General features: G+C 36.2%; 1 protein-coding gene across 1 annotated transcript; it reads right to left on the bottom strand.

Moving 5' to 3' along the window:
* Nucleotides 1–27,460: 27,460 nt before the first annotated feature.
* Nucleotides 27,461–76,196, bottom strand: AHR (aryl hydrocarbon receptor). The gene is made up of 11 exons (XM_053609641.1): nucleotides 75,777–76,196; nucleotides 64,085–64,272; nucleotides 50,674–50,774; nucleotides 45,613–45,702; nucleotides 43,027–43,150; nucleotides 41,919–42,049; nucleotides 39,488–39,690; nucleotides 38,664–38,773; nucleotides 37,886–38,027; nucleotides 34,130–35,381; nucleotides 27,461–30,255 (listed from the first exon to the last, which is right to left on the bottom strand). Exons 1-11 carry the CDS (start codon nucleotides 75,839–75,841, stop codon nucleotides 30,109–30,111), a joined length of 2,553 nt encoding a protein of 850 aa, XP_053465616.1. The 5' UTR covers nucleotides 75,842–76,196; the 3' UTR covers nucleotides 27,461–30,108.
* Nucleotides 76,197–144,179: the final 67,983 nt, after the last annotated feature.

A 144,179-nucleotide genomic window follows, 5' to 3' on the forward strand; every position in this document is an offset into this window, starting at 1 on the left:
GTCTGACTTATGACTGCATATGGCGTGGCACTCTGTGAACACTGGTATTCTTACTGGACAAAGAGGTCCAGCTGTCTGTCCCTGTCAGCCAATATTCAGAGACATGCATACCCTGTTTCCCCGAAAATAAGACAGTGTCTTATATTAAGGTGTGCTCCCAAAGATGCGCTAGGTCTTATTTTCAGGGGACGTCTTATCTTTCCTGTAAGTAGGTCTTATTTTCGGAGGATGTCTTATTTTCGGGGAAACGGGGTGGGTACACCAAACTTTGTTAGAAGGCCAGGATTCTGGAGAACAGTGAGAGTAGCCTCTCCAAGACTGTTCTGTTCTTCCATTTGCAAAATTTCAGTTTTATATATGATGGTTCACAGTAACCCTTATTTTAAATAATAATCAGCACATTTCAGTGATAATTACAATATTTCCAATTCAAAACTTAATGTCCAAACTACTCAAGATGGGTATTTTTATGGTGGGAGTTAAATTTACAAAACAGTAAGAAGGAGACAGGAGGTGAAGGTCACTTAGGACCTAAAATTATCAGACCGGCTGTGTCATGTCTGCCCTCAGAGACTCATCCTATACTCACTACATGTGCTTTCAATGTTGAAGAGTGAATCAAGTATCACTAAAGTTTGCCTGTTTCCTTTTCATACACAATATACATTTAAATTTCTAAATTCTGATGTTAACTCCCCATACGCTGGTGGCAAGAACTACACTTTAAGGACTAATGCTTTTAGGGTTTTCATGCTACTCTTCATTTTCGTCCATGACTGATTTATTAGCCTTTGAGCCACATAATGTTAATTATTCATTTGGCTAGCATTTCTTCTGTGAATTATAATCGGCCTTGCCTTAATATAAATACTTAACACTTGCCATTTAGCATATTCATATTAATCCTTTGGGTTATGGGGAAGAAAAATAAAGATGCTTAACGGTTTGTATGTAATTTGCCTAAAGATTTCACATTTCTTCATATGTTTAATGTTACTGAAGTCGTATATTCTAACTTATTATAGACTTTATTAATGAAAGTATACCACACCTAGAATATTCACATACTGAAAGCTGCATTGGAAGAAAGTACTTTGGGATACATTTTAAGATTTGCCATAAAACCTCAAACATAAGATCTGTAGGATTAAAAATAAGAAGGCACAGTCAATTACACAAACTCACCAGGATTCCTCAGAAGCTTGCAGTTACCTATGATCACAAAGAGAGCTGAGAGATTGGCTCTTCTCCAGTTGAACTTTGTGATTGAACTTAATATGGTTGATTTCTACAAATTTCTTTTTCAGTTTGTCATGTGAATCATTAAGATAGGCAGAGGTGAATTTATAAAGGGATCTAGAGAGTAAATGTGCCGTAAAAGTTGGGAGAGAGAACGGAGAGCTCCAATAAGCTATCTCTGTGCTCCATTATTTGGTAATTTGGGGACAGTTACATTTTTTTACAATTGCTTTTTTTAAAGTGAACAATTCATACCCCCAGGTCCTGCAGGAGCTGATTCTTGATCCGTATTTAAAATATATCTAAATACATTTCTACAAATATCCCTGATTGATTTAATGGTCTTTAGATAAAAGCTTTTGTCTAAAATGCTTTTCATTGTGAGTGCACCTGAAAATAATTTCAGAAATAAATTTCCTTTTCTCTGAGAGTCCTAGAAAGGCTCAGATGACATCTTGCTACCTGTCACAGTTGGCTGAAGGGGTAGAACTTTAACTCTTCTCTTAATATTTAGTAGTTTTCATTGCTTAATGTTAAAATTACCTACCAGTTTAAAGGGATCTGTTATTTTAAGAGGTTAATTGTGCAAGTTCAGAATTATTAACTCTGTAAATTGAGGTACAATGATCAGGAAATTAGAAAGAGAGTCATGAGGGGAAGAATGTGATCTCCTATAATATTTCTTATTGAAATACTTTAAAATAGGAGGGGAGACAAGATGGCGGACTGAAGCCAGCTTTCAACAAAGGCTCCTGTCCAGAAGGAGAGTTAAGGGACAGGAATTTAGTAAGTATCCTGGTGGACTTGAGCCTCACCAAGAGAGAAGACTGAAGAACAACACCGCTGAGGCAAGTTGTGATCACAAGGATGCAAACAAAAGGTACAAAATCCACCACCAAGCGGACGGGAGTCCCCCTCCCCCAATGAGACCAGCTCAAGAGCCTCACAATTGAACAAGCGGGCAGAAATTAAAGGCCCTCCCACTACACTCCACGGGAGAGACCTTCTAAAAACTGGACCTACCTCCCCTACTGGGGTGCCGTGGTGTTCTCCTGCCAGACATAGGGCTGAATAAAACTTTGGGAATCCTTTGCCGGCAACCCTGAATCCCCGGCGCTCCCCTCCCGCCCACTGAGGTCTGGAGGCCTGTCCCCCAGGATTTCGGATCCTTGGGTGATTTCTCAAGGGGAGTGGACAGTCCCCGAGTTGCGACTGGTCAGCATTGACTCTGAGGCGCGCAAGTGAGGAGAGGGCACCGGGCTGAGGGGGAGTCACGCCTCGCGGCACTTCCCTGTGGTGCAGTGCAGCAACCCTCCCCGGGCATACGGGGCCCAAGACTGAATAAGACTCTGGCCTCCCCGCTGAGAGCTGAGAGCCCCTACTCTCACTCGGGGTCTGAGGGCCTATCCCCCAGGAGTTCGAATCCTTGGGTGATTTCTCAAGGGGAGTGGACAGTGCCTGAGCTGCGTCAGGTCAGCGCTGACTCTGGGACACGTGAGCGAGGAGAGGGCACTCTGCTGAGGGGAAATCAAGCCTTGGCGGCACTTCCCTGCGGTGCAGTGCAGGAGCCCTCCCCGGACCGTAGTATTGCATAAAACTGAAAGAAACTCTAGCTTCCCCCCCCCACTCCCAATCGGGGTCTGGGGGCCCATCCCCCAAGAGTTCTGATTCTTGGGGGATCTCTTAAGGGGTGTGGACCCAGCACAAACTGCGGCCACTCAGTGCTGACTCTGGGGCGCGGGACAGAGGAGAAAAGTGTCGCCAGAGTGCCCACACCAGAGCAGCAGTTCCCTGGAGGTAGATCAACAGCCGTTTTTTCTTTAACGGCAGAACGCTCACTTCTGGATATTCTGAGGCCACACCCCCTGTCTCCCTGGGCAACCAGAGGAGGCCACCGGCAACACGGCTCACAAACCCTGGAAGCTTCCAGGGCGGGGCCGACCCAGAGAGGTGTTCAGACGCAATTCTCCAACAGCAAAGACGTTTGAACTCAAAACAGCCTGTCTTCTGTAGGCGACGACAGGAACAGAGACAGAACCTCACAAAGTTGTCTGTTCTGTTCTGTTCTGCATCCATCAGGGACGGGGCTAAGCCTGAGTGAACACCTCCTTCCCATCACCTGCATCAAACACTCAAAGATGTCAGGCCCCATCTCCTCCTGCTAGATAGCGGCAGTCTGCGGGGGCCTGGCAGACTTCCTTGCGATTCAGGCAGGTGCAAACCCCTGGAGTGTCTGTTCACTGCAGGCAACTGGGTTAGCCATCTGCAGAGATACCAGTGACTGGGTCCGACGGAGGGGCAAAGTGGGGAAGGAGACGTCAACCTTCCCAGACTGCTCTGTTTGCTGGGTGGCTCCTCCTGACTCCATGCTGCACTGGGGTGAGCTGTGTCAGAGGAGTCACCAGGCCCCTGTGATCCAGTTCCCAGAGACCTCTTCAACCCTTCCACCTGAGACAAGTGCCGATTGAGACAGTTGATTCGGACCTTTTGAACTGGGCTAATAGACTGAGGACTTTTCAGGCGGTGCCCTGGGTGTGCGATTGTAGGAAGGTTTGATTCTCCTTTTCCAACTGGGGCCAGAGGTGGGCAGGCGGGGTGACTTAATTGCTGATTTTTCCACACAGCTGAGACTTCAAGCCAGAGTAGAAGTTGCAATAGGATCAAACAGAAACCAGCTGAAAACAAGACAGAACCACTTTGCTCCACCACACCAGACAGGGCCCCAGTTTCTCAGGCCACAACACTGTACGGGCCCTCGATAAAACCCCAGGGGAAAAACCAAAGGGAGTAAACCATGGGGCGGAATCAGCGGAAAAACTCTGGTAACATGAATAACCAGAATAGATCAACCCCCCCAAGAAAAGATACGGCAGATGTGATTGAAGATCCCATTCATAAACAACTGGCTGAGATGTCAGAAGTCGAATTCAGAATTTGGTTTGCAGACAAGATTAATAAAATGGAATTAGGAATTCGAGGAAAAATTCAAAAATTGTCTCAAGAATTTAACGAATTTAAAGACAAAACCACCAAAGACTTAGACACACTGAAACAAGAACTTACAGCCCTCAAAGATATGAAAAATACAGTAGAATCCCTCAGTAACAGAATGGAGCAAGCAGAAGAAAGGATTTCTGACATTGAAGATAAAGTCTTCGAACGCTCCCAATCTCTCAAAGAGGAAGAGAAATGGAGAGCAAAAACGGATCACTCACTCAGAGAACTCTCAGATAATTCGAAAAAAAACAACATAAGGGTTATAGGAATTTCGGAGAACGATGAAGTGGCTGCCAAGGGCACAGAGGCCCTTCTACATGAAATTATGAAAGAAAATTTTCCAGACATGCCTAGAGAATCTGAAATTCAGATAGCAGACAGCTTCAGAACCCCAGCACGATTCAACCCCAATAAGCCATCTCCCAGACATATCAAATTAGCTTCACTAAAGTTAACATGAAAGAGAAGATTCTCAAAGCAGCCCGGCGAAAGAAAACTATAACGTACAAAGGTAAGAATATTAGAATAACTGCAGATCTCTCTGCTGAAACTTTTCAAGCAAGAAGAGGCTGGTCATCAACTTTTAATCTCCTAAAGCAAAAAAACTTTCAACCCAGGATCTTGTATCCAGCTAAACTGAGTTTCATCTATGATGGAGAAATTAAATACTTCAATGACATTCATATGTTGAAAAAATTTGCCATAACCAAACCAGCTCTTCAGGATGTTCTCAGACCTATCCTCCACAATGACCAACCCAATCCTATACCACAAAAGTAAACTCACTCAGAAACTTCGGATCAAACTCCAACTTCCACACTGGTGAAAGGATTAAAAATGTCCACTGGACCTTTGAAAAACTCGATACCCAAAATTCCACCAGACTTATCAATACTCTCCATCAATGTGAATGGCTTAAACTGTCCTCTAAAGAGGCATAGGTTAGCTGACTGGATACAAAAACTCAAGCCAGATATTTGTTGCATACAAGAGTCACATCTCAACTTAAAAGACAAATACAGACTCAGGGTGAAAGGATGGTCATCCATATTTCAGGCAAATGGTAATCAGAAAAAAGCAGGTGTTGCAATTTTATTTGCAGATACAGTAGGCTTTAAACCATCAAAAGTAAGGAAGGACAAGAATGGTCACTTCATATTTGTTAAGGGTAATACTTAATATGACGAGATCTCAATTATTAATATCTATGCACCCAACCAGAATGCACCTCAATTTATAAGAGAAACTCTAACAGACATGAGTAACTTGATTTCCTCCAGCTCCATAATCGTTGGAGATTTCAACACTCCCTTGGCAGTGTTGGATCGATCCTCCAGAAAGAAGCTGAGCAAAGAAATCTTAGATTTAAACCTAACCATCCAATATTTAGATTTAGCAGACATCTACAGAACATTTCATCCCAACAAAACTGAATACACATACTTCTCATCAGCCCACGGAACTTACTCCAAAATTGATCACATTTTAGGTCACAAGTCTAACCTCAGTAAATTTAAAGGAATAGAAATTATTCCATGCATCTTCTCAGACCATCATGGAATAAAACTTGAATTGAGTAACAACAGGAATCTGCATACCCATACAAAAACATGGAAGTTAAATAACCTTATGCTGAATGATAGCTGGGTCAGAGATGAGATTAAGAAAGAAATCACCAATTTTTTGGAACAAAACGACAATGAAGACACAAACTATCAGAACCTCTGGGACACTGCAAAGGCAGTTCTAAGAGGGAAATTTATAGCACTGCAAGCCTTCCTCAAGAGAACGGAAAGAGAGGAAGTTAACAACTTAATGGGACATCTCACGCAACTGGAAAAGGAAGAACATTCCAACCCCAAACCCAGTAGAAGAAAAGAAATAACCAAAATTAGAGCAGAATTAAATGAAATTGAAAACAAAAGAATAATACAACAGATCAATAAATCAAAAAGCTGGTTTTTTGAAAAGGTCAATAAAATAGATAAACCTCTGGCCAACCTAATCAGGAAAAAAAGAGTAAAATCTCTAATATCATCAATCAGAATCAACAAAGACGAAATAACAACAGACTCATCAGAAATCCAAAAAGTCCTTAATGAATATTACAAGAAACTTTATTCTCAGAAATATGAAAATCTGAAGGAAATAGACCAATACTTGGAAGCACGCCACCTTCCAAGACTTAACCAGAATCAAGTGGAAATGTTGAACAGACCCATATCAAGTTCAGAAATAGCATCAACTATACAAAACCTCCCTAAAAAGAAAAGCCCGGGACCAGATGGTTTCACGTCAGAATTCTACCAAACCTTTAAAGAGGAATTAGTACCTATATTACTCAACCTGTTCCAAAATGTAGAAAAAGAAGGAAGACTACCCAACACATTCTATGAAGCAAACATCACCCTGATCCCCAAACCAGGAAAAGACCCAACAAGAAAAGAAAATTATAGACCAATATCACTAATGAATATAGATGCAAAAATATTCAACAAGAGCCTAACAAACAGAATCCAGCAACACATCAAACAAATTATACATCATGACCAAGTTGGTTTTATCCCAGGGTCTCAAGGCTGGTTCAATATACGTAAATCTATAAATGTAATTCAGCACATAAACAAATGAAAAAACAAAGACCATATGATTCTCTCAATTGATGCAGAAAAAGCTTTTGATAATATCCAGCATCGCTTCATGATCAGAACACTCAAGAAAATTGGTCTAGAAGGGACTTTTCTTAAACTGATAGAGGCTATCTACAGCAAACCCACAGCCAATATCATATTGAATGGAGTTAAATTGGAATCATTTCCACTCAGATCAGGAACCAGACAAGGCTGCCCATTGTCTCCATTGCTTTTCAACATTGTAATGGAAGTTTTAGCCACCGCAATTAGGGAAGAAAAGGCGATCAAGGGTATCCATATAGGGTCAGAAGAGATCAAACTCTCGCTCTTCGCAGATGATATGATTGTGTATCTGGAAAACACTAGGGACTCTACTACAAAACTCCTAGAAGTGATCAAGGAATACAGCAGCGTCTCAGGTTACAAAATCAACATTCATAAATCGGTAGCCTTTATATACACCAACAACAGTCAAATTGAAAAAGCAGTTAAGGACTCTATCACATTCACAATAGTGCCAAAGAAGATGAAATATTTGGGAATTTACCTAACAAAAGACGTGAAAGATCTCTATAAAGAGAACTATGAAACTCTAAGAAAAGAAATAGCTGCAAATGTTAACAAATGGAAAAACATACCATGCTCATGGCTAGGAAGAATCAACATTATCAAAATGTCCATACTACCCAAAGCAATATATAATTTCAACGCACTCCCTATTAAAGCTCCACTGTCATATTTTAAAGATCTTGAAAAAACATCACTTCGTTTTATATGGAATCAGAAAAAACCTCGAATAGCCAAGACATTACTCAGGAATAAAAACAAAACAGGAGGAATCACACTACCAGACATCAGACTTTACTACAAATCGATAGTGATCAAAACAGCATGGTATTGGCACAAAAACAGAGAAGTAGATATCTGGAACAGAATAGAGAACCAAGAGATGAATCCAGCTACTTACCGCTATTTGATTTTTGACAAGCCAATTAAAAACATTCAGTGGGGAAAAGATTCCCTATTTAACAAATGGTGCTGGGTGAACTGGCTGGCAACCTGCAGAAGACTGAAATTGGACCCACACCTTTCACCATTAAGTAAGATAGACTCTCATTGGATTAAAGATTTAAACTTAAGACATGAAACTATAAAAATACTAGAGGAGAATGCAGGGAAAACCCTTGAAGAAATTGGTCTGGGTGAGTATTTCATGAGGAGAACCCCCCGGGCAATTGAAGCAGCTTCAAAAATACACTACTGGGACTTGATCAAACTAAAAAGCTTCTGCACAGCTAAGAACACAGTAAGCAGAGCAAGCAGACAGCCCTCAGAATGGGAGAAGATATTTGCAGGGTATATCTCTGACAAAGGTTTAATAACCAGAATCCACAGAGAACTCAAACGCATCAGCAAGAAAAAAACAAGGGATCCCATCGCAGGCTGGGCAAGGGATTTGAAGAGAAACTTCTCTGAAGAAGACAGGCGCACGGCCTTCAGACATATGAAAAAATGCTCATCATCTTTAATCATCAGAGAAATGCAAATCAAAACTACTTTGAGATATCATCTAACTCCAATGAGACTAGCCTATATCACAAAATCTCAAGACCAGAGATGTTGGCGTGGATGCGGAGAAAAGGGAACACTTCTGCACTGCTGGTGGGAATGCAAATTAATACATTCCTTTTGGAAAGATATATGGAGAACACTCAGAGATCTAAAAATAGATCTGCCCTTCAATCCTGTAATTCCTCTACTAGGCATATACCCAGAAGACCAAAAATCACAACATAACAAAGATATTTGTACCAGAATGTTTATTGCAGCCCAATTCATAATAGCTAAATCATGGAAAAAGCCCAAGTGCCCATCGATCCACGAATGTATTAATAAATTGTGGTATATGTATACCATGGAATACTATGCAGCCTTAAAGAAAGATGGAGACTTTACCTCTTTCATGTTTACATGGATGGAGCTGGAACATATTCTTTTTAGTAAAGTATCCCAAGAATGGAAGAAAAAATACCCAATGTACACAGCCCTACTATGAAACTAATTTGGGACTCTCACATGAAAGCTATAACCCAGCTACAACTTAACAATAGGGGGAAGTGGGAAAGGGGGGGGTGGGTAGAGGGAGGGGAATCGGTGGGATCACACCTGTGGTGTGTATTACAGGGGTATTTGCGAAACTTGGTAAATGTAGAATGTAAATGTTTTGGCACAGTAACTGAGATAACGCCAGAAAGGCAATGTTAACCACTGTGATAAAAATGTGTCAAATGGTTTATGAAGTGAGTGTATGATGCCCCATAATCATATCATTGTATACAGTTATGATTTAATAAAAAAAATAAAAATAAAAAAAAAAGAAATACTTTAAAATATTCCCAGAAACATTAAAGAACAGTAGACATTCACTTAGGAAACTCTCTTTGAACTATATGGAACCAATATAAAACTAAAGTTGCATTAATTCTGGAAATGGCAACCAAATGAAAGGTGTTGCCAGGGCCTTGCAAGAGGAATACCAGGAGAGGAAGATGTAGGGATAATGGCAAAACTTGCCCTTTTCCACTGAAAGATCAACTCATAATTAAGGTAGATTAATAAGGAAAATGTTTATTTCCAAATTCCATTGGGGGGTGGGGGACCACAAGAGTGATTACCCAATGTCTCAGTGATGGTCAGATACCTTTATAGATGCCTTTTTAAAGGGAGGGGGGAGAATGTAGAGTATAGTTGCAGGAAGTGGTTGCTAGGGAGGATGAATAAATGGGGGTGGGAAACTTGTAAATTAACCTGAGAGACAGGAATCATGTTCTTTTTATTTTTATTTTTATTTTTTTTAATTTTTTTTTTTATTGTTGGGGATTCATTGAGGGTATAATAAGCCAGGTTACACTGATAGCAGTTGTTAGGTAAAGTCCCTCTTGCAATCATGTCTTGCTCCCATAAAGTGTGACGCACACCAAGGCCCCACCCCCCTCCCTCCGTCCCTCTTTCTCTTAATGATTCAGGCCAGGTCTTCTAGCATTCAGAGGAGAGGGGAGGAAGTCAGTTGCCTAATCAGGTCAGTCTGATTTTATGCAGATAGAGGGAAAGCCCTTTCCAATGTTTTCTGATTATGAATGGCCTTTAATTCAAAATATTCTATATGTTAAGTAGTCATATTTTGGGGTAAAACATTCTTAGCTCCTTCAAAGAGAATGAAAAGAAGTCCTCTATGGTGAAGCATGTGCATATCCACACCCAGAGCCACCTACTCACATTAACCACAATACTGACTCGTGCTCTTCCACTGATTTGTATAGTTGGATACCTCTGAATGTTCTTATTGCTATGTTTTGCCATATATTTTTCTATGAGCCTACTCATTTAGCTATTTTTCTATGTCAACCATTTTTGCAAAGCTCCTCACTTTGTCTAAAACATACAGACCAAGTCTGGAGAACACAGACCACTTACAACCAACAAGACACTGGACAGCAGCCTCAGACATGTTTGTTTCCACCCATTGAGTAGTGTCCTGACTGAGATTTACTTTATCCCAAATGCAAACCTGTAATTATAAACATTACAAATGAAAGAAGTGCAACAAGAAAAAACTTTACTATGCCTATAAAATATGGTTAAAAGTTTTAGAATATTTTGAGAAAAGGAGTCACTAAAAAATGCTTTTGTATTAGATGTGGGCAAAGGAACTCTTAAATATTAGAAAGGAAAATATTAACAGTCTAAAGAGATTACTCTTCTTCTAAAAAGTTCTCATTCTTTTTTTTTTTAATTCGGCATATTAGTTGATTAATTATAGTGGTGGGAGATACAGGATAGTGACAAGCTCTAGCAATAGATCCATTTCTGAAAACAAGGGCTTGGCACTGACACAGAGTTCCCCCATTCAGAGTTGGACAAAAGCCCCCCACCCCATTTTCTAGCCCTAAGCAAACAGACCTTTCCTCTTGAAATTTCACTCTCTGAATATAAGCAAGACAGGAAAAAACAGTATTTACAGTATTTCATGTAAGCTGGGCCTCTTCTAGAGTGGACTCCCTGCTACTTTTGCCCAGAAGTAGAGGGACTACATTCATTTGTTGATATACTCATTCATTCACTAATTAACATTGAAGTCTGCCAAGTCCTGGCCAAATATAATTCTCAAGACTTAAGTATTTACAAAACAGTATATAACGTCCTATGCAAAAGACCTGGGTGGGCCCTTCCCACTTGCCCTCCCACACCCTGCTCTCCCGCCAGAGGCCCTGGTGCCTTTTAGTTCTTCTATATTCCTTTCTATCTAATAAATCGTATCTTATCACTAATCTGTGTGGTCTATGGGCTTATTTTTCAAATCTCTAAGACCAAGGAACTACTGCTTAAAAAAAATTCCATCAACAGCACTACCTATATAATCAAAAGATTAATTTAAAATGCACACATGTTTTAGGTTAAAATAAATATATTAAAGTATGTTACATCAGTTTTCATGACTTTCTGCTTTAACTGAATTTTTTCATTAACTAATTACCTATTAGTCTAGATCTCAACATTTCTATTTTGTTGCTTTTCTAATATAAATAACTTATATTGGTCCTACTCTACAGAGTACTTGAGTCAGCATACAAAAACAAGTACCTGTTATGTAAAAGTATATGGGTCATTAGGAAAGTTTTGAGACACACTAAAATTAAGAAATATAAGATCTGTGTGGGGAGAAATAAATGAAGCCCTCCTGGCAACACTGATAAGCCAAACAAGCTGAAATATGCACAGGTGAATCAGATAGGTTGCCATCAACTGTTCCTTGGAAGTGAAATAATGGATCATAACACAATCTATCTCAAAACTTTCATAGTTACCCACATATCTACTCAAAGCTGAGGTTTTAAGCAAAAGAGGAATAAAGGGAGGGAGAATAACAAAGCCAGTGTCATTTAGTTCTGGATTTGGATCAGTTTAGTTTTCTGAACCTGAAGTAAAGATATAAATTGTAAGATTCATAGCATCCAAATTAAGAAGAAAGAAAACAAGAAAAGTAAAACCAAACTAATTGTTTAAGCAAAGCACCATTTTTTCTGGTACTGAGAAAAATTTGATGAAACATAGCTGAAATAAAATGCATTAATGAAGCGCTGGAGAAACTCAAAAGAACATTCTGACATGGCAGTATCTCACTGTGAAGTTCTAAGATAAACTTACACCATAGCACAGTAGTGGACTATGAGGTCTGAGAGTGAATGTTCCTTCTACTTAACATTCACAATCTTGCCAGCTTCCTGGTCTTTTCTGACCCTGCTTTGGCCAGTCATTTTGCATCACTTCCACTGAACTCTGTTGGTTAAGATGGTCATAAATCTGCTTAAAGGAGACAAACGACCACAAGTGCTTTTTAGACTTGAGAATAATATCCATCTTTATGTCTTCCTCAAGGAATATAATGCATATCTTAATAATAACCATTTAAATGCTCATTGAAGAATACACCAATGCATTTTATAGTTTATGATTTTTACATATATTGGAGGATAAATGGAACTGTATTGTTTTAAAGAAAGTGTGCTTGTGTTTGCTCTTTTATTTTTATTTATTAATATTTGTATAAAGGTATGGGGTAGAGTGTAATTGTGTTACATACATACATTGTGTAGTGGTGAAGTCAGGGCTTTTAGGGTATCCATAAAGTACTCTTTACTTAGCAATTAACATGTCTAAGTGAGTTCACACAGGGTAGCCAGGTCAGAGTGCTTATGGAGAATATCCACAGCATATTCTAATCCTAAATCAGCTTTTCATAAATACATAGAATTGCTTATAAATGTCTGGGTAAAAATAATGGTTCCAGTCAAGCTAGAGAATAAGTCAAAAGCCAATGTTCTACAATGTTACTTACTGATGTCTTTGATGAATAGTGCCAAGTTCAGAGTTTTCTGGGTAATTTTTTTGTTTTCCTTTCATTTCCAGGGATCAAATCACAGGGTATTTCCATTATCTTCTAAGAATTATTTTCAGTCTTGCTGCTGGGCTTAATGTTACAATGGAAAGTCCCAGATTTGCATTGGTACATTGGATTAAAATTCAGTACTTATTAATTTTTTCCAGATATCTTTATTTACTTAAACTGATTTAGGTAATTAGTTGGCTCTCTCTAGCAATTCTTTACTACGTTTAGTTTGAGGTTTGTTTCAGAACTGTGAGAGGATGAATAATGGCCCCTCAAATACATCCAACTCCTAATCTTCTGAATCTGTGACTGTGGTACCCTCCACTATGAAAGTGACTTTGCACATGTGATAAAGGATGGTGAGGTGGGGAGATTATCCTAGATTACTGGGGTGAGCTCAATGTAATCACAAGTGTTCTTATAAAAGGAGGCAGGAAATAGTAGATGGAAGCATGAGGTTGAAACAACATGAGGAAGAAGTCATAAACCATGAAATGCAGATAGCCTAGAAGCTGAGAAGAGCAAGGAAACAGATTTCTCCTCATTTCCCAGAAGGAACCAGCCCTGCCAATTCCTTGACTTAGACCCAGTGAGACTGGATTTGGTTCACTGACTTCCAGAAGTGTTTGAGAATAAATTTGTGTTGTTTTAGGCCACTAAGTTCATGACCATTTGTTATGGTAACAAGAGAAAACGAATACAAACACAGACATTATTCAAGACATACAGCTGTACATCCCATTTTATTGGTTTAGGCATTGGTGTTAATATTAATCCCTGCAGTAAATATCTAATTTTTCTACATTCCTGTCAAAATATGATTTGCTGTTGGCTTAGATTTCAATGGTGACTTGTGAATACATTTATGTCCATCTTTGAGAAAACTACTAAGTAAAAATTCAGAATTAAAAATCAGAGTGGGTAGACATTTTACTAAAGGACGTTTTGTTCATCAAAGACACATTTTGTGCATGAATCTTAAATACAGGGTGTCCATAAAGTTCATGTGTAATTTGAAATATTAGATTGTATTATGGAGCCATACAAAAACATTTCAACTTACAAAATTGAAACTTGCGTCCAAATTTTGTGAACGTCTGTTGCATAAAGAAGCCAAGCAAGCAAGAAAGTAATGAATATCTAGTTCTGAATACTTCAAATTCATTCAAATATTCATTTTTAATTTTTTTGAAGCACAAAGAACTCTAGGCTTGGCATTATTAGCCTAATTCTTTTACTCAAATTTCCCATTAGTGTTCAAATGTACTGAGTTGTAAAAATCAAATAGGATAAATTATGTGGAGGTACCCAGATTAATATCTGGCACATGGCGAGTGGACAAGAAATATTAGTTAAGTGTGAATGGAGGTGGCAGGGCCAGCTGCGAAGCAGAAGGCCATGCTAGTTGGCAGGCACAGGTCATCTCCAGCTGAGGACTGAGAGAAAATGGGGGCAAGACATGATTGCGAGAGGGACTTTACCTAACAATTGCAATCAGTATAACCTGGCTTATTGTACCCTCAATGAATCCCCAACAATAAAATAAATAAAAATAAAAAATTAAAAAAATTAAATTTAAAAATTTTTATCAAAAAAGAAAATAAAAAATAAAATGGAGGGGGGGAAAAAAAAGAAAGAAAATGGATTTCCCTCTCTTTCAGTAGAAGAGAAAAGAAAAAGTGTCCCTTTATCCATGTCTGGGTGAAGGCCTCAAGTTACTGATATTAGTACCATAGATAACTAGCATCTATATGACATGTTTTTAGGCTATTACATCTTAGCAATGTTAGAGAATCTATGAATAAGAAATGAGTTTTTAAGTACCTAAGATATGTGTTTTACTTCAGAGCTCTCTTAACAGTGAGATAACCAACAGAAGAACAAATGATTAGTAGATAACTTTGCTCAGCATTCAGGTGAAGGCAGGATTATTTGCTCTCCCTTTTTTCTTTTGTCAATCAAATATCATAAACATTTTCCATCAAAGTCATTTAGCTGGCTTACTGTCACTGAAAGTAAATATGAGATGCTCCAGAATTTAGCTAGCTAGCTAGAAAGCTGATGCCACCAGTAGGGTCACGGGAACTTACCTAAGTTGCATCTGTAGGTTTTCACTTCATCTAAGACTGAAGACATCTCACAAGGCAACTGGATGTTCTCTGATCTGGGGACCTGTTAGAGGCTGCATACAGCTCTGGTCTCGCCTTTTCTAAGATTGCACTGATGACAGTGGAGAAAGGTCTTGGTTCCTTCCCACTCTCCACCACATTAGGAAAGATTCAAACTAGACATGGAATCTGGGATTTTTCCTTAACTAAAGTGAGTGTCTTGAATTTGCCATTGAATAGAAAGAATTGTATCCAACAAGTCTTTCTAAATCAAATTCAGTGTGTCATCTAAAAATGCAGTAAAGCTCTCTTTCAGATCTAAAACTATATAATTCTATGTTTTAAGCTAGTTATCCTTTCCCAAATAGTGTAAATTAATTTTTAAAACAGTGATTCTCAGCTGGAGAAAGTTTTGTCTCCCAGGGGACATTTGGCAATGTCTGAACACATTTATAGTTTTCACAATGAGTGTGGTGCTGCTATATCTAGTGGGTAGAGCTCAGAGATGCTGCTAAACATCCTACTGTGCACGAGACGCCCCCCAACAAAGATGATTCATCTACAAGTGTTGATAGTGGTTGAGAAACCCATGAATGAGTGCACACAGGAGGGAATGATATGGGTTAGGAAAGGGAACTTGTGATGAGCAAATGCTCGTGGTTATATTCCATGGGAACATTTTGCTAGTTGCCTAATTGCAATTTTGCAATGTCGATTATTACTTAAGAGGAAGCATGCTCAGACTGAATGGGAGATGTAGATATGAGTTTTCTTAACTATGATAAGCTTCCTCTGCCAAGAATTTATGCATTTACAGAAACAGAAGAAATTTAAATGGCCCATCTTTTTAGTTTTGCTTTATATCTAAAGAAAGCATTCATAAGAAATTCTATTCATCTTAGGCATAGCAAAAGAATTCTCTGATGAGAACTCCTCACCATTCCAGGAAAGAATTTTCTCACCGTAGAAAGCCCTGTATCCTTTCTGCACACACCGGGCCACGGTGTTGCCCATTAACACTGAATACTCAAAAGCATAGGACAGCCATTGGGACACCACTGGAGACCTTGTCTGAATCAGAGTCTGCATTGTAACAAAAATCATACACATGTGAAAGATGAAGGAGCATTGCTGGGTGATCTTCATTCCTTGGTAATAAAGTCCTAATGTTGGACATTGTGAATAAAATGAAATTTATTCTTACATAAATATGTGGGCATCGGGGTGGTGCCTGTGGCTCAAAGGGGTAGGGCACCAGCCCCATATGTCAGAGGTGGCGGGTTCAAACCCAGCCCTGGCCAGAAACTGAAAAAAAAAAAATGTGGGCATCTATTTATGACTGGTGATGTCAAACCCAGCCCCGGCCAGAACCTTAAAAAAAAAAAAAAGTCGGCATCTATTTATGACTGGTGATGTTGCATTGGCAAAGTTGGTTTACCTCTTTGGGTTCTATATTTTCATTTTTAAAGAGGAAGTAGAGATCTCTACTTTTGTCACGACCCCAACGGCCCTGGTCTTGGTCGCGTATGAAGGAACCAGGCATGACAGGGATTAGAAGTACAAGCTTGCGGGAGGCAGGCTAACCTTAAGTGCAGGGTAGCCCAGAGCCCCCTCTGCAACAGCTATTGGTTATACACACCAGGTGTGGAGAGTTAAGGTAATTACATAGAAGGGCTGCATGCATAAGGATTGCCACGTGCTCTTTCCGCTCTTTCCTCACGTGTTCTTTCCCCACAAGCCCTAAAGCAGAAAGAAGTACCGAGCATCAATGTTTAACACATGCTTACTAACGAGTGACCGATCTTATCTCATTCTGGAACACTGCGTTACTTGGGGGATTGCCCCTAAGTCACACATCTCTAGGCTTGCCAGGAGACTGTCCTGTTCTCAGCGTTTCCTTTTAATGTGATAAGAATCAGTAACTGTCTTTGTAAGCATGGTGTCCATTCCTCTATATACATTCTTTTCTAACATTGTAGAAAACATAATGCTTCCATTCTGGTAACCCAATCCATAATGGTCTGGGCTGTCCTAGTGCGGGTAAATGTGAAAAACGGAGCATCTCTGGCCAAGAGTTTCCATAGACGCATAGAAGCATGGAGCTACGTTAATAATACGATTAACCTACATTAATCTCTGATTGCCTAGGCATTGCGCGTCAATTAACCCATCACACAGCATTCATCTGTAGAAGCAGGCTCTGCCAGGTGGGCTCCTGTGCCATGAAAGTTTGCTCCTGGTCATCCCACCTGAGTCCTGAAGCAGAGGTTGCCCAGCTGCCTTCTAGTCAATGCTGTCTGAAAACAGGCGATTTGTGAGGCTCTTACAGTCCAGCTCACAAAGATGAAAAGTGACCTACATTCCAGTTTTTTTCAAGAACTACTTCTGGAGAATGATTTGTGCAGATGCAAATCTCAAATTTCTTTTTTTTTTTTAAAGAGTTTTAGTTGCTATCATTTATTATTTTCTTTTCTTGTTATTATTATTATTATTTTATTTTTTTATTAAATCATAACTGTATACATTGATATGATCATGGGGCATCATACACTCGCTTCATAAACCATTTGACACATTTTTATCACAGTGGTTAACATAGCCTTTCCGGCGTTATCTCAGTTACTGTGCCAAAACATTTACATTCTACACTTACCAAGTTTCGCAAATACCCCTGTAATATGCACCACAGGTGTGATCCCACTGATCCCCCTCCCTCTACCCACCCACTCAAATTTCTTTTGTGCATTCAAGAAATTGCATTAGCTTGATTGTGGTACTTATTTCTCAATGAACATATATATTGAAACATCATATGGTACCCCTGAAATACAGGGTGGACATAAAGTTCGGGTGCAATTTAAAGTTACAACTATTTCAATTGTACATAAACTTTATATCCACCCTGTATACATAATTTTTATTTGTCAATTATACCTCACTAAGGATGGAAAAAAAATTTTATATAACCATTTTATAAAGATCCATATAGGAGATTAACCTGCATGTGAGGATACCAAAAATACTGCATTATATATAACATCTTAGATAAAATATTTGGTTGGCCAAAATTAATTTTAAAAAGAATATGCAAAATAGAAAGAGACAGAAAGATCATACCTGCAAGCCAAGTGACAGATACCACCACACCTCTGTTCCTATGAAGTACTAGGGGGAACCCCCAAAGTTACTGACCCTTTGAAAAAGATGGAATAAAGCAGAAAAATAAAAAATATTTTCACTACAAACCAGAGCATAGGAACAATGTTTATTATTTATAGGTAGCCAGTGTTAACTGTTCTATGATCTAGAACTGTGAGCAATGCCACGTTTCTTCATTTCCCAAATTGAATTAGAACTGGGTCTAGCAGCCAACTACCAGAGAGCAGAGTGTCTATTAGTCCTTCCTCCTGTCAGGTTTCAAGAACGCTGAGGGCTTGAGCTCTGTGTCTCTGGGAGGTGGTAAGGCTGGAGGCCTGGAAGCAGCGTCCAGACCAGTGGCTCCTGTGGCTGGCAGGCCCAGCCCCACGCACGGTTAGCTTCTGTCTGGCCAGTGCCACCCTTGCAGCTGGGTTCATTCCTGTTGTCCCATAGGAAGTGGTTCTTTGTTAGAAATACAAGAGATTAGCCTCTCTGTCCTCTCGAGGGAGAATGTTTTTATTCCTGGCTAAGGGGACACAGTGGTCACCTCCTCCACCTCCGTGAAAGGCACCCACAGAAGAGGTGCATGCAGGTTCAGTTCCCAGCAGGTCAGCCTGCTCCACTTAGTTTGTTACATCTATGACATTGTCCTGTATCTAATCAGATATAAAACTGATCACCTGACTCAACTGGGGAACTTGAACAACGCAGATGGATCTATGGTGCAGTTAAGGAAAACCAAGGATCAGCAGCCTTTGGCCTATATTGACACCATCATAAAATCAGAAAAAAAAAAATCAGCTACTTTTGTTGACATGCATTCCAAGTTGAACTACGGATGTTAAACTCTCTCCCAGCATCAGTTATATCAGTTATACCTGGTGCCTGCCACAGCACCTAGCCGTCAGGGCTGTGACCAGAATGGTTTTTCTTCTATTCTTCCATGTTCTCTGTTTTGTTCTTTTTGTCTGAGTCACTCCCCAAAAGTATTGGGGGTGGGCGGGAGAAGAACTTGAATTTCATTAGAACAAGAATGCATAAAACAAAATTGTATGTAGCATAGAAAGAAAATATGAATGCAAAATAACAGTAGAGAAAATAGTAGAGGGTTGCCACAGCTGGTGAAAGGTGAAGACACACACTATTAGACAGTAAGTGTTAGGGCACAAATCACAAGTTGTGCCCTGATTTGTTTTTAAGCTTCCTGGCGTTCAACATAAAAGGGAGTCACTTACAGTTTGTTAAGGAAAAAGCATGCTGTTTTTCTAGGTCTAACACAAAAAGGCAGGTGGCTCTTTTCTAAGGGCCTTACCTACGAGCCCTGCAGTAAATACTGTAATGTGTCACATAAGACTGCTTTTCCTAGTAACTCCCCCAGTGAAAACTATGATCAAAAACACCAAAACAAAATTCAGGGGAAACACTTTCACCCGCTAAAATAACAGGGCTGAATCACAAAGAGGTATCTCATAGTCAAATTTGATTAAAAGAAAATTTTAGAACATATTTGTAAGTGATCTGGAGAAGAAACCTTAACATTAAACTCTTCCACTCAGTGTAAAGCTGGATTGGGGAATTGGAGTAGAAAAATATATTTGTTTAGGTAGAGAAATGTCAAATCGTTTAATGTGGACAGATGCATCAAATGTATCTCAAGGAATATCTATAAAATAAGGACTCCATGCCACAGGGACCATCAAGAAAAAGCACCTGAGATCTTTTGCCATAGATCAGGTTTTCTCAAAGTATTTTCCTTGGAATGCTAGCACCATGGGATAAGCTCTGAAAATGGTTTTGGTGTCAAATAAGTTTGGAAAATATTGCACAACCAATTCCTTTTTTTTTTTTTTGAAAATTACAATGTATAATTACTACATTAGAGACCTTTGATAATGCGATCTAATTAACTTTTCTTTGTCTACTGTTTCCCAAACTTATTCTGTAAAACAGGACATATTGAAAACCATGGAGTAGATTGTTTCTGAAGACATTGATTGACTCAATGTGCTTTTGGGATTAAAATTACTAAGAAAATGTTACTGTGAAGAATACTATAGAAACAACACTGTAGACATTAATTCAAAGTTCTGGCACACCACACCTGGAATGGAATTCTGGTATGTCTACTTCCAACAAGTATAAAATGGAAATATAGCTTCTTTCAAACCCCAAGACTAGAGAAAATTTATCATGTATATATTGAATGTGTGGCATATGGAAGATGCAAGTGAAGTTCCTTTCTATGTTGTAAAATTTGTTTGGTATCTTATTTTCTGGAAGGAATTTTTTAATGGTGTAATTTCAAAATGGAAGGAAAATGTGGGAGTCTATTATCCAAGTGTTCTAATTCTTTTATTCTAAACTGAGATATTCTAGTAACTTTTTTAAAGTCCAACTTTCCATTATAGACTTTTCTTTGATACATATGAAGTAAGAATAAATTATGTAAATGGTCTTTTTGCAAAGAGGCACATGTTAATTTTCCATAAAAGATGGAATTCTGGAAAGAGCAGAGCCATTCTGAATATCCTAGATGGTACAAAACGTCCAGTGGGAAATATTTAGTTTCATATCTGGAATCAAGGAGATAAACCCTCTGCAACATTGTTCAGCCAAATGGCTGAATCATTCTTCAATCTGGTTATATTATTTTACTACATAAATGAGACATACTTTAGGTAGAAGAAGCATTAATTATCTCTCATTCTAGTCTCAGTTTCCTCAACTGTAGAAGTCATAGGAATTCTTCAGCGGATTCCACAATAGTCGTCCTGAGGTTGACCCATAGTTTAACATATGAATTTCAAGGTAAAGTATAAATGCCAGGTGAATGTAGTTAAACCAATGGTTCAGTTCTTATTGCATCATATCAAAGACCACACTTAATTATTAAATAAAAATGTTTGAATTTGGAAGTCAGATGACTTGAGTCCAGTCTTCGATGCCACTGTTACTAATTGTGCAGTGTTGGAAATCTCCTTGGATTCTTTCTTTTCTGTAAAAATTCAACTTATTCCGTAGAAGTCAGAATCAATTCTGATAATGGATGTAAAGTTGCAGAGCAAATAAAGCAACAAACAAATAGACGCTGCACTGTGTTCAGAAAGAAAGCTTTTCTGACAGTTTTGGGTCACTTTTTACTTTTAATAGTCTTTTCTTAGACCCCACTTGGTAATAATGCCATGATATAGTTAAAAACTTATTTTTTTCATATGAAAATGCCTTAGATACATAGCTGTAAAAAGTATTCCCAAAATAGCTTTGTTAATTTTAAACACAGAACAAACACTTAAAAGATGTGTAACTGACACTGTTTGTGTAATGTCTAACCCGCTGTAGTAAAGCCATTTTTCTACTAGGAATCAGGCCAATTTGTAGGATTATTTGCAAAGACCAGACACATTTATCAGGACCCATTTTCAGAAACACATGCAGGGCTGTAAGCAGTGTATTTCCTGGCTTGTGACATGAGCTAAACATCTGGTCAAGGCAAAGCTGTAATGAAACTATGAATTGGCTATGTCCTTTCATTTTTCTCTGCCATGCCAAGGCGGGGCTGGAGCCCATTAGCCCCCGCTGTCAGCCTCATAAAGTGGAGGTTCTTATGCAGGTCCGAGACCTCTGAAAGTGGAGACAATGGGTAAGTTCTGCCAGAACTTTCTGGTTCCTCCCCTGCAAAATGGCACAATTGTCTTAAGGAGAGGTACTCTGAACAGAACAGCCTTTTAAATTTTTCTTTGGAAACGATATCATGGAGGAGTAAATACTTTCTTCTCAAACGCATCTCTGGCTTTCTTAAAATCTATAACCAGTGGGTTGTTAATTTCTTATTGCTGCTGCAACAAATTACCTTACCACAAACTTAGCGGCTTGAAAAAACACAAATGTATTGTCTTAACAGTATTGGAAGTGAGAAATGGTGAAATCAAGGTGTCAATAGAGCTGTGTTCCTTCGGAGGCACTAGAGGGGAATTTCTTGGCCTTTTCTGGCTTCTAGGGGCTGTCTGCGTTCTTTGGCTTGTGGCCCTTCTTTGTCAAGGCCAGCAGCGAAGTATTTTCAAATGCTCCCCACCCCTGCTTCTGTCATCACATCCTTTCCTCTGACACTGACCCTTCCTCTTACAGACTCTTGTGATTACACTGGGTTCCCAGATTATCCAGCATACTCTCTGCATCTCAAGTCCTTAACTTAATCATATCTGTCAAGGCCGTCTTGCCATCTAAATTATCATAGTCATAATTCTGGGTACTGGAATATGAACGTCTTTGGGAGGGGCCATTATTTTGTCTACCAAAGCTAAATATTTTAACTGCATTTTAAGCAGTTTACACACACACACACACACACAGAGATAGTTCTATAGCTCACCCATGTGTAGAACTGGAATATTTTGTTTATTGGGATACTCATAGGGTTGTGGTGAGTAAATGAGATAACCGGAATTAAGCGCTGGCAGAATGCCAACCAGGGCAAAGCACTCACTCCATGGCTATTAGACGATCTATTCCCTGAAAGAACTCTTAAAGCCTAGGTCTGTCTCCTGTGTGACCTGAACAGGCTATTTTTCCCCTTTGGTCCCAGTTTCTTCATTGTAAGTGTGTAACTTGAATTTTCTCATCAACTTGTGGAGAATTGGTGGTAATGATTCAAGTTTCAATATGAGCTCACCTATAAAAGAAAGGGTTTACAACTTCCCCACAGTCCTCCTACATACTTTTTGGAGTATTAAGGGCGTGTGTCACAAGTATTCACACAGTCAACTCTCTCAAGTCTTTCTATGCTGTACCCATTTGGTTTACTCTGGCCAGACCAAAAACAACAATGACAACACCAAACAAAAACACAAACAACATCTATAACAACAATAGTAGCAACAATAATAATAACAGGGACAATAGGAAATAATAGGTGATTTAAGACAACTGTGATTTGGACCATGAAAGAGGCCAAAAGGCAAAGAATTTCACAGACATTATAAAAAATCTTAAATGAGTAGTGTCAAAGAGAACGTGCATGGAGAAAATATCATGGCCTCTGGAAAGACAAGATTGAAACCATTATTCACGGTCATCATCCCTTTACTAAGGCACTAGATCTATACTGAGCTGATCTATATTCTATGGACACAGCAAAGTTTTATTGGCCAACATTTTATCTAAAGTCACTCACGGATAGCATATTTCTCTTCTAATATTTTCTCTACATCATTGCGTTTACTGTCTGTATCTTTATATGGATAATTTATATCCTACCATTAAAGAATTTGTGGCAGCTTACATTAAAAATTAAAGAAAGCGGGTGACCTCAAGAGGGAAGTAACAAAGTAGGGATGGAGGACGGCAGAAGCATGGATACCCTTCTGGCTTGAAATAAAGGTAGAGGGAAGCTGTTGCATCTGAGCATAAAACTGATGCATCTGAGCATAAAACTGAATTCTGTGCTTTCTGGGAGTGTAAACAAAGTAATGAAGGGAATCATGCAATGCCAGAAGAGATGATTATTTCTTAAGTCTGAACCTCAACTTACTTCTACATCTCGTAGATGCTACATAGAAACCATTGAAGAAAGCAATGGACAGTAGAAATGGCCCTTAACAAAGGATTGTTTTTTTAAATAAAATTCGCAGAATTTTATGAATTTTCTTCTAATAACAATAACCATGATGACGTAGTTACTGATGGGGTTTGGATAGAAAAATCTTTTTTCTGTTTCTCAGGTTTCCACGAAGAAGGATGAATGCTCCTTGCCTCTTGCCTAATCACTTAATTCTCCCCTGGTGGAGGGGCAAAGAGAGTGGCAGCCCCTGTCCACAGTCCTCACATATGTAAGGGACATCTATCAGTGGTCATGGACATGAGGACTTTGATCTCCTTCTCCCTTTGTGTCTATCTGGAATTGTAAGAGGCTATGACGTGGAGAAGTGGGTTGGTCCCACCGCGGGTTTCCCAGAACAGTCTAAACTCAAGACTGGAGACTGAAGAAGGGGGGTGGGTAGTCTTCCTTTGGCTGTCATGTTTAGCTTTCTAATCATGAGGACATAGTTTTCCCTTCTCTATCTGCTTAGACTTTTGTCTGATTTCTTAATAGCTTCAAAATTCAAATGAAGGGGGGGTGCTACTTATTTTTTATGGGGCCCTGTTGTTCACCAAATTATTTTTCTTTTCCTTAGTATGGCAGTTAGGCACATGGTTACAAAACTTCACTTGTGTTAGCTGTTTACCTATCCACAGAGGAAGTTGGAAAGTGTAGTCTTGTTTTCCTCAGTGTAATTAGTAAAAAGTCTGGGTTCTCATACTAAGGAAGATACCATAAGGTCATTGTAGGTACTTGTCAGCGTCTGCCATGGCTGTGGGTACGTCTGTGGTGAGGTTAATTATTTCAGTTTTGTGACTCTCTAGTAAGAATGTTTATCAGGAAAATAAGGTGTTTGGGCCAGGATATAGACTGGAAAGGTGGTTACCCATAGGGAAGTGAGCAAAGCCAGGGAAATCAGTGAAAATACTGCTGATACACTGATACTGAGGTCCAGGTGGACAGACTGAAAAAGAACAATGCACACTCAATGGTCTGGAGTCCACAAGATGGGTGAAGAGGTAGTTGAGGAAGAAAGGATGAGACAAGGAAGTACCCAGTTGACAGAGGTAAGGCTGCTACAAATGCTCAGTCTGAAACGTGTCTATACTTAGCTGAAATAGGAAAATAGGTTTACTTAGCTGAAATAGGAAAATAGGTTTATTGTAGCGGCTGTGGAGGAGCCATGAGAATAAGGCTAGAAGCGCCACTGATAAGGATGATGTCAAGAGATCGAAGGGAAAGAAACATTTTAGGAGATAAACAACTCAGATATTCACCTAATCAGCAGTCAGCAGAATGAGGATTTGTGTCAATGTATAGCTTTCATCTTCAACTGAGAAGAGGTTGGTCAGATAGCATAGGAAAATAGTAATGACGATATTTATTGATGCAATAAATTTTTTTGTATATAAAAATCGTTTTTAAACTATTTAGATCTATAGAAAAGTTGAAAGAATATAAAGTGGGTTCCTTTATCCCCTTTGTCAAGATTCTGCTAATGTTTTACACAACCGTGGTATAATACATTAGTCAAAACTAGAAAATTAACAGTAATGCCATGATACTATTAACTAGACTTCGATCTCAGCAGTTTTCCACTTGCAGACTTTTTCTATTGCAGGGTGCCATCCCGGATATGTCACGTTCAGTCTTCTCGCTTTAGTCTCTTCTGCTCTGTGACAAGTTCTCAGTCTCTAATTCTTTGTCATGATTGTGACACTTCATACTCACGGGAGTTTTAGGGAATGTCTCTGAATTTAGATTTGTCTGATGTTTTCATGATTAGACTGGGGTTATGTACTTTTTAGTAATATCAGAGAGCTGAAGAACTCTTCTCAAAGTATCTTATCTGGGAATATATGGTATCAACATGACATCATTGGTGATGTTAACCTCAATGACTTGGTTAGTGTCTGCCAGATCTCAACATTGTAAAGGTATTATTTTTTACCTTTCTGGACTATTCTTACTCCATGAAGTAAATCATGGAATCTAGCTCACACTTCCAGGGACGCTCCATGTATTGGAGGGCATAGTAACTTCCTATTTTATTTAGGATTCTTCTATAACAAAGATTTGCCCCTTCCCCCTAATTCATTTATTCATCCATTTATTTATATCAGAATGAATTCATGGATATGTATTCTTTGGGTTGTAATCACTAATGTAATTATTTTTGTTGCTTGAATTACTTGTTTTGGCCATCAGGAGCTAAGTGGTTACACATAAACTTATGAAATGCTCCAGTAAGTCAGTATGGCAGGGATTAATTATTATCCTTATTTTGGAGAAAAGGAAATTCAAGCTAAGAGAGTGTAAGGAGCCTCCCCAATAGCATCTGTCTTATTTGTGGTGACCCCAGAATTTATACTCCAGAGTCTACATGCTTAGCTTTGCTATGCTGCTCTCCAAGGGAAAGAATGTTTCACGAAGTCATTCAGTGTTCAGGCATCAAATCACCTGTTCTCACACAGTATGAAGAGAAGGCCACAAAAGGTTGGAACTAAGCTTGTTGACAGGTGGGAGGAGGGAAGAGTGGGTAACAAAAGGGAGGAAATGATAGGCAGTGGTAGGAAAACTCATGTCATGGAAGGCAGGAGTGGAGAAAAGTTAACTGAAGGTATAATCAATATGGTTGGAAGGCCCCAGAAAGTCAGCCTATGGTAAAAGGGCGCTAAGTGAACTACAACAACATAGTGTAATAGAAGGGTGAAAAACAAAACCAGATTTCAGATAAAACGTGTTTCAGAGGAAGGAGATAAAAAAGTAACTTAATAAAGAAAAGAGATACAAGGTTAATTTTTTCTTTCTTTTTTTTGGGGGGGGGATGAAGAAAGTCTTGTATACATGGAAGCCTAGAGAGGACATCCTCTGGGAAGGGAAGTGTAGAAAAACATGCACGAGGGTGAGAAAGGAAGGGTGTTAACCTTGCCCTTCAGGAACTTCTGCTCCTCATACACTGGAGGTAAGTTTAAGAGACCAAGGATAGTGGTATCACTCAGGTGAAGATATAAACTTGGATAATACTCTTAATTTTATTAGTACAACTGGAAGCAAGGTAACCTGTAGACAGTAAGAGGAACAGAAAGGTATCTCCCAGTCCTGTGAGTGGCCAATGTCCCTGGGTCAGTGTGGTGGGGGCAAGCTGACGTCATTCATGGTGACAAAGGCCACATGAGTGCAAGCAGGGATCAGAAGTAGATTATCTAGACTTTTACTTGTTTCAGATCAAAACTTAATATTATGTAATTCTCAGACAAAAGACTCAGTCATTCTAAAATGTTCAGAATTATGATGGTAACATGATTTGATAAAAAAAAAACTACCAACTGTTAAAGGACAAACATAAAACTAATGTAAAAATAAGTGTTGAGAATGAAAACATTCAGAAACTTTATCAATTAAAATTGTTGCAGATGTTTTCGAATGTTCATCAGTTACAAATTTAAGGTGAAAGCTTTCTGTATCATTTACACTCATTAAAGAGATAAATTAGGACAATAATTTTTCTAATATAAGCACAAAATACAGCTAATAGGGTTATTTCAAATTTCTTCAGAAATCCAATAGAATTTCTGTAAGTTAACCACCCCAGGAACTGTAAGAAACTGGTTAACGTGAGAGGAGGTCAACGTAAGGAACTAGGCCTACTGTTCTGATAATGTACATATGGTGCGTGTCCGATCCATGAAAATTAGGTCAACTTAAGGAGGTGGTCAACTATGGAGTTTCTACTGTATTCTTTAAATATCAAAACAGGGTTTTAAATTTTAATGTGACGAACTAACAATACCCTATTTGGAACACTAGTAACACAGGACTTCAAGAGACTTAAACAGTTCATTTCAGAAGCATTTTAATTTATGAAGTTACTGAACATGTTTTTTATAGTCAAATAAAGGCCAAAACATTGAGGGGCACAATTTTGCAAGTTTATGAATTACTGACTTAACACATCCTTAACTACGGTAGATTCCCCTCATCTAACATAGCTATAATACTATACTAAAAGTGTCATTTCCCTTACATGGAACAGAAAGAATTAACATTAAAACATATTATTTCATACGTGATTATTACCATGGATATTATGTACAGTTTTGTTTGGTAATAAGGATATTATAAATCATATTTTAAATAAGAATTTATGCATGGCATATGTAAGCAGTAACATTTTGAAGGAAAGAGAAGAACCATGAGAAGATTTACCTAAAATTTAGTAATACTGAAAAACACTAGTGTGTGCATAGGAATGATCGAAAGTTTCATAGTATGTTGGAACATTGGTAAATCTTAGATACTTTAAAAACCTGATGTAGGAAAAGACTGTATTAGATGCATTCACATCCTTAGATGTGCGAATCATCTAAAACGAATCCCTCAGCACACTACTACACTAAGCATTATCTGTTTGGCACTTCCCAGTACAGACAAAGGAGTATTGGATTAATGGGATTTTATTATTCTTGGATATATTTTAGTTATTTTATACAGATAAAAATATACAATATGGTTTAAAAACTTAATTTTATAGTTGATCGTCATTATATTCACAATTTAAAAAGCCTATTTTTTCCCACTAAGCAATTCATCCAGTAACATGTGGAAGAGACTAACAAAAATGGTTTATATGAAGACTTTTAATGAAAATTTAAATGTAAAAAATAGACCATTAATCTAGATTACTGGTCTAAATCCTTAGTGATATCTCATGCTAGAATGAAATTATGAAATGCTTTAGACAAATTTTTTTCAATTCTTGAATTCAGTCTACTCAAAATTCTGACTGAACACACATAGAACTGAGAGAGATTTTGGTTTATATACATTAATTTACTAAAAAAGAAATAAAAGAAACAAAAATGTATTTTAATACTATATCTCAGTTTGGGATTCCATCAGGTTTTTAAAAATCATATATGCAAAATGTGTCTACGCTCTTCAGGTATCATACTTAGAAAGAAAATAATGGATGGTGGCATTTTTACTTTTAAATAATTTCAGGATAGTGAAGTTAGTAGAGTGATTAATTTGCCTTATTGGTAATAAAGGTCATTATATCATAAAAACCACTTAATATTTGAAGGTAAATGAACTGAGTGGTTGTCTTTTTTTCTTAATTCCAACTTCAAGGCAGTTTGATTCATTATTTCATTCTTAGAAAGACACACTGATAAAATACCTAAAACCCAAACAGATGTAACACATATAAGTGCACATATAACAAATGGACTATTTTCAAATGAAAAATGGAAAATATTTTACAAATAATTTTGTTCTTTATATCTGTAAAACGCACCATTTCACTCATTACAATACTTTGCACCAAACATTGTTATCTTCAATCTTAACACTCCTCAAATATGAGAAAAACAAAGTTTCCACTGTTCTAAGAAGTGAAATTTATAAAGTCAACATAAAAGATTATAGATCTAAAACACTTTTTAAAGACAATTTATATACATTGAAATGGGTGCTTTAATTTAATCAAAAAGCTAGAAATAAAGCTGCTTCTCTTCGTTGCAATTTAATAAACACAGTTGCATTCAACAACAGATTTTTTCACATTGCAACATGCAGATAACACCAGAGATTTCAATAAACAGTGGTATATCTCTTCTAAAAACACTGCTGACATTTAAGTGCTACTGTCTTAATATTTTTATACTTAAGAATTTGGAAAGAAATTTTATTTTCAACCTGATCAACATAAGGCACATAGCAACACTGAAAGTCTAGAAGCAATTAGATTATGTAATAAATAGTTATCTTTTCTCATTATTTGCCCTTTACCCAAAGAAAGTGGGTAAGTGTTAAAACATGCCTGAATTAACAAAAATGACTGAATTTAGAAAATACGAATGATATTTGTGCACACAAAAGTTATTAATTTAAAAGAAAAATATTTTATATAAAATGTACATCCTACAGTGTTATAGGTAGAAAAAAATGTGAGGCACTTAGATTAATAGTGAAGGAGAAAAGCACTGAGACTATCTTCTTATAAAAAAGCACCAAACCATATAACATCTGAGATAAAAGCAGAGGCTAAAATGATAGGAAAATAGTTTAGTTTTGTAACTTTGTATTTGGTGAGCTATCAAGAGTCCAGAAGGTCAAAACTCAAGTTTTCTTTTTATTCTGATAGAAATAATGCAAATAGAGAAAGTTTTCTTTTAAGTCTTAAAGTTCCTCTGAATGAGTTTTGCCCATTTTGTGGTGTTCAGAATAATGTGAAATGTAGATGGTATCTCACTACTCTGTGGCAGCACACTTTCTATTTTAGTGACTATAGTGTATATAATTTAATATTAAATTCCTTTTCTACAAACTAAAATTTGGTTTGGAGTAAGTAACATGCATCAACGCCTCCATGTGAGCGTGCTGACATCCAAAACCCACAGTTTCATTACTCCATAATCCGTCACAAACTAATTTAATCCAAAAACCAAGGTCAAATTGGGCTTGGAATTACAGGAATCCACTGGACGTCAAATCAGGGAAAGGTCTGGCTTCTGGTGAATGATGAAGTGACTGAAGATGGGGGGTAGTCTGACTGTTATTTATGTGATTTAATTCAGGTGGATATGTTTCACTTAAAACTCTTCCATTCTGAAACTGAAAACAAAAATTGCAATAAAATTTATTAGAATAAATCTTTCAAATATTGTAAGCCATTAAATAACAGGTTAATATGTTATTTTTTTAAAAAATCTTAGTCTTACATGTTGTTAAACTTCAAGTTCCTTTACTGCTGCTAAATTTTAAATAAATCTTCCATTCATTCAGTGAAGACATGCTGAGTATGTATTATGTATTAGTTGCTTTTATAACTGTTCGGTTTTTCCATTAATTTGACAAGAAAGTTTGAAGAAGGTATAAATAAGTAACACAATTGTCTCACTTCAGATTACCTTCAGGTCAGAAATTGATTGATCAAAAAGTACCAGTCATGAACTACAGTTAAATACTCTTTGTCACAAGGAGGTTTGCTTTGACCAGACTTCATTTCAGTCAAGTTCTAGGTACCAAGGAATTTATTATATTCAAGAATACTATACTGGACTGTAAAAGACCTGGGACTTTTCCAGAAAAGGTCAATTCTGAATTTTCTAAAGGTCTGTCTTCCTAAAATATCAAATTATCCTAAACATTTCTAAAATACCAAATATAATGGCATGATTTCCTTAACCAATATATATATATATTTTCTTTTTTAGACAGTCTCACTTTGTCACCCTCAGTTGAGTGCTGTGGCGTCACAGCTCACAGCAACCTCAAATACTCGGGCTTGAGCAATTCTCTTGTCTTCAGCCTCCCAAGTAGCTGGGACTACAGCTGCCTGCCACAATGCCTGGATATTTTTTGGTTGTAGTTGTCATTGTTGTTTGGCGGGCCTGGGCTGGATTTGAACCTGCAAGCTCTGGTGTATATAGCTGGCACCCTAGCCACTAAGCTACAGGCAACAAGCCCAATTTCTTAATTGTAATATAATTTACTGAATATGACCAAAAGCAGGATTCTAATTACAGAATAAAGTTACCAAAAGAAAGTGCTCTCTTGCCTTCTTTCTTACACTGAAATTAGTCTAGTTTCTACAACTGCTACTAGAAATGAAATCACGGAAAGACATGAAGATACATAGTTCTCAAGAATTTTATAGTCTGTTTAATTTTATAATTTAGTTAGTAGAAGCTGCAGAAACTTTCAAACAGATTAAAATCATACCCTTACTTGATTCAGATAAAATCTACTTTTCAAAGCCCATGTAATATTAGGCTTTAGTAATCGAAATGTTGGTGACTTTGAAGAGTCTCTAAAAAAATATAAGAATGGAGAAGCATGAATCCTATGTACTCAATTTTGATATGGGGACAATTAATGACAATTAAGGTTATGGGGGGGAAGCAGAAAGAGGGACAGAGGGAGGGGGGTGGGGCCTTGGTGTGTGTCACACTTTATGGGGGCAAGACATGATTGCAAGAGGGACTTTACCTAACAATTGCAATCAGTGTAACCTGGCTTACTGTACCCTCAATGAATCCCCAACAATAAAAAAAAATATGGTAGATACATAGTACAAATTATATAATCTGTATCTTCAGTGAATGGCAACTCTGTCAAGTCTTCAAATGGAAGGTAATATTTGCCCAGATAATGGGGGGTTAAGTTAATTTTTCTCATCACTCAGAACACAATGCCGGCTAGCCATTCTTTTTGATAAGATCATACAGAGTGGTATCATCCAATAGCAATATAATGTGAGTCACATACAGAACTTTAATTTTTCCAGTAGCCACAGTAAAAAAGGTAAAAACAGGTAAAATTAATTTTAGCAATATATTTTATTTAAGCTATATAACCAAAAATTTATCATTTCAACATAAAATCTATTTAACAAGTTGAGATATTTTACATTCTTTCATTTTTCAAGCCAAGTATTCAAAATATGGTGTGTATTTCACATTTACAGCACATTTTTATTCAGACTTGCTACATTTCAAGTGCTCAATGGCCACATGTAACATGGGGCTACCCAAGGGAAATACATAGGTCCCCAGAATTATTATCATTTTCACAAAAAAGCAATAATACAAAGCAGTGGGGGGAAAAACAGTTAAAGAACTCATGGTAAGGATGCAACTCCCTATTCAAAATGTAATCTTACATTATTAACTTCTGTACAATTTGCTTTACTCAAGAGTAAAATAGGCTTATGTCTCAGTGATATTGTGAGATAGACTATAATTAAATAATATTAAACATTTAATATAATCAAAGGATGTAAGAAATGAGAGTAAGAAAAATCTTCCTTGTCATTTTCTATTCAAAAGCTCATACACAATTAAACAAATGTATGAAAAAAGCCAAAATAAACCTATTAACATAAAGATTGAAGTCATATTTTTAAATTATTATACTTTACATAGTGAACAAGGAACTTACTTAGTTTTAGACAAGATATTCTTTAAAACTAAATATAAATATGTTTTATATTAAATATACTTTAAAATGAACTAAATATTTTCCAGTGGAAAAGCATGAATGCAACATGATATATTCCTAGGTAGCCAGAGAAAAAAGCTCTCTGGACACTTAGAAATACATCATTTTTATATTAATTTTTTTTAAAAAGTGATCATTTTTAGATTTAGTGAAAGATGCTTGGTGGATACACGGGTTCTGATGACACATTTAAATAAGAAAAATACAATACCAAACTTGTATCCCATGACAGAAAGCCAGCTGAATTATCCTTTTTTAAGAATACCAAGGGGGAAAAAGCCATTCCACCTAAAAGGATAACTTGGGGATGGGGTAAATAGCAGGGAGGAACAGCCAGAGAACAAAGAGGAGCCTAGCACTGAACTCCAGGGATAATCCAGGACAAGCCACGCTTAGTCTTGATTTCAAGAATATATAAAAAAAATATGTATACGTTCTTAATATATATATAATATATAAAAAACTGAGCTTTGAGGAAATTATACTTAAAATTCAAATATACATATTTTTAAAGTTTGAATTTTTAAAAAGTCATATAATTTCTAAAGAATGAAAAAGGTTAGGTTCATATCTGTAATCTTAGCATTCTGTGAGGCCGAAGTGAGTGGACTGCTTGAGGTCAGGAGTTTGAGAACAGCCTGAGCAAAAATGGGACTCAGTCTTTAAAAAAATTTAACTAGGCGTTGTGGTGGGTGCCTATAATCCCAGGTACTTTGGAAGCTAAGGCAAGAAGATCATTTGAGCCCAAGAGTCTGAGGTTACTGTGAGCACTGATGCCACAGCATTCTACCAAGGTGACAAAATGAGACTCTGTCTCAAAAAAAAAAAAAAAAGAAAGAAAGAAAGAAAAGAAACAGAAAAATCAAAGTTCTATTTCTTTCTTTCTTTTTTTTTGAGACACAGTCTTACTCTGTGGCCTGGGATAGAGGGCCATGGTGTCATGGTAGCTCACAGTAACCTCAAACTCTTGGGCTTGAGCAATCCTCTTGCCTCAACCTCCTGAGTAGCTGGGACCACAGGTGCCTGCCACAATGCCCAGCTAGCTTTTTTCTATTTTTTAGTAGAGACAGGGTCTCACTCTTGCCTAGGCTGGTCTCAAACCCTTGAGCTCAAGCGATCCACCCACCTCAGCCTCCATGAGTGCTAGGATTACAGGCATGCAAGAACTCGTGAGGCCCAAAGTTGCTATTTTAAATAGAATACCTTAACTAATTTTACCCAGTAATTTAGGTTGTATTACATCAAGGGCATATTCATGTTGCTTTAGCCCTTGATTACTTTTTCCTTCATTATTCAGGTAAATGATACACTTACATTAATAATGAAAAAAGCACAGGCTCATTAAAAGTAACCACAGATTTAATTAAAAATGCTATCTCCATTAACCCTACAGATAATTAGAATCAATGATAAAAAGTTTATAACTCATGTCTGTTTCTTTATAAGAAGAATCATTGAAAGGGTATCAGTTTGATAAAGCCCTTACCTTGTTTAAAAATGCCTGTTGGCCTGGAATTCCTGGATTGTACTGTATCTGCTCCACCTGGGTGTGCTGAGATTCCAGCTGGCACTGGTACATTGACATGGCCCCAGCATAACATGTCTGAGGAGTTACGATGGCTGACTGTGGATTTATTCCATGCCTTTGGTTTTCAGGAACTTGTAAGCAAGTGACAAAATCTTCTAAACCAGAAGAAGTGGGGTACGGGGATGGTTCAAAACTCCCCATAGGAAAGTCTAACTGTGTACATTTGGAATGTTGTGGTAACACAGACTGATTACAGGAAATGAAGTTCTGTGTATAAGGCATAGTATCAACCTCAGATTTGTAGGGAAACTCTTGATTGGTCCCATGTAAGTCTGAAAGGGCATTATACTGTTGTAGGCCTTGCTCAGGACAACTGAAAGGCACAGACTGGTTAGAGTTCCAATTGGCAAACATGCCACTAACTTGCATATGCTTCATTTTCTGACACAGCTGCTGCTGTGGCTCCACTACCAATTGCTTTGGGTGATGCTGTAGCTGCTGCTGCTGCTGCTCTAACTGCAGGTGTTCCTGTACCATACAGCTTGAGTTTAGAGCCATGGACTGTTGCTCCTGGTAACCTGAACACATGAAAGCAGACTTATTTAAAGAGTCTTGGATATATGTTAAGATTTCGTCTGTTAAGTCAATGTCTCTGAAGTCAACCTCCCCTGGAAAGTCATTTCTGAAAAATTTGTCATCCTGCATGTGTTTGATATCTTCAAAATCGACGTCTAGGTTTTTCATAATGGTGTACAAGTCATTACTTTTATCTTGAAAGAGCCCCATGTGACCTCCAGAGAATGCTGGATTCATTTCCTGAGACTGATCAATTTGCTCATGTTTCAGGACATTATTATTTCCCACTGGGGTGACACTGTTTTGCCAATTACTGCATTCACTCATAGGTTCATTACAAAAATTTCTTTCAAAAGGTGCAGAACTTGAAGCACCTGAAGCAGGATAGAGATAAATAGACTCATCTTGTTGCATCACAGCAGCCAGGAGGGAACTAGGATGGAGAGAGTCCTTGTTCGGAGTTGACTTGGTAGCAAAGTCTTTTCCGTTAGTGCCGTTTTTATTTCTTATTGGTAAGGGATCCATTATGGCAGGAAAGGGGTTTGTTACCTCATACAACACTGCTTCTCCAGTGGTGAACATAAAAGGCAACTTGGTACTTCGTTTTTGCAAATGTTCTGCTCCTTCTTCTTCTCTAAAATTTGTACAAGAAAGTCAACATATGTCAGGGAAATTTCTATTGCATAATCATGTTAAAATAAAATAATATTTAAAAAAACATCAAGCAAAATACACCGTAATTGGGTTTGATACTGAGGAATATACAATTTATTTTATAATTTTGACCTAAATTATTCTCATGACTGGTATCACAGAATTGTTTCTTAGACAAACATTACATGATATAGAATTTTTTTCTAAAACTTAGTAATTAATTCCATGGTTAGGTTATATCCTTAAGCTGACATCCTGTAAAAAAAAAAAAAAAATGTGTGTGGAATAAAGGTACAAATATAAAAAAAGAACGGTTAGAATTTAGGAATTAGAGGTATATTTAAATAAAACATAAAACCCAGAAGGTATCAAGGAAAATACTGGCATAATTAGCAACACCAAAATGAAAACTCTCTGTACTTTTGAAAAAGAATTCATAAATTAAGGCATGGAGAAAATATTTGTGGCAGACATAATATATTTATAATTTAGTATATATATATAAGATCATATCCAGAATATTATGTAGTGAAAGAGCTCTCATCAGTCTAAAAGAGGAAACTATTCAAAAGACAAATGGGTAAGTGATATGAACTGACAATTCATAAAAGAAAAATGTCCTAAAAGATACAGAGATGCCCTGCTTCATTTGTAATAAGAAAAAGCAAATAACTAATCCCTTTGTTACTAATAGAATAAGCACACAAGGATCACAGATGTTTAGAAATATGAACAACATAATTAACAAACTAGACCACTGATTACATAAAGAATATACAAAAGAACATGCATTCTTTAGAAGAGCACATGGAATATTTTACCAACACTGACTATACATTAGATCATAAAATAAGGCACTCCAATTTCAAAGGACTGAAATCCTTTCAAAGGACTGAAGCCCATTCAGAAAATGTTTCTGATTACAATGGAATTAAGCTGAAAGTCAATTTGTAAAATGACAACTAGAGAAATCCCCAACATTAAAAAGTATAGTAACACTATGTTCCTAAATAATTTATGAAATAAAAATGAAAATTAGCAAACATTTTCAAGTGAAAGATAAAAATAAAAGACATATCAAAGATATACATATACTTAACGAGAAACTGATAGGAATTTAAGTATCTATCTAAAGAGGAAAAGTTGGAAACAAGACATTATGCCCAAATAAAGTAGAAGGAAGAAAATAATAATTAACAGACATAAATAAAAAGGAAAAACAAAAATATAATAGAAAAAAATCAGTAAACTGAAAGTTGGATCGCAGGAGAAACTAATAAAATTGATGGTCTTCTAGCAACAGTCATCAAGGCAAAGGCATAAATTTGTAGGGGTACATACATATCCATGTTTTGGTACATACAGGTATATATTATATGTTGTCATGTATTTATAGGAATACATACATACATTCACCACGTTCATGGACTGCAAGACTCAGTATTATAAAAATGTTAATTCTGCCCAAATGATCTATAGTTTTAATGTAATTCCATTCAAAATCTCCATATATTTCCCAGTGGAAACTGACAATTGATTTCTAAAATGTATGTGGAAGTATAAAGGTAAAGAAGAGCCATGACAATCTTGAAGAACAACAAAAAGAGCTAAACAAACAAAATAAGGACATCCACTTTGATATAAAAACTTATCACAAAGATAGGGTAACTAAGACAATGTGATGTTGGGGTAAAATAGACAACTAGACCAATGGAGCTAGTACAAAGAGTCCAGACATAGACTCACAGATAAATCCCCTGATCAAAATCAGTGCCGTGGGGAAAAGAGGACCTTTTCAATAAATCATCTTTTCAATAAATGCTACTGGTCTACTGGATATATGTGTAAGGGGGAAAAAAATCAATCTTGACCCTGAACTCAAGCCACATATAAAAACCAGTTCTTCAAAGTGGGAGAAAACTTTTGCAATACAAATATTTGACAAAGGACTTGTTTTCAAAATATATTAAGAAACTCTTACAAATTACTGCTGTGTTTGGAGAATGTATTCCGAACAAGGCATTGTTATATTTTTCTTTTATTTTCATGTCCTTCATATGCCCAGGATAAAACCCTGCAGTTTTGATTATTCTCTTTCTGTATCTCCACATACTTAGTTGCTCGATAAGGTTTGTTAAATCAAGTTATTCTCAGCATCTCTTCCCTATGCTCTCTTCTTTCTAGACATATTATCTTCAATTTTCAATTTTTATTTCCACATTCAATTCTCTTAGAATTATTTTTTCATGTAAGACAGAGGTGTCCAACCTATAGCCCGCAGGCCACACGCTGAGTTTTGAGGACCTTTTTTTGCTTATCTGTGGTCAATCAGCTTTCCTTAGTGTTTGTGTATTTAATGTATGACCCAAGACAACTCTTTTTCCAATGTTCAGCAGAGAAAAAAAAAAAAGATTGGGTACTCCGAGTAAGAGGAGTTATAAATGAAACTGTTGGTAAAAAACAAAAACGAAGTCTCGTTCTTACGTTAGAGGTCTCTGAGTTGCAATGATATAATCTGGTCTTCCATTTTTATAAACTAAACGCGCGTTAGACTGGAGCCACATCCATCGATTGCTTTTTGCCAGAAGTCTGAAAACTATCATGCCACTTTCTCCAGTCTTAATCACTGAAACAAAATAAGAAAATTATCAACTCCCAAAACAATATATTAAAGAAAATCCCTGAAACAAAGCCCTTCTGAAATGTTTCTGGATGCATTTCATTTATCACCAAAGATGATGAGGCATGAAAATAGTTCTTCAGAGTTGTTTTTCCTATTTCAGACTAAATGTATTATTTAAAATGTTAAAGGGAAGATAATGAACCATTGAGATGATTCTAGTAAAACAAGAAAGTTAAGGGTATAAACTGGGATAAAAAAGAAAAAAAAAAAACTGTTGTGTTTTAAATAGAAAGAGTTTCCCAATAGCCTATTACTTTACTATTTTAAAGTTTAAATCAAACACAGATTTATGAATTTAAAATGATGCCACTGAAAAATTCTTGAGCAAAACTTTATGGGCCAAAATACTCATTTTTGTAGTAAACTGCTATATTCCTGACATTAACTGCAGCTATAAGGCAGTTAATGAATAAAGAATATAACTCTGGTTATACATACATAAAAATAATGCTATAACACAAAAAGTAGACATTTATCCAAATAGCTCACTTAAATGCATTATATTATGTAATAATTTGAAACGTATTAAAGCACACACACGCTGCTTTTCCTGATATGTTCCTAAGAACTACGACTTACTCCGGATATGGGACTCGGCGCAATAAAGCATATCAGCAGCATGAATAAACTGATAGCCCGATCCTCTTGTGCACAGTTCTTCTTCAGTATAGCCCAAAACAATTTTCCCTCTTTTAAAAAAAAGTAAAATAAGGATAAATTAAGATTTAAAATAAATGAAGTAACTGAGATCAATTCATTGGCTATATGTTATTTTCTGTAATATATTTTCAACTTGAAATTCAGAATTTTACATCATTAGGCAGAAAAAATTAAACCCATCTATGTAAATTGCTCTTTTGCTTATGGTTTCAAATTTCAGTTTTAGCCTATTTTCTTCCTAAAGAAAACCATGACAGAATGGCTAAAAATAAATCTAACAGAGGAAATTACAAGTAAAACAAAATGTTTGATAAAAATTGAGAATGCTTACATTACATTTTTGGGGAATAAGATTTTTCAAATTAGCTCTCTTCATTCCCCCATTAGAAAGGAGAAAAAACATCGATATGTTTTGATGAGATAAAATGCTTAATATCATATTCCACCTCATAATTTTCTGAAGGTTACTAAACTCCTAGGGTTAGAAATCAAATTGCATTTGCATGATTTAAAAATGTAAAACAAACTAATTACAAATCATTATTTTCTGGCAAGTATTATAAAAAATTATAACATAATAAGATGATTTTTGAGCCTGATAAAATTATTCTACTTTAGAAAGCTATACTGAAAGCATATGAAATAATAATAGCTAATAATAAACAATTATTACAATCTACACAATATTTTACATCCCGAGAGACTGTGAAGTGAAGAAATAAAAGTGAAGAAGTCTCACTCACTTAGCATCACAACCAGTAGGTGTAAAGTCCAGTTTGTGTTTGGTTCTAAAGATGAAATTTTTGGTTCGTATTTCAAGTATGGATGGTGGTTGAAGTGGAGTAGCTATTGCAAACAAAGCCAACTGAGGTGGAAGTATTGATCCATCCTTCCCTTTCTTTCTCTGTCCATGAAGATACTTTAACCTCCCTTGGAAATTCATTGCCTTAAAAAACCAAAAAAAAGTTCATTAAAATTAACAGTATAAAATAGTTGCTTTTAAGAAGATTTCATAATGGTTATTTCCAGGGTTCTTGATAATTCCATAAAAGTACCTGAGGCTAAGAAACACTAGTTCTTTTCACTCATCTCTTCACAGGGGGTCCACTAAAACTATCCCGAAAGGTAGTCTGAAGAATATTCAAGGCATTGATAAGAGAACCACTGCTTGCTTCTAATGGTCATAACAGAAATATCTCTATCATTTTCTGAGGCTGCAATTACCCCATCACTTTTACCTCACACAGCTCCTTGCACACCAGGACTCAATATAGATAGAGTGATGAAGAATGATGAAGTCCTAAAGTAAATACTAATTTTCAAACATACTACATAGCTACAGCACATGGTAGTAGTCTTTCCTATAGGGACAAAATATAATTTTATTAAAATACTAAAATGAAACACTACGAAATCATATAAAGAATGCAGATCTCCATTCAAGCAAAGACACAGGAGATTTTTAGAAGTTAGAAGAAACAAAGACAATTTAAACATGAACACAATCAATTTAGGTGGTTAAAACAATTATCATCTAGAGCAAGTAACAATTCTGACATCAATCTGACAGTCCAACAAGGAAGAAACACCCTATTGTATACAGATAGTCCACCTCAGAAATAAAATCACATGTCACTAAACCAAGGGGATATGTTTGGAGAAATGTGCTGTTAGGCGATAATGTCATTTTGGGAACGTCATAGACTGTACTTACACCAACCAAGGAGGTCTAGCCTACACTACACCTAAGCTATATGGGACAGCCTATTGCTCCTAGGCCACAATCCTATGTAGAATGTTATTGTAGTTATTGCTGCAATTGTAATACAATGGTTAAGTATTTCTGTATCTGAACATAGAAAAAGTATAGTAAAAATGCAGCATGAAAGATTAAAAAAAGGGTATACTTGTTATAAGCCGCTTATTACTAATGAAGTCTGTAGGACTGGAAGTTGCTCTGGGTGACTCAGTGAGTAAGTGGTGAGTAAATCTGAAGGCCTAGGACATCGCTGGATGCTACTATAGACTTTAAAAACACTGTACACTTAGGCTACACGGAATTTACAGAAGTAGTTCTTTCTTCAATAATAAAGTTTGGCTTGTTCTAACTTTTTTACCATATAAACTTTTACTTTTTTAAACTGAAACTTTTTTAAAACTCTTGTAAGTAACACTTGGTTTAAAAGATCTTGTATGAGCTGTACAAAAATATTTTTCTTTAAATCTTTATTCTACAAGCTTTAAAATTTTTTCCTTTTATACTTTTTAATTAAAAACTAAGACACAAATACACACATCAGCCTAGCCCTGGACAGATCAGGATCATTAATAATACTGTCTTCTCTCTCTACATCCTGTCTCCCTAGAAGTTGGTCTTCAGGAAGTAACAGGTACAGAGTTGTCATCTATGATAACAATGCCTTCTTTTGGAGTACCTTCTAAAGAACTGTCTGAGGAGGTTTTATAGTTAACCTTTCTTTTTTTTAATGAGTAGAAGGAGTACACACTAAAATAACAAAATTATCCCATAACTCAAAAGTCCTAAAAAAAAAAGTAATCAAAACGTAAGGTTTCATGTTATTTCACTGGATATTTGCTATTATATCCTAAATCTCAAAGTTTTCTGAGTTATAAAAGATGTTCAAAATATGAATGATTTTAAAAAGTGACTTTGCCTGTACCAAATTATTTGGTAGTAGATTTAAAAAATCAAGTTTAAATATAACCAAAGAAAATTGGCTTCATTTAACTTTTCCTTTTTTCCTATAACATAGTAGTGTTAAACTAAACTAAATTTGGCTGAAGATGCCTCTGAACTTTGGATCTTAGCAAGGAACTGAAATTTAACTTAGTGTGTAAACTAACTTGAAAGCCTAACTTAACAGTGTAAACAGGCTAGTTTCCACCCAATCACAGGGGGCCACCTGATCAGGCCACGTTCAAATAAGGCAAAAGCCACGCTATAATCAATCAAGCTATTTCTGCACCTCACTTCTATTTTCTGTCCATAAATACTGCCAGCCCGTATTGAAGCGAGTTCTCTGAACCTCTTCTGGTTCTGAAGGCTACCTGACTTGGGAATCATTTTTCGCACAATTAAGTTCTGCTAACTTAAATTTGCCTCAAGTTTTTAACAATGGTAAAAGTCAACGTCATAAGATAATTGCACCTTACCAGAAAACCAGATGAATTGTCTAGCAGACATCTTAGTCGGCATATGAAGCACCTCTCCATGGAAGAAGAGTTTTCTGGAGGAAGAAGGTCTGCGTTGTAACAGATTTCTGGCTGTGGGAGACCATGAGCTTCTGTAGAAATAGAAACAACATACATTTTACTTTTTATTTTGCTATAAAATGGTATATATGAATAGGTAAAATTTGTGTCAATTTATAAACTGGAGTCTGTATTCTGAATACAAAAGAAATCATTTTCAAAAGAAGAGCTAATGGGGCGGCGCCTGTGGCTCAGCGGGTAGGGCGCCGGCCCCACATGCCGAGGGTGGTGGGTTCAAACCCAGCCCCGGCCAAACTGCAACAAAAAAAAAAAAAAAAAAAAAAAAAAAAAATAGCCGGGTGTTGTGGTGGGCACCTATAATCCCAGCTACTTGGGAGGCTGAGGCAAGAGAATCGTCTAAGCCTAGGAGTTGGAGGTTGCTGTGAGCTGTGTGATGCCACGGCACTCTACCAAGGGCGATAAAGTGAGACTCTGTCTCTACAAAAAAAAAAAAAAAAAAAGAAGAGCTAATGGATAGAAAGTAAAAACTTACTACCAAATATCACTTTTATCACATAGAACTTTAGTTTTTGTTTATATTTTTATTGAGCCATAATTATCAACCATTTCTATACTTTCCAATGCACTTTTCTTTTCTTAACACTTCTACTGAAAACAATTTTTGCATTTGAGAAAAGCTTTTTTTAAAACCTGAGTATGCTAGTGTCCTTTCTTTAGCACATTTTAAACAAATATACATGCACTCTAGTACCAAATGTGTACATTCTTTCCATCTTTCATAATGGTATTAGAGTTTTTATAAAATAAAATACTAAATATGGCAATATTCTGTTGCTTGAAACTCAGTGCTCACATCTGCCAAAATATTCCTTAGCATAAAAGGCCCTTTGTGGGGGCCCTTAGCATAAAATAGGATCTTATAGCTCATATCTTTCCACTTCTTTCCTACCTTCACTGTGAAGTTCTATGCCCCTACAGGTTCCTAGCCTCTTTCCACAGAACTGTACCCCAAACCACCAACAATATCTTTTGTACCATCAATTCTTACCATCAATTCTTTGTCCAGAGTCTGCAGACTGGGAAGGGTTTAAAGCCCAGTGGAGCTGACGCTGAAATTCAGCTCGGTCTTCGGTATGAATAAGTTCATACATGCTCTGATGTATGACATCAGACTAAAGAAAAACATACAAGGAAATAAAACAAAAACACTGATAAAAAAGAACATAGCTTACTAAAGTAACTTAAAAACCTATCTAGATTAGTGGGTGCTTGTTAGTGGTAATGAATATAAATTGAATGACTGCCAAAGCTTCCCAGACATCCAAGACAGAAAAAGCTAGAAAGAGAGATTAGCACCATAACTGATAAGCCATAAATTAGTCATCATTTCCCAACATGCATACTCTATATAAAGTATAGGGTCACTATAAAAAGTCACCTCCCCATTCCTTAAATGCAACATATTAAGATCTCCTTATGTTCCTTATTCTTTTATCTTTTAAATCCCACTTCTTCCATGAATACTTCCCAAAACAAATCAAGCTTCTTTGACTTGTCTAAGCTGACTAGTATTCACTATATATTTTCTTCACTATCTAAAAGTTTTCTTTGAATTAAATTTTCACTCTATGTGGACTCCATAAGTGTAAGGGACTAATGTCTTTACCATGTCAGAATTCTTAAATTGTTTCTTGCTTTGTAGTATTACTATAGTGCTGAGCCCTTAGTGTTTAAACCAGAGTTTTTCTAACTTTTTTTTACTACACTTCACGGTAAAAAAAATATTTTCCAATCATCACATGCATGTGCATAGACACATAACACAGAAAAAAACTTTCACAAAACACTTAATGTATGGTGACACTGTGTATTCTATGTTCTTGTTTTATTCCATCCTAAGTAACTAAGAAAGAGTTTGGTGGTGATCTGTAGTATCAACTGCATGCCCATTAGGTCACAACTTGCAGTTTTTCAAAATGATACCTTGATCCACCACTCATGTCGGATATGGATATTTTCTTAAAGAATATTGATGTGTACATATGAGAAAAAAGTAGACTGGAAAATGGCTAATTTCTTTAATTTTCTTAACTGATGTAAATCATAATATCAAATCATGATTAAGATGGTTAAACAAATTTTCTTTAAAATACAGGAAAGCTTTAATTTAGGCTTCATGGCAGTAACCAGATTCCATTACTTTAGTCATCTACGTTTAAATCTCCCTAGGAACTTAAATTTCCTAGGACTAAATCATCTCTATGCTACCCCATTACACAATAGCCAGAATTCTCATGTGAAACACAAGCTGAAGCATACACATTTCCTTTGAACAAAAACTTTTAGTGGTTTCCATTGGGCATATAATATAGTTGAAACCAGCACAAGTAACAGTGTTATAGAGACAGTATTATTCAGCCCAGCAGTCTTGTGAACATGTTAGAAATGCAAATCCATGGGCCTACTGATTCAAAATACCTGGGAATAGGGCCCAGAGGTTTTACTAAGTTTGATCAAGTCCTTCAGGTGATTCTTATGCATTCTTACATTTTGATTCTTATTCTTACAATTTGAGAACCAGACATATAAGATACAGTCAGCATTCAAGTGTACTTACAATCTGTTTTCAAATCTTATCAGATGTTTTTGTCCCTTGACTCTGCCAAATACTTTGTAATTCATTTATTCATCATTTCAATAACATTGAACCAGTCAGACACACTTCCTTCCTATACCTCCTGGTCTACTGCTGGCAGTACTTCTTTGTTCCCTTGTTCATCCATCTGAATCCTACACATTCTTAGGTCAGCTTAAATATCACTTTTTTCATAGCATCTCATTGATTTCATAGCTGTCATATGACCTCTGCTATCTGCTATGACCTCTGTATGTTATGTGATGGCAAATATTTTCTCTTATATTTCACTTTTTTTTTTCTTTTTTTTACTCTGTCGCCTTGGCAAGAGTGCAGTGGAATCATCACAGCTTACTGCAACCTCAAACTCCTGGGCTCAAGCGATCCTCTCAACTCAGCCTCCTCAGCAGATGGGGACTGTAGGCCCATGCCATCATGCCCAGCTACTTTTGTCTATTTTTAGCAAAGACAATCTCGCTCTTACCCAGGCTGGTCTCAAACTACTGGGAGCAACATATCCTCCTTCCTGGGCCTCTCAGAGTGCTGGGATGATAGATGTGAGCCATGCGCATATTTTTTTGTCTTTTCCCCTAAAGCCTTTTGCCTGAAACTTTCTTTCATATGAAATTGTTGATAAGTGAAAACAAGAAACACAATAGCCATGAATCACATAAACATTTAAGGAAATTATAGTGTAGTAAATTATTAAAATCAGAAAAATATATTGGATGCAAATATATAATTTTTTATTTTATAGTACATATATTTTAATTAATACTTTATACATACAAATGGTCTACTTGATGTCCCTAACATTTAAAACATAAAAACAGTAGAAAGCCCACTTTCTAAAAACAATTATTTTAGGCGGCGCCTGTGGCTCAAAGGAGTAGGGTGCCAGCCCCATATGCCAGAGGTGGCGGGTTCAAACCCAGCCCTGGCCAAGAACTGCAAAAAAAAAAAAAATTATTTTCAATGATTTAAAAGCAATCCACTTACCTGCTGAAATCCTAGGTAATCTTGTATGGTAGAAGAAGCATAAAAGACCAAACCATCTGTAGTGACAACCAATACAAAGCCATTCAGAGCCTACAGGGAAAAGGAGTTATAATATTAGTAATGTGACTGAATATTGTTCCTCACAAAAACTGACTGTCAGATAAAGGCTATTACTTTTATCTCTGAAATGCCTTCTATTCAATAATTGAAATTACTATGCTTCACAAACACAAAGGTACAACACACCCCTGAAGAAGAACCTATTCACATTTTTTCATTTGTCTAAGAAAAAACTTAGTTAAGTTTAATGCTCAATCACAATAACCAATAGAATATTAATTTCCTCTTCTTTAAACTTAAAATTTTGTTTTAAATATATTGTACCTTTTTTAAACATACACTATATGAGTATCATTCACTATCATCTAAATAGGAGAAAATTTTCTGTGCAAAGACATTTTATGCACTAATGTAGTTTGAGATTTGGATTCTTTCAAAGTATTATAAAACAGTTTAAGACTTTTATAGTATTATACGATATGTAATTAAAAAATATAATACAAATGTAAAACAAATTTAATCCATAAAAATTTAATGTTATTACTAATACATTTAAGTTCAAATCTATCATTTTATATATGTTATTTCTATCTTCACAGCACATCTGTACTGTGAACTTTTTCCCTCCCTCTTGCTTGCTTTTGGCCTGTTATTTTTTTATTATCCCATAATCTTTCCTTTACTTAGTTTGAAAGTTATATGCTCTTTGTCTATTCTTTTAGTGGTTAGTCAAGTCCAATTTTAGTATCTTTCTTTTCCTCTTAGATAACACAGGTATCTTAGATCACTTTAAGTTTACTGTTATCATGTATTTTAATTCTATAAGCCCTCACTATTTTCCACTTGTGTATAATCTGGTACTTGATCTACTCTTAGCAATATGATCATGGCCAACCTCTTCTGACAATCTTCTTTTTCATATAAAGGAAGACACAGTATTGCGCAGTGTAAGAGCCACACAGTGTGGGGTCACACAGATTTGGACTAGACTCCGATCTCTGTCTCTTACTAGGCTTTAAGTTTTTTACCCTTCATGCTTCAGTGCTATCATTTCGAAAACTGACATTTTATTGGGTGAATATGATGACTAGATCTTATCTGACTCAGCACCTGTAACAGAACTGGCACTCAATTTAAGGTGCTACAATACTCTATAGCAAACACTACATACTATGAAGTTATAGAAATGAAAAAATATTTACCTGATAATGTTGGAGAACTATAAAAAGCTACACAAATAACAGGAATTACTTTTTTCAACAATGAACAATGAACAATGTACCAAAGAGGGCACATGCTAAGTATGGGGGTTCAGCCTGCTCCTGCTGTTCGCTTTGCCCACAGCCCAGGGGATGCTCATTATCAGATGAGGAAAATGGAACACAGTGACTGTCTCTCTTCTCTTAACTTTCACCCTTAAGACTCCTAATCCATATTATACTTCTGAGAACTTAATTGTAATGATAATCAGATTTTTTAGCAGTCTGTTTGCTGAATGATTTTATATATCCACATGGTTTAATTCTTCCAACAACTCAGTAAGGAAAGTGTTATTTCTTCTTTCTAATTGAAGACACTGAGGTGAAGAAAGGACTGTATCTTTTTTTTGTGTGTGTGGGTTTTTTTTTTTGGCTGGGGCTGGGTTTGAACCCACCACCTCCGGCATATGGGACTGGCGCCTTACTCCTTGAGCCACAGGCGCCACCCGAAAGGACTGTACCTTTAGAAGTAACTTGCTCAAAGTCACACAGCCAGAGAAAATTAAGCCAGGAGGTAAACTCAGTCTGGCTTCAAAGCCTACTCACTTAAATACCATGGTATGTCACCCCTATGTGTTACTCGTCACAAACTGGTACATGGGTCTAACTCTTCCACCGCAACTGAGCTCTCAGGTCCTTGATTACAGAGATTATATATTACTACTTGGCAATTTTCTCAAGATGAAGAATGGTGATTCTACCCACTGGAACTTGAATATTTAATATTAACTATTCAAAACTAAATATTATTAAATTCTGTTGGCAGTTAACAACATCCATCCATTGCTATATTGTTTCATCTTGAAAATATGTTCTTTCTGGAGAAAGACATAATAATAATATGGGCATATTATTTTGTAGAGCATCGTACCTTTTCAAAGAGTGAAATGAATTCAGTACATTCCAATAAACTCATTGGTGCACCACTAGAGACAGAAGGATGATTTAAGGTAGAATACTGAATCCCTTGTGTTAACTTTCAGAAATAAAATTAAAATCTAAAAAGAATAAATACATAGCAATTTTTCATATATCTCAAGTGATCATAAATACCAGAGAGAATACGATTACTCATATTAGTAAATGAAGAGAGGAAATCAATATGCTAATAACATATTAATAAAAGATTACCTTTATTTTAGTCTTGAGTAGTTTCATACAAATGGGGATAGTCAGGAACATGCGAAAACAAATGGTCTCTGACCTCCTCATTGGTATGTGACTGAAAAGACACACCCCAAACCTATCTGAAAATCATGCTGAAGCTGGAAGACTACCATAGGCAAAGTATTACATACCACCGGATAGAATTTGTTTTAAATGTATGAAATAAACATGTTAAGTAAACAACGGATAATGAAAAGACAAAAAATACTTGTATATTCCTTATTAAATGATAAATTTAAGCTAACCTAGAAAGTACAATATTTCAAATTTTTGTTAATAAAATGCCTTGTAGCATTTTCCTTACATGCCTTTATTAAACCAAGGAAAGGTTTCTCCTCAAAAGTTTCAGCCCAGATAGTATACAGCTATAGTCTCCAACCTCTGGCCTGTGAAGTGGGTAAGGAAATCTTTATCCCTGCAGCCTGAGCGCCTGAGCTCTGCTCCCATCCACCCACCCCTGACCCTGGTTTATGGACCAAAATTGTTTTTCATGAAACTTTTAAACCTTTGGTAACATCCAGGACTCTGGATGATAATTGCAGGTTGAAAAGCCATTGTGACAATTGCATGTATCAAAATGTGCCATTTTCATATCTATGTTTTCATTTTCTTCATAAAGAGATAATGCATAGCATAATCCTAAGAAAATCATACAGTATGTGATGCTTCCTATTGAATATGAGTGTACAAATATTATCCCATATAATTACAATAGGTGAATTTATTTTAATTACCTAAAAGATTCCAGTTTCCAGGTAATTTATATATAACACACACACTATACCTTTGTATTAGTATTATTCTTTGTTCTTGACATAGGATATGTACACAGTTTGTCTAAATATTTTAAGAAAAAAATATAAATTACTTGTCCATAATTTAAACCAATTTGCCAAGCATTATGTCAAGCAGGGCATATTTATCTATTTTTACTTGAAATACAGGATTTCCTTATTATCTTAACACATAACCCAAGAGAAGTGTTTGGTCACTTTATACAGCAATTATCAGAATGTTTTTCTGTGACCTGAATAAGGAATCTTTATGATTTTGGCTAATACATACATAAGGATCCCCAGGGAGGGGAGTGGACTCATGCTTGAACATATACAATTTGTTTCACATAATGGAGGCACAGTTAAATTTTGCTGTTAGGAATTTGAACATAATTATAGAATTATAATAAAAATATTATAAATTATTAGGCTATACTCCAGCATTTGCTGAATGAATTATGAAGCTTTCAAAGTTTATGGCTACTTTTTGTCACACTGAGAAACCATGACCCACACTATACTCTTCCAGTCAGTTCCGTGGATGGAACTGAATGTGATCACCTAATAACGACAAAATACAATGCAACATGCATCTTCATTCTCTTTTTTTTTTTTTTACTGAAATAAATATCTAAGAATTTTAAGTGAGAACCAAGCATAGCATCAATTCTTAAAAAACAAACAAACCTGGAAATAGTAAAAACTAAACATTTAAAATGCTTTCACAGACAAAACTTTAGAAACTCTGTAAGTTCTAAAGCATAAAACTAAGGATTACAATTGTTGAGAAAATCTATAGCACGTTTAATAAGTCACAGACAGCTGTGAAAAATATGTAAGTTATAACATTAAAAAAAGTAATAAAATTTAGATTATGAACAATTTTGAACTATTCAGTAAATGCAATTAACAATTTTAATAGAGATACATTTGTTTTCTTTTTTTTTTTTTGAGACAGAGTCTATGTTGCCCTTGGAAGAGTGTCATGGTGTCACAGCTCGCAGCAACCTCAAACTCTTGGATAGGCACCTACCACAAAGCCTGGCTTTTGTTGTTGCTGTTGTAGTTGCCATTATCGTTTGACAGGCCTAGGCCAGGTTCAAACCCGCCAGCCCCAGTGTATGTGGCCAGTGCCTCAGCTGCTGAGCTACAGGCACTGAGCCTAGAAATACATTTCTGAAAAAAGGATATATAAATCCAATATTTTAAATGGGAACTTGTAACATAATCTAGGAGTTCTTGCTATTTAAAAAAATACAAAAGGAAGGGAGGTAATGACTAGACCTCTAATTAACCTACTTCATATATAGTCATGCACTATTTAATGACAGGAATACATTCTGAGAAATGGATCGTTAGTGATTTCATTGTGCAAACATCACAGAATGTGCCTTCACAAACAAACCCAAATAATACAGCCTACCATACAGCTGGCTATGTTATATAGTACAACACAGCATACTGCCTTAACGTTATGAACCTATACAGCAAGTTAATGTACCAAATATTATAGGCAGTTTTAACATATGACAAGTATTTGTGTATATAAGCATATCTGAACATAGAAAGGGTACAATAAAAATATGGTATTACAAACTTATGGAACTGTTGACTGAAAGGTCATTGCAGTAATATAATTCCATTTTTTCACATTAGGCATTATTCCACTACTGCAGTTCAGGTGAAAGTGGCATGAAACACTCAATGAATCATAAGTAAACTAGAAATAATTAAAAGACTAATTCATTTTCCATTTACAATTGTCCTTATCATAATGACCTACATTTACTAAAATTTACCTGTAATAACAACTCTCCTTCTTGCAAATTCAGGTCTTCTCTGAAATTTGCTCTGTTATCCTGGCCTCCGTTTCTGTCAGCAGGGGAGGATTTTAATGCAACTATGCAAAAAAGAAAAAACACAATGATGTAGGTAGATTTTAAAATAAGCAATATTAAATGACTATTGCAGAAAATTTCTAAACACTAAACAAAGAGACAATGTGACATATGGGCATCCACTGTTTATAATTGCTAGGTAAATAAGCCTTTCACCAATAGGTAGTTTCTTATTATGTCCCAATAATTACACCATAAGCTGATGATTTGTTAAAAATAATTTTTGATGAGTTCATTATATGATTTTTGTCACATAACTTAGAAGTTTTGAAGACTTGCATGATATTGTCATAAACACTACCCCCACTCCTATCTGTTGACTTATGAGACTAAGGTTCCTTATAATGTAACTTACAGAAATGACTTTAACATCTATATTTATTTATCTAAATACCAGGGAACTAGTAGTTGTGAGAAAAAAGAATCAACTATCCATCTTATTGAGAGATGTACTTGTTTCCAACAAGTTCAGAATCTTATCTAACTTTGGGGTAAAAACTATTAATAGTGTTATTAGGTTCATATTAAATTTATAACTCAACTTATGGAGAATTAACATTTTTATGATGTTAACTCAGTCTATCCAAGAACATAAATGTTTTTCTATTTGCTCAAGTCTATTTTGTTTTTGTCCTAAGTCCTCAAAAACAGTGTGCACAGTTATTTTTCCATTTATTCTTGGGGATTATCATCTTGTTAAGTGGCTTCTCCACTGCAGCTTCCAACTGCTTGTAGACTGAGACGTCTGATGGCATGGCAGGATGCTTACTATTAGAGACAGCAACTTGTAATGCTGCTTCTTCTCTGTTTTTTTCTTGATCTGTGCGTGTGTGAGTGTGCTTATAGTGTAGAAGGTAGCACACCTGAAGAGATATAATAATAGCTACCATTGAGTTGTTTAAGCATTTTGCCAAGCACTTTCAAATATTATCCCAATTAAAAATAATACTGTGGATACTCCTATCTGACAGGACGGGGTTCAAACTGCCATTTTAGCTCTGCCATTTGAAGTGTGAACTCTCTGAGCCTGTCTCCTAACATGTCGGGTGGTAATTTACAACAATAAAAAAGTAAAATAAAGCCCATCCTACAGGGTTGTTGCGAAGAGTAATAAGAACACATGTAAAGTTCCTGAAGCACCGTAGCTCAATAGCAACTTAATAAATGGCAGCTTTAATTATTAGAGATATTTCCCAGGGCTTATGCATAGCCTTGTTATAAAGTATTTCTTTTAAATACTTTCCATTTTTTTAAATTTCTTCTTAACCTATTTAAGTAAGAGAAACTATTAAATATAATAGGCAGTCCTTTTAATTCTTATTTCACTATATTTTTCTATGTCAAAATAATCTAGCTAAGTGAAAAAAACAAGAGATTTGCTAATAACCAGACTTTTGGTTTGAGCAAACCATCACACATAAAACATGTCTACAGTGTTTCATGGTAGCAGGGTATTTTCTGGCAAATCATTAATCCATGTGTCACACCAGAATCTTACCCAAGTTCTTGCCTTTGCAGAAGTTGAAACATCTCTCTTTGAAAGAGGCCAACAGCACGGCCTCTGAATACAATAATTTCAAAAGGCCAGAGAACAGATTTCTTTAGGCCAAAAAATAGTTTGAGGGAAACTGATTTACCAGTTAATCAAGACCAAAGGAAATGCCTCCTTTGTAGAGAAAGAACTGTAACAGACAGAATGGCTTTTCTCCCTTTCTTCTGGAGGTTACATTGTTGTTGATGGCTTTCTAATAGCTAAGTTTTCTTGAATGCACTAAACCTACACAATGTCAGACTTAATTATCTTGTTACTTTTTCAAAAACTCCAGTATAAAGCACAATTTAAGAGCTCTACCAAGTATCAGTAAGATCTGCTTTTAAAAAGAAAACAACCAAACTAACCAAAATTAGGGAACAACCAAAATAAGCCTAAAGGTAGATAATAACAGTGTCAAATTTAAAATGTCTACATCATTAGGCATCTCTCAAAATTAACATTTGATTAATGGAGTTGATATTAGTTCCAACTAAAGGCACTGGCAGGTGAAAAACATAGATAAACATTAAGAGATGACTAGCTGACCACTGAGAAGTTAATTAAGAAATAAAAGAAACCATCTTAGGGTGATTTATGATTTGTTCTTGGGCTTACGCTTGGGGGGATGGGTGTCAGAAAATGTAATTAGATATTAGACAGACCTTGCTTTTAAGCAGGGCATTAAGCTATGAAAACAAAGAACTAGAAAAAGAATGTGACACTATAAGTACTAGAACAGGACACAAAGTAGTATAAGAAATTCAAGGAAAGAAAAAATTTAAAAGAACAAATTCTAAATGATGATTATAACTCTAAATGTTGGAAGCACAATATTTACTATGTGTAACTACTGCATAAGTAGGAAAAATGACAAATGCATTTTGAGGAATAATCACTGGTGGGTTCTACCAAAAAACAGTTCAATCTCAAGGACCCTGGGAAAGTTTCTTAACCTCCCTAAGTACCAGTTTCCTAATATAGTGTAAGAACAACAATGCTAGTCTCAGAACTATTATGAAGATTAAATAATATATAATACATGGAAAGCAATGGGTATACAGTGTGAGCAACGATATTCCTGTTGCTCTCATGCAAAGTTAATCATCAATAAAGAATTTAAGTAAATATTGTGCAAAGATGACTCTAGGAAGAGTGGGGTATTTTACCAGTGTCATCTAAAAAAACATGACTGTACCTTTTTTTAATTTCGGATTTAAGGTACAATTCAGATGAGGGTACAGTTGGGTTACACTGTTTGCGTCTATTAGGTGAAGTCCCAGTTGTGGTTATGCCCCTCCCCCAGGAGGTGTGTCACATTGTACCTGTTAGGTGAGAGCACATCAATTCCCCTCTCTCCTCCCCTCTCCCCGCTCCCTACTGTACCTTTAAAGAAAACTCATTTTATGTCACGGCTTCTTGATCCAGACTATGTTACCCTGTTTCCCCAAAAATAAGACATCCTCCGAAAATAAGACCCACTTATAGGAAAGATAAGACATCCCCTGAAAATAAGACCTAGAGCATCTTTGGGAGCACACCTTAAAATAAGACACTGTCTTATTTTCGGGGAAACAGGGTAGTTTTTACCCTTCCATGAAGTTTCTCATCTTTTTCTGGATCTCATGCCTACTAACTCTCCCTTGAAATTACTAGAAGCTTTATCAATTAATACTACTCATGTTCCTATGTACACTGCTTGCTTTGATTAGAAAGAAAGCAATGCAAGAGTAAAAGTGACATGGGATACTGTCACAAGTTGCTTCTACCATCTGAGTGACATTACATAAATTACTCAGTAATACGTGATACTGAGCACACACTGTATACCCAGTGCTTTCCATGTATTATATATATATTAATTAAGTAATATATAATTAATATATATATTATATTAATTAATATATAATTAATATATATATTAATATATTATATATATTAATTAAGTAATATATAATACATGGAAAGCACTGGATATACAGTGTGAGCAACGATATTCCTGTTGCTCTCATGCAAAGTTAATCATCAATAAAGAATACCTTATTTAATCTCCATAATAGTTCTGAGCCTAGCATTGTTGTTCTTTCAATATATTAGGAAACTGAGACTTAGGGAGGTTAAGAAACTTTCCCAGGGTCATAGAGTTAAGTGTTAGAGCCTAGATAAAAAGCCAGGTGGCGTGACCCAGTGTGTGAGCTTTTATTAACCACTTCTAGTTTGACCTTTAGTTTCCTCGTCTTTAAATGAGGACCATGATACTGCCTGAGACAAATTACAAACAGAGTATCTGGGTAATGCCTGGAATCAATCACTGACAGTTCAGGACAGAGACAATGAATATTATGCTGAATTTAGACACTCTCAAACCATTTTGGAAAGCTTACCATGCAACGTACGGGCTCAACTACAACTTGGACTTTGACAAATGTGAACAAAGTAACCAAAGCATTTGTACCCTTATATTAATCTGAATTTTTAAAAAATTTTTCTTTTCTTAGGTTACTTTATTATAAGAGTAGAGAATGTAATAATACAACAAAATATGTGTTGAGCAACTTCCTGTTAATAGTAAGGCTTCTTGGTCCACAGTGGGCTATTAGTAGTAAAGTTTTCAGGCAGTCAAAAGTTGAGTCTTCAATGCGTAGGAGTCACACCCCTCACCCTTATGCCATTCGTGGGTCAACTATACTTCAAAACTGTAAAATGTTATACAATGCATAATAAGATGCATAGGACACCTTAAGCATTATACTACTGGAATTAAATATACAACAGTTCATAGAAACCAAATGTATTATCTGAAAATAAGTCCCAGTTGACTCTGCTACTTGCGAAGGGTCTGCTATACTGTAATGGACCTTTTTCAAAATCCTCCCCAGCAGCGAGATACCATCTTTCAAAGGGTGAGGATCTGACTGTGGAATATTAGCATAGTAAACTGCTGAAATATTTCAACGATTTCCTCGAAGCAATGAAGCAATCATCTAACACAAATAAGAAGTGAATATAACCAATGATGGAATTTAGAGTGCAAAGACATCACAGCATTACCAAATAGTTATATTTCAGATGATTATTCCCACATCCATTTAACTATATCTATGTTTCCTAATATGGTACTTTTCTTCCTCATCCATCTAAGCTCAGATTCCTACTTCCCCCTACAAGCCAAGTATTTCTTCTTTAACTAACATGTTTTAAATTGATCGAGAGAGAAAATTCATGAAGAAGAATTATTGGATTGTGATAAACTCTATTTTGTATTTTGTTAGAATAATTTGCCTTTGAATAGAAAGATGGCATGATAAAGTCTTGCCAGGGAAAAGCATATGCCCTTTTAATCCCTGATTGTTGCTGTAAATTTAATTTATTTGATAATATTTATCATTCCTTTTATTACTTTGGCAGGGACAATTAAATCCATTCCTACATTAACATAAGCATAAGAGAACAAAGCGATGACTTATAAAGTTCAAGCAAATATACATAATCTTTTATAAACCAGAAAGAGTTAAATAGTGTAGTATTTCTTAAACTTAAGAAAAACTTTTCTAGTTTGGTTTAGTCTGGCATAAGTATTTATAAATAATTTCTAAATAATATATTAAGTGTACCTAAAGGGACTTTTTCCTACATATTTTGGCATAAAAGATACATGTTTCCCTCGAAGACAATGTTTTTCTTTTGTAAATGAATCATTCTCCTTTTGAGAGAATAAAGGGAGAAACTGAAATTAAAGAAAAAACTATGTTATATTTTAAATTCCTAAGAAACAAAGATTAGGCCTACATAGTTTGGTACATTCCAAATTACTATATTCCAGCTCACAAAATAATATTTTATTTTAGAATATTCAGTCCTTTAAAAATATAAATGTTAATTTATGTGTTTATGACTACAGGTTGAAAAAACCTGATGGATATTGTCTTTTCAGGAAATCTAAGAAACATCACTTTCAGTTGAAAAAGGCTTTAATAGGTCCATTCCAACTCTTAAGTAGAAACTTTCACTTGTGTTACTTATCATTCTTCCTGCTGAACATAGGTATCCAATTATGTGCAATTCCTCTACAACTTTACATTAAAGCTCTGCATTAATGGAACCAACAAGAGCAGTTAATTTACCTTTTCAGTGAGGAAAGAGTTGCATTTAGATTTTTCACATATACAAGAGTAGAATTCAATTTGTATTTTGAATGGCAGAATAGAATTAACCAATTAGAGCAGTGATTCTTACAATTTTACAGACTTCAGAATCACCTGGAAGGCTTATTAAAACACCATGCTGGGCCCCACCCTTTAGAATTCCTGATTCAGTATGTGTAGGATGGGGCCCCAAGATTTACTAACAAGTTCCTAGGTGATACTGACAACCAGGTGCCCAATGACTTTGAACAGTCAGATTTAGGCACTAACTTAACAAATGTTCTGGATTTAACTCCCTTATATTTCCTATAATTATTTCCTTGCTTAAAGAGCATACTTACTAATAAATATGAATATTTTCAGGAAAAATAACTCTAATAGAGATTTTGCAAATATAAAAACTAAAGCATATATTTAAAACTAAGACAGGGCAACAACACAGAATTCTATATGTATCCAAATATAGCAAGGAGCACCCTGTGTCTATAGTTTATATCCTCACCAAAACAAGCTGCCATTTTCCTTGAACAAAGTTTCTAGTTTTGAGTATGTGTCACTTTTGATTAAAGAACATGTGGAAGAAAATTATTACATATTATGCCAAAAGGCTGAAAAAGAGTTTATTAGCAAATTTCCATTTCTAAATCAAAATGCAAAATTAATTCAACAAAGGAATATCATTACCAGGTAATATTAAATCCCTAAAGTCCCCTGCGCATATTCAACAAAAACAACAAAAAAGTCTCCATTAAAACAACTAACATAACAATAATCTGTAAGAAATAATTTATATAACAATAACAATTTTAATTATAAAATTTACTTCACAGATCTCTTATTTTCAAGATTAATCTACTACAAACCCAACTTATCTAGGGAGTCAAGCATTATTATCATCTGTGGAGCGGTAAGGTTAAAGGTCTTATTAAAAGCCACAAGGTTAGTTAACTAAACTAATCCATATCTCCTGCCTTCCACCGCTTTCATCACAAGACCCAACCCCCCTCACCATGTTCAGATAAGAGACGGAATGTTGTCTCCATAATACAGAAACTAAACATGATCAAAAATAGTCGACAACAGAATATTCTGTAAAACTAACAATAAAAGGTCTCCCCACATAATATGGGAAAATTTCAGGCTAGAACATACCAGAAGAATTGAATATGGGTAATTTATTAAGGGTCATTAAGTCAACCGATCCAATCTGACTGCCTGTCTCCCTTCTAACCTTCCACTGCTAACAAAAGAATGGCTTTATACCTTCTATAGACCATCAAGGATCAGAAATTATCTTCCCATATAAACTTCAATTTCATTTCAGTTTACATGTACAATTTTCTCCTTGATGCTCTTAATCTAAGAATTTAACCACCAAATGAGACATCTTAAATGAACACATTATCACCGTAGCATAGTTTCACATTGCACAGATTTGTTTTCCTGCATCTCTGCCTATCCTTAAAACATCTTACTTTAGTATTTTCCCTCTTATTCTACTTGCTCTCTCTCCAGATATTTATTCACTTTCATGGCTTAAAAAATTATTATGCCAAGATGGTTGCCTGATATAATAGCATCAAAATTTTAAAAAATTAGAAATCTCCAGCTACAAACAAATGAATGAGGTTGAACTTTTGATTAAAATTCATTGATCAAAAAAGTCGAAACTCTGTACAAGCAGGATTTAAAAATAAAAATTATTACTAAATAAAAATGAAAAACTAACTAATGGTAATATATTTTTTTACAGACTCTAATTATTTAATATCATATGTGACTATATTCTCCAAAATATTATTACATGAAAGTGCACATTTCCATCAACCAGCTCACAAATCTTCACAAAATATTTACAGATATTTCAACATCTGTGTTTGAAAGTTTTAAAAAAAGTTGCTGACAGTGGCTGGCTTTAATATTACCACAATGGTAGTCTTCTTGAGAAGAAAATAATCCTAAAGGCATAAATTTATAACTAATTAGACCTGGTCAAATAATCAAGGATTCTAGAGACATACAACAAGACACATCCATTTAATCAGTAAACTTAAAAGAGAAAGGAAAGAAAATACAGAATAAATGCTACAATAAATTTAGGCTTAGCTTGCATCTTATATAGATTTTTGTCACTTCATTTTAAAAAATATTTGTCAAGGCAAACAAAAACACTCAGAGGTGAAAGTGTGCCATACAAAATTGTATCATAAAACAAAATTATATCATAAAACATTACATTTACTCATATAATCTAATGAATCTCTTTTTGCGGTGGTAGGAGAGATGGAGCTGGAGTGCAGTGGTCCAATAACAGCTCACACTGCAGCCTCGGACTCCTGGTCTGAAGCAATCCTCCTGTCTTGGCCCCCCACAGCACTGGGATTGCAGGAGTGTGTTGCCATCACACCCAGCTGCTATGATCTATTGAATCTTACACTGCAAACTGGGTATTCTGCAGAAAAGAGTGTTCCTGATCCAAAGAGGTTATACCCTGTTTCCCCGAAAATAAGACATCCTCTGAAAATAAGACCTACTTACAGGAAAGATAAGATGTCCCCTGAAAATAAGACCTAGTGCATCTTTGGGAGCACACCTTAAAATAAGACACTGTCTTATTTTCGGGAAAACGGGGTATTATTAAATGTGAGAGCCAGGACTTGAATACTCAGTAAGAATGTTCTACTATTCATTTTATTCATTCAAGCTTAAATCTGTAAGGATTTTATTACATGAAGTCCATAAATTAAAAATTTAAAAACCACTATATCTATGTAGTTTGAGCTATGAAAATTATCATGAATGTTTAATAGAGTTTCATGTTTCAGAATGTGAATCTGGAGAAAAAATATGCACAATTAATCACATTCTAAGATAGATAATACCATGGCTAAATGAAACCCAATGAGTACTAAATTCAAATGTGCTAAACTGGTAGGCAAACAAACTGACTTTGGACATTCCTAGAATTAAGAATTCATTCACATTTTCTGTGGAACTATAATTTATGTCAGTTAGTTGACATACAGTAATTTAGAAATTATAGCAAAGCAGATAAAATTATAGAATTCTCATGCATGAAAAGTTATGCAAATCCATTAGACTTTATAAAATATCAACCCTGTGAGGTGCATTATTACTTAATTCATTTTTGCTGCTGCTTCAAGTTTATTCTTAGTGTATATACATGTAAACTCATGCACATTTGTTTTTGAAGATTGATGTTCTAAAGAGTCAAAAACAGGACTGAAATTCAGAAAAATGCACAAACTAAAGATGAATACAATAGTTCTCTTTTGAAAGCCTAATGAACTGGGAATGAACTGTTAAAAGCATCTGCAAAAGGAAGACCAAGAAAAGAGCACTTATGATATTTAACTCAAGAGTAAGTCAATAAAGACCCAGGATAAATAAGGACACCAAATAAATGTCAGATGATAATGTAAATTAAACTGTCATCCTCTCTTCCCACAGCATTTGTAGATTTAGAAAATTAAAAATGTTCTAATATTTAAATACTCTGCCTTGTGTAAAATGGTAATCATTTTAAGCATGTATAATGATTCAACATACAGATTTTCCCCCTACTTTTTTGGCTTTTAAAATAACCAGAAAACTATTCCCTACAATAGCTTCAAATGCAGGACTTTGAAATGAGAAATTCAGATCTCCAAACCAATTTGTCTGGCTTAATGGCTACCTAAGCAAAATCATCTTTTTCTTATTTCTCATTCTTCTTTCCCACAAATTAAATTTATACATCTCAATTATACAGATAGCATAAGGAATTGCCAATGACTCAGATATAACTGAGAATGTAAAAGATTTCACAGATATTTTAAACGGTGCATATTTAACATGAACAATTTACTGCATTAACAAATACCACATGACATATGACCTCTATGATTGTCTCACAGAAAGAAAACATTTTTCTGCCTTTTTCACCCCATCAAACATTTGGGTCTAAACTTAAAACAGAGTCATTCATAAATTTATAATTTGGGGGGTTACTGCCAAAAAAGTGGAGTAACTTGAACACAACATTTACATGATAATAAACACATCAAATGGTAATAAGGAAATCCAACTCAAAAACTGTTTAATATATGTGCTGAAATTACTCTAAGAATAAAACATTTCCACAACTGATTAGGTTGGTCCAGTGGTTCCCTGTTTAACAACTTAAAAAAGACACAATAGAAGAAAAGAATCCTTTGCTTTAATATCAACCAGTCTCAAAGGTTAGGTGGTAACCACCCAAATCCTATTAATAAACTACTCTATTAATAAACTACTATTGATCAGAGTTATTAAGTTATTCAATATTATTTAAACATATTTCATTTCAAAGATAATGTGATATCTGAGTTTAATACTCTAATAGTGTCAAAGAACTTGCTTCAAACTTTACCATAACTGAAAAAAGACTAAGGTCTATTCAAGTACTTTAAAAGTATATTTTATAATGTTTTTACTAATTAGAAATGGATAAATATCAATGTTGCACTTGATAACATTGTGGCTTTTCAGGCAGTAATAGCAGTCTAGTCATGGTTCCAAAGTTTAAGAAGATCCATCCAAGTTGGATTATTTAAACCTGCAATAAATAGATGTATTTTCTTGGAAAAATATCTATTGTTACAGTAAAACTTGAGTTTCCTTTCTAACAAGATTGTATGATTACTCGTTTATATTGTTCTTTCCGCAGGAATTTACACACCCCCTGTTTGCATCCTGTTATTCACTTTGAGCTTCCCTTCGCCTTGCTATACTGTTTCCCTCGTAGTGGGAGAGAGGTTCTAACTGCACACTAAAATCCTAATCACTGTCAGCATGCTTCAAAAATCTCTTCATTTATTTTTAGCATTTGTTCAATTCATAAGAGTTACCCTTAAAATTTTGTTCTCTGTGTGCTATGAAAAGTTGAATTGCCTTCCCAGACCACTGGTGATCTGGAGAAGATTTGGGATTTTTTAATGAATTATTTCCACTTTCCACCTACCTCTGTGTTCCTATACTGAACAACCTAAGAAATTGATTAAGCTGTATGCACACCACTAAAACCAAGCAGACACATTTGATGTCTTCTTAAAACTCTGTATGTTTGGATTTATCTTTCTGATGGCAAAGAAAATAACTTTTTAAAATTAGTCTGGGGCATAATCAAAGCCAGACTAGTCATTACATCCAACTCTGTAACGTGCTTCTTAAAACACTGATTCCTAGCTTTTACACAGAACCTACAGAATCAGCAGATCGTAGAATGTGCGCTTTAAGGCCCAGATAATTCTTTTGCATACATACTGAAATCTGAAAACCAGTAAAGGATCTAAAATTAAATGTAATTGATGAAGTTAATAATACATATAGGAAATAAGATTCCACTGTCAAATACACTGAACCAGGATAAAAAATAGAGAAAGTCATTAATAAAGAGCTATACTTTTTAACAAGAACTCCATTATGAGCCCTGTTAAAACTGTAATGTTCTTTATAATGTAGACTTTGGACTCTCCTCACGGCATTGAATGACAGAACACTTTTTTTTATCACATACACATATCTGTGTGTCACACACACAATGAATATATAAACACATATGTATATGTGTGCATGTGCACTGCCTAGAGGGTAGTAATTATGTCTGTACTTAAAGGGCACACTGGCTACAGTCTGCAGCTTCAGCTCTGCTCCACTGCTTCTAACCCAGGACAACCTGTACATTTTTTTTCTTTTTTTAACATATTTAACTTGATTTGCCATTACAAAGGAGCAGCAACTGCAAAGGTAAAGTGACACAGTCAGTAAGTCTTTACCAGAGTCAAGGGAAAATGCCTCCTTGGCTTCTACACTATAAACTCTCTAAGGGTGGAGACCACATCTGGTATGTCACAGTATTGGCCACCACATGGTCAGCATGGTATGGGAATAAATGCTAAGCATCAGGACAGCACCTCATGCATCTGGGAGTGGGCCCAAGGTTACAAGGTATAGCAGCAGCCCCAAACTTCAACATGCATCTAGCCCGACCACCAGATGCCTCATCACCCTAAATTGTAGGTGGAGCTCAAGAATTAGCATTTCTAACAAGTTCCCAAGTGATGCTAATGCTCCTTGTCTGGAAGGCTATACTTTTAAGAGCCACTCATCTAGGAAAAAGTTCTCATTGCTTTGCTATATGACATTTCCCAGTAAAGAAATAGTTGAGACATGGTCAGGAAAAACAATATAAGGAATCTGGACGCCTCAGTTCAAGTTTCCACTGTATCACAGAAGGACGATATAGTTGATGAACACACACTCATGGACCCACCACTGAATACTACATAACTCATCTCCAAGGTGAAGGGTTTGGAATAAATAAAACCAAAAATTCTAAGTCTTTTTATGAAGATCATGGACAATTTAAGTGTCTAATGTGAAACTTTTAAATATATAATCTTTCTTGAAATCACTATCCTCAGATCAGTGTGTATTGCCCAGGTCACACTTGTCAAACCAGATAGCTTTTGTCCAAAAGAAAGAACATAAAGGCAAGCAAAGAGGCAAACTAATGAAAAGATGCCAAACTAAATACATGAAACACATAAGCACAGACCTAAAGGGAAAGGAACTGTTTTGCAAGATTCTAAACAGAAATTACACATTAAAGTATCTGTAAATGCGCTGCCTAGGTACTTGCAGAAGCAGCAGCATCTGCAAGCTTGTTAGAAACGCAAAATCTCTGGCTACATTTAAAGCTACTGAGTAACACTCTGTATCTTAACAAGATCCCTATGTAATTTGTAAGCAAATTAAAGTCTAAGAAGCACAGAAATTTTATCATTTATTTCTTTACAATAGGTTGTAAAATATAATCTTAAAAAGATCATTTCCTTGAACAATCTATTATCTATACAGAGATGAAAGAGAAATCAAAAAATGACTTTACATGAGAAAACACTCTTTTCAAACAAAAATTTTTATTTAAAATAATTATTATGATAAACTACTATATGATTAAAAGTAAACAAATATCATCTAGCCACATAGCTCAAAACCCCAGCCTTTACAGCTGAGAAAACTGAGGTACAAAGATGCTATCTGGTTCAGTTAAAGTCAATTTGTCAGTGGCACAATGGAGAACAAAATCCAATTCTATTGACTCCTATAATGAAGTGCTCTTTCCAGTGAAAAAAATTTTAATTATGTTTTCCTGCAGTAAACATACAATTAACATAAAGAATTAGAAGTATACATAATTTTGAAAGGAAAAATAAAAACAGAAAATCCATCAATAACACATCACAGTGTTAATAACGTGTTTTCTTCTTTCCTTTTTTTTTTTAAAAAGAAACTTTAAAAAACTGAATTGCAAGGAGAAGGAGAACTGGAATTGGACAAACTTGATTTGAGTATAACTTCTAAACATATGATTTTCATAGAATGATAATCATATATCACTTAAGTGGCTGCATCTGTCTGGCAAATGGATTTTAGGATTTATAAATTTGGCTCTGCCACTTAAGTTTTACTGTACACCAATTTAGAATACCCTGCTTTTCACATATAGCTGATTTTTATAGATATTAACACAGAAACAAACAATTAAGTATTTTGGAGGTTATTGTAGAAAAATTATACTTTTACGTCTTACCATCAAAGAAGCTCTTGGCTCTCAGGTAACTGACACTGAGTCTAAGAACGGAAAGTTTGTCCAGCTTATTAATAATATCTTGCGGGAAAGGCAGCAGGCTAGCCAAACGGTCCAACTCTGTATTAAGGCGGTCTCTATGTCGCTTGGAAGGATTTGACTTGACTCCTTCAGCAGGGATTGGCTTTACTCTAAAAACAAACAAAATACCATAAAAATCCTTTAAAATATATAAAGCAAAAATGTCTATTGCATTATAACATCTTCTCAAATATTTCTAATATAACAAACTTTTAAGATCTACTTCAAGTTTACATAAATCTTTCCAAAATCTATCATATTTTAATTAAGAAAAATAAGGGGTAAAATTCTTTCCGATGTTTTACTAACAAGCTTATGAACTCATTGTGGGAAAATACTAAATACATCTTATGAAAATGACTACTTATATTTCATTCACTTATAGTACAGTGATTCCCAACGAACCTATCTAGGATTCCTCCATCTCTCCCAGTTAGCCATTCTTAGGGTAAAAAAAATTAAGAAATATCTGCAATAAATTCTGTGAAAACATGCTTCCTTTGCTGTCTTCTACAAGAAGCATCTAAGCATCACTCATACTGTGGATAAATCAGAACCCTAAATGAAAAGTTTATCTTCATCATCTCCAGCTTTCCGTATTTATGTACTTTCCTTTCATTTGTGAAGACTTCTCCAAACCCTTCTGGCACCTGCAAATCCAGTGTGGTCCTCACATATTAAAAAAGGAATAAATTTAACTTTCATTATTTATTTTGTTGTTGATTATTATTAAAGGCTATGATTAATTGCAGCTTTTGCTTTCATGACTAGGTAGTAATTTTATTTATTAAATTTCATAGTTTTGTCTCAATTGGGAAGTTCAAGTAAACTCCAACAATGTAGCATAATTTTTATCTGAGAGAAAAGATATTTATGAGTTCACACCAAGTCCTCAGCCAGGATTTTACAGAAGAAATTAACCACTTAAAAGTGAATTCAATGATCCTCAAACACGATACTGAATTGTATGTAAAATAAAACAAGCATCGCGGTAGGCGGGCTGCATATGATTATGTGAGGCCTGTTTTGCTTATCTGTAATGGTAGATATCACGAAAATTATGCAGCTTTTTTTTTTTTTTTTTTGCTCATCAGCTTTCATTAGTGTTTGTCTACTTAATGTGTGGCCCAAGACAAGTCTCCTTTCAATGTGTTCAATGTGGCAGAGAGAAGCCAAAAGGTTGGACCCCTCAGATGGAACATGCCTCTATACTTTTCCATCAGCCAAAAAAATAACCCTCCAGAGTTTTCTAACAACAAAGACATTTTTGACAATCCAACTGGCCTGGGTATAGTGCTATTAATTCCATTCAATAAAAACTTTTCTGGAAAGTGTATTTTTCAGTGGTAAATGTGGTGATGTAATTACGCAGAAAAGTATGCAGAAAAATGATGAAAGTAAATATGAAATGTTAACATGCTATTTAAACTGTTTCTAGTAAGTAATTTCTTCAGCATTTACTTCTATTTTTCTCTATCATAGTTCATGTTATTTCTGCAAAAAAGGGTGATAAATTGGTTAAATGGTGTGTGTGTGTGTCTGTATGAAGTCAATAGATACTTTTGCAGATGGTTTGTATAGTTGCATATATAACAGAAATTGGTGACTATTTCACTAGCTATTCTCCTCCAATCACACTACACTTGTAACCAAATTCAAGACCCATCTAACTACTATATTTCTCCAATTAGCCAAGTGAATTTCAAGTTTTACCTAGAATGCTTCTCTACACTTCATTATAGAAATCTATATTGGTCAATTAATAACTTGTTATCAAATATTTGTTTGTACCTATCATGCCCTGGACAGCCCAGGGAAACACTCTTCCACTGAATATTCAAAAAAGCATTATAGGAGTAAGTATAATAGGAGGAACAACTGCTTGGAGAAAGATTTTATAGGAACGATGGTATCTAAGATGGATCCTGACAGATGAACAGGATTTCATAAGGAGGCAGAACTGGGGAATGGTAAACTATGAGAAGAACCCTGTCTGAGGAGCAAAGTGCAGGGCAAGAGAGAGAGGAGAAAAGGAAAGAAAGTCAGGGCCACACTACTTTGTAAAACTACTGAAAAGGCTCAGCACTCATAGCACAGTCGTTATGGTGCCAGCCACATACACTGAGGGTGGAGGGTTCGAACCCGGCCCGGGCCAACTAAACAACTGCAACAACAAAGAAAATAGTTGGGTGTTGTGGTGGGCACCTGTAGTCCCAGCTACTTGGGAGGCTAAGCCAAGAGAACAGCTTAAGCCCAAGAGTTTGAGGTTGCTGTGAGCTGTGACACCACGGCACTCTACCCAGGGCAACATAAAGAGACTCTATCTCTAAATAAATAAATAAATAGATAAAACTATGGAACATCTATCATGTGCCAAGTGCACAGCACTGAGAGGTTAACAAAATATATGAAAACTCCTTTCTCAGACAGTTTATATTTCAGCTAGAGGATACAGAAATAAATGAATAAACATATAACTTTTGAGGCTGGTAAGTAATAAGAAGAAAAATAAAGTCAGGTAAGAAACTAAGGAGAGAAGTAAACACTAGCTTTGATAGGCAGGGAAGGTCTCTGATGTGACGTTTCAGCACAGACACGGATAGAACTAAAGGAGCGAGCCATGTGGGTGTCAAGACAAAGGAAATAGCATGTTTCTTCAAAGTAATGGCAGAAAATTGAACTTTGGTATCTGGGAGTCATGTTAAGCCGTGAGCTGGAATTTAAAGATCAGCCTGTGTTTTGCCTGACTTTGGGGACAGAGAATTACAGAAAGCACAACAGGGCACGCTAAAGTTGAAATGTCTGCCACTTAGGAACTTCTTTCTAAAATATAAGTTTGACCACGTCACTAATCTGATTAACATCCTTGAGTAGCAGCACACATGATCTTTCCAGCCTCTATGTACCCGCCCCCCGCCGTCTTCCTTTCCTCTAGCCAGTCTCCCTTGTCTAGTATACTTCAGAGCGAAGAATAAGAACGTAACAGCTTCTGACACGTACTCTGGTGCTTTCATATGACCTCCTTCTTCTGCTCCACCCACTCCAGGTCCCTGCTCAAGTAGGTCACTTTTAACCTCTTCTCTGACCTACCTCACAAAGGATTAGCTACTCTGCCCCTCACAACTTCTGTATTTTATATGTCTTACACAACCATTCCACTAAGAAATATGCTGTACAAATAACTTCACATAACTAAAAATGTGTAGACAATCCAGTCCTGCACTCTTGATGGCTTTCCAGTAATGATTATGAAATACTGGAGAGAAGAGAGAAACACAAACATTGAAGACAGACAAGCTAACATGGCAGGAAGAACAGTACGGTAAAGGTGTCTCTCCACGCAGTATTGAGCTTACGTCATGCTGGCTCTCTGTAGCATAGAACTGTGCACTAGATTGTGAGTTTGCAGAACTGTCCACATGCTCATGTATTACTATGTATCTTATGACATATTCAGCAGGAGATCAAATTTCTGTAAGACAAGTGTTAAGTAACCTAATTGCATAAACGTATTTGTTTACGGCTCTTATTACTATGCAACCTAAATCAGTTTTCTACCTTTGGTGCCCAGCATAATACTTAACTTGGAATTTATGTTTGCTGACTAAAAGTATTCGGAGGGTGGTGCCTGGGCTCAAAGGAGTAGGGCACTGGCCCCATATGCTGGAGGTGGCAAGTTCAAACCAAGCCCTGGCCAAAAATAAATAAATAAATAAATAAATAAATAAATAAAAAATAAAAATGTTCAGAAAGGGAATGATTGAATCTGACCAAAGACATTACTAGTGAAGATGGTAAGGACTGACCTGAAGAGATATTTAAGCCAGACTCAAATGTTAGCTGAACTACAATAAAATGACTTGGTATAAAGGAAGTAAGGGAGAAGACAACAGTTAGTGAGGAAGGGTTGCAAATGACTCTGTGATCTGTAGCTTAGAAAAACAACTATATTTCCTTAAGAGAAGTGTACTGAACAAGGAGAAAAATGGCTTCAACAGACTTCAGTGATACCAATATTTAGGCACACAGTTGGGGAAGAGGCATGGGTGAAGACAGCAGAGGAGAAATGATAAGACACACAAGAAAGAACCAGGGTGAAACATTTTAGAGGTCACAGAAGGCAAAAGTACACAAGAACTAAGTACGGTCAGGGCTGAGAAGTACCCACTATACTCAGCAATTCAAAGTGCGCTAGATTTGAAGCTTTTAAAGTGTCAGATTGTTAAAGCTAAAGAAATACATTTGACCCACTTTTTCACTGATTTCATAAGAAATATTCAAAACTACTCTGTGAATACATATATGATACCTATTGAAGATATACAGAATAATTAAAAATAAAGAGTAATCCTATATTAATTATACTTGACTTAGGTTATGCTAGTGCTTTTACTTTTGTATCATCTTTAAATCTATATAAAAGTACACCTCCAACCATTATTTAAATAAAAGGCTATGCCTGAAATACAAATAAACGTCCCTGTAAGAGTGAATTTGGGAGCTCTGGATATCCTGAATTAAGACCATAAGATGCTGGCCAACCCAAGGAATGACTTATTTTTTTAAACCTTAACCTCAAAAATTCTGTCCTAACCTGTAAATCCAAATGGTTGTGTCATCAAGGCTCTGGCAGCTGCATGACATTCTTCTGCTCTAGAAATCCTGCATGCTGTAACTACCGGTGGAGTGTCCAATATCTTTAAAGCTTTTTTAACATTCACATCTAAAAATGGCTGTTAGGCATCCAGTGTTTAAAGCACAGTTGAAAAAATTAACCTAGTTTAATCATAAATTAATGCAACTATGTTTTATATAATATTCATCATAAAACCTCAAATGACATGGACAATACAGTTTCAGAAATCCCACAGATTAAAGTGACATTTTCATACAAGAGATTACCTCCCACAGTATGAGTTTGGTCTACTGGCTCTGTTCTTGGGGTGATTTAATCAACCACCACCACTTCAGTCAATTTACCAATTTCTAGTCCCTGCCCCTGAATGTCCACTTGCTCATTCATATTTCCCAGAACTTGAACACCCCATTCTTGGTATCTATTATATTGCTAGTCTCCACACAACAGCTAAGAAATTTAATGTACTCCTCAATAAAATCCCCCTACCATTCTAACTGCACCCCATAAAGCCCAACTCTTAACCTCATTTCTTTTTTCTTCATTTCCTCCCCCCAGCTTCTCTCTGAAGATGAATTTCAAATGTTTACAATCATAAGCTATGTGCTTTATAGACTACTACAGGCATGATATATAAGTAGAGTCAAACTTCATTGTTAAGCTATACACAGGTGGATATTTTACTTCCCCATGTGAGGCAAAAACCATCTATAAAAACTTCTGAGAATTCTATCTACAGCCACTTTTAGTGAGTCAGAATGTTTTTGCCACATTATAGCAATGATACGTTCTTCTCCTACCCTCTGTCCACTATGCATAAGAACAGATGATGAGGTATAAATAACATAATTTCAAGGACAAGACATTAGCAGTTAAAACCAAGAAAATGAAATATGCCCTAGAAATCACTATTTTTTCCATTGGCCTGAATCATTAAGAATGTTCCCCTTTTTCTTTCTTCTATGTAAATACACTTTAAAAAAAATATTTCCCCTTGAACCCATGTTAAACATATTTGCTATACCTGAATCACTAAAACACTATCAGAAAAATTTCAAATTGTGTTCAACTGCTAAATTAGTAAATCTCAAGTATGTACTGTATGCATGGCATTAGGAAGTTCTGGTACCTTTAAAAACAAAAAAAGATAGTCCTATCTTTAAAGGCCTCATTTTTCCTACTAGGAAAAAATACATCCTATAACATGACAAAGTCAAGCATAATGCATTGCTCAATACAGATGCTATTAAAAAAAAAAATTCCCAAGAGTTCATGGAGATGTGCTATCCTTACCTCGGTCTTAAATATAAGCAAAACACTTCTGGTTTTGTAATGGTAGCACATTAAGCTTTCTACAAGTTACTCTCTATTCTAGTAAATCACACCAAAACAAGAGAAAGAGACAAAAACACAAACTCTGTCTCCAATAAATCTACAAAAGAGGTAAACCCAAATGCAAATAAATACAAAAACAAAAACAGATAGAAAAATCAATAATAGCATAGAACAGAAAAGAAAATGTAATCAGTGTATTTAGATCAGCAAACAATAAGTACATAGTCAAAAATAAGAAATCATCTAAAGTGGATTTAATCCAAAATTGAGATAAAATTATATTGGAAGGCTGGAGAAGGATGAAAAAGGTTAAGCAAAGCTCAGAGTATGAACATTCTTATCTGCCATAGTAAAACCCCACAGATAATGCTTTACCCGCCATATTTAAGATGCACCATATTTATAATTATAAATATGCATTTATATTTAATTAATTATATATGATTTATAATTATAAATATGTATGTATTTTTTAAATGTGCATGTATTATTTAATAGGAATATATTCTTAAACAATGTTTTAATCAAAATCAAAAAGAACTAGTGATAAACTGAAAACTACAAGACAAAACAAATGAATATGTAAAAGACACCTCAAGTAGAAAATATGCAAATGCACATCCTTCTAATACTACACAGAACCATAATCCCAACATATAAATTCAACTACCTATCTCATCTTTTTGCCTATGAAACTGAAAATAATGTTTTTAAGCAAAGAATGCAAGGATACAGATACAGTCCAAAGAATTATGATGAAAATGTAATTAGGAATTTTTTTATAGAGTAATTTGACACATCTTCCAGAGTGTAATATCTGGCTCAACCTTTAAACATATACATATTTTTCTACCCCCAAAATCCACCTATAGGAATTTTTCCTAAGAAAATAAATAATATGCATAAAAATTACATGTCTCAAGGGTGTTCTCTGAAATACTAGTTAAAATATTCGATGATTGGAAATAACAAAACTTCCCCCCAAAGGAAATGGTAAAATAAACTGTAGAATATTAATACAATAAAGTGTTATGCAGCCATTAAAAACAATGTTTTCAAAGTGGTGGTGGGAGGCAGGTAGCAAATCAGCAAGATAGGAGAAAAGGCTAAGAGGAAAGGACATGAATACAAGTATGAAGATGAGCAAGGACAAATCGTGTATGGGAAATGGCAGATAATTCATTTCAATCACAAGGCTATTTGAAAAGAAATAGTGGATAACAGGAAATCCCCATGATCTGGCACTACCATAAATATCACTTGATTTGTTCACCTGCGCAGAATTATGAAGTCAGTAACTGGAAGATAAGATTTGGAGTCAAACTCTGCTTTTTTATTTATTCCCTGACTGACGTGAGTCTGAATCTCAGTTCCTTATCTACTGTAAAACTTACACAATATTACCTTTCCTCAGTACTACTGTAAAAATGAAGTACAATTATGTACATAAGGAACTGTGCACAACGTTTGTATCAGAATAAGTACTAATCAACAGTTGTTATATTAAACCACTATGCAAAAAGTCAAGTTTTAAACAAGTGTCAAAGTAAAGAAGTTCTCTCGTTAAAAACTTGCATGGTACTTATTTTTAAGTAACTGTCTCAAATACATGAATAAGCATGTACTATGCAAGTTTATTCACCAGTGAAGCAGCACAGTTCAGCATATCTGTAAAGAAGATAATCATATACTGCCTCTTTCTGTTTCATAAGAGAATTGTCCTGTGATAATGTAAGCTAAAATTCTTTATTTTTTATTTTTACTTCAGGTTAATGTGAGGGTACAAACTAGGTTACAATATTTGCATTTGTTAGGTAGAACCCTCTTGTAGTTGTGTCCCACACCCAAAAGGTGTGCCCTCTACCCTTACCCAGTGCCCGTTAAGTAGAGCACACCAATCCCCTCTCCTCTTCTTCCGTCTCCCTTGAGCTAAAATTGTTTGAAAAGTAGAATTCATTTGGTTTAATTATACTTTAGCAGTCTTCACAATTATAAAATGCTTTGGTTCTGCTAGTTTTAGTTGTGAAAATAGTAGTGCACAGATTTTCCTGTTTTACTGATCAAAAACTTGCTCAAATCCATAACGGTGTAGAAACTAGACCTCATTTTTAAATTTAGATCTAGTGTTCTCCCCTTATACCTTACTATTTACTTTTTTTGCCATTTAATGTTACTATAACTAAATAACTTACTTCATTTGTTCCAATGTGCAAGATATACACAGCCACTATGTATAAGCTATCTAAGTAAAGCTACTGGAGAGAAAAATGATGGAGAAATAATTGTTAAATGAAAAGACCTATTCTTTTAATTTAGATGCTATTTAGAAAATGGTATCATACTTTTATATATGAAATATTTAGTAAGTCCTATATAACATAAGCAATAAAATTCAGTTAAGTGCATATTCTAAAAGCAAAGTCCATGACATTTAATTAGAATGAACATCAATTTAACAAGAAAAGCAAGAAAGATAATGTTTTTCTATTAGTATGATTACTATGTTAATAAAGTAAAAGCTTGCATCGGCATGCATTTACTAAAGCATCAGTTTAGGCTCTGAAGTTATGTTGAGTTCTGACACTTCATGATGTCTGGCTTTTGATCACCACTACTGCTGCTATCATTTTTTTTTCTTTTTTTTTTGCAGTTTTTGGCCAGGGCTGGGGTTGAACCCACCACCTCTGGTATATGGGCCCAGTACCCTACTCCTTTGAGCCATAGGCGCCGCCCGCTGCTATCATTTTTTTAGCGTAGATGTCGTTTACTCAACACCTATTATTTGCCAGCACTCAGTACTAACTTTCTATAAATACAGTAAGATGAAATACAAAAATTTTTTCTGTATTAATAAAACTCTGAAAACACACAAATATACTCTAAGTATCACCACAGAAAAAGATTCTATTTAATTTTTATAGTGGGCTTTTCAACTATCTTCATGAGATAAAATAACAAACAGAATAAAATAAAAAGAACAAGATTTAAATAGAAAATATTTGTTCTTTTTTTGAGCAGGGTTATTAACTATGGAGCAACATTCCAAGGAAAGTTATAATAAATTTTACTCCAAAGGTTATCTTTAAAATTTTCTTGAAGACTGGAAGATGGATTAGACACCAGGTTGCTTCAGATCCTTTAAATTTCCTCACTTTCATTACTCCAAAGAGAGGAAACATTTATTGAGGGTAAACTATGTACAAAATAACTTTAGTTGGGTTAAATTTAATACATTTAAAATGTATTTTCTATTAATAAAGATAATTATCGATGTGAGACCTGCCAGCAGGGGGAGTTTATTTTTCTTAATGAATTGAAGATTGAGAGGTTCAGGTTACATTTATCTCACCTATTTTATTCCAAAATTTTATGAAATTGTATATTTAAATGGCCATATTTTTAAAGAATCCTATAATAATGCTACAGCATATTTTCTCTGTAAGTAAAATAAAATGGGTGTCATTTAAGGAGTCACATTTTAGTGCATCTGAGTAACATTTACAGGTCAAAACAAGAAGTATTTTTCCTAATGTTGGCATATTTTAGGTCTCAGTTACAAACTAGAGGTTCAATCTAAAAACTCACAATAAACTTAATATTACATTTCATGGCCTCATTCCTAAAATAAACTTTGATTTAGCTGCATTACAAAGTTAACCATTTTTCATTCAGGTAAAATTAATTTATGTAAACACTTTCACTTGGACAACATAAATGCCAGCACTAGGCTTTATGAACAAGCTGGTGACATTTAAGGCAACTGTATGCTTAGTAGCAATGCATGGTGCTCAGCAAAGATCTGATAAACATATACATTAACTAAATAAAATGTGGTTGAATAAGGAAAATGCTCGTTATATTAAAGAAATTATTAAATATAAATATATTACAGTCTAAGTATATTAAAATATGAAGATAATATAATAAAAGGTACATCTTATACAAATAAAAGAAAAATGTGATATGTTAAAAAAGGAAGAGCTTTCTTTCTCAACATACTAACTAGAAATCAAAAATGTTAAAACTTTACAATGAATGTAAACTTATGGCAGTTATTTTTATTTACAAATCTAGCTAGGTACATCTGTAACACCAAACTTAAATCCAATAAAAAATCACATTAGAGAAAGATTCAAGTTTTCTGTCATAAACACCTCTAATTATGTAATACCTCTAAGTATATTACTGTATTCATAAACACATATAACAGATATTGGGATGCCTCCCAATTTTAACCATCAAGGACAAAATCAAATTATACAAACATTCTTTAATATAAGAAACTATTCTATAAAACTAAAAGTATTGTAAAACAATGTCTCAAACTGCCAAGACAGAAAATTGCTGACTTGACTATATTCTTGTAGGATACACTGTACCATAAAACTTCCAAATGTTGGTGACCATCTTGGTATAGATAAATATCATCTGTTATGCTAATTCATAAGTCTAGAGCTGAACACCTATAACTAAAATTCTTAAATGAAAACTCCAGAATGAAAGTTTTAAATCAATAATTGGTTTTAAATATGTCTTCAGCTGTTGTTTTTTTGGTTTGCATTAGTGATGGTTAAGTAGTTTTAAGCAAAATTTATATACTTCTGATTTGCTCTGAGCAGACGTTTAATAAAGCATTTGTGAAACAGTTCATGAAAATGGTTAAGCACGTAGGTGAAGTCAAGTTAACTCAGATGAAAATTAGGAACAGACACATGAACACAGCCAACTCACAAAAAGAAATTTGTCTCAAGCATGTATTTTTTTTTTACTTAAAAAAATATTTGCCATATCACATAAATATCTAACCAAAATAAACAAAAAATACAAGTTTGTATTCAATCTATTAAAACTGACAAAACTTTCAAAGGAGAAAGAATGAGAGGTAGATACTAAGAATGAAAATCTCCCTCAAATGCAGTTCTAAATCTTTTACTTTACAGACCCTAAAGCCCTCCCCCGCCAAAAAAAAAAAAAATAAGAAAGCTTCCCAAAAAGGTGTCTAAGAAAACCCTTCACCTTGTCCTGACCACTGCACCCACTCCTACCTGCTACCATCTCTATCTACTTTACCGATATGGTCACGAAGAGCGCTACAAAATTATTGCCAAATAAGTAATTAAGATAACGCAACAGAAAGCCAGTTGTTACGGATCAAAAAAATACCTTTAGAGGCACTCAGGTCCCTTCCTTCAAGATGGCATGTGTTTAGCTCTTTAAAACATCTCGCTCTACCAAACTCTATACCCAAACGAGAATTAAGCCTGTTCTCTAACCTAACTCACAAAAATAATAGAAGTGGAAAGGGATTTCAAAGCAGGTTTACGCTAACTAATCCAAGAGGACCACAAGGCAGTCAGAGCTGTCAACAAATTAGGACCAAAGAGAAAAAAAAGAAGTTGCAAATGTGAGAGGGTGCGGGTGCGCTGGTGACTGAGGGAACAATTTTTAAAATGCAATTGAAAACGGGAAAATACAAGTCCTCACTCTCTCGACCAGCCTCCAAATCTCGACACCACGGGCTGTGTCGGGAATGAACCTAATCCCGGCGGATCGCGGGGATTTAGGGGCGGGGTGGAGCAGCCTTCCGCACCCACTCGCCTGAGCGCCCACCCTCCGCGCTGAGGACACGCTCCGGACACTCACGTTTTCTGCACCGGCTTCCGCCGCTTGCGACTGGCGTAGGTGATGTTGGCGCTGCTACTGTTCATGGTGCCCAGACGCCCGCGGCAGCGGCTACTCCCTGGGTGCGGGCAGCGAGGTCCCCAGGACTGGGTGGCGACTGGGACAACGACTGCGGCCAGCGCCGGGGTCACCGAAGCTGCGCCCGCTTCACCTGCCTCCTCTTCGGGTGGCGGCCAAGGCGCGGCACACCCCGCGCCTGGGCTCCCGAAGCCCGCGCCCGTCCAGGTGAGCCGCCCGGGCCTGGCGCCGTGAGGCGGGGACGAGGGGCGGAGACCCGCGGGCTTGGCAGCGCAGGTGCCGTCTACACCGGCGGAGGCGGTGCGCCAATGCCCGCAGGTGAGGCTGCGCGAGCGGAGGAGGAGCCCGCGCCGTCTGTTTAGAACCCTGGCCTGGGTCGCACACGCTGGCTCCGCGCCCCGTGACCGTCGCCGCGGCCCCTTGGGTGACTGAGGCGCTGCTGTGCTGCTCCTGGGGCTTCCCCAATCCTGGGTGCTTCCCGCCCGCGCTGATCGGGCGCCAGCCACCAGTCCCGGCTACTCCCAGCTTCCGTGTGGCTACACGGCTATCCCTGGTCTAAGCCGGCGATCCTGTACTCGCGCGCAGGACCGAGCGTCGAGAAGAAATCCTCGGACGCTGTCTCCCGCCGCCGCGCGCACCGGCTGACTAGCAGAAGCGCCCCCTACCCTTCACGGGCCCCGCCCCGCCCAGATCCCGTGTAGCCCCGCCCCGTTCTGATTACCCCCGCCCACGTGGAGTCCAAGCCATCTTCCTTGAGGCCCCACCCTCACCCCACGCATGATGACGTAAGACGTAACGACGCCCTCCGGTAGCCATCTTCGTGAGGTCTAGGGTGTGGGGGTGGTGTTCTGTGGGCTTGTTTCCAGCCTGGAAAGTGGTGTGACAACAAATTACTCATAGGCAAACTGGTAGCGAGACTGTGTCAGGTGTATCTAAGATATGTCAAATAGTGAGCTTAACTTCACCTACTTGAGAGACAGTGGCTGAGCAAACTTTTGGCTAAAAATTACAGTGAGCTGTCACTTAACCAATGGAATTGTACATTTTCCTAGGTGGGAAAGCTAGGAACACCAAATTTGAGTTTTGAAGGCTAGCAATTTCCTTGGCCTTTCTTTTTTCTTTTGGTTTCTACACTAGACAAGAAACTAAGAGGAGGACTATTGTGTCCTGGAAGACAATGTACAGAAACGTGGGAATAGTTCATTGTTGAATGCTGTTGAGAGGTTCAGATTAGATGAAAACTGAAAATGTCATTTTTGTCTTCTCAACATGAGTCATAGATGATTTTAATGAATGCTATGTTGGTGGGGTAATGGGCCTGCAAGTCACAATGAAGTGGGTATGGTTTTGAGTTGGAGATGAAATAGCCTCTGCAAGGGGACAATTCCTTTTTTTTTTTTTTTTTTGAGACAGAGTCTTGCTTTGTCACCCTCAGTGGAGTGCTGTGGCATCATACAGCTCACAGCAACCTCCAGCTCTTAGGCTTAGGCGATTTTCTTGCCTCAGCCTCCCGTGTAGCTGGGACCAACGTGCCTGCCACAACGCCGGGCTATTTTTTATTGTAATTTGGCCGGGGTGGGTTTGAACCCGCCACCCTTGGTATATGGAGCCGGTGCCCTACTCACTGAGCCACAGGCGCCGCCCAGGACAATTCTTTTTAAAAGTTTGTGAATGGGGGCGGTGCCTGTGGCTCAGTCGGTAAAGCGCTGGCCCCATATGCCAAGGGTGGTGGGTTCAAGCCGGGCCCCGGCCAAATTGCAACCAAAAAATAGCCGGGCGTTGTGGCGGGTGCCTGCAGTCCCAGCTACTTGGGAGGCTGAGGCAAGAGAATCCTTAAGCCCAGGAGTTGGAGGTTGCTGTGAGCTGTGTGAGGCCACGGCACTCTACCGAGGGCCTTAAAGTGAGACTCGGTCTCTACAAAAAAAAAAAAAAGTTTGTGAATGGGAGAGACATCAGGTGGTAGGGTTTAAGAGTTAAGTGAAGGTTTTAAAAGTTTGGTTTGGGTTTAGTTTTTTATCGGGTGATACTTCAACAGTTGGTTGGATGAGGGGGAGAGAAAGAGACTGTAAAAATAGGCAAAGAGCATGAAAGGAACGTTAGATACTAAAGATAGTAAAAGCAGGAGGTAAGGAGTGGCAAATCACCTAATGAGAGGTTAGGACTACAGTAGAGTAAATAATAGATACAGTTCTTCTAATGCTTCTCTATTCAAAGTGGTCCACAACTTCTTATGGGAGTTATAAGAAATGCAGATTCTTTGGGTGTCCCTTATTAAGAAGGAATCTGAATTTAGCAAAATATCCCAGGTGATTCAAATATGCATTGAGCAGCTGGTCTCTATGGTAGCTGAAGGAAAGAAAGACTGGGGGCTTTTCTGAATTAGAAATTCCAGGGGCACAGTCAACCATGTCTATTTGACTTTATCTTTTATTTATTGTCTCCACAAGAATACTCATAGCCGTCCTATCTAAAATGTATAAATGTTGAGCGGTTCCTGTGGCTCAAGGAGTAGGGGTGCCGACCCCATATACCAGAGATGGTGGGTTCGAACCTGACCCTGGCCAAAAACTGCAACCAATAAAAAAAAAAATGTGTAAGTGTAAAAGAATAATTTCCTTCTGGCATAAAATATCTAAGGGGTGAAAAATTCATTATCAAACATATTCTAATTTGTTCATTCTGTAGCTTAAAGTTCCTTTTCAGAAAATGAATGTACAAAATGTACTAATGAGCCAGTCTTAATTTAGTGATGTTTAAGAATGTCTACCCTTTTAAGTTTGTTAGCTATTTGGTACAATCCTTGTTTAACTTATTTTGTCCTACTTTCCTACCCTAATTTTCTAAGTTTGACTTTAGGATTATTTTCATTATCCAGAAATTATATTATCCTGTTTTGTGATACATGGTCTTAGTAATGGATCTTTGTACAGCCAAGATTAAAATAGAATACCAATAAAATTTCCACAATTCATTTTAACAATGGCAATATGAACTTTCTTTAATATTTTTGCTTAGTATGACAATAAAAGCAGACGATGTAGTACAATGCTATTTGCCAAAAAAAGAAAAAAACATGAAGAAAACAACTTGCCACTATCTAGAAACCATTGCCTTCTACTTGTATCATCATTATAGAACATGGTTTTCAAACTGTGGTCTGTGGCCATTTGCTAAAATTTTTAAAATTTCTATGAGTAGCTATGTGTAATAACATGATTTTTTCTTAATTAATTTGGCTATAAATCTTCACGAACATTTGGCTACTTTATCCAAAGAACGCTATCCTTTTCATTAATTGAGGTGAGCTTACTTTTGAGATTTCAGATGCAGCTGGATGCCTCTGGGTTCCTTTTTCCTGCTAAATAGTATAAGAGAAAGAAGAGAGTTTTAGGAATGCTACTGTAAATAGTTATCCTAGAATAAAGGCAAATAATCTAAATTAATGCTAAACTTAATCTGTCACAGTATGGGCAGTCATTCATCTCACTGAGCAAAGTGTTTTAAGCTCCTATAATACACTGGACACTTTGGGTTATGGATATGTTCCTAAGCTCTTACAGTTTATATTCTACTGAGAGAGACAATAATTATTCCAATAGTTACACAAATGAAATATGATTGTAATTAGTGCTGTGAAATCAGTACTCTGAGAATGTTCAATAGGTAGATTTGACTTGGTAAGGGGAGGTCACCCTGAAGAAGCTTAAGCTGAGTTCTCATGCACAGGTAGGCATTTTATAGGTGACCTGGGAGGGAAGGACAGATTAAACATTTGTCACAGTTTTTATCTCCTGTTCAGTTCTGCAGCTCCTTAATCCAGGCCCTCAGAATTACCCATTTCATTTATACTCTGCTTTTACATCTTAGATCACACTTTATAGATATTTCAAATACTTAGGTACCTTAGTCCATGTTTCCCAAACTGTTACTGAAGCACCCTAGTAAAACCTAGTAACACCACTACTCAGAGGCACCATCATGGAAAAATTTAAAATTCCAAGGCCAACGCAGTGACATCAATTGGATGACATGTAAAGTTCAGAACTTCAATATTACATTGTACTCCCTTCCTTTTGATGATATCATATCTTTGTAAGGGTAAGTTTTTGTTAGCTGCTGTAGTAAAACATAGACTGGGAAAATTACTGTAGAACAGGTAGCAGTTTCAAATACGATTATGCAAGGTTTGAGAAGTTGTAAAGTGCCGAACATATGTGCACATCCCATTAAGAATGAAATAAAAAAATTAAACGTATGTGCGTTATCAGACATATGTAATAAGTTTGTACCTATTTAATAAATGGAACAGTTAGGTATTTTTGTTAGCCTGCAGTGCCATAAAAAAATTACTGAATCACCAGGAATGCTACGAACTAAGAAAGTTTGGGAACTTTTGACACAATTAAAACCTTTATGAGATATATTCAGCCCAAAGAGATCAGCATAGCCTAAATCTGGATCTTGTGACTTCTACTCCAGTCTAAAATGTATAATTTACCTCACTTTGAATTGTTTTAATTCATTTGTTAAAAATAACATTTATACATTGTTTGCTTTGATAATTAACACTGAAGAACAGACAAATATCTGAGGGTTATTTCTAAATGTTTAATTCATGTTTACTTTCTTGGGCACAACAATGTCATAGTTAGAAGCCATAAACAAGTAATTAACAGATATTTAGGAATTTTGGAAATATACTTTAGGCTGATGCTAATCTTAACCTTACAAGGAAAACTACAATACAATATAGGAATATTTTATTGTTAGCCAAAATTATTTTTATTCACTATGGATAATGCTTTTTGTAAGAATTAAAGATTTTTAATATGTAAAAGATGTCATATTAAAATGTTAACATGTGTTAAGTTTAGATTTTGATTTTTGCTTTCTGAGTCCTTTATTATCATAAATGTGAAATTTGATTATGGGGAAGGTTATGAAAAAGCTTTAAGTTTCACATGTTAGGATTCATATTTGATATGTATTTTATTAAAATACATATGTGTAAATATAATTTTATTTAAATCCATTTAGCTTTGGTGATATATATTATATATGTATTATATTTGGGATCTACATAATAATATTTTCTGCATTTTAAATCATGATAATAGGGGGAACTGAAATGAGGATCAAATATATTTATTAAAAAAGAAAATTTTATTAACTTGATAAGAAAAACTCAAAGAAATGTAAATCATTATAAAACTCTGACTAAAATATATAATTTAGATTTGCAAATCTTTAAAAGATTAACAAATTCTTATTAATATTAAAAAATGTGTTCTTTTTTTTAATGTATTCTTTCTTGAAAATGTTGAACTTGAATTTTATCCATCTTTAGACAGTGGTTCTTGACCTTTGCTGCATATCGTAATTACTAGGGAGCTTTATGAAATACTGATGTCTAGGCTCCCTTTGGGAATTGGGAATGGAATTTTTAGAGGTGCTAGTGGTTTTGTGATTCTGTAGAAGATTCGTACTTTCAGGAATGCATGCTGCAATATTTAGGTTGCTACATACATATATGCATGTATATATGAGTATATTCACACACATAATTATGATGGGTGTATAGATATTTGTTGTATTCGTTCATCTTTGCCATATGTTGAAAAAATAATAAAAAGCTATTAACTTTCAAGTTTAACAATTTAGAGACAAAATAATTGTCTCTAATTTGAAGTTTGGTAATTGTTTAACAGGGAGGTTAGGACTGATAGATTAGGCACCCAGCTTTCACATATGATAAACCTTTAGAACTTGCTCTAACTCTTGGTATTACAGGAAACGGATGGAAGATAAATTAAAGGTGACTCAAACGAAATTTCTGTACTTCTCCAATTTGAGAACAAAGTTAGAATCCCAAATCATTATTTTGGCAGCATCTGTGGGCTAAAGAACATGTGTAGTTAGTTGTGCATGTAAAAAGTGAGTTGGTTAAGGCTAACCTAAAATTAATTATTTTGCTGTATTCAACATCTATACTGCTAAAATGCTAATAGTTTGTAATCTTACGAATGCTTTTTTACTTGCTTTTACACAATTGAGATTTCTTCTTTATCCACTTTCTTGTTTAAAATCACTGACTTTTCTGAAGAATTTTTATTTATAGGCTTACGTGCTAAACTAATAGTTTTTAAAAATCTTTTGTAAAAAATACTAACTTATACTGCAAGGTCAATCTTTTCACATTAACGCTAGGCAAAATAGGTGCTGTGAACATAATATTCTTAGGACCCTACTCATTCAAATCCTGTATTAACTGTCAGTAAAATCTGCCATTACCTGATTGGTAAGTTGATAATGATAAAAAGAGATCTGGTTACATAATTAAGCAAGGGGATGTAGCTGAGGGTGGAGTGTCCTGTAAAAAGCATGTTCTCCACCCTTCCCTCCAAAAGCAGGTTGTAAGAATTTCCCTTGTAAAACGTTAACCTTACTGAAGTTTAAATAGTGGCTTTCCTGCCTAAACCTAGATGGAGTTCCCATCTGCCAGAGGTAAAGGGTCCTGATGGAAAAGAATTAGAAGGATTCAATTTACTCCCAATTCTTAGACAAATCTCTTACATTCCTTTATTCCCCGCTTAAGGTTGAATCCATTCTGGTTATTTGAGTCTATATGTAAAGAATCACAGAAAGCATATTTCAGAAATTAAGTAAATAAAGTAATTATTCTGGAATACATTGATATTTAAAGAAATACCAAGTAAATTATTTTACAGTACAAACAATCCCTATCTAAACTTTTCAGAAGCCAAGGTTTCATATATTCAATTTATTACATAATTGTATTTTTCTAGATTTTTTACTTATTTAAAATTTTTTTGTGAGTGGTCATAGTTATGCCAGGCTTTTATATGATTATTTGAAGCAAATTACTTGTATATAAAAAAAAAAAACCCTCATCTGAGCCCTACTAGAATGATTTGATTATATATGGAAAGTATATGAAAGATATAAAATGCAAACTTTGATTTTGTTTTAATCATAGTCCAGTATTTGTCTATTTTAGCTTATTAAAAAGATTGACATTCTGTAGAATTTTCTAAAGTATCTATACACATGCATTGCATGAAATATTAATGAAGGAAATAGTCCCACAGAAGATTATACATAAAAGGTAAGTTTGTTCATACTGAAGGTATTAGCCAGTTACAAAGTAGATTGTGGTTTTTAGGCACACAAACTCTCAGTCCTTGTAAAAGAAATGTCATTTTTTATCAGTCAATCTAAACGTGGCAATTTTTTCAATAAGAACAAGACAAGACTAATAGCCCTTTTTCATCTTTTAACATCTTCTCAAAGAGATGAGGAAAAAACATCACTAACCAAAGTGAAATACACTTTTTTAAACAGAGCATTCTTTTTCATTACATCTTAAGGAGAAAGTCTTTCAAGAACGACTTGTTTAAATTTTATTGGGAAAAGATACAGCTTAGTAAATTACTAGAATAATAATGGTTAACTTGGTCATAAACAATAACATTGACTTCTTAAAGCTAGTAATTTCTGAGTTCTATCTCACTCATTTCCATGTTCTCATGCTCAGAAAAAAAATAGGTTGTAAATATGTATCACCACATAATTAATACCTGATTTTCCATATTTTTACACATCCTTTTAATATATAGGCAAAAAAAATAAGAACAAAAATACAGAAGTAAATGAATGTCAAATGTTTAATTTTCCAATCCGCTCTTACTAGAACCATCTCATCTCATTATTTACCTAAAGGATAATTAAACATATTTGTGTTCTGGGTGGCGCCTGTGGCTCAAGGAGTAGGGCGCCGGTCCCATATGCCAGAGGTGGGGGGTTCAAACCCAGCCCTGGCCAAAAACCAAAAAAAAAAAAAAAAAAAATTTGTGTTCTGCCATTTAATTGTAACAGAGGTACTCAATGCAAGCTTTTAAAAAAGAATGTACACACAAGTATGTATAGCATATATACATGTATTAATTATCATTGTAAAATGTCCTTCAACTCCCATGGGTTTAGCTTATGATCTTTGAGCATTTCTTTTTTTTTTTTTTTTTTTTTTTTATTGTTGGGGATTCATTGAGGGTACAATAAGCCAGTTACACTGATTGCAATTGTTAGGTAAAGTCCCTCTTGCAATCATGTCTTGCCCCCATAAAATGTGACACACACTAAGGCCCCACCCTCCTCCCTCCATCCCTCTTTCTGCTTCCCCCCCCATAACCTTAATTGTCATTAATTGTCCTCATATCAAGATTGAGTACATAGGATTCATGCTTCTCCATTTTTGTGATGCTTTACTAAGAATAATGTCTTCCACTTCCATCCAGGTTAATACGAAGGATGTAAAGTCTCCATTTTTTTTAATGGCTGAATAGTATTCCATGGTATACATATACCACAGCTTGTTAATCCATTCCTGGGTTGGTGGGCATTTAGGCTGTTTCCACATTTTGGCAATGGTAAATTGAGCTGCCATAAACAGTCTAGTACAAGTGTCTTTATGATAAAAGGATTTTTTTCCTTCTGGGTAGATGCCCAGTAATGGGATTGCAGGATCGAATGGGAGGTCTAGGTTGAGTGCTTTGAGGTTTCTCCATACTTCCTTCCAGAAAGGTTGTACTAGTTTGCAGTCCCACCAGCAGTGTAAAAGTGTTCCCTTCTCTCCACATCCACGCCAGCATCTGCAGTTTTGAGATTTTGTGATGTGGGCCATTCTCACTGGGGTTAGATGATATCTCAGGGTTGTTTTGATTTGCATTTCTCTCATATATAGAGATGATGAACATTTTTTCATGTGTTTGTTAGCCATTCGTCTGTCGTCTTTAGAGAAAGTTCTATTCATGTCTCTTGCCCATTGATATAAGGGATTGTTGGCTTTTTTCATGTGGATTAATTTGAGTTCTCTATAGATCCTGGTTATCAAGCTTTTGTCTGATTGAAAATATGCAAATATACTTTCCCATTGTGTAGGTTGTCTCTTTGCTTTGGTTATTGTCTCCTTAGCTGTACAGAAGCTTTTCAGTTTAATGAAGTCCCATTTGTTTATTTTTGTTGTTGTTGCCATTGCCATGGCAGTCTTCTTCATGAAGTCTTCCCCCAGGCCAATATCTTCCAGTGTTTTTCCTATGCTTTCTTTGAGGATTTTTATTGTTTCATGCCTTAAATTTAAGTCCTTTATCCATCTTGAATCAATTTTTGTGAGTGGGGAAAGGTGTGGGTCCAGTTTCAGTCTTTTACATGTAGACATCCAGTTCTCCCAACACCATTTATTGAATAGGGAGTCTTTCCCCCAAGGTAAGTTCTTGTTTGGTTTATCAAAGATTAGGTGGTTGTAAGATGTTAGTTTCATTTCTTGGTGTTCAATTCGATTCCAAGTGTCTATGTCTCTGTTTTTGTGCCAGTACCATGCTGTCTTGAGCACTATGGCTTTGTAGTACAGACTAAAATCTGGTATGCTGATGCCCCCAGCTTTATTTTTGTTACTAAGAACTGCCTTAGCTATACGGGGTTTTTTCCGGTTCCATACAAAACGCAGAATCATTTTTTCCAAATCTTGAAAGTACGATGTAGGTACTTTGATAGGAATGGCATTGAATAGGTAGATTGCTTTGGGAAGTATAGACATTTTAACAATGTTGATTCTTCCCATCCATGAGCATGGTATGTTTTTCCATTTGTTAATATCCTCTGCTATTTCCTTTCTGAGGATTTCACAGTTTTCTTTATAGAGGTCCTTCACCTCCTTCGTTAGGTATATTCCTAGGTATTTCATTTTCTTTGAAACTATGGTGAAGGGAGTTGTGTCCTTAATTAGCTTCTCATCTTGACTGTTATTGGTGTATACAAAGGCTACTGACTTGTGGACATTGATTTTATATCCTGAAACATTACTGTATTTTCTGATGACTTCTAGGAGTCTTGTGGTTGACTCTTTGGGGTTCTCTAAGTATAAGATCATGTCGTCAGCAAAGAGGGAGAGTTTGACCTCCTCTGCTCCCATTTGGATTCCCTTTATTTCCTTGTCTTGCCTAATTGTATTGGCTAGAACTTCCAGCACTGTGTTGAATAGTAAAGGTGACAGAGGACAACCTTGTCTGGTTCCAGTTCTAAGAGGAAAAGCTTTCAGTTTTACTCCATTCAGTAAAATATTGGCTGTGGGTTTGTCATAGATAGCTTCAATCAGTTTTAGAAATGTGCCACCTATGCCTATACTCTTCAGTGTTCTAATTAGAAAAGGATGCTGGATTTTATCAAATGCTTTTTCTGCATCTATTGAGAGGATCATGTGATCTTTATTTTTGCCTCTCTTAATATGGTGGATAACGTTTATGGACTTGCGTATGTTAAACCAGCCTTGCATCCCTGGGATGAAGCCTACTTGATCATGATGAATGACTTTTTTGATGATAAGCTGTAATCTATTGGCTAGGATTTTGTTGAGAATTTTTCCATCTATATTCATGAGTGAGATTGGTCTGAAATTCTCCTTTTTGCTTGGGTCTTTTCCTGGTTTTGGTATCAGGGTGATGTTTGCTTCATAGAATGTGTTGGGGAAGATTCCTTCTTCCTCAATTTTTTGGAATAATTTCTGCAGTACAGGAATAAGCTCTTCCTTGAAGGTTTGATAGAATTCTGGAGTGAAGCCATCTGGACCAGGGCATTTTTTAGTTGGAAGCTTTTTTATTGTTTCTTTGATCTCAGTGCTTGAAATTGGTCTGTTCAGGAGGTCTATTTCTTCCTGGCTAAGTCTAGGTAGAGGGTGTGATTCCAAATATTGATCCATTTCCTTCACATTGTCAAATTTCTGGGCATAGAGTTTCTGGTAGTATTCAGAGATGATCTCTTGTATCTCTGTGGGATCAGTTGTTATTTCCCCTTTATCGTTTCTGATTGAGGTTATTAAAGATTTTACTTTTCTATTTCTAGTTAGTCTGGCCAATGGTTTATCTATTTTATTTATTTTTTCAAAAAACCAACTCCTTGTTTCATTAATTTTCTGAATGATCCTTTTGTTTTCAATTTCATTGATCTCTGATTTGATTTTGGATATTTCTTTTCTTCTACTGGGTTTAGGCTTAGATTGTTCTTCTTTTTCCAATTCCATAAGATCTCTTGTGAGATTGTTGATGTGCTCTCTTTCTGTTTTTTGAATGTAGGCATCTAAAGCGATGAATTTTCCTCTCAAAACTGCTTTTGCAGTATCCCACAGGTTTTGGTAGCTTGTGTCTTCATTGTTGTTATGCTCAAGGAAGTTAATGATTTCCTGTTTTATTTCTTCCTTCACCCATCTGTTATTCAACAGAAGATTGTTTAATTTCCATGCCTTTGGGTGGGGTTGAGCATTTTTGTTAGAGTTGAGTTCCATCTTTAGTGCCTTATGGTCTGAAAAGATACAAGGTAAAATGTCAATTGTTTTGATTCTGTTGATATTTGTTTTGTGTCCCAGGATATGATCAATTTTGGAGAATGTTCCATGGGGTGATGAGAAGAATGTATATTCTTTATCTTTGGGGTGGAGTGTTCTATATACGTCTATCAAGCATAGTTGGTCTAGGGTCTCATTTAAATCTCTTACATCTTTGTTTAATTTCTGTTTAGAGGATCTGTCCAGCTCTGTAAGAGGTGTGTTAAAGTCCCCTGTTATGATGGTATTATCAGATATCATATTGCTCAGACTGAGTAAGGTCTGCTTCAAGAATCTGGGAGCATTTAAATTGGGTGCATAAATACTTAGAATGGAAATGTCTTCTTGTTGTAGTTTTCCCTTGACCAATATAAAGTGACCATCTTTGTCTTTTTTGACTTTAGTTGCTTTAAATCCACATGTATCTGAAAATAAGATTGCAACTCCTCTTTTCTTCTGAATTCCATTTGCCTGAAAAATTGTCTTCCAACCCTTGACTCGGAGCTTTAATTTGTCTTTTGAAGCCAGGTGTGTTTCTTGCAGACAGCAAATGGATGGCTTGTGTTTTTTAATCCAGTCAGCCAATCTATGTCTCTTCAGTGGGGAATTCAAGCCATTAACATTTATTGAGATAATGGATAAGTGTGGTAGTATTCTATTCGTCTTATTTGGTGAGAGTCCATTGCTTAGTTTTATCTTTTGCATCAGTGTAGAGGTTAGGTTCTGTCCTTTGATTTCTGAGTTCTTACTTTGCTGCTGATCCATTGTGGTGGTCAGTGTGCAGAACAGGTTGAAGTATTTCCTGTAGAGCTGGTCTTGTTGTGGCGAATTTCCTCAATGTTTGTATATCCGTAAATGATTTGATTTCTCCGTCAATTTTGAAGCTTAGCTTAGCAGGGTACAGAATTCTGGGCTGAAAATTGTTCTGTTTAAGTAGATTAAAGGTAGATGACCATTGTCTTCTTGCTTGGAAAGTTTCATTAGAGAAGTCTGTGGTAACTCTGATGGATTTGCCCCTGTAGGTCAACTGGCGCTTACTCCTGGCAGCTTGCAGAATCTTTTCTTTTGTCTTGACTTTGGACAGGTTCATCACAATGTGTCTTGGAGAAGCTCGGTTAGAGTTGAGGCGACCCGGGGTCCGATATCCCTCTGAAAGCAGTGTGTCAGAATCTTTGGTGATGTTTGGGAAATTTTCTTTTATAATATTCTCTAGTATGGCTTCCATTCCTCTGGGGCATTCTTCTTCCCCTTCTGGAATTCCTATAACTCGAATGTTGGAACGCTTCATAAAGTCCCATAATTCTGACAGTGAACGTTCTGCTTTCTCTCTCTTCTTTTCTGCCTCTTTTACTGTCTGAGTTATCTCAAGAACTTTGTCTTCTACCTCTGAAATTCTTTCTTCTGCATGGTCTAACCTGTTGCTGATACTTTCCATTGCATCTTTAAGTTCCCTAATTGACTGTTTCAGTTCCTTCAGGTCTGCTATATCCTTTTTATATTCTTCATATCGTTCATCTCTTATTTGATTCTGTTTTTGGATTTCCTTTTGGTTATTTTCCACTTTATTAGCAATTTCCTTCATTGTTTCCATCATTTCTTTCATTGTTTTCAACATGTGTATTCTAAATTCCCTTTCTGTCATTCCTAACATTTCTATACTGGTGGAATCATCTGCAGTAGCTACCTCATGGTCCCTTGGTGGGGTTGTTCTAGACTGGTTCTTCATGTTGCCTGGAGTTTTCTGCTGATTCTTCCTCATGAGTGATTTCTTTTATCTGTTTGCTTGCCCTAATTTTCCTTTCACTTCCTCTTGCTCTTTAAGTTCTTGTGCCTGTGGACTAAATGTTACAGGACCAGAAGAGTGAGAAGGTTGAAGAGCAAAAAAAAAGGGGATGAAAGAAAGGAGGACCGAGTGATAAGAAAAAAAGAAAGATAGAGAAAGGAGAGGGGGTGGGTATAAGGAATATTGACAAAAAGAAGAGAGGCCCAGAAAGAGGGAGACAGGGCAATATAGGTGTACAGTAGGGTACTTTGACACAACCTTAAAAAACCCCACCTTCTGGGGGTGCCCAGTTGCGTGGTTCCCTTGAGGTCAGCAGCTCTTTGCTAACCTGATCAGACACAGTACCCCACCTCCACCAAGTAGAGAGGAAAGACAAAAATGCTATAAATCAAACCAAAAGAAGCAAACAGAAAACTTTACAGGGATAAAATTGGGTGAAAAACCAAATTATATCGGTAGAAACACTAGCAAAAATGAAGTTGAAGTTATTAAAAAAAAGCAGCAATGGGAAATTATAATTAAACTAGGAAAATTGAGAAAGAAAAAGGGATCTGTGTGGAAAAGATTGAAATTAAAAAAACAAAAGAATATCAGCAACGTCAAAATAAACAAACAAAAAAAACAACCAAGCAAAAAAAGAAAGAAAAAAATACACAACCAAAAACAAAGCAGTTTGTATATGTTATTGAATATTGTCTGGGCAACACGTGGTCTTCTGGGGTATGAGATGTTAGTCACAGTTCAGATACGACTGGAGGCTGCTGATTACTCAAACCCCAGCAGGTAGACACCCTGAATCTCTCTTCAGCCTACTTAAAAGGCACTTCGAACTTGTAAACTTGTTGAGCAGAAGCTTTCCCAGCTTTCTTGCTGGAATTGCTGCTGAAGTGGCTATCCACTTACTCAGTGTGCCAAAACCGGTCTCACTCTGCCCCTGAGGGTTAGGGCTGCAAGGCGTCTCAGACCCCACCCTTAGGCTACTTGGTTGCTGGGTTACCAGCTCCCACCCGTTTCTAGCTCTGCGACCCTGAGGGCGGAGCTTGCCAGGGCAGATCGCTGGCAATGGATCCGTGTGACCCACCGCCAAACACCATTATCTCCGTCTGGCTCAGCGGCTCAGACTGGGGCCCTAGACAACGGCCAAAGTTCTCGCACTCCCGCTCAGGCCTTCCCCAAGGCAGTTCAACTCAGTGCCAAGTCCAAGGACATCAAAACAGTTCACAGGTAAGGCCTTTCTGGTTTGCAGTCTCGCTGCTACTGAACTTACAGTTGTGGGCGGGTTTAGACGGATTGAACACACGCGACCACTTGCCGGTTTTCCACGGATTTAGTCCTCCTCTTGGGGTCCAGAAGTCTCTCGCTGACTCCCTGTATCCTCATAGGAGTGATGATAGGCAGTTCTCACCAGCCAGAGACGCCTGGAGTCCTATCTCCCCAGACTCACGGTGCCCAGATGCAAGGAAGCTGTTACTCGGCTGCCATCTTGCTCCGCCTCTCCTTGGCTGATCTTGCTTCTACATCTGTGTTGCCTGAAGGCTGACTCATCTGGGCTGGGATGACTCCTTTGAGCATTTCTTACAGGATACTACAGAATACTACATATTTGGGAAAACTAAGATAGTGACCTAATTTAAAAGTATGCTATCTGTACTACTTACCAAATAATATAATAGACTTTACTATGGAAGATACTTCAGAGAAAAAAAAGATTAACAATGTGCTATTATAATCTTCCTACCTCCCTTTCTCTCTCTCTCCTTCCTTTCCCTCCTTTCTTCCTTCCTTCGTTATTTCCTTCTTTCTTTTTGCTTTTTAGACAAGAGTCTCCCTCTGTCACTCAAGGTAGAGTGCTGTGGCATTGTCATAGCTCACAGCAACCTCAAACTCTTGGGCTTAAGCACCTCCTGCCTCAGTCTCCCAAGAAACTGGGACTTCATCCCCTGACCATGTCACCCAGCTAATTTTTTCTATTTTTAGTAGATACAGGGTCTCTCTCTTGCTCAGGCTGGTCTTGAACTCCTGAGCTCAGGGGATCCACCAGCCTCGGCCTCCAAGACTGCTAGAATTACAGGTGTGAGCCACCGTGCCTGGCCTTTTTTCCCCCCTAATCTTAATTTGAAAGTTAAATTGAACTTATTATTTTAGCAACCTATGTGAAAAGCAAAAGGAAAACCCTCTCATGTGATCCCTCTCTCATATACCCGCACATTTATATGTGTGTATATTACACATAAGGATGTGAACATATAGTATATAATGGCTTTCAGGAGTAAAAACATTAGTCCTCTCTAAAGGTTCACTTCCAGTAATAAATAGGAATATTTAGATTTTTCGCAGGATCAATTATTTTCTTTAGTAAGTCCACCAAAGTTCTTTGTAGGTTAATCACAGCCTTCACTATTTGGAAGGTTGAATATAAGAACAAATTTTGACTCAAAAATGTATTCAACTATAATAACTTTAACATTCTGTATCTCTAATTGATATGTTGAGTGAAATAAATAATCTGTGATATTGATGTAATCAAACCTACTCAAGACTCAGGTAATTTCAAACTCCTTTATTTGATCCTTAACAACAACACATTTTTTTCTATACTATATTCTTTTTTTTTTTTTACATATACATGTGTTTATTAGGTTTCCATTTTTTTGCCTTCACAAAATTAAAAAGGCTTAAAATTTAATAACAATAACAATGTTTAAGATAAGGACTAGAAACAAAAACCTAGGAAAGAATGAATGAACATAAATACATTCAGAAAAGGAATCAGACAATTGCTACATCAGAATATTAACCAATAATAATAATAATGCAAAGAAAGTAACATTCACATTGTCAAATAAGAGTATATCTATTATAGAATGCTTTGACTATGAGATTCAGTATGAAGTCATCAGTTAACTTCTTCTTATTTTTTAAGTCTCAAAAAATAGACAAGTAATATTTATAAATAAAAGTAAAATATAATTTCAAAAAATAGATCATGCCAAGTCTTATAGACAATAGAAAAAGAAGAACTACTTCAAAATCATACTACTTGATCTGGGTACACCTGATATTAAAATTGGAGAAAATATATTGTTATAAAGGGGAAATTACAAACATATGTCACTTATAAATGAGGATGCAATATCCTAAACAACATATTAACAAGTTGAATTAAAAATTAATTTTTAAGTAATATACTTTGGTCAAAATTAAATCCAATTTATGTGAGAATTAGTCACTATTTTCTTTTCTTTTCTTGTTTTTTTTTCTTTTCCTTTCCCTCATCCCTTCCCTCCTTCTCTGTCTGCTCTCCCCCCTTCCCCATGCCCCTACCAATACACACTGTATTCTTTTCTATGTGTTCTTAATACAAAACTACTAGATACATTTCCTCTAACCCATTTTGTCCCACAATTTTTTACCTGTTTAAAGAGGTAAAAAAGAGAACAAACGTGTTATAACTGTAATGATAATGTATGCCTCTCTTGTATTCATTTCTATGAATTTATCCCCTCTTTAATTTTAACATGGTTGCATAAGTCTAAACAAACGTGTGTAGTAATTTATAATTACTTTCAAGTAATTAGTAATTTATAATTTCTTTCAAGGTACAGATTAGGGATTTTTGTACTTAGACTATTGAATGTACATACAAAAATACATTCCCAAGCTTACTTTGAAATGCATTTGAAATGAAAGTCATGATTTAATTCAATACAAATGAGATATTAATGTTGCATTTTTTTCATTTTATACAAATATTTTATTTGCATAGTTTATATTTTTAATTTTAATAGTGAAGTACAAATCAGGAAGATTTGCTTCAGGGAGCTTTTATTATACTTTTCTGTGTGATTAAGATTCAAGGGGGCTTGACATTCCAAATCTTCCCCTTTTTAGTGTTTTGTTTTTTTTTTTCATATGGTCAGCAGAAAGCACACATTAAAATAAAGGTAAGGTCCAAATATTGCCATATTGGTAGATTTTACACAGCAGAAAGAAAGCCACTAGTGTAGTGTCTAATAATGTCCTTTCCTCCATTTTAATAAGAAGGTTTGTGTTGTTCTGACATTAAATGGATTAAGCAGCAAGCCTGCTGAGAAAAATACTCAAAGGTATTAAACCCTAGCAGTGTTGGTTTAACTGTAATTACTGTAAAATAAGATTAAGTCTAAGTTTGGAAGAACAACTAGGTTTGACATAAGACTAAAAGGTAACAATGTTCACAGATGCCTGAATTAATGCTTCAGTGAAAAATATAATTAGCACAAGATTTGAAAATATGTCTCCTTTGGCAAATGTCTTCAGAGAGTAATCAGTGCAGTAGACTGATGTAGTGGAAAGAGCACTGGGCAAGTGGCCAAAATCTTTGAATTCAAGTTTGCTGCTCTTGCACTTGTAAGTTCTCTGACCTTGGATAAGAGATTTGTGAAATCTTTGACTCTTGGTATGGTGCCTATGGCCAATTTGCAACCATTCTCACTTTTTAATAGTGTGCATTCATATACTGCAGAGGCTGGATGGCTAAAAACTGCATTTCCCAGATTCCCATGCTGTTAAAAGTTCCATATGCAAATTTGGTTCAGCCAATTAGATGCACTTGCTGAGAGATTTGGAGGCAAAAGTCAAGTGGAGGTCATCTTCCTGCTGTTCATTGTTCTCTGCTAATGCATAAGATTGTGTGTAGGAATAGAAAATTGCCCTCTCTTTTTAAAATTAGCTTCTTTTTAGAAACATTTTCTGAGGCATCTATGAAGCCCAGGAGACTTACCATCTTTAAACCAGCCCACCTGTCCAGCCTCCGTAAAGGCAGCCATACTCGCCAAGTCAGTTATTTCCTGACTTGCTTTACGGCTGTCCCATTTCAGCTTGACTCCTGACTCTAGGCTTCCCTTCTGTCTGTGGCTTTTTCTATGCCCTTTAGACTGGTAAATTCTTTTATTCTGCCTCTCTTAAGAGGGCTCATGTCATTGATTTCTTTTCCTTGACACTTTCTTGGGTAATATATACTGTGTGTGTGTGCACGTGCATGCAAGTATATATGTTTTTCTAGTTTTGGTCTCTCAAGATTTAAGTTCACTTGAATCTGAACTATGAAAATACCCTCCAGTTCCCCTCAATAGGTGAATTCATAATACAAGAGGATTATACTGAGTCCTTATGTTGGACAGAATTAGGCAGATAAGCAATATTGAATTTTCTAGTATTGTATGCATGACAGCTTATTCATTATCCTGTACATGGTAAAATTCAATCTCATAACTCTATTTTCATGCTTTCATTTACCATTTCTTTATTGATCAGTTTTTTAAATTAAATCATAGCTGTGTACATTAATGCAATCATGGGTACAATGTGCTGTTTTTATATACAATTTGAAATATTTTCGTCACACTGGTTAACATAGCCTTCACGGCATTTTCTTAGTTATTGTGTTAAGACATTTATATTCTACATTTAATAAATTTCACATGTACCCTTGTAAGATGCACTGTAGGTGTGGTCCCACCAATAACCCTCCCTCCACCCATTCTCCCCCTCCCCTCCCCTCCTTCTCCCCTTTCCCCATATTCTTGGGCTATAATTGGATTATAGCTTTCATATGAAAGCTATAACTTGGTTTCATGGTAGGGCTGAGTATATTGGATACTTTTTCTTCCATTCCTGAGATACTTTGCTAAAAAGAATATGTTCCAGCTCCATCCATGTAAACATGAAAGAGGTAAAGGCTTCATCTTTCTTTAAGGCTGCATAATCTTCCATGGTATACATTAACTTTAATGAAAAGCTTATAATTTTCAGATTTACCTTCAATTTTCCTATCCCTTCTTAAATACTATCACAGACTTTATTCTGAAAATGCTTTGTTTTACATACATATGCCACTTTGATTCTTTACAGCCTGCAACTTTTCCTTTTTTTTCAAATAAGTTTTAAATATCCATCCTAAGATACCCATCAACTAATCTAACTTTACTTTCTTATCTACCCATATCTTCCCCATTCCCTAACACAAGTCCTCTACTTCAATGAGACCAATTTTCTTATGATTTCTTCAAAATGTCAAATTCATTCTTCTCTCTTCATCATGTTTTGTTAAAAACCTACTCTCTAATTGCAGCCATTTTACAAATTCCATCTCATAAAATACTTGCTTGTGCCAGAAGCTCTTCCCATTAACTTATATTTTATCTTGCACTATTTATGATTTATTAATGAATAAGCCCTGTTTCTCATGTAATTGAAGAACATGCTAGTGAAATATTAAGTGCTTACTATGTGTTGAGCTGAATGTATATATTTAACCTAGCCTGAACATTTTATTGTTCAAGTTAAATATCTTAAAAATTATATTCATATTATTGGAATTCTTTTTATATTATTGGTTTGGTCACTTTTAAGTTTTCTCAGCTACAATGTCTCTTTTTCAGTTGCCAATAACAATTCTGGTATAATTTGAAATGGGAAAACATTTCCTTTCTTTGATCTGTGTAATTTAGTTTATATACTGAAGCAGGAACATTTCATCAACTGCACAGTATAATATTCATTTAATAGGCATAAAGGAGGTATTCATGCAACAAATACTTAGGTACCTGTAGTATGTAGGTACCATGCTGAATAATGGGCACAGCATAAAGAATAAAACATAGTCCTTGTCTAGCTTTCAGCAAAAGTTCCAGGTGTGTTGGGGGGAGGGAAAGAGGGGATGAACAGATAGTCACCATAAAGCGTGATGAGCGTGATGATTATGGTAAGCACAAGGTACTCTGAAACCACCTCAGAAAGACACCTTAGCTAACTTCAGGAGTTCAGAAGAGACAAGCTAAGCCCCAAAGAGTAGGCATTATACCAGCCAAGGAGGCTTGAGGAAGACAGAAGAAACCTGAGGGAAAGGTCTGAAGGTAATGAGATAAATTCTTCACTGGCATGTAAGAAGTTTAATTATACAGGAAAAAATATTTAGTTACTTAAATTTTTCTGCTAGTGTATTTAGTTCAGATTCTGAGTTCTTGTGATTTTTAGCTCATATCTTGAAATCTAACAAAACAACCTCAAACCAAAAGAATATGCCAGGAATAATATGTCCTTAAAACAATATTTCAGAGAAATTATGATAGCTATAAAATTTGCAAGGGGAATATCATTTTCTTTATGTCTTAGGTCAGGTTCCTGAGAGAGTGCTCTCAGGAAAAGGGAAGGAGGGAAGCATGGGAGGGTGGAGCAAGGAGCTAAGTGGGAGTGTAGTTGTAGCTGAAAACTAGCTTCTTCCTCGTCCTGCATGTGACCTTGGTGCATCTCAGAGTAGGTCCTGCATTGGGGATAAAAGCTGGCTAGTATTAGAAAGGAGGAAAGAGAGAATTACCTGCCAGATGCAGAAGCTTCCACAGAGCTGAGGGAAATTTTAAGCAGAAGGGAAAGCAGTGCATCTTGTCTGCCAGCCCCAGAGCACGTGGGGGATGCATTTGAGATAGAAGTTGGTACCAGGATATCTGCATGGGAAACCAACAGGATTCTCTAAATCTTATGTCTTATATTTTGGAAATATTGTTCCAACAACAGCAACAACAACAAAAAAAAAACACTAGTTCAAATGCCCAGTGTAGTTTCATGAATTATGAAACTTACTTGATTTTGTTGACTTTTAGAATAGTTAAGTAATTCAGAGAATAAAGAAGTTGGGCACATATATACATATACATAGCATTTAGCCAAAATCATATTTATATGACATGAATTCATTCTTGATGCGAATAGAGCCATTTCTGTTCAGCTTTCTTATATATTAATGTAAGAAACTTGCTAAAATAGACATCAGCCATTAGAAAAGAAAAGTCATGTTGTGAACTGTTTTATAGTTGCTGTTTTTTTTTTTAAGACAAAGCCTCATTTCCTTTAGTTTTTCCTGTGATTTTCCTTTGATTTTTTCCTTCTATTTTTTCTTATTTCTCTCGCTCTCCTCCTTTTCTTCCTCTCTCCCTTCCTCCCTTCTTTAAATTTATTTTCCTTGTGTTGTGAACTGCTTGTCATAGGATAATAAAGTAAAACCAGAAACTCAGAAGAAACAAATTGTTTCAGGAAATTGGATGTACTTTTTTTTTTTTTTTCATTTTCATTCAAATAAATCTCTGTGAACCATTTTATAATTGTGGTCTTCTCTGAATTTTAATCTTTGACATTTACTTCCAAAGTACCCACCAATAAATTGCATAGCATGTATTGTGTTTTTTATCATTAAACTTTGATGAATTTATAGAATGTTCTTTGAGATTATACTCTTGAGAAATAGATGTTTCTTAAAAATCCTGCAACAGAATGCTTTTATTCTGAGGTACAGTATGGAGTCATCAGTTAACGTCTTATTATTTTTTTTCCAAAGTCTCAAAAAAAACATTGTCTATGATAGACATACTCTTATCTGACACTGTGACTGTTACTTTGTTTGCGTTATTATTATTATTACTGCTCAATATTTCATTGCAGTAATCGTCTGATTTCTTTTCTGAATTGTATTTATCTTTGTTCGTTCTTTACTAGGTTTTTGTTTCTAGTCCTTATCTTAAACATTGCTATTGTTATTAAATTTTAAGCCTTTTTAATTTTGTGAAGGCAAAAAGTGGAAACCAAATAAACACACCTATATGTATAGAGAAAATTTTTAAAAATTTAAAAAAATCCCGCAACAAAGGGAGCAAAATTTTCTGACACTGTGATAAGCTAAGTTTGTTATTTTTGTGTGGACTAAACTTGTCATCAAAACAAAATTAATATTGTATTCCCCTTCAGACAAGGACACATTAAACATTTAGTGCAGGATGTACATCTTTCAGGAATGCAGAACCATAAACAATTAGTTGCATACATTGCTTGTGCCATAAGGTGACTTTTACAGTATCCTATGCAGTTTAAAATTAAATACCACTGTGTATTGCACCTGCAAAAATATTATAGCCTGGCATAAGTTAGCTCTAATAATTTTAAACATTTTTTGCTACAGATAGTGACCCCATTAATGATGGTATGAGATTCTGATATTTATTGTGATTGCATTATATAATTTTTATATCTATTATTGGATGTAGCAACCAACATATTAGTCATAATGGTAACTCAGTAATTAGTTTACTCAATTGTTGGATGGAGTGTAGTGTCCATCCCCTCTGTGTTTGCTACTGTAGTGGCATTTATGAGAAGCACAAACAGCTTGTGTACTTATATTACCACAAATTATGCTAGTCAGGAAAATGTGGATGAAAGAATCCATTGTCTCCCTTGTAATTCATTAGCCCTAAAGGAGGTATTTTATAAAAGTTTTAACACATTTGCATTTATTTTCCATATGTCTTACATAAACCATAAGTATTTTTAATCCCCCTAACATGAATAAATCTCATCTTTTCCATTCAATTCATTTAAAAAAATGGTAATTAGTATTTACTGAATATAGATCCCATGCATTGTATTTTATTTTATTTTTTTGAGACAGAGTTTCACTTTATCCCCCTCAGTAGTGCCATGATGTCATAGCTCAACCTCAAACTCTTGAGCTCAAGTGATCCTCTTGCCTCAGCTCCCAAGTAGCGGAGACTACAGGCACCCACCAAAACACCTGGCTATTTTTACAGACGACGGGGGTCTCACTCTTGCTCAGGCTGGTATCGAACTCCTGTGCTCAAGTAATCAGCCCTCGGCCTCCCAGAGAGCTAACATTATAGGTGTAAGCCACTGCGCCAGCAGGTCTCATGCATTTTAAAACTTCCATTCAGAGTTACAAATAACCTGCGAGATAGGTGCCTTCTAAAAACTTTTAGTAAAATTCACATAGCATAAAATTTACCATTTCAAATTGTAGAGTTCAGTGGGGTTGTTTTGTATATTCATAAGATTGTGAAACCTTGAATGTTATTTAATTCCAGAACATTTTTATCACCCCAGAAATAAGCCCCATACTTATTAACAGCCACTCCCTATTTTCCCTTCTGCTATCTCTTGGAAGAATCTAATCTGCTTTCTCTTGCTGTGGATTTGCCTAATTTGGGACTATTATACATGGATCATACAATAAATGGACTTTTGTGATTTGCTTCTTCCACTTTTAATGTTTTGAACGTTTATCCATGTCACAGCATAGACTATTACTTCATTCTTTTATATAGCTGACTAATATTTCATTGTGTGGCTATATCACATTTTGTCTGTACCTTCATCAGTTGATGGACAATTAGATTTGTTCTGTATTTTCTATTTTGAATGTTGCCATGAATATTTGTTTGCAAGCTTTTGTATGAACTCACAGTTTTATTTTTCTTAAGCATGAGTGAAATTGCTGGGTTATACGAAAACTCTATGTTCACTTTTTTTAGTAACTGCCACACTATTTTTCCAGTGGTGCAGTCTTTTACATTCCCACCAGCAATACATGAAGTTTCTAATTTCTCTGTATTGTTGCTAACATATTTATTGTTATTCTTTTTATATTATAGCCATCTTAGACAGTATGAAGTGATAGTTCACTGTGATTTTGATTTTAATTCCCCTAATGTGATCATCTTTTCATACATTTCTTGGTCATTTTTTAATCTTCTTTGGCAAAATATTTATTGAAAGCCTTAGCTCATTTTTTTTTTTTTTTTTTGAGACAGACTCCCACTATGTCGCCCTGGGTAGACTGCTGTGGTATCACAGCTCACAGCAACCTCAAACTCAAATTCTCTTTCCTCAGCCTCCCAAATAGTTGGGACTATAGGTGCCCACCACAACACCTGGCTATTTTTTGTTGCAGTTGTCATTGTTGTTTTAGCTGGGCCGGGCTGGATTGGAACCCACCAACTTCAGTATATGTGGCTGGCGCCATAACCACTGTGCTACGGGTACCAAGCTGCCTTAGCTCATTTTTAAACAAGATTCTTTTATTACTGAATTGGAGGAATTATCTGTATATTATGTATAATAGACTCTTAGGTATATGATTGCAAATATTTTCTTTCATTGTGTGAATTGTCTTTTCTCTTTCTTAATAGCGTCCTTTGATATGCAAAAGTTTTTAATTTTAGTGAAGTCCAGTTTGCCTAATTTTTTATCGTTGCTTGTGGTTTTGGTGTCATATCTATGAAACCATCATCTGAGGTGATAAATATTTGTCTCTATATTTTAAGAGTTTTATAGTTTATTACATTTAGATATTTGATCCATTTTGTTAATTTTTATAAATTTTTCAAGTAGGTGGCCTAAATTTATTCTTTTTTTTTTTTTTTTTGAGACAGAGTCTCACTCTGTTACCCAGACTAGAGTGCCATGTTGTCAGCTTAGGTCACAACTTCAAACTCCTTGGTTCAAGCGATCATCCTGCTTCAGCCTCTTAAGTAGCTAGGACTAATGGCAACAGGCACAACACCAGCTAATTTTTCTATTTTTAGTAGAGACAGGGTCTCACTTTTGCTCAGGCTGTTCTTGAACTCCTGAGCTCAAGCAATCCTCCAACTTGGGCTTCCCAGAATGCTAAGATTATAGTCATGAACCACTGTGCCTGGCCTTAAATTTATTCTTTTATATCTGGGGATCCATCTGATCCAGGACTTTTGTTCAAAAGATTTTTGGTTCTCCCATTGAATTGCTTTGGCACCTCCCTCTGATGTGTCATTGTCATCTTTTTAAACAGACTATCATAGGCTTTCTTACATCTCTTCCAAGTATTTCCTTGTCTTTTATTATGACTTTTGTTAAATCTCATTGCTTACACAAAACAATTCTTTCACCAAGCAAGCAAGATAGGAATAACACCTTATTCATATCCCCATATAATAGTTTTGCCTTTATATTTCTGTCAGCTGGCCAAACAGTCAACAGAAAACTTCTAGAAAACAACATGAAGAGTGTAAATGGAAAATTAAATGATACCTATATTTTGTGGAACATTCATATAATATTATTTAATTATATACTATGGATGTGTGTAGGGAAAATAGTCGAATCAAAGTTATGTTCTGTTGAGGTGTCCTCTCTCTATAATGATGCTCAACATCAAATGCAGATAAAGATTGAATACTAACCATTTATCATACAAATATTTATTGAATAACTATCTAGGCAGTGCACTACCATCACTAATGCTAAAAAAACTAACATAGCTCCTATCCTCAAGGGACTTATCTAGGAATGGAGGGAGATCAGTAAATAAATTACATTCAAGCCCTGCCTACAGTAGGGCATAAGTATTATGAAAGAATGGGAACTAATTTTGCCTCAGTATTACTTAGATGGCAATGCTCATTTAAATAGGTCTCGAAAATAAAACTCTTCTAACATGACAAGAGGGGCAAATAAATTTCCAGCCTCCTGAGTGACACAAGTCAGAGAGAAGCATGAGAGCATGATGTATTGAAGAAAGAATCAGTATTTGTTGTCACTAGATGCTAGAATACAGATCAGGAATATGTTGGCAACTGAGAACTGAGAGATCCATTGAGACCAAACTCTAATCTGGGCTAAAGAGTGTGGACTTGATCATCGAGGCCTCTGGAAATCATAGGTTTTTAAGTAGGATGTGATCTGGTACTTGCCACGGGGTATATGTTATTGCAATGATCAGCTCCCAACTCTGAGCCACCTTTATAAGAGAGGAATTACAATATAGTGGTCAAAAACTTAGTGGACCCCAGAGGCAAACAAAATCAATTCAAATTGAGTCTTCCCAAATAAATACTTTTGCAACTTTAAGTAGGTTATGTAATCTCTCTGATCCTCAGTTTCTTTCTCTGCATATCTCACAGATTTGTTGTGAGATTAAATGGGATAATATAGGTAAAATCTTAAACACAATTTCTAAATTATATTGTGTGCCCAGTAAAGGATAATCACAAAAAATGTCTTTGAAGGCACATACTACCTTGTTTTTCCAGTGCCAAATGTAGTGAGCTGGCCTCAGTCAGTAGTTTGGAATGTTATAATGAGGTTAAGAGGACAGTCCAGTATAGCATTTGGAAACACAGGTCCAGAGCATAAGAATGAGTTTGGGTGTGATGGCTACAGTCTATGAATCAGGATAGCATCCAAATATAAATGGGAAATGACGCTCCGACAGGTGTAGAGATTGGCCATACAGAACAAATAATAAACAGAAAACATTGCTCAGGAGGGAATATTGAGAGGAAAGAGTGGTCTTTCATGCTATTTTAGAGCACACAAACTTTGTAAAAAATATTAAGACCGTGTGCCATTTCCCAAGGAAACCATACAAATATATATAGTGTTTTATGTACAATTTTAAGAGTTCATGGGGATACCATAAACTTAAATGTCCCTAATTTAAGAAATAATAAAGAATAAAAAATGAGTTTGGGAGGGATGGGGGAAAAGTCCATACTAAAACATATATACATTTGGATTGTATCTAAGTGATATTTAAGAACCTACGATCATTGCTGGTGATATAGAATAGGACATCAAGGACAAAAATTGTTCAGAGTTTGGATAGAGATCCTTATTTGTCCATATGGCTAAGTTTGAATCAAATATCTGGCACCTTAAATAGAACAAGGAAAATCATCTTACAATGTTGACAACTTTATGGTAAAACATTTCATGAATTTCTGGAAGTATATTAATCAAATACTTAAAGTACACATCAGAAAAAGCACATTGGATCCATATTGTTTTTCACATGCATGTTTTTCTTCACCATTAAAATTGGAATTCTGAAGAATACTATAGATAATTTTTCTAATTCTCAAGTTTATAAGAATATCCTATCTAGACATAGTTTTACACAGATATAGTAGTAGAAAAATATTTCTAAAATGAATGCATTTCTTTTTTTCTGATTTAAATTTTTTCCCATGTTTTATAGTCTTAATCTTTTGCCTCTTTTTAAAAGACATGGAAAAAAAGGATAAAGGTCTTAGTTACATTTCCATCTAGTTTCTGTTGATAGAGTAAGTTTACTCTTATTGATTAATTGGATTCCACTCATCTCTTTGGGCCATAATGCTTTAGTCATTAACCAGTTCAATCCATACTGGAAGTGCTAAATTATTCATATTATTCTATCTGGTAGTAAGGTTATCATAGGGATTAAAGTTGGATTTAGTTATTGTTTACACTGTATACACATCTAAAATTAATTAGTCTAGTAAGCTGAATCAGGGTGTGAAGGGACAGATAAGAGGAAGATGTGTGTGTGTTCTTGCATATTTCAATAATTATCTAATCATTTATTATAAACCTACTGTTTCTTAGGAAATATATTAGGCACTAAGAAAATGAAGATGAATTAGACACTCTCCCTTTCTCTAAAAACTCAATCTAGTTGAGGAATCAGCATGTAAATAATTATAAAGCACAGAGAAGAAAAAGTTTAGATTTCTTGGGGTTGGGGGGAATGGGAAATGTCAGGGAAATGTCAAATAAAAAGTGACCACCTGGGAAAAAAATTTGTAAGGTGAAATATGAATTGACTTGAAAAGTATGAAAGAGGAAGAGAGTTCAGGCAAAGGGAATAACATGTTCAAAGGCAAGATGGCATAAATAAGCACCACGTATTCCTTGAATCACAAGTATTGTTAGTGCTTAACAATAGGACAGTTGGATAAGGAACAGGAAAAAGATAAACGGGCTGGCAGATATACTGCATTTCATGAATACATTCTCATAAGGTTGTAGGTAGCTGCTTGAAAGCTATGGTTGATTGATGAGAGTTTTGAAGTTGTATCCTTATTCCATGGGAAATCTTGGCTATGATTATTTTGTGATGCCTGCCTTCAGCTTGTGGATAAGATGAGGCAGATACTATTACTTAAACATCTTTTTACTTATCCTAAGGGAAGTGTTGGCAGATGAAACTGGAAAAATAGGCTGTGAGCAGAGGATAAAGAGCCATACAAACTGTGGCAAAACACTTTAGCATCTATGAGGTCCATGAATTTTCATTGAGTAGTTATCCACAAGGGTCTTGCTATGCAAATTATATTTGATAAAATGACTCATAAACGTTTGGAGTGAATCAGAAAAAATAAGAGCAGTAGGGAGATTATAGTAATGCAAAAATGAAGGCTTGAACTAAAGGCATACAAATGAGGAAGGAGAGAACAAGATTGAGTTGACAAGTGTTTCCGATGTAAAATAAATAGTATCTGATGCTCTAGTGATGTTGAGGGAAAAATTTTCAAGGATTACTCCCATGTTTTCTTCTCAATGATTGGGCAGATTATGATGCCATTAATGGGAATTCAGGAGTGTATGTGTGTGTGAGGGGGTGAATTGGATGTTGTACATATCAAGTATACTTTGCTGAAGATAGAAATAAAGATATTCAATAGGTAATTAGAAAATGATTATGAGGGCTAAGGTAGGGGGAAAAGTGGGTGGGGAGGGAGAGAAGCCAAAGACATAGATGCTTAGAGTGATTAACATAAAACTAATAATTAATTGTACAACAAGCCAACTGGTCTACCATAAGTATTTACACAGTGGCTTTACCTTGCACTCACCATAATAGATCAGTATTTTATTTCCAACTTTGGAGAGCCAGAAAATGTGTTATTACCTCACAGTTTTTCAGACTTTTGGGAATAAATAATCTCTGCATATCATTCAGTTGAGTCCTCTTTTCAGGGGATACTTTTCCCCATTTAAAAGAAATGCCTATATTGTAAGCACATAATTTTTGAAAAATTACAGTGAGTAATACTTTCTAAGAAGGTACTTGAAATATAACAGCACTAGCAAAAAACAAGTCAGTGGTTTTCAGCACGTTTTTAGATAAAGTGTAAGAGATAAAAATGGACTTGTTCTGGCTATTTTGTGATTACCTGATGCTAGCAAGAGATCTTCTTGGAACATTCAGGTTTTAGCAGAACATATGGTGGAAGTGCTGACATATTTAGAGATGCACCATTTCCAGCCACTGTCAAGAACACCATATCATTACTGAAACTCTCAGGTCTTCAGACTTCAGTGTTTCCTTCTCCAGGGTTGTGCTGGAACTGGCTTGGACCAGCTTGGGAGAGTCAATTGTGCACATCTCTTCTCAACTTTGTGTTCAGTTATGTCATGTTGATAGCTTGAAGATGGCCATAATGAGTATTGCTAAGACACAGAAATCAGGAAGTCCTACGTACTAGAGCTTCCCTTCTCTCCCACCCCAGACCTATTAAACACTTGCCAATACCCACTCCACTCTCTCTTTCCTTGTCCTACACTCCCCACTTCAATTTCACAAATTTGTATCTGTAGGCCCATGATTTGACCATAGGTTTTCGTTAGATACATTTTTTTCCTTAGACAGGACTACCACTAGTTAGATTATAATAAGTCTTACTCTTTCTGCTTTTGACTTGAGAGAATGCAACTCTTTTATGGAGTTCTGCAGATTTCCTGCATGTTTTTTTGAATGAGGATGAGAGAACCTCTTTTCTGTTCATCTCCTGTTTGCATGGAGGAGGAGCACCATCTGAGTAACATTGATGGCCTCTTGCTCTGCCTCTTTCTCACTGTCAATGACAGATGAAAACAGACTTACATAGTAATGTGTAATATCTATTGATCCATATTCTCAACTAGATAAAGTATTAGGGAATCCCACCCTTTTTTTCATTGTTTCTCTGCCTTGAAATCATGAGAAGCTTTATTTCTAGGACAGTCTGCTCGGTATACCTAAACTTTAGCTTCTTAAGCTGTGCCGAAACTAAACTGGGGAAGGGAATAGGAGGGAAGAGTGTGGGCAAGCTGTTTTGCTATAGAGGTGAAGCTGTCTTCTCAAATTGATTCGTTAGGTATATAACCGACATTTAGATATATATTGGTTTGTATCTGATGTCTTAATTTTCAGTAGGAAAGAATTTAAATTTTGAGTGTACCATAAAAGCCTAATAACTTCCACATGCTGCAAGATTAACTCAAATACCTTTTCTGTCAAGCCTTCCATAGGCAAGTCAACCAAAATGTCCCTCTTCCTTTTGAACTCCTAAAATGCTCAACTAGCACTATGTTAGTTATTTTCATATACCTCTATTCTCAAGAATACACATATCAAATGTTTTCATGAGTAACTAGTAAGAATGGTTTTATCAAGAAAGATTAAAAGACAGTGTAGAGAGATAGACTTGCTTTGCAGCATCCTTTTTGTAGATTTTGGATTTTGTCCCATGAAGTATCCTTCAAAAATTAATACATTGAGAAAACAAACCTTAACATTACATTAGCAATCCTAATAAACTAACAAAATAATATATTAATAAAATTTTATTCTAATTAATCTTCTAAATCTATAAGCTATAGTTTGATCTCTAGCAACTACATACTTATATCAATATAGCCCCATTTGGAATTGTTTTAGAAAACCACACTTTAATGTTATGCCATGGACTTAATGAGGGACAATTTTGGAAATAGACATAAGTTACCATATATGCCTCAGCAGTTTCTGAAACATTATATATTTTTTTATTCTATAGTTTAAAACTTACACTCAGAACTGTGTATCAAGAAAAGAATATTGTTTCTACTTTGGAGTTATACAGTTCTTCAAATTACAGAGTCATTTACCAAATTTAAAACAAAACAATAACAATAAGAAAACAAAGGTATATAGACTGTTGTCAGCAAACCCTGTACGTCAGCCCAATGTACAAAACAGATGGATGTGGAGCTGCTTTGCCAAGAGGCTCCCAGGTCTTGCTACTCGTCTTTAACCTTGCTTAGGAAGCACTAATTTGGGAGTCATTGTTCCACACGATTGAAGTAAAGTAATGGTCACGTTTCTCTTTTTCCTTTGTGAAGATGAAGCTCCAGAGGTGAAATTTGTGTCTTTTCTTGGATATTTCTCTGTGTAGAATCTCTTCATACAGTTTTTCCCTCCCTTTCCACTTTGTTTCTACAATTGTTGCAAGTTAGCATATCTGTGTTTATGGTGCAAACTGGCTCAAATTTATTAAGTTGACTGCATATGCATTAATCAATCAGTCAGTCTCTCATTTTGATGGAAACAGACTCTCAGTTACAGTTTCCCATTTCCCCAAAAGTTTAAGGCTTGCCCCTTCCTGTCCTGCAGCTCTGCACAAAGTGCATGTTCAGAGGCAACTAGGGCCTGACACAGGGCAAAGAGACCTCGGTGCACCTCTGATAGTCTCGGGGGGACTCTGCTATAAGAAATGAAAATATAATAGATAAACTACATATTTAAAATACAGAAGTATTTGTAGATTCTGAATTTCTAGAACAAACTTATCTTGTCTGTCTTTTAGGAAATATATTTAAGAAAAACATTTGCCCACCCCAATTCCTACACCCATCAGATGACACAAATAACCTGAAGCTAATAAGACTGATGACAGATACATCTATTTAAGACTATGGATTGTGACTTTTCGACAGCTGGAGAATGCTTTGCTGAAACAGTTGCTAAATACAGGAACTGTCTTTTCCATATCAACATTACAACCATTGGCAATAACTTTATCTATAGTGAAGTGTGAGTTAAGGAAACTGGCCATGTCATGTCCCAAAGCTAGATTTGTGAAGGGTGCATAACGTTGTTAGATCAAATAAATGCCAACCTGAAAATTCACCAGTGTGACAGCAGACTTAGGAACTTTCCAATTTTTGTTAAATATATCTGTAATTTGCAAGGGGTACTGATATGAAAGGAGGAAAAAAGAGCACAAAAAACCTCTTCGGCCTTAAAAAATACTCAGCAATGTTTTTGTTGAGAACTTAACTTTTGTTAGGCACCATAGTAAGGTTCAAGGTTTACAAGGTAAGCAAGACATTCAGATAATATGTAGACTTTCCATGGGAAGAATAAGAAGAAAGCAAAAACGTCAGAATGTAGGCATTCAATTTATTAAAAGTGCTGTTTCTCTTTCTGTACTGACTGTGATGATCTTACCACATATCTAAAAACCAGCAGTCTTTCTCTCACCTTCAACTCTCCTCTCAACAGTATTATAACTTAAGTACTTGGTAAAGCACAGGTGCTAAGTTCTGGCCTTGTACCTGTTTGGGGGAGTGGTAGAGAAAAGCCGCTTTGTCCGTAACCCAGCCGTGCTTGAGAAGTCATTCATTACCCCCTGCTTTTCTGCTTCTGGAATTTGGAAAACACCAAGGGAATGCTAACCAATTATAATTCAATTGGTAAATTGAATGATGTAAAATGTATGACCCTCAGGGGCCCTAGATTCCATTTATTATTATCCTTGATTCATCATACACTTCATTATTGGTTCAGAAAAGTCCTGCCTCAGGTGAAACCCTTGAGTCCCTGGCAAATCAGGAGAATTGGTCACACTGAATCACACCCCAACTCTCTCAAAAAGCTCATTTTTTTCTTTATTTAAACTTCAGAGTCGGTAGCCACCAGTTTTATCACTGGTGTTATTGGTTTCCCAATGTACATACTACATTCTCCTCTAAGCACTTGAGATCAATACTAGCATTAACCTTACTTTAGTAATAAAGAAGCTGAGTTTTAAGCACATATTTAAGCACTTTGCACTAGGACTTAGAAGCGAATTAAATGAAGCATCGGTGTATTACTCAATATGCCTGCTTTTCTTCACCGGTAAAACAAATACATATACCGTGGTTTGCACTGTTAGATTGAAATAAAATAGTGTATTTCTAGAGCTAACAATTTTAGTGGAATTAGCATTCTAAAGAATATGATTATATTTAAATGATCATTCGTATAATGTGGCCCATCACAAAATTGTAATGAATAGCATTTTTTTTTTCAGCTACCTCTTAGAGCAAGGAAGAAGGTGGTTATTAGAAACACACATTCTAGGTTTTAAGATTAATCCTTATTCCAGCCAGGCACTGTGGTTCATGCCTGTAATCCTAGCACTCTGGGGGGCAAAAGCAGGTGGATTGCTTGAATTTAGGAGTTTAAGACCAGCCTGAGCAAAAGCAAGACCCCTATCTCTAAAAATAGCTGAGTGTTGTGGAGGGTGCCTGTAGTCCAGGCTACTGGGGAGGCTGAGGCAAGAGGATTGCCTGAGTACAAGAGTTTGAGGTTGTTATGAGCAATGATGCCATGACACTGTACCCAGAGTGACAAAGTGAGACTCTGTCTCAAAAAAAAAAAAGATTAATTTTTATTCTTTGCTTATTTTAGGATCTGGGGCTTTAGAAGGAAGTATAATGTTTCCATGATATTAGAACTAGTTTGTCTAGTTCATAGCTGGAATCTTGTTTGCCTTTGCTCTGATTCAGTACCATATTATTTTCTTTAAGTGTATGTATGCCTACGATGAGGCCATTTGTAATCTTGCACTTTTTCCTGTGATTGTTTGTTTAATGCCCATCTAGCTTAGTAAACTATAATCTCCCTCAGGGAAAAGATTCTATTTTTTGTGCTCAGCATTTTATTATCAATGCCTGACACAAGGTCTAGTCCATATTCAAATATTTGTTGAATAAAAGAATCCTGAGGAATTGAGTATATAGGCAAACATTTATAATTTTACAAGCATTGTGTCAGAAGTGAAAAATATAGTATGTGGTGAGAATTAAGAAAAAAAATCAAGTTTTAGAAGTGCAAATCAATGCAATAAAATGGTTTCTAACAAAGTTATTTTATTATTCTAAAATTTATATGAGAATTTACTATGTGTCAATTACTGTACTAAATACTTTTTAAAAAAATTTAATTCTAATAACAAATCTATAAAGAAGGTATTATTATTGGCCACGATTTTACATCTGAGGAAATGAGCTTTTGAGAGGTTAAGCAACTTTATTACCTTACTGCCAACAGGTAGTGGAACTGAGATGGTAATATTAATAACACCTGCTTGCATAGAACTCTGTGCTTCCTTTGCCATGACACTCCTCCAAGTTCTTTGTAATTGCTTGTTCAGTATCTGTCTTTCCCACTCTAGGAAGTAAGAGTCTGTATCTATTATATTTAACATTTTATTTTCACGACTGAAGTACCTGGCATCCAAAAGTGATAGATAGCTCAACAAAATTTGTCGAATGAAATCCACAAATCAATAAATTTATTAAACAACAGGACTTAAAAAATTATGGAGAAAATAACAGATTGCTGGGCGGCACCTGTGGCTCAAGGAGGAGGGCACTGGCCTCATATACCAGAGGTGGTGGGTTCAAACCAGGCCCCAGCCAAAAACTGAAAAAAAAAAAAAAAGAAAATAACAGATTTCTAACATTCTCAAAGGGTTACAATGCAGATGCCTATTCCCTGAGATGATTATCCACACTTGGCTTTTGAGAGACTACAGCTGTAAGTACACAAAATGATACATCCATCTGGCACAGAAGCCAGCCCCACTGAGGACAGCAGCCAAGTGCTTTATATTGGAAGCTATGCTGCATGAAAGGAAGTAACTCTGGTAAAATCTAGAAATGACGACTGGAAATTATGAAGTAATACTTCTGAAGAGAGAGGATAACCTTGGCACCATGACATTATTAAATAAACTGTCATCAATGATGGGAAGTTTTTCTACACCTTCTTTGTTCCTCATGGAGTTGTTGCCAGCCCAAGTAAGAAGAAAAGATACAGTGCAGCTGGTTTAGGCTGTACTGATCCTATCCTTTTGTAACAGAGCACAGCCTTGGGGATGTGATGCTTACTTTAGCAGATGAGAACTGGCAGTTCTATCAGATGGAACTGTTTAATATACTCTGGAACAGTTAATATACTTGGGTGAAAATCGGTGCTGAGGGTTTTTGGTATAGACTATTTATTAGTAGGTTTGTCTGAAAGAAGATTAACCGGGGGGATGATGGTGAGTGGAGGGATGGTAGATGGTTGATGGATGGATGGGCAAATAGGTGATGACAACAGGCATAGAAATAAAGGCATTCACTACAAAAACAAAGAATAAATACTTTTATAATTCTTTGTTCAAATACATTTCTAAATCAGAAACAAAGATGACTATAGTATAAAAATTAGGAGCTGTTAGTTTTCTTTAATGGTGTATTGGAAAAGAGCACAATTTAGTCCGTGTGATGACAAGTTTGGTTTTAAACTTAAGTTAGACTACGCCAAGGGATCTAATTACAAGATTAGAATATTCTTGAGGAATCCACAGTGAAGACCAAGATTTGGGGACCATTAACATTGACATGACCATTGCAGGCATCAACATAGGTTAATTTGCCAAGAAAGGAGGGTGAGAAAACCAGTGAGTTACAAGAATACCCACAGAAAAGGGACAAGAAGATGAAGTGTAATTGAAGTGATAGTGAGAAGGTTTATTGTTCAGGATTATAGAAGTCAGAAAATGAAAGAATTTCAAGAAGAACAATAGTTTAACTTGTTCAATATGACAAAGGAATCAAGCGAGAGGATTAAGAAAAGACGTTTGAATTTATCTGATAGGAAAGTCCCCGACATACGGAGTATTGACATATGGAAAGCAGCCAAAAAGCAGATTAAGCAGTGAGAGTTGAAGTTAAACAGGGTGATAGGCATACACTACTTATTTAAAAACTGTGGGTCTAAAGGGAAGGAAAGAAGTATAATGGTGGGAAATGTTAGGGGCATTAGGTTAACAAAATAAAAGGATACTGATATAATAAAGAAGAATCTAATCTTGAATTCTAAACTACTCCCTCCTAGTAAATTAGTAGCCTTGGAAGGCTCATTAACTCTGTGAGGGCACTAGGGTATTGTTCCACGCATCCTAGTTGCACAGCCTGACAAAGGCTATTACTCATAGCTTTAGGAAACCACTTCCTGTCACGTTGGAGAGATTCCCTTGGAAATAAAGATACCGTTATAAGAAACAGAAGCAGTAGTGTCTGCTTGTATAAGGAATGTATATCTGAAGATAATTGTCAAATCCTTTAGCCAAAAGTAAATCTCCCATTATTAGATTTTAATCTATCAGGTCATTTCTGTATCATCTTTACGCCTCAGGTTTTTTTTTTATTTGCAAAATAAGGAGTTTACAGCTGATGATTTGTAAGGAAACTTTTAGTTTTCAAAATCTATATTCTCTGATTCTTTCCTTCTCCAACATCATCACCTGGGAAGAAAGGAAGGGCAATCATAATACAAAATGCAGTGATTCAGTTAAGAATGGACAGACAAAGCTTCCTTTTTTTAAAACTAAATCAGCTTTTTTTTTCTTCTTTAAAATTAAATCATAAACACATAGATCATGTATACATTAATGCATTTATGAGGTACAATGTGCTGATTTCATATAGAATTAGGAATGCTTACATCACACTGGTTAATCTATATCTCATCTCATTTACTTAGTTATTTTGTTAAGACATTTATACTCTATACTAATAGATCCAACGTGTACCCTTGTATTATGCACCATTGGTGTGATCCCACCGTTCACCTCCCTCGATCTGACCTCTTCTATCCCTTCCAAACCCCCCTCTCCCCTCCTTCATCTTGGGCCATAGTTGTGATCTATTCTTCATATGCAAGTGTGGTGAGTGATTGTAAATTGGTTTCATAATAGTATTGAGTACATGTGATAATTTTCTTCCATTCTTGAGATACTTTACTAAGTAGGATATGTTCCAGCTCCATCCATGTGAACGTAAAAGAGGTAAAGTCTACATATTTTTTAAGGCTGCATAATATTCCATGGTATACATATACCACAATTTATTAATCTATTCATGGGTCGATGCACACTTGGGCTTCTTCCATGACTTGGCTATTATGAATTGAGCTGCAATGAACAATCTGGTGCAAACATCTTGTTGCCAAGTGATTTTTGGTCTTTTGGATATATACCCAGTAGAGCAATTGCAGGATCAAATGGCAGGTCTACTTTTAGATCCCTGAGTATTCTCCACACTTCTTTCCAAAAGGGATGTGTTAACTTGCACTCCCACCAACAGTGCAGAAGTGTTCCCTTTTCTCCACATCCACGCCAACATCAGTAGTTTTGGAATTTTGTTATGTGAGCCACTCTTACTGGACTTAGATGATATCTCAAAGTGGTTTTGATTTGCATTTCTCTGATGATTAGAGATGATGAGCATTTTTTCATGTGCCTGTAGGCCATGCACCTACATATTCAGAGACGCTTCTGTTCCAGTCCCTTGCCCACAATGAAATGGGATTACTTGTTCTTTTCTTATTAATAAGTTTGAGTTCTCTGTATATTCTGGTTATCAAACCTTTGTCAGAAGCATAACCTGTAAATATCCTCTCCCATTCTGAGGACTGTCTGCTTGCATTGTTTACTGTGTTCTTGGCTGTGCAGAAGCTTTTTAGTTGGATCAGATCCCAGTAATGTGTTTTGGTATTGCTTCAATTGCCCTGGGGGTCTTCCTCATAAAGTATTCTCCCAGGCCAATTTCTTCAAGTGCTTCTTCTGCACTCTCTCCAAGAATCTTTATCGTTTCATGTCTTAAGTTTAAATCTTTTATCTGATGAGAGTCAATTTTTGTTAATGGTGAAAGGTTTCAGTCAGTCTTCTACAAGTCGCAAGCCAATTCTCCCAGCACCATTTGTTAAATAGGGAATCTTTTCACCAATTTGTATTTTTGATAGGCTTATCAAAAATAAGTGTCTGGGTTCATCTCTTGTTTCTCAATTCTGTTCCATACATCTACCTGTCTAGTTTTGTGCCAGTACCATGCTTTTTTGATCACTATAGACTTATTATATCGTTTGAAGTATTGTAGCATGATTCCTCCTGATTTGTTTCTATTTCTGAGTAATGTCTTGGGTATTTGAGGTTTTTTCTGGTTCCATATAAAATGAAATACTATGTTTTCCAGATCTTTAAAGTATGATGGTGGTGCTTTGATAGGGATTGCATTAAATTTGTAAATTGCTTTGGGTAATATGGACATTTTAACAATGTTGATTCTTCCTAGCCATGAGCATGGTATGTTTTCCCCTTTGTTATCCCATATTCAGCTATTTCTTTTCTCAGATTTTCATAATTCTCTTTATAGAGATCTTTCACGTCCTGTGTTAGGTAAATTCCCAAGTATTTCATCTTCTTTGGCACAAATGTAAAAGAAATAGAGTCCTTGACTGGTTTTTTTTTTTTTTTTTTGGCTTGACTATTATTGGTATATAGAAAAGCTACTAATTTGTGAGTATTGATTTTGTATCCTGAGATGCTACTATATTCCTATATATTACTATATTTTATGGTTGAGTCCCTGGGGTTTTCCAGATATACAATCATATCATCTGCGAAAAGTGAAAGTTTGATCTCCTCTGACCCTATATGGATACCCTTAATTGCCTTCTCTTACCTGATTGCGATGGCTAAGACTTCCATTACAATGTTAAAAAGCAGTGGAGACAATGGGCAACCTTGCCTGGTTCCTGCTCTGAGTGGAAATGTTTTCAGTTTTACTCCATTCAATATGATATTGGCTGTAGGTTTGCAGTAGATGGCCTCCATCAGTTTAAGAAAAGTCTCTTCTATACCTATTTTCTTAAATGTTCTGATCATGAAAGGATGCTAGATATGGTCCAAAGCTTTTTCTGCATCTATTGAGAGAATCACATGGTCTTTGTTTTTTAGTTTGTTTATGTAATATATTATATTTATAGATTTATGTATATTGAACGAACCTTGAGACCCTGGAATAAAACCTACTTGATCATGGTGTATACTTTATTTGATGTGTTGCTAGATTCTGTTTGCTAGGATCTTACTGAATATTTTTGCACCTATGTTCATTCAAGATATTGGTCTATAGTTTTCTTTTCTTGTTGGGTCTTTTCCTAGTTTGGGGATTAGGGTGATATTTGCTTTATAGAAGTGTCGTGAATGTGAATGTGTTGGGAAGTGAATGTGTTGGGAAGTATTCCTTCTTTTTTGATGTTTTGGAAAAGGTGAAGTAATATAGGTACTGGTTCCTCTTTAAAGGTTTGGTAGAATTCTGATGTGAAGCCATCTGGTCCTGGGCTCTTCTTTTTAGGGAGATTTTGAATAGTTGATTCTATTTCAGTACTTAATATAGATCTGTTCAGTATTTCCAATTCTTTCTGATTAAGTCTAGGAAGTTGGTGTGCTTCCAAGTACTGGTCAATTTCTTTCAGATTTTCATATTTCTGAGAATAAAATTTTTTGTAGTATTCATTAAGGATTTTTTGAATTTCTGAGGTGTCTGTTGTTATTTTGCCTTTGTCATTTCTGATTGATATTATGGACTTTAATTTTCTATTTTTGGTTAGGTTTGCCAAAGGTTTATCAATTTGGTTGAATTTTTCAAAAAACCAACTTTTAGATTCATTGATCTTTTAAATAATTCTTTAGTTTTTGATTTCATTTAATTCTGGTCTAATTTTAGTTATTTCTTTTCTTCTGCTGGATTTAGAGTTGGTTGCTTAAGATGTCCCATTAAGTTATTGCCATCCTCTCTTTCCGTTCTCTTGAGAAAGGCTTGTAATGCTATACATTTCCCTCTTAGGACTGCCTTTGCAGTATCACAGAGGTTCTGATAATTCATGCCTTTATTATTGTTTTGTTCCAAAAATTTGGGAATTTCCTTCTCAATCTCACCTATGACTCAGATATCATTCAGCATAAGGTTATTTAGTTTCCATGTCTTTGTATGAGTATGCAGATACCTGTTATTGGTGAGTTCAACTATTATTGCATGATGATCCAAGATAATGTGAGGAATAATTTCTATACTTTTAAATTTGCTGAGGTTAGACTTGTGACATAAGATGTGATCAATTTTTGAAGATATTCCATGGGGTGATGAGAAGAATGTATATTCAGTTTTGTTAGGATGACATGTTCTGTAGATGTCTGTTGAATTTAATTGTTGTATGGTGAAGTTTAAGTCCAAATTTCTTTGCTTAGTTGCTTATTGGAAGATCTATCCAAGACTGCCAAAGGGGTGTTAGAATCTCCAACTATTATGGTTCTGGAAGACATTAAATTGCACATGACTGTTAGGGTCTCCTTTATAAATTAGGGAACATTCTGGTTGGGAGCATAAATGTTAATAATTGAAATCTCATCATGTTGAGTGTTTACCTTAACAAATATGAAGTAAAGGTCTTTCCTTACTTTTATTGGTCTAAAGCCTAGTGTATCTGCAAATAAAATTGCCATCCCTGCTTTTTTAATATTTCTGTTTGCCTGGATTACAGATGCCATCCTTTCACCCTGAGTCTATATTTATCCTTTAAGGTAAGATGGGATTCTTGTATTCAGCAGATATCTGGCCTGAATTTTTGTATCCAGTCAGCCAACCTGTGCCTCTTAAGAGGACAGCTTATGCCGTTCACATTAATTGAGAGTATTGATAAGCGTGGTAGTATTTGGAGTGTGAAGTTTTTCAAAAGTCTAGTGGACATTTTGAATTTTTTCATCACTGTGGAAATTGGGTTTTGGTCAAGAATTTCAGAGTGAGTTTACTTTGGTGGTAGAGCATTGTGCTGGTCATTATGGAGGATGGGTCAGAGGATATCCGGAAGAGCTGGTTTTGTTATGGTAAATTTTTTCAACATGAGTATATCATTAAAGTATTTAACTTCTCCATCATAAATGAAGCTCAATTTAGCTGGATCAGGATCCTGGGCTGAAAGTTGTTTTGTTTTAGGAGATTGAAGGTCAATGACCATCCTCTTCTGGCTTGAAAGAGGAAGCTTCTCTGTTTATTTTCTTTTTTTCTTTCTATTTTCCACACTTTGGTTTAAAAATTCATCTCAAAATCCTCTTTATGAATGTTAAGAATGCTAAAACTACTTTATGGGGGCAAGACATGATTGCAAGAGGGACTTTACCTAATAATTGCAATCAGTGTAACCTGGCTTATTGTACCCTCAATGAATCCCCAACAATAAAAAAATAAAAAAAATAAAAAAATAAAAAAAGAGAATGCTAAAACTGCATGTAGATATTATGAATGTTAAGAGTGTGAAAATTTTTACAAAGGAGTCATTGACTTTTGAAATATTTTGCTTATCATGACTGCCATTATAATGTTAATTCCTTTAACCTAATTATTTTTTGAAAACAGAGTGTTTTATTGAAATGGATATTCTTATCTATAGGCTTCTGATTTTCAGATTTATTTGGAAGAGACTGAGAATTCTATTGTTCTCTACAGCCTTACATTGAACAAACCTTTAATGATACATTTTGTAATCGTTAAAGCCTAAAATGTGGAATGTTTCAAATCAACTGGGCATATATTTGTTGAGGGCCTACTAGTGTGAGATTTTGAAGATATCAAAATGAACGTAGGGAAGTTACTTACATGAGGGGAATGGCCAGGTTTTTATTAACTATGATCTACATGCTAACTTGCAGCTTCAAATGTGATTTCACCTCATTCTCATTTAACCCTGATAGCTTCCCTGTAAGGTAAGTGTGCTACTTAGTTTCCTACTTACAGATAATAAAATCAAGGACAAAAGAGAGAAAGTGAGTTGTCCCAAGTCAAAGTAAATGATGGACTAACACCTGAATCTTCCCACCCCAAATATCAAGCTCTTTTTACTGTACATAGAGGCAGCAGAATGGAAGAAATGTTTGGACACCTGCAGTTAGAATAGGTATATTAAAGGTAAGGTTGGATGTGGGGATGTGTGGACATTACAGCAGAAAATAAGGCTGGAAAGCAGGGTATGAATCACAGACTATAGAAGTTTAAATACCAACCACAAGAGTTTAGGTGTTATCATTTATGGTTTATTTGCTAAATGAAGGATGCTGAACATGAGAAAAATAAGGTCAGATTTAATCATGTAGAAATTGAAAATCTGAACATAGCAATAATAAGCAAGGAGATCGAATCAGTAAGTAAAAAATCTTTCAATCAAACAAGTATAATGGCTTCATTGTAGAAGTTTTATCAAACATTTAAAAAAGAATTAATTCCAACCCTTCTCAAACTCTTACAAAAAATTGAAGAGGAGTAAATATGTTAAAACCCATCTTATGAGGCTGGCATTACCCCAGTACCAAAGCCAGACAAGGACCCATGAGAAAAGAAAATTTTAGTCCAATATTCCTGATGAACATAGATGCAAATATCCTTAAAAAAAACTAGTGAATTGAACTTAAGCACACTAAAGGGATTATACACCAGGACCAAGTGGGATTTAACCCTAGGATGCAAGGATGGCTCCACATATGCAAATTACTAAATGTGATATACCACATTAACAAAATGAAAAAGTCATCCTTGCAATAGATTCAGAAAAAGCATTTGAAAAATCCAACACTTTTTAATGGCTGATAAAAAAATTCTCATTAAATTAGATATAGAAGGAATGTATCTAAACATTATAAAGGCCATATATGACAAGATCACAGCTATTATTGTTCTTAATGGTGAAAAGCAGAAAATGGTTTCTCTAAGATAAGAAACAAGACAAGGTGTCTATATCACCCAATATAGTACTGGAAGTCCTAGTCAGAACAATCAGGCAAGAAAAAGAAATAAAAGACATCAAAAGAGGAAATAAAGAAGCAAAATTGTCTCTGCAGATGACATGACCCTGTATAAAAGAAACCTTAAAGAATCCATTCCCCCAATTTTAAAACGAATAAACTAATCTGGCAGAGTTGTAGGGCACAAAATAAATACATAAAAAACAATTGCTTTTCTATATACTTACAACAAACTAGCTGAAAAGAAATTAAAAATCAATCTCATTTACAATAGTGTCAAAAAATAAAATACTTAGGAATAAATTTAACCCAGGAGTTAAAAGACCTATAAACTGCAAACTATAATACATTGATGAAAGAAATTGAAGGAGACACAAAATAGAAATGTGTTCTGTGTTCATAGATTGAAATAATTATGATAATATTGTCAAAATGTCTGCACTACTCAAAGCTATCTCTAAGTTCAGTGTAAACCCTCTCAAAACCCCAATTCCATCTTTCATAGAAATAGAAAAAAAATGCTGTAATTAACCATAAAAGTCTCCAAATAACTAAAACAATCTTGAACAAGAAGAACAAAGTTGGAGGTATCACACTTACCGATTTCAAATTAAATTATGAATCTATAGTAACTAAAACTGTATGGTATTGACATGAAACAGACACAAACCTTTGAAACAGAATAGAGAGCCCAGAAATAAACCCTCACATATATGGTCCACTAATTTTCAGCAAATGTTGGGGAATTGACTATCCACATGAAAATGAATAAATTAGACCTTTATCTTATACCATACACAAAAATAAACTCAAAATGGATTAAAGACTTAAATGTAAGACCTGAACTCTCAAACTCCTAGAATAAATAAGAAGGGAATAGGTCCTTGATATAGGTCTTTGCAATTATTTTTTGTGTTTGACAACAAAAGCAAAAATGAGCAATTGGGAGTACATCGTAGTAAAAGGTTTCTTCATAGCAAAGGGAATAATCAACAAGATGAAAAGGCAATATACAAAAAATGGTTGAAAATATCTGCAATCTATATGTACCATTAGGGGGCTAATATCAAAGTATATATCTCCCATAGAAGACATACAAATAGCCAGTGGGTACTATATATGAAAAAAAGTCCTCAGCATCACTAATTATCAGGGAAATGACAATCAAAGCTACAAAGAAACATGAACTTATCCCCATCAGCATGGCTGTTATAAAAAAGTCAAACTAGAACAAATGTTGGCAAGGATGTGGGAAAAGGGAACTCTGGCACACAGTTAATAGGAATGTAAATTGGTATCGCCATTATGAAAAACGGTATGGAAGCTCTTCAAAAAATTAAAAATAGAACTACTGTATAATCTAGTAATTCCACTTCTGTATATATTCTAAGTAAATAAAATCACTGTCTCCAGAGACATCTGCGTGTCCACGTTGACTGCAGCATTATTCAATTAGGTTGTTTACATATCTTGGCTATTGAGACCACAGACCAACAGCTAAGCAAATGCCTCCCAAATGAAAAAGAATGGAGGGAAAGAGTTTTCATCTTTCTTTGCTCCAGAGAATGTGACCTAAAAGAGTTGTGTCTTTAAGCATTATAAACTTCTTTTGTTTAGTTTTGGGGGGGAAGATAGTTGGTACACTAGTATGCTATTGCTGCTGTATCAAATCACCACAAACTAATTAGTTTAAACAATGCATATTTATTATCTTAGAGTTTTGTAGGTTAAAAGTCTAACACAGTTTCACTGGGTTAAGATTAAAGTGTCAGCAGAACTGCATTCCTTTTATGAGGCTTAGGGGAGGATCATTGTCTTGCCTTTTCCCTGGTAGGTGTTCACGTTTTTGATCCATGGCCCCTGTCTTTCGTTGTTAAAGCCAGCAGTATCAGTGCCTTAGTCCATTGCTGCTGCTGGAACAAAATGCCGCAGACTGGGTAATTTGGAAATAATAGAATTCTTTTTTCTCACAGTTCCGGAAGCTAAGAAGTCCTAGATCAAGTTGCTGGAAGATTCAGCAGCTGATGAGAGCTTGCACCTACTGCTTCCAAGATGGCACCTTCTTTAGTTCTCACAAGGCAACAGATTGAAGGTTGGGGAGGTCACTAAAGGCTCTTTTATAAGGGCATTAATCCCATCTGTAAGGGCATAACCCTAAGGTCTTAATCACTTTCCAATAGACCCCACATCTTAATACCACCACAATGGGAATTACATTTCAATGAATTTTGAAGGGACACATTCAAGCCATAGCAGGTGGGCCAAATCCTTCTCAAGTCATAGCCTTCTGGCCCTTCTTCCATTGTCATATTTCTCTTTCTGACCAGAACTCCAAGGAGTTTCTCTGCTTTTAAGGACTGTAATTAGATTGGGCTTTTGCAAATAAATCCAAGATAAACTATGGATCTTCAAGTCAGATGATAAGTAACCAGAATCCTATTTACAACCTTAATAACCCTTTGCCATGTAGCTTAATATATTCACGGGTGCTATGGATTTTTTTTTTTTTTTTGCCTACTAAGGTTAGTTAAAGACAAGGTACTAACAATCATGAAGAAATCAGTGTTATAGTGAACAGCTAGACAAAAGACCAAAAAGGCAACATATTCTTGAGACTATAGATCAAGAGAAAAGTTGATCAATGGTAAAGAAAGAAGCCAAAGAACTTTCTTCTAATCAGGAGAGCATAATTATTTACTTAAGTACAGTTCCAGAAAAAAATAATGTATCTCAATTGTCCACAGTTTACTGGTGCTTTTGCAAATGTGATGGGGCAGTTCCGTCTGGTTATTTTTCCTGTCTTGAGGCCCTGTCTGCTAAAGATGCTCTGGTGGGTGAATAAAGGTTGGCCTTAGCAAGTTGTGGGCCAACTTACCAGCAATATTTATTCTTAGGTGTGTGCAGGCTTCTCCCCAGGATTATAAGTGGTAGAACGTTTCCCAAAGTCAGTTCAGGTATTTAAGTAGAAGATTTTTCGGGCGCTGGCCACATATGCCGGAGGTGGCAGGTTCAAACACAGCCCCGGCCAAAAACAGGAAAAAAAAAAAAAGGAAGATCTTTCTACTCTTGGCTTCATGAGTGTGAGTGGAGGGCTTAGGCTGTAAAGCTTTGGCTGTGGTGGTGGATGAATTTGTTGCCTTCTGCAGGCCGGCAGCTCCCAAACATGACGACAGTTATGTCTGAGGAACTGGGTGCTGTAGAATTCTCTGAGGTGGCACTAGAGTTGTGAGGGGTGAAGCTGACCTCAGGTTTGGCAAAGGGGCTGCAGCTGGATCCTCTGCTCTGCTTGTTATCCTGGGTGCTGATTTTGCCACTAAGGGGATTCCATCTCATTGTGGTTGGAAGGCCTAAACTCAAAATGTTCTAGCTTGTCTGACACTGTATGGGTATAGACAAAACAGAACTGGAGCAAGTTCTAGCACTGGGGAAGGGTCCAAGAGGTCTCGGGGCATTCACCAGTTAGTTATTCAGTTGTGGGGAGGTCTGCTATTTGCAGCAAAGGGAATAGGGCAAATAAAGCGGTATATATCAACCATTACAGAAATATTTATGATTTAATAACAGAAATGGGCATACTATCTGCATTACAGCCCTGATTCTGGCTCAAGCAAAGCAGTGGGAAATTTTTCTTCCCAATTCCCATAACCCAAAGGGCTCTCATCCTCCACTTCCTGGGCCAAAAGGAACTCTCTATTCCATATCTACCCTTCTAGATGTTGCTCCTCTTTGGGATTCTAAAAGGATTTTCTGCTCTTATCCCTTAAAATGTTAGCACCTTTCTCACTAAATATGTCTTTAGTTTTTGGCAGAGTATGCCCTTTATATCTTACTCATCAAGATATTTCATGAGAGGTGTTTTGGATTTATAATGCAGTTACCAAGTTGGTTCCAAACCTTCTAAAAATCGGAGAAAGAAGTAGCATGGGGTAAAATTGACATCCAATTATCCCAATTTCCACATTAATTGCTGTGATGATCACTAGATTTATTTATCCTAAGTTGACTGATATACTTCAAGGATACTCTCCCAAATTTAAATAATATCCTCCAGTTAAAGTGGATTTCCCTACAAAACAAGAAAATCTGATAACAGGACTAAGTCAGACATCATAGTACGTGCTGGAAGTACAAATAAGACAGGCAGAGATTATTCTAGAGATAGGAGTTTTACTGATGAGCAGTTGTTGATAAAAGTAATAACAAAAAATAGTGAGAATGGAAAGGTTTAGCAGAGGAAATGACTAGTCAAGATTTTGTGGGTTTTAGTATATAATGTTTGTATGTGCACAGAACCTTTTTCTTCTTTTTAAACCTATTTCCTCTTTCTAATGATGCAAAGGCTAGGTATCAATCATTAATACTGAAATGTCTAGACTAGACTGATATTCTCAAGGTTCTTGGCAGAATGAGTCACTTGGGTATGAAACCACATACATACAAAACAATCACACGATGGAATCCAGGGTAGTCTGGTAACTCTTGACATTTACAATAGTAGAAATGAGTGACCACAGAATGGCAAGTTGCTATACACGGTAATCTGATAAGAGAGTAAAGGAGGATGCACAGAAATTAAAATGAATTTATGTCTATAACCTTCTAGTACAGATAAAACTTTTCCAGTAATATGACTGGTACTTGCAGTCAAAACTGTGTCTACTGCTTTTTAAAATGATGAAATAAGATTGTTAAATTTTTGGTCCACCTTCTCAGAAGCTTTCAGTATATAGCCTCAAATTAAATTTTTCCCTTTGCTAAAAATGTATTTGGATTTAAACCGTTTAAAAATAACCAACCAACTTTACAAAAAGGAATTCAGGATAAAAACATAATGAAGCCTACGTGCACAGTGCTGAAACATTCCCAGGACTTGTCTCACAATCAAGAACTCAGTAGGTAAATACAATCAAATACCATCCAGAAAATAAAATCTTTAACTTTGCAGGTAATGTCAAGCTGTGTCCTACAAAGAGGTAAGTGTGGATTATAAATGGTGGGACCAGCATCTCGGAAGGTAAGTATTAGGATTAAAATCAGTACTGTGAATTGAAATGGTCATAAGGAGAATAAACACAATGGAGCTCAAAGGGGACATTCAAACGCTAGACCAGTTGGTTCAAAACTTTCACAAACTCCATTAGGCATTATCTTTAGGATGCAGAAATTAATATGAACTATTTAATAATTAAAAGTAAACATATTTTTAAAATATTGGAAAACTAAGAATGTAACATTAGTTACCCAAAGGAAGAAGGAAAAATCTTGCTCTGTTGATTCCCAGGGCTGAATGGAAGAGAAAGAGGGGTAGTTAGAAGAAGCCAGAGAGACACTTTCCAGACTGAAGTCCTATCAGCAGGAGGTGTGTGACATGGAATGAGATGCCCCCCCACAGCCCTTGTATCAATCTGGCCCAATGTAGCCAGTAAAACTTGGTGGTGGAGAGCAGATGAAACAGACAGAAAACCTGAATTTGGCTTCCTCCTGTGGTCTGCTTCCCGTTGTCAGGGACAGGACCCATAAGTGCCTAGTTCCCTGAGGGGACAGGTAGAAGGGAGTTGAGAGTCAGGATGGGGGCTAGTTCAGGGAGTTCAGCAGTCAGGGCCCAGAGTGCTGCATAGCTAAATGCCTGTGAGGCTTAAGGAGGCAGGGAGACCCCTATGCTCTGACGAAGTCCAGAATGTCCACACCTTAAGTCCCACTAGCTCAGCTCGTGCTTTCTTCACAGATATCTGAACACTGCTCAGATGCTACATTGCCTCCTGGCCCCAGCAGCAGACCAGGCCAGCTGCTGCTTCACAACAGGTGCCAGTGAGGCCTCTGAGGCAACTCCTTCCCTCAACCTGTATGCTATATGCTCCCAAACTGCAAATACCATTTAGGTAAAAGCTTGAAGATTAGGGGTGCTAAGACACTGCTCATTTTACCAGAGGCTAATATTGTAGAAGATTTAATTTTGGGGACAGAACTAAATTTTAGACTTTTCTTTTTATTCTCCCTACTATGTATGTGTATCATAAAGACAATCTGGCTATTAAAGAGAAATAAAAAGGCTACATTTTGTTTCTGAATCTGGATAGTAATGTGAGTAAATTTAGAAGTCTATTATGTGAATTTTGCCATTATTCACTTCTTCAGAGCTTTCTAATCTTTTCCTGGAGACCCAGATTATCTTTGCCCACTTCCCTGGTAAGAATCTCCTTCCCAGGCCCCCATGACACTCACTTCCCTTTGTCTCTTTCCTATCTATCCATGATGTCTTGTTTTGCATCTCTTTATCCTCAGATCTTTAAGCCTAACCACACCGCAAAGCTCAATTTTTGGCAGCACACATTAATTCATTCCATTATTTTATTAATGTTAATTCATTCTCACTTATTTTATTGCCTATAGTTTTGCACTGGACAATTATTTTGCCTTTGTCCTTAAGTGAGTTCATGTGTATATGGTTGCTTTATGTTGACTATATTTAAGTCTTTGAGAAAAGTGGCTGTTATCAAGAAGATACTGCTCAATGCTCTATACAAACTAGGCTTCAGCCTAAGTGGCATTGACTGTAATAAGTGTGTGAGTGATACAGATAGAGGAAGAAAGCATGATCTTGTTCTCAAGGAATCTGCAGTTTAGCAAGGGGAATAGACATTCACAACTAGCCAGAATCCCAGTGTTACAACAGAGACACAAGGGAGAAACTTATTTTTAGGTGATGGGGAAAACTTGCATAAGAAAATGGCAAATAAGTTGGACCTTGAAGGACTGGCAGAACTTGAGAAATACACTGACATCACAGAAATGGGCAAAGACATTTCCAGAAAGCTTATTTACTTATTCTCTGTTCTGATGAATAATTAACTGTCATATTAAATCGATCTTTTTAACTGCAATATAAATATATCAGCATTCTACACCAACACTTATGTGATATTTTTAGTAAAAATATAATGCCAGTGCAAAGTTCAGAGAAAATTTCTACCAGAATAGAATTTTTCATCATGGAGGTGAAATTCACATACAGTTAGCCATTTTGAAATGTATAATCTTGTGCCATTTAGTATAATCGCAGTGTTGTGCAACCATCACACTTTCTCATTTCAAAACTGTTACAGCAGTTAAGGAGAAAAACTAAAATTATCTGAATGATCATATAATTATACAATATTATCTCTTGTTATCATTTTGTCTCTTCCAGTATTAATTGGTCCATGCTACAGAAAGTATAATTATTTGTTAAAAACTATGTAAATTAGTTTGTATTTTCAGGACTTCATATCTTCAAATTACTACCAACAATTCAACAGTTCAATTTTTAGATTTTAATGTTGTTAGACAGTGTGTCCATACAGCTTAGGTTACCAGATGCACATTAAGAATTCTTATCCACTACACAATCCTATGATAGACTATTATTCAGACTTTAAAAGGAACGAAATTCTGAAATGTGGCTACAACATGGATAAACCTTGAGGATATTATGCTAAATGACATAAGCCAATCACAAAAGGGAAAACATATCTGATTTCACTTATATCAGGTCAAGTCACACAGTAGAGTAATCAAATTCATGGAGACAGAAAGTAAAATGGTGGTTCCTAGGACTGGAGGAGGGGAAATGGGAAGTTGCTGTTTAATGATTACAGAATTTCAGTTTGAGAAGATGAAAAAGTTCTGGAGATGGATGGTGTTGATAACTGTACAACACACGAATTGACTTAATATCGTTGAATGGTACACTCAAAAAATGGTTGAGGTGGCAATAATTTAAAATTTTAAAATTCAAAAAAGTGTGATTCAGATGATCAGAGCTAAGTTGTCCCACTAAGATATGTTGAATAAATATTCCCATTGGCATGCAAAACAGTAGAGTACATGTTTGTTGTGTACAGACATACAGTATTCCTATTTAAATTCATAGCTACAGGTCATGCCAACGGCAGAAAGTTAATGAAATTGATATAACCAGGAGGAAGACCATATTTTTGTGATGAGGGTCAGCTCACACGAGAAAAGCTTACTTTTTAAAAAAGTTAAGTAATCCATTTATAAGAACCTCCTGTGTCAAAACTGGCCTCATGAGCAAAAAGTCAGCACATCCTAATCTATTAGACATGTATAATATCTTCACTAGTATGAAAACACACGATTATCTTTTAAAGAAGATATCTATCAACAATGACTAATGACAGGATTACATTCTGAGAAATGCTTCGTGATGTGATTTGGTCATTGTGAAAACATCCTTGTGTACTTACGCAGACCAGATGTTACAGCCTCCTACACATCTAGACTGGATGGTTTAGCCTATTGCTCCTGGACTACCAACCTGCAGAGGATGTTACTGGACTAAATGCTGTGGGCAGTTCTAACACTGTGGTAGATATTTGTGTATCTAAGAGTAGTTTTTTGCTTGTTTATTGTTTGTAAAGGCAAGATCTTACTATGTTGCCCAGGTTAGTCTCAAACCCTGGCCTCAAGCAATCCTCTTGCCTTGGGTCCCAAAGTGCCAGAATTATAGGCATAGTCAACATATCTAAACATAGTAAAAAATGCATTATAAATATAGCATTATGCTCTACTGGATCACTGTTTTAGGTGTGGTCTATTACATGGTGCATGACTCTAATAAGATGACATTCCATAAAGTGAAAGTCCTTTAATATTGTGTTTATGTTAATACTATTGGAAGGCAAAATTATTTTTGTCATGATTTTTATCTAGAACATGAATACTACTGACTGTTGCAGCATATTATAAGTACGCAAATTGCCTGCGTTATGCATGATTAAAAATGTTGTTTTAAATGAGTACTTACTTTAAAGTTAATTTTAAATGTAATTTTAGAACTTTTGGAAAAGATAGTATTGTGAGCATAAGTTTACTGGAAAACTGCCTCAAAACAAAACTAAATATAAGAATAATTGCAAAAGATGGTGAAAACTGTGGATGAAGCAAAGCTTTGGTGTCAGGCACAGCTCTGTCGTTTGTGACTTTCACTCTGTGGACTTTCTGCTTGTTCTTGGACTTCACAAGCCCACCATACCTGGCTGCTGTTCTGTTCTCCTGCACTGGCAAAGAAGACCCTGCTAGAATACTTCTAAACTGTCCCCTTACTTCACCTTTCCTTTTCCAAATTAGGCTTCCCCCTTTCCAATAAAAACAAATTCCGTAAGAATTTGGTTAGTCCTTTATGCCTTCCTATAGTCTTATTCCTCCTGCATTATTTACAGAAGCATCATTGAGGGAAAGCTGAGTTAATTCCCTGGACACAGGGTGTGACATGTACTGTTTCATCATGAGACAAGCACCTGAAACACTACTCTTTCACTTTTGATTTTCCTTATGGGTATAAACTAAGGGTCCCCTGTCCTTAAAAAAAAAAAAAAATCCTCCTCTACCCTGCATTTTGTACCTAACAATTATGGTATTTATTTCTCTCCCTATACACTCAAGGTAACTGCAAGATTTCTTTTTGACTGCTACTAATTGCTCACGGCCCAGTCACGTTTGCTGTTGATATCTACCAGTCCACATCCACCATAAACTCTTATTAATTTCTAAAAGAAATGGAGACTTCTGGATGCTTCTTTTACCTGATGTCTTGGCATTATCTGATAATGCTGTTGTCCAGTCTTCCTTCCTGGAACTCTTTCCTCCCTTGCAAACTTTGACATCATGTCATGTTTCTGTCCTCTATTTTCTCTTCTATTTTTGGACTTCTCTTCTAACTATCCCAAGCCTTTCCTTCCTCATGTGTCTTTAACTTTCACATATATAGCCTCTTCTAGCACCAATATGATTTTTACATAATTCTGTATCTTCAGCCCAAGTTTCTCTCCTAAACCACAACACGATTATGCTTTCTTGACATCTCTGCTTGAAAGTCTGAGAAGCACCTCAGACTCCTCAAATCTGAACTGCTATATTCTCTTTTCTCACTTTTTTTTTTTTTTTTTTTGCTTTCTACTCTAAGTCAGGAATTAAGCCTTATATAAGTGAGTAAGTCAATAGATGTTACTCAGACCTGAAAAAATGTAAAAGTTTCCTCCATGAGCATGCATTGCTTCTGTAATTAACAAACCAAAAATATCCTTAGTAAGCTCATATTTCTCAGCTATCAATTTCACATATAGATAAATGAAGACCTTAAAATTGTATTTGATATTCTGTTTGCAACCTTCAGATTAGGATAATTGATTTACATGGTTTTCTCAGCACTAACCATTTTGCATTTCAATGAAACTATAATAAGAAATAATTTGATAAATATGGTCTATGGATGATCTTTGTCTATCTGCTGTTGACAGTAAACTGAAGTCATGGATGAATGCTGACACATTGACATTAGTAGAAATTTTAGACATAAAACAGTCCCAGGAAGAGATTTTTATGCCTGAATTTTAAGTAGGAGAGTTTATGTTTGGAAGGCATTTTGCTTAACAGGAATAGCGTCAAACACAATCAGGAGAAATGGTGACTGCTGACTATTTATACCGGCAGCAGCACCAAACATTTGTTAATATTTATATAACAAATATATTTATATATATTTTATATAACTTTTTCTCCATACATTAGTCAATATTTATAAGGAGGTGAACAGTACATCAGCAGATGTTTTGACTCATAGAATGATTTATTTCTATGTGGGTTATTACAAAAGTTTTGAGATACACAAAAATCAAGAAACATAAAATCTGCACAGATGGAAACAAATGAAACCCTCCCAGTAACACCAATATGCTGCATAAGTTGAAACTTGCTGGGGTGAATTAGAAAGGATACTTTCTATTGTGATTCTTGGATGTAAGATAATGGGGGGAATTCTAGGAAGATGGCTAACTAGTAGCAACCCTCGGCAGAGGCTCCTAAGCAGAGGAAGAAAAACTGAACTGAATCAGACTCTATGAAGCCAAAGATGGGGAGCTGAGCCAAGAAAGAAGTTCGGCATGCTGTAACTCTAAGGAAGAGCATTCAAGAAACCAAATTACAGGTACAAAGCCTATTGACTAGAGGATGAGAGACCCCTCCCTAAAGCAGGGGGCCTGCCACAGGCCATCAGCAAATAGGCAGGGAACAAAAGACCTCTCATTTTACTTCACTGGAGAGAGCCACTAAACTCCAGGTCTCTTTCTCCAGGGAGGTCCCACTTATGAACCTAGACACCACCTCGTAAAATTGAACAGATATTTTTCCAAGTCCAAACTCCCAGTCCACCATTTCCCACTCGCATGGTGGTCTGAAGTTCTGCCCCCTATAGAGCACAGAGTGTTTGGTCTTATCCTGAGAGAACTGGGCATAGGGTGGACCGCCAACCATCAGGACAGAATCTGTGACTAACAGGGAAGAAAGAGGGTGTGGGAAGAAAGGGACACTTGGTGCAAGGAGGAGCAGTCCCCTGGTTATGACTATGCCTGGCCAGTGGTACTGTTGACCCTTGGTTTGTGCTGTGTCTGGCGAGATGGAGTGCAGAACCCCCAGCACTGAAAGCACCCACAGCAGGAGAGTGGTTGCTCCGTGTGGACTGAATTCGGCAGATAGGGCTGGTCCCCAGCCGCTGCTGGGACTGCAAGCAGAGGCTTGATAGGCATGGAGTGTGACCTGAGAGCAAGGGCATGATCCCCTGATCCAACAGAACCCTCAAGCAGTGGATTACTTGGTGTGAACTAAGACCTGAGGCCTAGTGGCCCGCTGTCTCCAGCAGGGCTGGTGAGCAGGGGCTTACCAGGTGAGGACTGAGACCTGTGGGTGGAGTGCGCTGCCCTAACTCTAACTGAGCCTGCAAACAGAGGCTGCCAGACAGTGTACTAAGACTGGGAGGTGGGGGTGTGGTCCCCTGACTCCAACTGGTCTGGCAAGCAGAGGCTAGTTGTGTGTGGACTGACACCAGAAGGTGGGGCCGGTGCCCTGACTTCAACAGAGCCTGTGAATAGAGGCTTGCCAGGCAGTGGACTGAGACTGGCAGGCACGGGCGTGGTCCCTTGACCCCAACTGGTCTGGCAAGCTGAGGCTAGTTGGATGTGAACTGAGACTGGTGGGTGGGGGTGTCGCCCCTGGCTCCAGCTGGGCCTGTGAGCAGAGAAGTGAACAACAGTGTGAACTGAGTCTGGTGGGCAGGAGTGTGGATTTTTGGCTCCAATTGTGCTGTTGGAGACCCTTGAATCCCTTTCTGTTGGGCAGGGTTTGCACTGCCTGACACAATTTGGTTGGAACCCATGTCTGGGGCTGTCCACTTGGGGACATTCTGAGGTTGACCTTTGAGTTCTATAGCAGAAAAGAACTGAAGGGTGGAGGCTGGGCATTGCAGTTGTTTGTATCTCTTCACAGTTAAGATTTAAACCCAATACTATGGTTTCTTAGGCTAGGGTAGAGGTTGGCTGATATCAAACAGAGCTAGCTTGCACTGTCTCACCAAGTAGGTTCTCAGAGTCTCTGGCTAAAACTCTGAAAGAGGACTTTGTAAGGTTGTAGGAGACAAGCCACAATGACAAAGCCTAGTGCTTTGTTAAGGTGCTATCTCTACTACCTGGGAACCCCAATTCAATCTCACCCTACCAGTTCTAATAACCAAACAGTGGAAAATAAACATGGTATAGACCCAACAGAAGAACTCTGGCAACATGAATAACCAGAGTAGATCAACGCCTCTCAAAATGACCAAGGAGATACAACTGAAGATACCATCCATAAACAAATGGCAGCAATGTCAGAAATTGAATTCAGAATATGGATCACAAATAAGATAAATAGAATAGAAGAAAAGATAGAAATTGAATTCCAAAAAGTAGTTCTAAAGTTGTCTCAAGAAATTAATGAATTCAAAGCTCAAGGCACCAAAGATATGGACATAATGAGAAAAGAGATAGCAGAGCTCAAGGAAACAAATAAGTTGAGAAGCTACAAAACACAGTAGAATCCCTCAGTAATAAAGTTGACCAGACAGAAGAAAGGATCTCTGAAACTGAAGACAAAGCTTTTGAATGTTCCCAAACACTCAAAGAGGCAGACAAATGGCAAGTAAAACCTGATCATTCCCTGAGAGACTTATGGGATCACTCCAAAAGATCAAATATGCATCTTAAAGGAATTCTCAAAGGAAAAGAGGATGGTCCTAAAGGTACAGATGCTCTACTCTAAGAGATTTTGGAGGAGAATTTCCCAAGCATTGTAAGAGATACAGAACTTCAGATAGAGGACAGTTTCACAACCCCAGCAAGACCCAATCTAAATAAAGCATCTCCTAGACACATTGTGATTAACTTCACCAAAGTTAAGATGAAGGAGAAAATTCTTCAAGCAGCCAGATGTAAGAAAGGCATCACCTACAAAGGGAGAATTATCAGAATGACTGCAGATCTCTTAGCCAAAACATTTCAACCCAGAAGAAGATTGTCATCGACCTTTAATCTCCTAAAACAAAACAACTTCCAGCCCAGGATCCTGTATCCAGCTAAACTGAGTTTCATTTGTGATGGAGAAATCAAATACTTTAATGACATAGACATGTTGAAGAAATTTGCCATAAATAAACCAACTCTCCAGGATATTCTCAGACCCATCCTCCACAATGACCAGCACAATGCTCTACCTCCAAGGTAAACTCACCCAGAAATTTTTGGACAAAACCCAACTTCCACAGTGGTGAAAGGATTAAAAATGTCCACTGGACATCTAAAATCATGACACCCAAAATACAACCAGGCTTATCAATTCTCTCATTAATGGGAATGGTTTAAATACTTTTGTAAAGAGGCACAGGCTGGCTGACTGGATAACTAAACTCAGACCGGATATGTGCTGTATACAAGAATCTCACCTTACCTTAAAGGATAAAAATGGACTCAGGGTGAAGGGATGGACTTCTATATTACAGGAAAATGGAAACTAGAAAAAAGCAGGGAGAGGTTGCAATTTTAGTAGCAAATATAATTGGCTTTAAACCAACAAAAATAAAGAAAGATAAGGAAGGTCACTACATATTTGTCAAGGGAAACACCCAACATGAACAGATTTAAATAATAAATATTTATGCACCCTACCATAATGCTCCTCAATTCATAAAGTAGACCCTAATGGATATGAACAACTTGATATCTTCCTGCACTATAACTGTTGGAGATTTTACCACCTCTTTGACAGTTTTGGATAGATCCTCCAAGAAGAAACTAAACAAAGAAATATTAAACTTAAACTTGACCCTAGAACAAATGGACTTTACAGACCTCTACAGAAAATTACACCCTAATAAAACTGAATATACATTCTTCTCATTAGCCCACAGGTCATCCAATAAATAGATCATATCCTAGGACACAAGTCTAACCTCAGCAAATTTAAAAGTGTAGAAATTATTCCTGTATCTCCTCAGACCACTATGGAATAAAAGTTGGACTCAACAGCAACAGGAATCTTCAGACTCAAACAAAGTCATGGAAGCTAAATAATCTTTGGCTAAATGATAGCTGTGTCAAAGATGAGATTAAGAAGGAAATCACCAAATTCTTGGAACAAAATGACAACGAAGACACAAATTATCAAAACCTGTGGGATCCTGCAAAGGCAGTCTAAAGAGGGAAATTAATAGCATTGGAAACCTTCATCAAGAAATAGAATAGAGGAAGCCAACCACTTAATGGACCATCTCAAGCAACTAGAAAAGGAAGAACAGTACAACCCCAAACTCAGCAGAAGAAAAGAAATAACCAAAATTAGGCCAGAATTAAATGAAATTGAAAACAAAAGAATTATTCAGAGGATCAATGAAACAAAAAGTTGTTTTTTTGAAAAGATTAAGAAAATTTATAAACCTTTAGCCAACCTAACCAGAAACAGAAAAGTAAAATCTCTAATATCATCTCTCAGAAAAAATAAAGGAGAAATAATAACAGACAGTTCAGAAATTCAAAGAATCCTCAATGATTACAACAAAATCTCTATTCCCAGAAATATGAAAATCTGAAGGAAATGGACCAATACTTGGAAGCACACCACCTTTCTAGACTCACCAGAAAGAATTAGAACCCTTGAATAGACCTATATCAACCACTGAAATAGCATCAACAATATGAAATCTCTCTAAAAAAAACAGTCCAGGACCAGATGGCTTCACATCCAAATTCTATCAAACCTTTCAAAAGGAACTAGTACCTATCTTATTCAATGTTTTCAAAAACATAGAAAAAGAAGGAATACTTCCCAATACATTCTGTGAAGCAAATATCAGCCTGATCTCCAAACCAGGAAAGGATCCAACAAAGAAAGAAAATTATAGACCTATTATCACTAATGCATGTCGATGCAAAAATATTCAATGAGATCTTAGCAAATAGAATTCAACAACACATTACAGGGTTACAGGGTTTTTTCAACATATGCAAATCTATAAGTATAATACATCACATCGATAAAATAAAAACAAAGACCATATGATTCTCCTAATTGATGCAGAAAAATCCTTTGATAATAGCTTAGCCATCGCAATCAGGCAAGAGAAGGTGATTCAAATAGGGTCAGAGGAGAAAAAACTGTCACTCTTCGCTGATGATCATATACATGGAACATCCCAGGGACTCAACTTCAAAACTCTTAGAAGTGATCAAGGAATACAGAAGCATCTCAGGATATAAAATCTATACTTACAAGTCAGTAGCTTTTATATACGCCAACAATAGTCAAGCTGAAAAAACAATCAAGGACTCTATTCCTTTTACAATAGTGCCAAAGAAGATGAAATATTTGGGAATTTACCTAACAAAGGATGTGAAAGACCTCTATGAGGAGAACAATGAAACTCTGAGAAAAGAAATAGATGAAGATGTTAACAAATGGAAAAACATACCATGCTCATGGCTGGGAAGAATCGACATTGGTAAAATGTCCATACTACCCAAAGCAATTTACAGATTTAATGCAATCCCTATTAAAGCACCATTGTCATACTTTAAAGAACTTGAAAAAATAGTACTTCGTTCTGTATGGAATCAGAAAAAAACCTCAAATAGCAAATACATTACTCAGAAATAAGAACAAATCAGGAGGTATCACATTACCAGACTTCAGGCTATACTATAAATCCATAGTGATCAAAACAGCATGGTACTGGCAAAAAAACAGAGTGGAAGATTTGTGGAACAGAATAGATAATCAAGAGATGAACTCCGCTACTTAACGCCATTTGATCTTTGACAAGCCTATCAAAAATATTCAGTTGGGGAAAGACTCCCTTTTTAACAAATGGTGCTGGGTAAACTGGCTGGCAACCTGTAGAAGACTGAATCTGGACCCCCATCTTTCACCATTAAAAAAATTGATTCTCACTGGATAAAAAATTTAAACTTAAGACATGAAACTATAAAAATACTAGAAGAGAGTGCAGGGAAAACACTTGAAGGAATCGGCCTGGGAGAATATTTAATGAGGAGGACCCCCCAACCCTGGGCAATTGAAACAATACCAAAAATGCATTACTGGGATCTGATCAAACTAAAAAGCTTTTGCACAGCCAAGAGCACAGTAAGTAAAGCAAACAGACAACCTTCATAATGGAAGAAGATTTTTGCAGGTTATGCTTCCAACAAAGGTCTCATAACTAGAATCTACATAGAACTCAAACTAATCAATAAGAAAAGAATAAATAACCTTTCTATATGGGCAAGAAACTTGAACAGAAACTTCTCTGATGAAGACAGGTGCATGGCCTACAAACACATGAAAAAATGCTCATCATCGTTAATCATCAGAGAAATGCAAATCAAAACTACTTTGAGATATCATCTAAATCCAGTAAGATTAGCCCACATCACAAAAATCCCAAAACTACAGATGTTGGCGAGGATGCAGAGAGAAGGGAACGCTTCCACACTGCTGGTGGGAATGCAAGCTAAATTGACATTTTGGGAAAGAAGTTTGGTTTGGAGAACACTCAAGGAACTAAAAGTAGACCTGCCATTTGATCCTGTAATTCCTCTACTAGGTATATACCCAGATGATCAAAAATTATTTTACAACAAAGACACTTGCACCAGAATGTTTATTGCAGCCCAATTCATAATAGCCAAGACATGGAAACAGCCCAAGAGACCATCGACCCATGAATGGATTAACAAACTGTGGTATATCTACACCATGGAATACTCTGCAGCAATAAAAAAGGAGACTTCACATCTATTATGTTTACCCAGATGGAGCTGGAACATATTCTTCTTAGTAAAGTATCTCAAGAATGGGGAAAAAAAGTATCCAATGTACTCAATACTATTATGAAATCAATATATAACCACCTACACACTCATACGAATGGAAAAGCATAACTATAGTCCAGAAAGTAGAAGGGAAAAGGAGAGAGAGGGGAGGGGAGGGGGCATGTGGGAGGAGGGAAGGTATTCAGGGGTACCTCACCTAATGTGCATAATACAATGGTACATTAGAAAACTACTAAGAAATGAGTATAATTGTGATGGATGTGTTACTTAGTTCAATGTAAGCATTTCACATTGTATACTGAAGCAGTACCCTGAACCCCATAAATGCTTCAATGTAGAAAGTTATGATTTAATAAAAAACAATTTATAAAAAAAAATGGACCACAATACAGTTAGTCTCCAAACTTTTATAGTGACCCAAAATGTCTTGGGTAAAAGTTTTAAACCATGATTGTCCTTTGGCCTATAAAACATAAGTAAATTATTGCAAATATTGGTCTTAATTTCTTATTACACAGCCTGAGTTTGCACAGGAAAGGTAAGGTCAGATTTGTAGACAGCTCAGGATGTCACTGGCAAGTTAATGTTAGGATATCACATCATATAGTTTCATATTATTTTGCATTTGTGTTTTGAAAGCTGTCTTTAGTCTCTGAAGATTTTTGCTCTGGTTATAAACAGTGAATATGCTCAGCTTGGAATGCTGAAAAAATTCTCACCAAACAAGTGCAGCCGTTTTATTCTGAATTAGCTACAGGGCATAACACTATGAAAGAGAAAATGCACCACTCACTAGCTGTCATCAAAAATGAGGAAATGGCTGTAGGCAATAGCTAAAGAGTCCTTTTGAACTCCAGAAGTTCACTAGTTTAGCAATGAGGAGGATCTTGTTTGTCTTGACTGTTCTAAAGAACTATTTATCTTCAAATAATTCCAGTAAAGCACAAGGAGAAAATCATCAAGCTCATTTTTTCCAAATCTTTTCTTATGTCATTATTATATTTAACAACAGTTCAAAATATGGGTTTTTTTTTAATATGTACTGCATTTTTCCATTTAAAATAGATTATGCCTTTAACCTAATACTGAAAATAATACAAATACATAACAATTTCATAATAAAATCAAAATAAAAAATGAATGCCATTTTATGGAATGCTAACTAAGCTATCAAGGAACAAAAATTAGCATTTTAATATTTTTATTATACTGAAATATTTTTTCATTATATTTATGCTAATATGATAACTTATTGATCTTTCTCTACCCTCACCTTGTGCAAGCCACCATTGCTTCTCACTCACTCTATTTTAGTAACGACCTACTTGATCTCTCTGCCATCCTAAGTTCAGATTTCTGCCCAGCAGCTAAAATAAATTATTTTTTAATCACTTCAGTTCATGTCTCTCCTTTGCTCAAAATATGTCAGTGGTTTTAGATCACATTCACCTCCAAAATGGAGTACTGTGAGTTCTGTGACCTGATCCATGGCTTCCACACTGCCTTGGTTTCCCATTTGAACTGAGAATTAGCTGCTCTAGTCCCTTGAATACTCCAGGATCTAGTCCTATGAATACTCCAGGCTCAGTAGCTCTTCAAAGTCTCTGTGCTAACTCTACTCCCTTCTATAATACCACTTTTGCCCAGAGAAAAGTCACCTTCTTAGTGGCCCTTTATGGGGCCAGCACATGTAAAGTAGCAGCTCACCCCATTCCTCAATGACTTCCATTCTCTATCCCTGTAGCCTGCTTTTTTTCTTCAAGGAATGTCACTTCTTGGAATTTTTGTCCTTAATTGAGGTTTCCTTTCTGTTGTTATTGTTTTGGTTTGGTTTTAATCCATTTCTCTCCAGTAGAGACTAAACGCATGAGGATGAGGACTTCATCTGTGTTTTTACCATAGTATTCCCAACCCTAAAAAACTTCTAGGCCCATAGAAGGCACTCAATAAATATTTGTGGAGATTGGCACCCTCCTGGACCCCAGTAAGAGCTGCATGGGGACCCTCCTGGACCTCCGGAAGAGCTGTGCCAGGACCCGTGATCGGCACCCTCCCAGACCCTGGTAAAAGCTGCACCAGGACCTTCCCAAACCTCTGGGAGAGCTGCCCCATGACCCATGATCGGGACCCTCTCGGACTTCCATAAGAGCTGCGCCCACCCGCCTGGAGCCCAGTAAGAGCTGCGCCATCCACTGGGCCTCCCCATGCCCTGACCAGGAAATCTGGGAGCCGTACAACCCTGCAACCTCCCTCCAGTACCCTCCCTGCCTTCAAACCAGCCTGTTCGTCTGGCCAGGGACTCTAGTAGCCACGTGTCCTCCAGAGCCCTCAATGCCACTGCATGGAGCCCTTCTCCTGGCCAGAGACTGCTGGAGCCTTGGGGCCTCTGTGCCAAAATCACTGGGCACCAGGCACTCCCAGAACTGTGTGCACCACCCCCTGCCCTGTTGCTGGATCCGGGGGTGTCACACTCCAGAGCTGCTCCCACAACCAGAACTCCCTGGCTGGGGCAGCCCCAGAAGAGCTACACAGGGTCATTCCCTACAAAGATCCAGCAAAAATAGAGGGATCCCCTCGGGGTCTAACCTTGGAGAGACACCACTGCAACTCTGAGGATGGCCAGAGGCAACTGTGAAAAACAGACATGAGATGAAATCAAAGGAAAAACTCTGGCAATATGAATAATCAGAGTAGATCAACTCCCCCAAGGAACAATGGGGCAGACATAGCACAAGATCCCATGCACAAACAAATAAATGAGATGTCAGAAATCGAATTCAGAATCTGGATAGCAAATAAAATCGAATTAGAATTCCAAGCAGTAACCCAAAAGTTGTCTCAAGAATTCAACGAATTCAAAGACCAAATGACCAAAGATTTTGACACATTGAGACAAGAAGTTGCAACCCTCAAAGATCTCAGAAACACAGTAGAATCACTCAGTAACAGAATGGAGCAAGCAGAAGAAAGGCTTTCGGACATTGAAGACAAAGCTTTTGAATGCTCCCAAACTCTCAGAGAGGAAGAGAAATGGAGGGCAAAAATGGATCATTCTCTCAGAGAGCTCTGGGATAATTCAAAGAAAATCAATATTCGTCTTATAGGGATCCCCAAAAGCGATGAAGTGGCTTCACAAGGCACAGAATCTCTTCTCCATGAGATTATGAAAGAGAACTTTCCAGACATGCCAAGAGATTCTGAATTTCAGATAGCTGACAGTTTCAGAACTCCAGAATGACTCAACCCAAATAAGACATCCCCCAGACACATCATAATCAATTTCACTAAAGTTAATATGAAGGAGAAAATTCTGAAAGCAGCCAGACAAAAGAAAACCATCACTTACAAGGGGAAGAATATTAGAATAACTGCAGGTCTCTCTGCTGAAACCTTTAAAGCTAGAAGAGGATGGTCATCGACTTTTAGTCTCCTAAAACAAAATAACTTGCAACCCAGGATCCTGTACCCAGCTAAAACTGAGTTTCATTTATGATGCAGAAATTAAATACTTCAGTGACATTCACATGTTGAAGAAATTTGCCACAACTAAACCAGCTCTCCAGGATATTCTCAGACCTATCCTCCATGAAGACTAGCATAATCCTCCACCACAAAAGAAAACCCACCCAGAAAATTTTGATCAAATTCCAACTTCCACAGTCGCAAAAGGATTAAAAATGTCCACCGGACTCTCGAAAGGCTTATCAATATTCTCAATTAATGTGAATGGTTTAAATTGTCCTCTAAAGAGGCACAGATTGGCTGAGTGGATATAAAAACTCAAGCCAGATATCTGCTGCGTACAAGAACCTCATACAAGAACATGGTGGCTAAATAAGAAAGATAGATGGATTATAGACGAGATTAAGAAGGAAATCACCAAATTTTTTGGAATAAAACAACAATGAAGGCATGAATTATCAGAACCTCTGGGATACTGCAAAGGCAGTCCTAAGGAGGAAATTTATAGCACTGCAAGCCTTCCTCAAAAAAACAGAAAAAGAGGGAGTTAATAACTTAATGGGACATCTCAAACAACCGGAGAAGGAAGAACACTCCAACCCCAAACCCAGCAGAAGAAAAGAAATGACTAAAATCAGAGCAGAATTAAATGAAATTGAAAACGAAAGAATTATACAACAGATCAATAAATCCAAAAGTTGGTTTTTTGATAAGATCAATAAAATAGACAAACCTTTGGCCAACCTAACCAGGAAAAAAAAGAGTAAAATCACTAATTTCATTAATCAGAAATGGTGAAGATGAAATAACAACAGACCCCTCAGAAATTCAAAAAATCCTTAACAAATATTACAAGAAACTTTACTCTCAGAAACATGAAAATCTGAAAGAAATCAATGAATACTTGGAAGTATGCCACCTACCAAGACTTAGCCAGAACGAAGTAGAAATGTTGAACAGTCCTATATCAAGTTCTGAAATAGCATCAACTATACAAAATCTCCCTAAAAAGAAAAGCCCAGGACCAGATGGCTTTATATCATAATTCAACCAAACCTTTAAAGAAGAACTAGTACCTATATTACTAAACTTCTTCCAAAATATAGAAAAAGAAGGAATACTACCCAACACATTCTATGAAGCAAACATCACCTTGATCCCTAAAGCAGGGAAAGACCTAACAAGAAAAGAAAATTATAGACTAGTATCACTAATGAATATTGATGCAAAAATACTCAATAAGATCCAAACAAACAGAATCCAACAACACATCAAAAAAATTATAACTGGGATTTATCCCAGGCTCTCAAGGCTGGTTCAATATATGTAAATCTATATATGTAATTCAGCACATAAACAAACTAAAAAATAAAGACCATATGATTCTCTCAATTGATGCAGAAAAAGCTTTTGATAATATCCAGCATACCTTCATGATCAGAATACTTAAGAAAATTGGTATAGAAGGGACATTTCTTAAACTAATAGAGGCCATCTACAGCAAACCCACAGCCAATATGGTATTGAATGGAGTTAAATTGAAATCATTTCCACTTAGATCAGGAACCAGGCAAGGATGCCCATTGATTCCATTGCTCTTTAACATTGGAATGGAAGTTTTAGCCATTGCAATTAGGAAAGAAAAGGCGATCAAGGGTATCCACATAGGGTCAGAAGAGATCAAACTTTCACTCTTCGCAGATGATATGATTGTATATCTGGAAAACACTAGGGATTCTACTACAAAACTTTTAGAAGTGATCAAGGAATACAACAATGTCTCAGGCTAAAAAATCAAAACCATAAATCTGTAGCCTTTATATATACCAACAATAGCCAAGCCGAAAAAACTGTCAAAAACTCCATTCCTTTCACAGTAGTGCCAAAGAAGATGAAATATTTGGGAGTTTATCTAACAAAGGATGTGCAAGATCTCTATAAAGAGAACTATGAAATTCTAAGAAAAGAAATAGCTGAAGATATTAACAAATGGAAAAACATACCATGCTCATGGCTGGGAAGAATCAACATCGTTAAAGTGTCTATACTACCCAAAGCAATATATAATTTTAATGCAATTCCTATCAAAGCTCCATTGTCATATTTTAAAGATCTTGAAAAAAATAATACTTCGTTTTATATGGAATCAGAAAAGACCTTGAATAGCCAAAACATTACTCAGAAATAAAAACAAAGCAGGAGGAATCACACTACCAGACCTGAGACTGTACTATAAATCAATAGTGATCAAAACAGCATGGTACTGGCACAAAAACAGAGAAGTTGATGTCTGGAACAGAATAGAGAACCAAAAGATGAGTCCAGATACTTACCATTATTTGATCTTTGACAAGCCAATTAAAAACATTCAGTGGGGAAAAGATTCCCTATTTAACAAATGGTGCTGGGTGAACTGGCTGGCAACATGTAGAAGACTGAAACTGGACCCACACCTTTCACCATTAACTAAGATAGACTCTCACTGGATTAAAGATTTAAACTTAAGACATGAAACTGTAAAAATACTTGAAGAAAGTGCAGGGAAAACTCTTGAAGGAATAAGCCTAGGTGAATGTTTTATGAGGAGGACTCCCCAGGCAATTGAAGCAGTATCAAAAATACATTACTGGGACCTGATCAAACTAAAAAGCTTCTGCACAGCCAAGAACATAGTAAGTAAAGCAAGCAGACAGCCCTCAGAATGGGAGAAAATATTTGCAGGTTATACCTCCAATAAAGTTTTTATAACCAGAATCCACAGAGAACTCAAATGTATTACCAAGAAAAGAACAAGTGATCCCATGTTAGGGTGGGCAAAGGACTTGAAGAGAAACTTCTCTAAAGAAGACAGACGCATGATCTACAGACACATGAAAAAAAGCTCATCATCCTTAATCATCAGAGAAATGCAAATCAAAACTATTTTGAGATATCACCTAACCCCAATAAGAGTAGCTCACTTAACAAAATCCCCAAACCAGAGATGTTGGTGTGAATGTGGAGAAAAGGGCACACTTTTACACTGCTGGTGGGAATGCACACTAATACATTCCTTCTGGAAGGATGTTTGGAGAATACTTAGAGATGTAAAAATAGAACTGCCATTTGATTCTATAATTCCTTTACTAGGTTTATACCCAGAAGACCAAAAATCACAATATAACAAAGACATCTGTACCAGAATGTTTATTGCAGCCTAATTCATAATTGCTAAGTCATGGAAGAAGCCCAAGTGCCCATCAACCCACGAATGGACTAGCAAATTGTGGTACATGTATACCATGTTTATTATGCAACCTTAAATAAAGATGGTTGCAAAAATATTATGCAACCTTAAATAAAGATGAAGACTTTACCTCTTCCATGCTTACATGGATGGAGCTGGAGCACATTCTTCTTAGTAAAGTATCTCAAGAATGGAAGAAAAAGTATCCAATGTACTCAGCCCTACTATGAAGCTAATTTATAGCTTTCATATGAAGGCTGTAACCAAACTATTGCACAAGAATATGGGAAAAGGGCCAAGGGAGGGGAAGAGAGGGTGGAAGTCAGGGTAGAGGGAGGGTAATGGGTGGGGCCACACATACGTGCATCTTAGAATGGGTACAGGCGAAACCTACTGAATGCAGAATACAAATGTCTACATACAATAACTAAGAAAATGCCATCAAGGCTACGTTGAACAGTTTGATGAGAATATTTCAGAGTGTATATGAAACCAGCACATTGTACCCCTTGATTGCACAAATGTACACAGCTATGATTTAACAATAAAAAATAAATAAATAAATAAAAATAAATGTTTGTGGAATAAATAAACATAAGAAAATGAATGAGGCTAAAATTATCAGTAAAAAAGCTTGATTTCTACTAAAATTCATCTTATGAAGTTGGTATAATCCCCAATACTTTATTAGTAATGTCAGATTTGCCTAGTCAATTCATAATTTTCCATTTACACTCAGATATGAGTAATCAGCTAACTCTTGCAGCAGTTGTCTTTCTGGTCATGCCTCAGCCATCCCACCTAGGGAGGAGTTATTCTCTCAGTGTTGGCCCATCATATAGTGAAATGGACTTAAGTTCGGTGCCATCAGTGTCATACGTTAAATTTAGGGTTATGTGCACTTAAACATCAGTCACTGCTGCATTTACTCATTCATTTATTCAATATTTATTGGGGGCTTTCTCTGTGCACAATATTGAGTATACGTTAGTGGTGTAAAATAGGGCTAGTACCTTATAATATGAAACCCACAGAATGGAGGCGATGGCAAAGAAATTACTGTGGTTCTCTCTACTGCACAACAACAGCAAGTTCATAACTGTTCCTGCAGTCATCATATTCTGGGGACTATGTTTGGAATTATTTCATTGCTATCAATAGCATATTTTTATCAATTAGCACCTTACACTGTGAATATGATCCTAGATATGGATGGACTGCATGTTTTAGTCCATCTTTCAGTTTCCAACTGAGAATTCTTCAAATATCCTTCCTCATGTTGAAGTTACCACCCACTTCAGTCCAAATATCCCTTCCCTTTTTATTTGATTCCTGTGTGGAATAAATAAGCCAATGTAAGACTAGAAAAAACATTAATCATGATTAACTGAGATGAATCTGAAACATATGTGGAATTTATATAATACAAATGTTCACAGGTCTTGCCAGCTCTGGGAAAGTTCCAATTTAAAAAAAATTGGCAAAAGATACGGAAAATAAAGATACTTTTGAACAAAAATAACTTAAATTCTATTTCTGCAAATGTGTCTCCATTTAGATAGATTTTTATTACTAGAAGTGGCATGTTTATGCTGTGAGCATTGTTCACAGATGAAAGAGAATGTAATACAGTTAAAAGCACAGATTCTAGAAATGTTTGGGATCCCCACTCATCTACCTACCAATGGTGTTAACCTGAGCAAATTACTTAACCTCTCTGTGCCTCACTTTTCTCTTCTAGATAGAACACATAATATTTGTGTTTAAAGATTATATTGAAGATTGAATGTATACAGTATATAGGTATAGTTGAGTGCATGTACACACACATATATTTATATGTGCATGTATAATATACAGGGAGACCGTGCACAAATGCAGGCACACAGGAGCAAGCACGTGCCCACGCCTGGCTCTGAAGTTAGAAAATCTGAGCGAATCCTGTTTTCTCTGCTATGTATGATCTTGGGTAT

The sequence above is a fragment of the Nycticebus coucang genome, chromosome 11, assembly GCF_027406575.1.
Source record: "Nycticebus coucang isolate mNycCou1 chromosome 11, mNycCou1.pri, whole genome shotgun sequence".
NCBI classification, from domain to species: Eukaryota; Metazoa; Chordata; class Mammalia; order Primates; family Lorisidae; genus Nycticebus; species Nycticebus coucang.

What these genes read in the sequence shown, in the direction of transcription:
- AHR (XM_053609641.1), bottom strand. Translation starts at nt 75,841, where the DNA reads ATGAACAGTAGCAGCGCCAACATCACCTACGCCAGTCGCAAGCGGCGG. An exon ending in CGGAAGCCGGTGCAGAAAAC is followed by an intron (nt 64,273 to 75,776) that starts GTGAGTGTCCGG and finishes GTTTGTTTTTAG; the next exon opens with AGTAAAGCCAATCCCTGCTG. An exon ending in AAGGAGAGTTGTTATTACAG is followed by an intron (nt 45,703 to 50,673) that starts GTAAATTTTAGT and finishes TTTTCCCTGTAG; the next exon opens with GCTCTGAATGGCTTTGTATT.